Here is a 123731-nt window from a genome sequence, read left to right as displayed (position 1 = left end):
ATAAATTTATAAGCAGTAATCTCCCATAAAACTGCATAGAATAGAATAGAATAGAATAGAATAGAATAGAATAGAATAGAATAGAATAGAATAGAATAGAATTCTTTATTGACCAAGTGTGATTGGACACACAAGGAATTTGTCTTGGTGTATATGCTCTCCGTGTACAAAAAAGAAAAGATACATTCATCAAGAATCATAAGGTACACCACTTAATGATAGAAATGAATTGAACAGGAAACTGAAGTTTCAGTAAGAAAGAGAGAAGGTAGATGTTAAACTTAAGTGTCCCTCTCTCTCTCTCTCTCTCTCTCTCTCTCTCTCTCTCTCTCTCTCTCTCTCTGTGGCAATGACTTTCCAACAGATAGTGGTGTTTGTATTGTATTAAAAGTGGGGAGAGTCCTATCAGGGTTTTTTTTTTTCTAACAAGGTTTAGCACAGACATATAATAAAGTATCCATGGGATGGGAATTTAGAACAGTGCAAATTCTGGACCAAGACAGAATGCTTTTCTATTAGAAAGGAAATGGATTCTGCACTGAAGTTTAAAGCCACAAGGGACCTTACAAAATGGATCCACGAATTGCAACCCACCTTTTGTAAGGTGCAATCCACGAATTGCACCTTACAAAACGGATCCACGAATTGTTACACTACTGAGATTTATAATTCAACAGAAGGGAGGATGATTAAATACATGAAAATAATATGAGCTCCATTGAATTACAGTTAGATTTATATAGAAGAATATCCATTTGTTTGTGCCACCCAACACAAATTCATCACTGAAAGATGTCTGCAGACTACATACAGTCTCCTAGTGGCTCTCATAGCCTTTTCTAAATCTCAGAATCCCCCTTTTAATCTTTTTTAAAAATCAGAATCATAGCATTGAATGAGGCCTTGGAGGTCTTTTAGACCAGGACTCTTCATGATATACCATTCTTAAAAGCAAATGAGCACCTTAACATTTGCAGTTAAGATACTTATTTTATTTTTTAAAAATTCCAGCAAAGCTGAAATTTTCCAGTTAATACATACTCATTTTGGTCCTTATTTTTCCTCAAACCTACAAAAAAAATGGACCAGTTCTTAACCAATTACCTCTCCCCACTCTTGCATAATTGGCTAACAGATTGTTGTTAATAAGCTTTATGCCACAGACAATTTAGTTGTCTGATGGAATTTAAAATGTCAAATTCTTTTCTTGGGAGTTGCTAGAATTGCCCCTGGTAAGATCATTCTGCTTAAGCCAGTGCGTGCTGTGATATATAAATAATCCCTAATTCTCTGTATTATTTTAACAATTAAAGCACAATTCACTTGATTCAAAGGAGCTTTCTTCCAAGTAAATGGATTGAAAACTGAATCCAAATAGTAACAATCCCAAATAATCAGGACTGTTCTTCTGAACTAGGCATACTTAGGACCATATGCTTACAGTATTCTAATCATGAATATTCACAAATAACCCTAAGTATAAGATTGAGCCACGGTGGTTAGAGTGCAGTACTGCAGGCTACTTCTGCTGATCACCGGCTGCCAGCAGTTTGGCAGATCGAAACTCACCAGGCTCAAGGCTGACTCAGCCTTCCATTCTTCCGAGGTTGGTAAAATGAGGATCCAGATTGTTGGGGGCAATATGCTGACTCTGTAAACCGCTTAGAGACGGCTGGAAAGCACTGTGAAGTGGTATATAAGTCTAAATGCTATTGCAACCACATGTAAGTTAAATTCCCACTGACAAAAGCTAACATATATTTGGATAAGAGTAGGCTCAAATATTTTTCCTGGGTAGCTTAGAAGGATCATTTGGGCCAGTTACTGTGAATGTGCTGACTTAACATAATTTTCTGGGTTTGTACACTACATTGGAATATAAGCCACGAAACTTGGTTTTGTGTGACAAACAAGCCTAATGGATGTCAACCTGTGCTCAGGGGATGGCTGGTAGCCAATGGTTGCCCTGGATTGTGATGCTTCAGTTTCCATATATTTTCAAAAATTGTTAAAATCTTAGGGATTGATGTACTCCCTTTTTTAAAACTTCCTGCCTGAAATCTTACAAGATGACAAGAATTCGGGATATTTCAGTCCTTTTTACTTTTTAACTTAGTTTTGTGGTGCTGTGGATGCATCCTGGGCATCAAGAAAACGAACGAACGGGTAATAAGGATATAAATTAGCGAAAGGTGTGAATTCCGCCACGGTGATTGGGGGGAAAAAATCATCTTTTCATGGAACGTGTGACTCCAACACCTCCAAAGTTATAACGGGTTTGCCACATCTTACTCAAACTTTAAGTAAGTTTGAGTAAGATGTGCCCACCACGCCCTCCTTCGTGAATAAATGAGGAATAAAAAGGGGGACGCGATTATTCTCACCCCCCAGCCAGCCCCATAGCCACGCCCTCCAAAGCCAGGAGAGAATTGGCGCGAACCACGTGGGCCGGCCTGTGAATTTCATCTCCCTCCGCCCCCCCACCCCCTCGCGCGCCGTCGTCCGTCAGTCCCAGCTGCCGGGTGGGCGGGGTCTTGTCTTTGGCTTCGCTTTTTGCAAAGAGGCCGGCGGGCATCGCCTTGATAGGCTGGCTCCGTGGCGGAAGTGCAAGCCGCTTGTTTTGGGGGAGGCGGGGCCGCTCCTTGAGTCGGGAGCGAGTAAGAAGAAGAGCTGGGAGAAAGCGGGCGGGATGGAGCGCCGGTGACTTGCTGCTTCTCTTTCTCATTCTCCGCATCGTCTACCGGCCGCTTTGCTGCTCCTGCGGCCATGGAGACCGTGCAGTTGCGCCACCCGCGCCGGTGAGAAGCCGGACATTGGGGGGGGCCCCTAGAGAAAAGGGCGTGACCGCGCGATGAGGATGGTGGAAGACTCCTCGAGGACAGAGCCCGACGGGGTGGGCGGAGTGGGGGGGGGGGTTGCTGCGCGCAGACTGCGCTTTTTCTCGCCTCTGAGTCCGGCTCTTGGGTCTTCTCTGCAGAGGAAGCTCTCACCCTTCTCCGCTGCCTTTCGCTGGTCCGGCTTCGCCTGCACCTTGTGCTGAAAGACAGGCGTCTTTCTGTAATTCTTTGTCTCAAACTGGGTGCCCGGCTCGTTTCCCTATTGGTGGAGTCGGGTTCTGCGTTTTGCAGCTGGTTTGCCTCTTGACTCTGCGTTAGTCCCAACTATTTCTCTGGATTTTAACTTCCACCTGAAATCCCTAGCTACCATTTTGGGTCCCCTTAAATCTGTGAATCTTGAGCATCTGCTTTCCTCAGTCGTGTTCTTTTTCCCACTGTTAAAAAATCGGAGCAGAAATGCAGCGGTACCGTTACTGTGCTAAAACTTAACCGTGTATCACGCTATCAAAAGATACGAACTTGTCATCTCAAGTTCGAGGGAGGCCTAGGGTGAAATCCCATATTGATTATTCTAGTAGTTTTCCAAAGATTGTCTCTGCCTAGGGCCTAAGTATTCCTGCCTGGGCTTCCTACAATTCAGGTTGGTTTCCAAGTTTTTGGGTTTAACCCATCGACAGAAGAATAGAGAAGTGCATAGTAAAAGTTTTGTTTTATGGATTTGCAAGGCTTTTCCAAGTAATATGTTTTTCTTTTTAGAAATAGCTTTTCTCTAGAAGGTAAAGCATAAACTGAAATCCAAAATAATATGAGCTCACATGTATACATTTTGATGTACTTTGGACATTTTAGACGCCGTCTACAGCGGAAGTTGGTATCTTTAGTTACCAAAGCTCATTGCTTAAAAACATGCTAAGGGGAAGTGAATATGTAAAGGAGCACCCAGTGTCTTAAAATGCATAAAGGGAAGTTCTAGAATGTCAAAACCCTGAAATACTGGCAATACATTTCTTGTGCAGTTTTAATTGCTTAAACAGTGCCTTAAACATTTAAAGTATTAAAAGCTTCTGTATATGTAGATTGCAAATTATATAATTTACTGAATTATTATAGATTTTTGTCCCATCTTTTTAAAAAAACATCTTGCACATACTCCTTGATATTAACTCACGCTAGTCATGCATAACCTATATGGCTGCCTTTCAGCTGTATATTTTAGGTATGAAATAATAAAAAATCCCTTTGAAAGCAGGCAGAATGCTTGTATGAATATCTTTATAAAAGTAAAACAGTAAAGATTATATTGAAGAAAAAAAATGTTATTTACTGCCTGCCTTGTTTAGTGACTGTTTGCAATTACAATGGTGTGAAAAAGTAACTTTGCAACCATTCCTAACATTTACAACCTTTGCAGGCCTGAAAAGCTGAAATAAGATCATAAACTTGTAATATTGCACTTAGCAATATATTTTTATTACTATTTTGTAATATAAGTTCTGTGAAATCAAGTGGCCTCTAAATTGGATGGACATACAGATAAATTGGAGTTGCAACTCAGTGTATGGAGAACAAAAATATGGTATAGGTAGGCCACAACTTATGACCACAATTGAGTGCAAAATTTCTGTTGCTTAACTAGACGGTTAAGTGAGTTTTGCTCCATTTTTCTTGCCACAGTTAAGTGAATCAGTGCAGTTGTTAGCAACATGGTTGTTAAGTGAATCTGGCTTCCCCACTGACTTTGCTTGTCAGAAGGTTGCAAAAGGTGATCACATGACCCCAGGATATTGTACAGTTGTTAAAAATATGAACCAATTGTGAAACACCCAAATTTTGGTCATGTGGCCATGGAGATGCTGCCATGGTTGTAAATGTGAAGAACAATCATAAATCACTTTTTTCAGTGCTGTTTTAACTTCAAATGGTAATTAAATAAATGGTTGTAAGTTGAGGACTACCTGTACTTTACCCATTACAGTAGGAACCCAAGTTAAAGACAATTGAGGTCAGAAGGAATTTCTGTAACTAAACTGTTATCAGAGACTGCAGCTGCTTTCAATTAATGCATTTGCATGCTGAGTAAAAGAACCTGTTTCCTTTATTTTATGGTACATTTTTTCCACAATACTGATGGGGTGGGGGGGTGGGTGGAGAGAGAGAGAGAGAGAGAGAGGGAGATTTGTGTACATGTCTCACCATCTCAGCCTTTCCATATTTATATTCACTTGAATATGAAGTTTGGATTCTCAAATTTGTTTCCTTTCCTTTTTTCCCCTTTTATTGCCAATTATTTTTTAAACCTTTTAGGTTTTGGATTTTACTTAATGTATGATTTGCTTTGTAGCATTTCTCTATTTTGATAAATATCTCATAATTAGTCTATACCTGTATACATTCAATTGTATTAGCTACAGTACATACAGTATGCTTGTTGGTTATGAAATTTTGTAATCACTTTTTTCAGCAACTTTATTCAATTTCTATAGCTGCCCATCTCAATGATTTTACAGGCACAAGTGACTTTAAAATTGGGTTAATGTTTTTCTGTTAAAATACAGTGAAGTAATACTCAAAGAATGTATATGAGGAGTTCTAAAATTGTAGATGAAGACTGCTCAGAGTCATGTTTGTGAAATGGGCAGCTGCACAGGTAACCCTCACTGACTGCTAGTGAAGTGTCTGTTCAAAGTTACAACCATACTGTCCTTCAGTCATATGATTGCCATTAGAGTTAATAGGCATCTTGTGCCTGAGCTGTTGTTTCTCCCCCTTCCCTTGTAGAGCAGAGAGATTGAAGAGGAAAACATTACAAGAGAATAAGCAGGCACACAGTGGAAAATACACGTCAAAAGCAATATGCTGTTTACTCTCCAATCTCTCCCCTTTATAAGGAGTTGGAATGGATCAGACTCAGGAGAAATTGCTTGTCCCTAGCGGTGAAATCTACTTACCTTCGCTACCGGTTCGGGAATGGGAGCGCACGCTACACGTGCACGCACCTCTTCTGCGCATGCGCAGAGGGTAAAAAATGGGACATAATGATGTCCCAATGAGTGGGCAGAGCCTCTCGCCTCCGGTGTTACCGGTTTGTGCGATCTGGATAGATTCGGCCAGATTTCACCGCTGCTTGTCCCCCTTTTCCTGCAGAGTGGAAAGATTGGAGAGAAAGAGATTACAAGAGAGTAAATAGGCACACAACAGAGAATACAGTGGGATATTTTCATTGTGTGCTCCCAGCTGCTAATGCTAGTACGTTGTTTTTCATGGGTATTTCCCCTTTGTGTGCCTGCTTACTCTCTTATAATCTTTCTCTACAATGAGTCTAAATAAAAACATTAGTTCCCTTGTTAATTATTCCGGCACTAGGGTATACATTCCAAAGGGTAGGGAAGCGATTAGGAAGCAAACAAAACTGAAAGGCGTGAAACTGATTAGTGTTGTCAATTTTGATCCAGAAAGCACCAGTTATTGTTATTTCCTACTTAGCACTGGTCCCAATTGTGGTGCTAAATATACTACCTGTAAATTTACCAAATAAATAAAATTACAAAGTTTAAAAACTCCTAATATATATATAGTTGCTAAATATGTTATGATAACATTTAGAAATGAATTAACTGGTTGTTCATAGTATATGAGCACGGTTAATACATTTGAATTCACACTATGATATATGAAAATAGTCAATTATGGCATGTTTAAAAATGCATAGCTGGAACAGTTTGTGGGCTAACAGTTACCCAAATTATAACATGGGAAGGATAACATATTTGCTATTTTCTATTCTAAACCAGATTATATTCTGTAATCTTAAAGCTTTATCATTAAGACTTGTTTTCATGTTTCATCATTTCCTGGATAGAATCTTAGTAATATTTCCTCTTTTAAAATCATTGTCTGTTTTGCATATGCTGCTGATTTTTTTTTTATATTTTTGCATTCAGAAAATGAATATCTAGTTTTCATGAAACTGTAGAAAACATTTCCTTACCAATAAGTGCATTTTGGGTGAAAAATATTTTATGAATTGGAATACACTGTAGTACAAGAGATCTTCTTCTTTTTGTGCCATATCTGTCATCGGACATTGGCGATCCTATTTGTATCAACAGCTGCACGAAAAAGTGCTGAGTTTTGTCCAAAGTCCCTTAGACTTTGAAGTCATGATGTTCTTCTGCCTGGACCTTGTTTGCCTTCAATCATTCCCTGGAGGATTAAGTGAAGTACTTCATGCAAATGTCAGGCTGCCTTAGAACTTTGAGAGTCTCTCTTCTGTCTGTTCTTTAAAAATGCAGTGTTGTGTATGTATTATACTCGGTATTAGTAGAAGAATTTGTTAATAAACTGTATTTACTGCTGGAATTAAGTTGATACTGAAGATGCGTCCATCAAAATCTGATAACATATCTAATTATTTGATTCCAGGCAGCTAAGAAAATTAGATGAAGATAGTTTGACAAAACAGCCTGAAGAAGTGTTTGATGTGTTGGAAAAACTTGGAGAAGGGTAAGTAAACCACATAAATATCCTTACTACACTGTTTATAATGCTACCAAAGATAATAGCAGTACATATAGGATTGATATCATTTCCTGATATGTATGTACAGTCAAACAAAACTATTTGAAACAGCAAGTAATTTTGAAGACTGTAAATAAACCAGATTACTTATTTCAGATAAAAACATTTGTTTTATAGACTGCAGTAGAAAAAGTTAGCTATAGAGTAACTTGTATTCTAGGAGATAGGAAATGTGAAGATTTTTTTTTTTTAGCATCAAATGTTCTATATATCTTACACCGTATATCTAGTGGGAATGCCACAGTTTGTTTGAATTACAGTTTCTAGATACTTTTCAGGGGTAGCCCCATCTAAAGTGGAATGTACAGTCAAGAGAGGTTATAATGAGGAGAGGTTAAATTGCCCACCGAGGAAAGATCACATAGCTTCATGAACTGTAATTATGCATATGTAATTTTTCCCTACACAGGAAAACTCAGTGATAGGTGAGGTTCAGGAACCATCCCCAAACTGAACCTGATTTTTCTGGGAATGTTTCTTTCAATCCTAGAGTCCATTTTTTTCCTATGAATGGTACATTTCTTTTAATCTGAATTTAATTTCAGGTTGTTCTCTTTCATCTAGTGCACTATCAAAATTAGAAGGGATTCAAGGATACTGATTGCTTCCTTGAAATTAATTGGTAGGGAGCCGTTGAACTTAATGTCATCAGTAAATACATGGCACTCTAACCCTAGAACCCAAAACTCTCCCAATAATTTCCTATAGATGTTGTATATCATGGGAGATAAGACTGAAGCTTATGGAACACCATAGATAAGTGATTCAGATATTGAAGAGTAATTCCTCCAGTACCACCTTTAGGCAGGACCCAAACCATTGCAAAAGAAGCTGAACTGGATCATTTTAATTAGCCCTCTAAGCTTGTAAAGAGGGGTGTCAAACTCGATTTCATTGAGGGCCTCATCAGGGTTGTGTTTGACCTTAGGGGGGCGTGACTGGGAGGCATGGCCAGCTCAATATCACACACTGCACCTCCTTGACAATCTACGCACCCTCCAAGCCTTGCTGTGCTCATGCCATGTATTCTCGTATGACGACTTGCACACCTTCCCCCATCCAGTAGCAGCCACCCCAAGCCCTGCCTTATCTGTACTACATTTCCCAGGCACCTGCCGTCCCCTCACTCCACCTCCCTTTTGGCAGCAGCTGTCTGCTGGCCTGCTTGTAATCTGCCTGGGACTTGCAATTTCCTGCTGGCTTTCACACTGACTTTTGTTGTCGGAAGCCAGCAGGTAGTTTCAAGGAGGGGTTTATTTAACTACTCCCAATCCTTGCTTAAGAATAACAGTGGAGACTACAGCGATTGTCTTTGCTAAGAGATCTGGTCATACGATGCCATCCTTTACAACTGCATTGCTTAGTGGCAGAAATTCTGCCACCGGTGGCCATCGTAATTCAAGACTTGCTTGTATACATGCAGAATTCTGTAAAGATTCCATCACTATTATTCTAAAGACTATTTTTCTAAACAGGCCAGGAAACCATTAAGATTTTTTCATCATGACCAGGGGGGAAAAAAACCTTTTAAAAGAGTAGTGTTAGTGAGGTCTATGAAATGGTTTTGCAGTCTATGAAATTTCTATGCAGAGTGTTTGTTACTATCTTCATTTTTGCAATGTGTGACCTAAAGATTATCCCACTGGTATTCCTGTAATGTCAAATATTCCATATTGCCAAAGTGGTGGAAAGTTCACAGACATAAATCAGAAGATAAAATATTTTAGTTTCTGTTTTCTAAAACAAAGTAAACCTTTTTACATGAATCAAGTTGTTAGTAGCATTTAAAACGAATTCTTAAAATTTTATTGTTTCTTGTTTGCTCCCGCCCCCCCCCCCCCAAATTTTCTGGTGTTTTGTTTGTTTAGCCTATTTTAGGTTCTGCAAGTTTCCTGCCTCAAGGCAGTAGGAAACTGTGGTGGTTAGAGGGGATCCGAAGGGGGGCTGCTATGTCTGCAGGTTGTCCATTTCTAGCAATTGAGGAAGTCGTGCTGTGTGCAAAGCCTCACTTTCTCGGTCTGAGTTAGAAGAATGAGAGAACACTGTAAATATTTACAGTGAGAAATTTTTCTCTTATATCCAGCAGTGCCATGCGTGACTTACATCGCACTCTTTCCAAAAGCAAGATTAATCATGCAAAATATACTTCACAGTTCATTTCTAGTAGTGAAACAAGTCGATTAAACTTTAGCACATTTAAAATTAAGTAATGTCACTGGTACATAACTTGTATCCCACTAAATAAAAATATTGATTAGTGATGAATATTTATACTAGTCTAGTTTTTAGCTTCTAAAAACTAAAAAGTCAGCTTCTGAGAACAAAAGTTATGTTTCTCTTCCAAATATATTTTCTCCACATTAGGAGTATTAAAACAGCTTATTCCAGTAATGTTTCTTATATACAGTGGTACTTAAAGGTTGGTGAACCCTTTTCACTTTTCAGTATTTCTGCATGTATGATCTATTATATCATCTGTTCCCTACATAAGTCCTAAAATTAAATAAAAACCCAATTAAATGAGTCAGAACATTGATTTTCATTGATTTATTGAGGAAAGAATCCCTTGATTTATTGAGAATAATCCAAACTTACATATTTGTGTGTAGCAAAAATATTTGAACCTTTAAATTTATCAGTTTATTTGAAGGGAAAAATTAGAATGAAGTGTTTCAATCAATGAGATGATAATAAGGTATGAATGTGGCCACGGGGTAGTGCTACAACTAGTGGTACAGCACAATGAACAAGCTTCTTTTATTGCCCTTTCTGAGTTTCAAGTTTGGGTTTCTTGTTATAGATCCTATGGCAGCGTATTCAAAGCTATCCATAAAGAAACCGGCCAAGTTGTTGCAATTAAGCAAGTTCCTGTTGAATCTGATTTGCAGGAGATTATTAAGGAGATATCAATAATGCAACAATGTGATAGGTAAGCATCAGCACTCAGTATTTTCATTCACCTGGTTGGAAATCTCTTATTTCTCATTCTCCTAAATGACTGTCTTTTAAAAATTATGTGGGAGGTTATGTCACTTCTTTCTCTAGTTTGTTGTGGGGGAAAGACATGGTTTCTGGATTATGTGTTGGGTGAAATAATGGTCAAATTTGTCATTTCCCACCTTACGTTTCTATGGAGATAGCGTGAAGAAATAGAATTCTTGCAGTGCTTTGTGCTTCAAAATGGCAGAAAGCAATGGAGACCATTCTTTTACCTAAGGAAAGCTTTTACTGTATTTTATTTTTACTATATTGTTAATATAGTAACCAGCAAACTTCATATACTGCAGAAGTGTTATCATATGGGGATATAACTCATAACTTTTCTCAGAGCTAAACACAGTCAGTTCCTATAGTGTCTTCTGATCAAATTTCCCTTATTTTCTTTTTCTGCCTCTGATTTTTCTTAAAATATAGGGCCAAGGACTACATACAGTACTTAAAAGGAATACAACCTATAGTGGAGCTGTTGCTTCCTGTGATTTATAAACTAGATAGCTATTGATTTAGCTTAAAATTGCATTTGTTTTTTGGCAGCTATGTCATTCTGTTGGATGTTAGTTATCTGGTGATGTACTATTCCACTATACCTCATGTGTGCTGTTACCAAGGGGACCAATATCTATACCTTCGATTTATTTCATAATTTAAGAATTGCATTCCTCTTTCTTAAAGTTTATTCTGTTATTTTCATCCTATTTCTCTAGGTAGTGGTTTGTTCTCATTATATATAAAGTTAAGATATGTCTATAGCATTTCACAACCTACTAATGAAATTACTAGATAAGTTTACTCTGGCAAGATTTGTTTCGGACAAACCATAGTGCTGTTTTAAGATGCTTACAGATCAAACTCTTTATAATCTTCTGTAGAATGTTTCAGGTTAAAAATTTCAGATGAAATAGTCTGAAGCCATGGCCCCCAACCTTTTGAGCACCACAGACCGTTTCCGTGGACTGGCGCATGACTGCTGCCATGCCGCAGACTGGTGCGGGTCCAAGGACCAGGGGTTGGGGATCCCTGGTCTGAAATATTCAGAATTCCACTTTGCCTTTCTATAGTTGGACAGAATTCGGCTGCCCCCCTACCCCCCATTCTCTAAGATTTCTCAGAGACTAAATCAAAGTAGGAATTATATAGTTTTGCTTTTTCTTCATTAACAGTTAGGATGTTATCATTTTCATCAAATAGGCAGTAAATGTTTTTAAATTTTTTTTTACCCATACCCAAAGAAGCCCTTTTTGTCATTCCAAAAGTGCTTTTTCAAGAGGCAACTGGACTTTGTTTTCTTCAGTTCTTGAAGATGTTTCGCTTCTCCACCACTCAGTCAGAAGTGAAGAAGCAAAATGTCTTCAAGGAAACACCTTTGGGACAACCATCACCCTGGATAACTGAGAATCTCCATAGACATTCTTCTTGTCATTCTTGGCACCCTTTACTGACTGACTCATTTTGAGCTTGATCTTTCCTGATACCACCTACAATTTTGGCTACCTGTGTGTACTATTACTCTGCATCCTCAATCCTAATTCTGTATGTTCCTTGTTTAATTTTTGCTAAACTTTTTGGGCTGCCACATTAAGCGCTTCTGCTATTTTCCTTTATCTCCTGCTGGAATTAGTCATTATTGTGCTTTTATTGTGTCTTTATTTCTTAAGATTCTTCCAACCATTTTGAGCACCTTTCAGGGATCCACATTTCATTGTTCTGAATTTATTAAATCTGAAGTTCAAGATAATACTCAGTTATATTCATCTTTAGTTTCTCTTAATATCAGAAACTATACTATCATGTAACTTTCCTCAAAGTTTCCATTACTTTCATTTCGTCTACCAAATATTTTGTATTAGTTAAGTTCAAGGCCTGTTTAGCATATTCTCTTCTTCTATCTCTTCCCTCTGAAGGAGAAAGTTGTCAGGAATTTCCTGGAATATCCAAGCATAATAGTGGACACCAGCAGGGCCTGTTTATTTTAATAAGAGATGCTCTCAACAGCAGAGCCTAGATCACTACTCTGTATATCAGGGCAGATGTGGATATTTTTTAATAAAGAGTTAAATGTGTCGTCCTTTTCTGTTGCTTCTATTCTTTCTGAACAACTGAAGCTTTTACTTATTGTATTCGCATACATTTGTATTTGTATTCTAAATACAAATGTTTTATTAACTTGGCCATATTGATCTATGTAATTTGGCCTCATTAGGTTGTTTTGAACTTTGTAAATAAGAGAGCTCTGTTAATTTCCCACAATCCTCTTGAACTACAGTAATTTTTAAAAAATTAAAGTGATTAAATGTGATCAATAAAGTGATTGAATGTTGGTTTTCCCCCAGAAATTTTCAGTTTATCCAAAGAAGGCTAAAATACAAAAGCTTAACTGTTGTGTTAAAAGTATTTTTATTGGAAATGGTTTATTGGAAAATTATTGGAATATTAGTAGATACTCCGAAGTCCATATAATCTTTTTAAAAGAAATAAATATGTGTAAACTTAGGAAAAAAAACCCCTATTGGTGCAGACAGGAGTTTGCAGGGTTTAATTGTGTATTTGGACTTAAAATAGATTAATAATAAGCATACAAATCTGAAATATGTTAAAACTGTGAAGCTGTCCCACTTGATTGATAATGGATTATCCCATTTGCTGAAGAGATTGAGATCCGATGAAAGAATTGAGGAAAAACATTTTTCCTTGCTTTTGCCTAACCTTCTTATAAGAATTCCCCCCATCCCCAAATGCTTTGGAGCAGATTTTCACTAGTGTACAGAGGAAGCAAGAATGTTTGTGTGGGTGGGTTGGGAGTAGGGAGAGGACATACCTTTCCTACAGCAAGAATATGTAAACCATTCATGAACCATTCATTCATTGCTGTTATTTTGAAACAACTGAAGAATTTCTACAGAACAATACATCAAGGGAACCCTCTGTGTGAGCTGGTTGTTTTCACCATGTATTGGTGTTTAAAGAAATGTTTTAAATGTTACTAAGATAATAGAAAACAATGAAAATGTATTTTGCACAATGTTCTCTGTTAAATATACTATTATTGTAATAAACTAAAATATTTGTAGAGGAATGTATTTTGAAAAGTTGTGGCTAATATCAATATAATGGTTATAAAAATTCTCAACTTGAATAACGTTTCATACCTAAATTGAATTATTTTATTTTATTAGTATATTCCTGTTAAATACTGGGTAGCCGTTGGAAGTGCTGGATTCAGAAAAACATGACTCTTCAAATACTCAGCTGTCATTCCCATAGTCATAGCTAAATAACAGCAGATGTTTCAAAGACTTAACACCATTAAATAAAACTTTTATTGCTAATTAAGTCATAGCTACATAATTGCTGCAGAATACAAGAATCCAGCTTTGCCTGGGTTTGTACGTATGAGAGAAAGCTAGTCAGATGGGCACTCAAGACTTAAATCCTAGATCTTGTTCTCATGCCCTTTCATGGTGCCAGTAATTTTTAACACTGTTTTCCCAGAACAGAATGTGGAAAGCGCGCTGTCCCATATTTACAGAATGGTCTTGCCAAGGTCTGCAGCTTTTTTATTTTTGCCTTGCCAGCTCAATCCTTAGAGCAAGCCAGCTAAATCAAACTCTTCCACTTGCATGAGTTGTCTTGTGCAAAAAAAAAAAAAAAAATGCACTCCTTTGAAATAGGAGTAGAAATACATAATTGAAAACCAGAGAATGGAATTTCATTTTTATGAGTTTATACTTTTTCTTAAGATCCTAATACTCCCCCAATCCTAGGATTTTAGGTTGATGCCTTTTTTTTCCTTTCCAAAATGTGCACTTGAGTCAATTCAGTAATACGTTCTGTCTTCCTTAGTCCTCATGTAGTCAAATATTATGGCAGCTATTTTAAGAACACGGACCTCTGGATAGTAATGGAATATTGCGGTGCCGGATCTGTGTCTGATATAATTCGACTACGAAATAAAACGGTATGTGCTGCTTCAGGATTTGAATAAATGCTTGAGGGGATTTTTTTTGGATAAAAAGTTTGGATAAAAGTTGATGAACTTTATAAACATTAGCCTGGTTTATTGAGTAATAAAAAATGTGAAAGTGCAGACTTTCAACATTCCTTCTATGTTCCACTGGAAATTGTTATTACTGAAAATCAATAAGTCGCATTATCCTCTTGTAACCTTCTCCATCCCTTATCCTAATAGAAGACCTGTATTTTAAGTGACAATAACAATGACTAGTCTAAGCAATGACTATTTGCTCATTTAGTAAGTTTCCTTCTACAGTTGATGGAAGATGAAATTTCTACAATAATACAATCAACACTGAAAGGACTGGAATACCTACATTTCATGAGGAAAATACACCGTGACATCAAAGCTGGCAACATATTACTTAATACAGAAGGACATGCTAAACTTGCAGATTTTGGGGTAGCCGGCCAGCTTACTGTAAGTGTAGAAACCACTGATACATCTCTTCCTATATTGTGCAAAGACTTGGTTGTTTAACAAGCCACAATTGGGAACATAGTAATATATTAACAATGGTTTACAAATTGTATTGACTGAATGCAAACATCACAAAATGCCAGTATCCAAATAAACATTTTAGTTCAATATATGTAAACCAAGCTGGAATATATTTTCTGGATCCAATGTTGCTATATAATATGAGATGGTCACCAGAAGAACTACTGGCATATATAAATAACCTGATTTTCTAAGATCGTAAGCTTTAGATTTTTAGAAATTATCTATTTTCATTTGTTTTTGTATTTTCAATGTATCTCTGTTGACATGGATGTGCACAAAGTGGAAAAAATTGTTTTCAACCCAGAACCATCAAATTTTGGAGGTTTTGCTAACTTGTTCTGGTCAGGCATAATTTAGAAAAATTGAAATTCAGAATGCTTTGCTTGTTTAGGTTTTGAATGAAACAAAATCCAGACAGGTTGAATAGGATATGCATTGCTCCCAACCCAGCATATCCTACCAGCTTGGCTATCTGTAATCTTCTCACCACTTTTTTCCTTTCTCTCCCCTCTGCCACTCTGCTGGATTGGGAGCATCACTCATAGTCCAGCAAAAAGTCTATCACCTTACCAGAAGCATCATATCCTTTCTCCTGGTCTTTCTGCCTCCTCTCTCTTAGGCAGGTTAGGGTGACTAACTTGCCTAATATTCCTTCTTCTTTCTGTTTTCCCCACAATATCAACCCTGTGAGGTGAGTTGGACTGAGAGAATGACTGGCCCAAAGTCATCCAGCCAGCTTTCTTGTCTAAGAGAGGCCTAGAACTCATAGTTTCCTGATTTCTAGAAGAGCATATTCACCATCACACCAAACTGGTGCAGGGATGTTTAATATAGCTTACAGTATCTGTAATTATAAGGTTACAGTATAGCTTACAGAATATTTAAAAGCATTTGAATAATTGATCAGATGTTTTTACCAGATCCCTTTTAAATAGCTAACTTCCTTAAAATTTGTCTCTCTTCATAGGATACTATGGCAAAAAGAAATACTGTGATAGGAACTCCATTCTGGATGGCACCTGAAGTGATCCAAGAAATTGGATACAATTGTCTGGCAGACATCTGGTCTCTGGGTATCACTGCCATTGAAATGGCTGAAGGAAAACCTCCATATGCTGATATTCATCCAATGAGGGTAAATGCTGGGTCTCTGGTCCAAGATAGGGAGTTGATTGTAGCTTTAATGCACTAGTAAAGTTGAGCCCTAGTTCTCATTATCCTGCTTTGTTAGATGTAGTCTCTAAACACCAGCTTAATAAAATTCCACATGCATGATGATACTGTATAGTAAAGTAGATTTGCCTAGCTTTTTGCAGGCATAAAACACTAAATTTGATTACTAAATATCAGAGCTGTGGAGTCGGGAGATAAATGTTCCGACTCCGACTCCGACTCCGACTCCTCAGTTTTTTGTACTTCCGACTCCGACTCCGACTCCGACTCCCCGACTCCGACTCCTCTGTATTAATATGCGAATGTATTTTATACATTCCTTGAAGGAAAGAAAGGCAACATACATGTCATTACCACAGGACTACTGGCTGGGAAGCCAACAGTCTACTGTATTGAACAGTTTAAGCAAAAGACAAACACAATGAAAACAACAAAGTTTTATTAATTTTTTTTTATTAATTTAATTAATCAAGTTGCTGGATAGTAGCAGCAGGCATAAACATCAGGAACAGGAACTTTACCAGTTCAAAAATACAAACCACATTATTTGGTTGTTTTAGAACAAAAACAAAGCTTATCTATATGAACCAAAAACAAAATCTGTAAAACCTAGAAATGGTTTATATTAATCTTGAAATGTAGTTATAGGCTTAGCAAATGCAAATCAATTCAATGTAGAGTTCTAAGGAAGAGAATTGCCTCTGCCAGATCCTCTTTCATAGAGGCTCTTAAGTCAGACTTTATTATTTTTAGGGCTGAAAATAATCTTTCGACACTGACTTGGGTGGGTGGCATTGCAGTAACTATTCTGGCCACATCACTAACGATCTCTGGATAAACAAGGATGGCTTCTTCAACAGTAAGTTTTGATGAGCGATCATACTTTTCAACTTCTTTTAGTGCTTTATAAAACTCCTGTTGGAATTTTTTTATTTGGACATTTACTGGTTCTGTAACGCTTATGCGACGTCGCTTTCCTTTAGCAACTTCCATTTTGTCTAAGAAGGAATCAAAGTCTAATTCTTCATTTGAAGAAGATGATTCTGAGTTACCACTATTGCTTAAAAGAACTCCATCCTCCTGTGGAGGTATTTCAGGTCGTAATCCCTTCATGCGAACTGCTACATCATAGAGGGCCTTTTTCCCAGTAGCAATCTGTTTACTGTTCAATAAAAGTCGGCTCATTGGGTCGACATAAATAGCCGCTAACAAGATTTCATTTTCCAGCAAAAGACTCTCTCTTTTCATCATTGAAGATGCAATGCCCTCAGCTATTAACCCTCCATTTTTGTTCAGGCGATATAACAGGCTCTTCCATTCCAAGAGGAATTTACCCGGGGTTAGATCATCACATTGCAACCTCTTGGTGACAGTGAAGGGGTGAGAAAGAAGGTTCTCCAGCTCTTTTGTTTGTGTCCACTGGCTTGCAGTTAATGCAAGATTTTCATTGTCCATTTCTTCTATGAAGTCTTTAAGTTCAAGCAAACGCTTCACCATTAAATAAGTGCTTCCCCAGCGAGTTGTTTGATCCAAAATGGCTCCTTTTCCTGCACGTCTTTTCAAAATTGCATCTGTTTTTGGGGCCCTGGCTGCAACAGTTACTTGCCGTAATTTGCCAATTAATGTAGCTGCATGGCGATCTTTTAATCCATCTCTTATGGCAAGTTGCAGTGTATGAACAGCACATCGCATATGATGAATAGTAGCAAGCTTCAATGCTTCTTCAACAAAGTTGTCTAAAAAAATGTCAGCATTCTCTTCAGTTTCTAAACTTTCTCTAATACTTGCAGAGCTGTCTTCCTCTAAGTCTAATATCTGTTTGATACCTTCTTCATCTGCCTTCATCTTCTCAATTGTGCTCAACATGTTAGAAGCGTTATCTGTCACAACACATAAAATCTGTTCCTTTTTAATTTCAAAATCTTCTAGAACACCCTCCACTAACTTCTGAAGGTAATCACTGGTGTGATGTGCCTGAGTGTCCTTTACTCCGAGGGTCCGTGTTATTGTTTTGTTATTTTCATCCACAAATCTAACATTAATAGCGAAATAATTGACTCTGTGACGTGTGCATGCATCCATTTTAAGGAAGACAAAACGTCCTTTCATAACTTTATGTTAGCAGTCTTTTTGCCATTGTTTAGGATGCCTCCGGAGTCGGAGTCGGAGTCGGTGCATTGTTTGCCGACTCCGACTCCGACTCCAGGTACCCAAAATTTCCTCCGACTCCGACTCCTCGACTCCGACTCCGACTCCGACTCCACAGCACTGCTAAATATGTCTATACCCCATACGCTTAATAACTTCTCTCATCATATTAAAAAATGCCTATTCTTAGAATAGCTATAGGTATATTCAAAAGTTTTTACTGCCTGCCTGAAGACTCACCCTTCCTTTGTGATCAGCAGTACAGGCAGTCTCGTTGAATGACCACACATTCACTTTTGACAAATCCTTGTAGTTGTGGCGGTTGTTGTGTCCCTGTGGTCATGTGGTTCAGCTTGCAATTACAATGTCACAATGTCCATAGTCACGGGATTGCCATTTGTAATCTTCATTGCCAACTTCGGACAAGTAAAGTCTATGGAGAAGCTGGAAGGAGGTTGCAGACGGTGATCATGTGACTGCAGGATGCCACATGGGATTTACCTAATGCTGGCAACCAGGACTGCTGCAACAGCTATTGTTAAATCAGTGTGGTCACGTGACATTGCGTGTTAAGATCGTATCACTTAGTGATGGAGTGCAGATCCTAATTGGCATAATAAAGTGAGAACTACGTGCATAAGTGAAACATCAGTGTGAAACATAAGTCGTCTTAGAGCCGTGATGGCAAACCTATGGCACGCGTGCCACAGGTGGCTCACGTAGCCATATCAGTGGGTACGCCAGCTCAGCTCAGGCACGCAGGTGCGCGCCAGCCAGCTAAATTTCAGGCCTTTTGGGCCCACCAGAAGTAGGGAAACAGGCTGTTTCCTGCCTCCGGAGGGCCTGGAGTGGGTGGGGAAGGCCCGTTTTTCTTTCTCACCTGACTCTAGATCCTCTCTATGCAGACTCCTAAAGAGACTCTGGACTCGGGGGACAGCAAAAAACGTCACTTCCTGTCCAACCGGGAGTTGGGAAATGGGCCGTTTCAGGCCTCCAGAGGGCCTCCGAGGGGGGTGGGGAAGGCTGTTTTCACCCTCCCCAGATGCATAGAGAGGATTTGGAGCCAGGTGAGAAAGAAAAATGGATCTACTGGGCCATTGCGTGCCAGAAGCTGGGGGGGGGGGGAGTGGTGGTTGCATGCACAGGGCAGGGCGCATAGAATTATGGGTCTGGGTACGTGCGCACGCAAACCTCCCTCGCCCGCCCCCCCTTCCTGGCATGCGATGGCAAAAAGGTTAGCCATCACTGTCTTAGAGAATAAAATGTTTATCATTTTCAACCCACTTTAAGCAGGAAGTTTGGATTCAGTAAAGTTCAGAGTTACTTGAATGCAAATATGTAAAGTAGCCCATGTTGAAATATATTGTAGTGCTGTTGCTAATCACAGGTAGTCCTCGACTTTCAATCACAGCTGAGCCCAAAATTTATGTTGCTAAGTGTGAGGCATTTAAGTGAATTTTGCCCCATTTTCCGACCTTTCTTGACACATTTCTTAAGTGAATCACTGCAGTTGTTAAGTTAGTAACACTGTTGTTAAGCGACTCTGGCTTCCCAGTTGACTTTGCTTGTCAGAAGGTGGCAAAGGGGGATTACGTGACACCAGCACACTGCAACCATCATAACCAGTTGCCAAGCGTCTGAATTTTGATCGCATGACCATGGAGATGCCACAACAGTTGTAAGTGCGAAAAATTGTCATAGGTCACTTTTTTCAGTGCCATTGTAACTTCAAATGGTCACAAAATGAACTGTTGTAAGTCAAGGACTATCTGTATATTGAAACAGAGGATGAAGACCACTAAAACAGCTTTTCCAATCTAGGCCATTCAGATAGTTGGGGTGCCATTGCATTTAATATGTTGGGGGAAGACTACAGGAATGTCCAGTTTCAGCCTTATGCTCTGAAGCAGGACATTGCTATCCTTTAATATTTTCTGCGAGGCCAAGAATGACATTATATATGGACCTATTTCACATCTGGGCAGGGTTTGGGTTCTGGAGAAAGGTTTTTTTTTTTTTTAATACCTACTTCAGGATTAATACTATAATTTTCATCTCTTTCCAACTTCAGTATGGCAGAAAATTGTGCCATCAGTTTTTAATAGTTGTGATTAGAAAAATAGCCACATGAAGCTGTAGTCCCATTTTTGACCTACAGAAAAATGATAGGGAAGCTTTGGCCCTTTGGGCTCTTGTGTTTTTCTTGTGCGTCTATTTTTTGCTTAGTTGCAACATGATCAAAGGGCAAAAACCAATATTGTTATTTGCAGGCAATTTTCATGATTCCAACAAATCCACCACCAACATTTCGAAAGCCAGAACTATGGTCAGACGAATTTACAGATTTTGTAAAACAGTGTCTTGTGAAGTGTCCAGAACAAAGAGCCACAGCTACGCAGTTGCTTCAGGTTAGTATCTGCTATTCTGGAATGGAAGGAAATCTGGAGCTCTTCCCTCTACATACATGTTTGGAGAGCTTAATAAAGTAGAATTTTCTTCTAAGTTTTTAATGGGGGATGAGAATAGAAGCTTCCTTTTTTTTTTTTTTTTTTTTTTTGTCTTTCAGTTTCATTTTACCAAACTTTGAAAATCGTGCCTCTGAATTTTGTTTGGGAGTTTTCAAAGATGTTAAAGGGGACTGACTAAATCCTGCAGATTGGATCTCTCTGTTCTAGGCTATTAAAGTATTATAGAATAGTGTATCAGTTTTTCATTTTCTGTATAAATTATATAAGTTGAACAAAATTGACCCAGTTTTGCATTAAAGTTACTACTAGCATTCTCTTTAGAGTTGTATTAACATAATATTGGGTTCTGATTTTTTCGTACTGCCTTTAACTTTTGTGTTAAAAAATTAATATCTCTTTTTTAGCACCCATTTGTAAAAAATGCCAAAGGAGTTTTCATCTTGCGAGATATGATTAATGAGGCAATGGATATTAAACTAAAAATTCAGCAAGCTCAACAGCGTGACATGTTTCATGATGATGAAGAAAATTCAGTGAGTGCTAAAGCCATAACGTTTTCTGTAGTAGAATTGTAAACTCTTTTTCCTGTACTCTATTGTTTCACTCTATTGTTTAATATTCATTTATTGCTAGCATTTGTGTGCCAATCTGTTCCAACCAGTTCTGAGTAGTACGTAACATAACCTGAAAATTAAAAACAACACATTAATTTGGAATAGAATAGAATAACAGAGTTGGAAGGGACCTTGCAGGTCTTCTAGGGCAACCCCCTGCTCAGGCATGTCTTAATTTCTTAAATGTAGAAATGTTTCCTTTAAAAAAATCACCTCTTTGGAGGTGAAGCATCAACAGACTGTAAGATGAACTTGCTGCATTTTTTCCCCAGTGTTCTGGCCCTCACCTCTTTCCTTCCTATCCTATGAAGAGGAATAACACGATCATTCCTTTGTGGATAGCAGGTGATCACTTGACCCTTCTAAGGCCTTTTGTGTGTTGTGTATTGGGAGAGATGAGATATTGGCAGGTTCCATGAAACTCTAGAAAGCCAAGGCTCAGCCCCATAAGCCACCTGCAGACGGAACACATGAATGTTGCTTTGAGCTCCCAAAGGAAAGATGGGTATAATCTAACAAACAAACAAACAAATTATAGTGATTGCACAATTACTGCACTCAGGAAGGCAAGGTTTTTGACACTTGAACTGTGAACAGTCTGTTATATAGATCTGCGATGGTGCAGTGGTTAGAATACAGTACTGCAGGCTATTTCTGCTTACCTTCGAACTGCCTGCAATTTGGCAATTCGAATCTCACCAGGCTTGAGGTTGATTCATCCTTCCATCCATCCTTCTGAGGTTGGTAAAATGAGGACCCAGTTTGTTGGGGGCAATATGCTGACTCTGTAAACCGCTTAGAGACGGCTGTAAAAGCACTGTGAAGTGGTATATAAGTCTAAGTGCTGCTGTTATATTATCTACTTCAGAAGTATATCATCTTCTTAAATAAGTTTGCTTTTTTTTTCTATTTTTATTTTTCTAAATATGGCAGTCATTTTAGTGAATTTGGTTAATTTCTCTAATTTCTTCTAACAGAGGTTGGAAACAACTTCAAAAAGTAGTATTTCCTGCCTCTTATAAGTTTGCTGCTTTTTTTTGTTTTAGCCATTCTAACTTATTGCTTGTGGGTCATTTTGATATATTGAAGCCAGTTCAGTTAGGAACATGGTTGGTCTGTTACAAATGTTTCTCTGCAGTTCATTAGATATAATTTAAATTTCTTAATATCCCTAGTTTCCATGCCTTGCATTCTTGGCGTTTAATGACAGAATTGTGTGCCATCAAGTTAGCATCAGTGACCACATAGAACAATTGCCTCCAAGGTGATTTGTCCCCAGCATAGTCCTTCAGGTCTTCCAATAGTGTACTCATCGCCATTGTAATTTCATCTATGTTTCTGGAGGTCATCCCCTTGTCTTTCCTTCCAGTAACAAAATAAATCTCAAGTTGGAATATTTTACTGTCCATTTGTGGCCAAAAGAAGAAAACTAATTATAGGTAGTCCTAAAACTAATTATAGGTAGACTTACAGCAGTTCATTTAGTGACCATTCAAAGTTACAACAGCAGTGAAAAAATGTGACCTATGACCATTTTTCACAGTTACAATCTTTATAGCAACTCCCATGATCACGTGATCAAAATTCAGATGATTGGCAATCTGTTGATAACTTTGACAGTTGCTGTGATCCCTGCATCATGGGATCAGCTTTTGCGACCTTCTGACAAGCAAAAGTCAGTAGGGGAAGCCAGATTCACCTAACAGCCGGGTTAGTAACTTATCAACTGCAGTGATTCACTTAACAAGTGTGGCAAGATTGGTCGTAAAATGGGGCAAAACTCGCTTAACAAATGTCTCGCTTAACAACAGAGATTTTAGGCTCAATTACAGTTGTAAGTCGAGGACTACCTGTCTGATGCTGTTTGATGAGTTTTAGAAGTATGTTTGGAAACAAACCACACATTCTTGCTTCGCTTCTGTTTCAGTGGTAATTGAAGAACCATGATGCCTTCAATAATTCTAGATGACTGGAGTTGCCTTACTTACATTAGAAGTTTTTCTTCTCTCCCAATGTAGGAAGAAGATGAAATTGATTCTAGGACCATGGTTAGAGCAAGGGGTCAAGAGACAGGGACAATCAGAGCTGCTTGTGGAATGAGTGAAGGTGGCAATACCATGATAGAATACAATGACACTCTAGCATCACAATTGGGAACAATGGTCATAAATGCAGAAGATGAAGAAGATGAGGGGACCATGAAAAGTAAGTGCTTTTTAAAATTATTACTATTCAGCGAAATCGGGGAAAAGGATGTTTAGGAATTCAATATAGAAAAAAAATATTAAAAATATATTTCTAATAAAGGTGATAATTCATGCAAATTTGGTGGTTTCTGCTAGGTAAGAAGAACTTCCTTGTTTTAGAAGGAGTTACTATAGCCACTGCTTGTCACACTTGGATGCACAAATTCAATTGGTCTAGAAGACGACTCTGTGAATGAACTTTTTATGTAGCAACAGTGTACAGTAAATATGGTGCTAGCTGTTGAACAAAATCATTTGCCATATATACTTGTGAATAAATTTAGAATTTTTAATGCCAAAACATCTGGTTAGGTTTACCTATGGTACAAGTATACATGGTGACACTTTTTACAAGTACCTGTATTTTCCATAGATGCATGTGGATACACCAATCTGTGGATAACCTGAATTTTTAACTAAAGTGCTGGTATGAAAAATGCAGGTCAGCTTAGTGGCACATTTGTGATACATTTTGATTAAAAAGCTCAGGGTCGGCTTATCCACAGAGCAGGCATTGTAAAAACAATGTTATTATTACAGTTAAACATTATTTTTCTCAGTTTAATACTAGCACAGCAAAATGGCCCCAAAGAACCCTTTCGGGTTATATTTCTCAAATATCAGCCATCTCAAAGTGCTAGCGAGAGGACTATATTTGAAACACAGATGTTTCTGGGATATTAAGTGTCTTCTGGCAACCTGGTTTGAAAAGCATCAGCTTGTAGTTGTCACTGCTGCCATTATATGAATTTGAGGTATGATGGAACTGAAAGGGTTCTGCCACTATCCTAGATCCTCTCCTAACTGGCCAGGGGAGGGGCACAGACTTTGTGTAGCTTTTGGGGCGACACCAGTGGCAGAAGGCCTGCTTTCTATGTTTGCAGTTTCAAATTACAAAACTAATTAGATAATGTAGTTAGTTGTTGCTCTAATTTCCTGTCGGCTGTTATAGGTTTTCCCCCCACATAGTTTGGATTCTTCTGATTATGTCTTTCCATGGGAAAATTTTAGAATTTTTTCTTTTGACCTAAATGGTTTTTTGTAATGACAGACAGGCTCATGTTTATCTTACTTAATGTTTGGTCTTTCTGTAGAGGGTTTTATTACTATGAAAATAAAGTTTAAAAAACATATAGTAATTTGTAAAGTGTGTGGTTGTATCTGCTGGTTTTTGTTTAACATACCATTTTAACATACCAATGAAATTTTGTTAATACCATTGTATAAATGAAAATGAAATGAAAATTCAAAGTAATATTTTACTCCCATTATATCATTCATATTCCAAAAAATATTTCTACCATTAGAAAAACTGACCTGCAAAATAACATCTGGATAACATTATTATTATTATTATTAATTTAATTTATATACCGCCCTTCTCCCAAGGGGACTCAGGGCGGTGAACAGCCAAAATTAAAATACATACAATACAAAAGTTAAGATAATTAAAAGAGATTAAATCAATTGGCTTCCCAATTTAAAACCCCAAGTCTATAAAATTTAAAAATCCCATTAAAAACCATTTAGGCTAGGCCAGCTTGCTGGAATAAATAAGTCTTCAGGGCCTACGGAAGGTCCGGAGGTCCGGGATCAGTCGTATTCCAGGAGGTAGCTCATTCCACAGGGCGGGTGCCCCCACAGAGAAGGCTCTCCCCCTGGGGGCCGCCAGCCGACATTGCTTGACCGACGGCACCCTGAGGAGGCCCTCTCTGTGAGAGTGTATTGGCCGGTGGGAGGTTATCGGTAGCAGCATGCGGTCTCGTAGGTACCCTGGCCCTAAGCCATGGAGCGCTTTAAAGATGAGAACCAACACCTTGAAGCGCACCCGGAAGACCACCAGGAGCCAGTGCAGCTCACGCAGGAGAGGTGTTACATGGGAGTGCCACGTCGCTCCCATAATCACCCACGCGGCAGCATTCTGAACCAGCTGGAGCCTCCAGGTGCTCCTCAAGGGGAGCCCCATGTAGAGAGTGTTGCAGTAGTCCAGGCGAGAGTGACGAGGGCATGGGTGACTGTGCATAAGGAGTCCTGATCCAGAAAGGGGCGCAACTGGCGTATCAGGCGAACCTGATAAAAAGCCCCCCTGGCCACGGCCGTCATATGCTCTTCTAAAGACAGCCGTATGTCCAGGAGGACATCCAAGTTGCGAGCCCTCTCTGTGGGGGTCAATGACTCGCCCCCAATAGCCAGCAATGGCACCAGCTGGCTATATCGGGACGCCGGCATCCACAGCCACTCAGTCTTGGAAGGGTTGAGTCGAAGCCTGTTCCTCCCCATCCAGACCCGCATGGCCTCCAGACACTGGGACATCACTTTGAGGGCATCATTGGGGTGGTCTGGGGTGGAGATGTACAGCTGAGTGTCATCAGCGTACAGGTGGCATCGCACCCAAAAACCACGGATGATCTCACCCAGCGGCTTCACATAAATGTTGAACAGGAGCGGCGAGAGGACTGACCCTTGCGGCACCCCGCAAACAAGGCGCCTCGAGGTCAACCTCTGCCCCCCTGCCAACACGGACTGCGACTGGTCAGAGAGATAGGAGGAGAACCACCGCAACATGGTGCCTCCCACCCTTAATCCCCCCAGCCGGCGCAGCATGATACCATGGTCGATGGTATCAAAAGCCGTTGAGAGGTCTAACAGGACCAGGACAGAGGAACAACTCCTGTCCCGAGCCCTCCAGAGATCATTCACCAATGCGACCAATGCCGTCTCCGTACTGTACCCAGGCCTGAAGCCGGACTGGTACAGATCTAGATAGACGGTTTCATCCAGGTACTGTGGGAGCTGTCGCGCAACCACACTCTCAACAACCTTCGCAATAAAGCGAAGGTTGGAGACCGGACGGTAGTTTGCCAGAACAGCCGGGTCCAGAGAAGGCTTCTTGAGGGGTGGCCTCACCACCGCCTCTTTCAAGGCGGGAGGCAAGAAACCCTCCCTCAGAGAAGCATTTATAATCCTCTGGAGCCAGCCTCGTGTTACCTCCCGGGTAGCCAGTACCAGCCAGGAGGGACACGGGTCCAATAAACGTGGTTGCGTTTAACCTCCCCAGGATCCTGTCCACGTCCTCAGGAGTCACAGGGTCGAACTCGTCCCAGATAACATTCTCAAGACCGGCCTCAGTTACCTCGCCAGGACCTACCCAGTCAGAGTCCAAGCCTTCCCGAATCTGAGCAATTTTATCGTGCAGATACTGTGCAAAATCCTCAGCCTGCCCTTGCAACATGATAACATCCCCAGAGGGGTCAGCGCTAAACATTTTTTTCCAGTTTGCTGTGCTTTTAAATGCCTTTTAAAAAAGCATTTAGTGTGTGTGTGTTAGGATCAGAATAGTAGAGGCTTTCCCTCCACTTGCATTCCCACTTCTTTTGGGAATGGGGGTAGGGCAAGATAAAAAAAAATCTGAAATTTGGCAAGTTTGCCATAGAAGTTTGAAATGTTGGAAATAAAATTACGTTCTGAGGGCCATTCGTTGTTTAGAAGTACAAGAGGCTAAATAATCAGACGCAGGTCTGAAAAATACATCCAAAGCTCAAGAAACCCAAGCATCTTGTGTGTTCAAGCTTAAGGAGACATGGACATTTGAAGAACAAGTCATCTCTTGAAAAAGGGCTTATTGGGAATCAAGTTCTCTCAGCCAATTCTGCATGGTTAAATTATAGATCAGTAAACCTAGGAAATCAGTTTGAGAAAATATTGACTAAATTAACCATGCATAATAGATCAAATGAACACAGACTAGTGTGTTTCTTGATTTACCCATATCTCAACTTGCAAAACTTATAGTGATCATGAGTTGTGCTTTGAACTCTGTGCTAGGTGCTATCATCTCTCCTTGAATATCGGACATGTATTTTGGATTGTCTACCGTCCGTTGATTTTGTTGCAAGGTTCATGAATTCATGGCCTGATTTTTGGCCCATGTGGAGCCAAGGTGATGCCAGAGACTGGCAGATGGATTATTAATCTTCTACTCAGGTTATTCTACTTTGCACTAATTCTTTGAGATATTAATCCACCTATGTTGCACAACCAGCATTTGTAATCACCATATCACTGTATTTAATCTGATTTAAATAAGGAAAGAGCCTAAGCCCGTGATGGCAAACCTATGCCACCTGTGGCACGCGGAACCATATTGGTGGGCACGCGAGTGTTGCCCTAGCTCAGCTCCAGCGCGCATCACCTGATTTTTAGGCTTCTGAGCCCACCGGAGGTCGGCAAACAGGCCGTTTCTGGCCTCGGAGGGCCTCCAGGAGGGTGCGGAAGGCCATTTTTGCCCTCCTAAGATAGGCTCTGAAGCCAGGGATGATCAAAAAAACGGGCCTATTGGGCCCACCATGCCATCGTGTGCCAAAAGCGGGGGGAGCGTGGGGGGGACATGGGCGCATGCATGGGGGGGTGCACATTGAATTATGGGTGTGGGCGCGCACATGATTCCCTCGCTTTGGCAAATGGCAAAAAGATTAGCCATCATTAGCCTAAGCTCTTGAGTAGTTCAGGGATCATTTCTTGACCCAGTGTGAAAGTCTGGGTGCCCATCATGCTCACCAGAAACTGGTAAAACAACTGCATTTACAACATCATGTGGCTTCTATTTTCATACCGGTAGTTCTGGTGCTTTCACTTTCACTAGTTCTAGTTGAACAGGTGATTTGTCTCTTTTGATGGCTGTTCTTTATCTTCCTTTTTGTTTCCTCTTGCATTTTCTCAATTCTATAGTTTTCTTAGTTGTATTTTATACTCCATGCCCTTCTGTTTGCAGAATTTTTGGCTTTAGAGCTATAATGGTAGTGTATTTTCTTATTAAATGTTTATCTGTTTGTAACTAAGGGATCCAGTTGCATATGAATGTTACTGATATTATGTTACTAAGAATGTCACTAAATTGGTGCAGAATGCATAATAAGTTGTGAAGCTTAATGGAAAGCAAAAACAAACAAAATATTCAGCTATCTTGTTTCCCCGAAAATAAGACATCCCCTGATAATAAGCCCAGTTGGGCTTTTGAGCACATGCGCTAAAATAAGCCTCCTCCCGAAAATAAGCCCTCCCCGAAAATATTTAAACGCAGAGCTGGAAATCAGGTAAGACAGCAAGAGGAGCACCCATCTTGCTCCAAGCACTCCAAAATAATAAGACCTCCCCGAAAATAAGGCCAAGCGTTTATTTTGGGGTTCAAAAAAATATAAGACAGGAACTTATTTTCGGGGAAACACGATATCTTAATCTGCTATTGAGCTTAATACAAAATTCAAATAAGGAAAAGCTAGTGTGACTAGCACAGTAGCACAGCTAGTGATGTGTAGCACAGATATTAGAGATGGTTATTACATAGAACATTTACAGATGTTTATACTACAAGTGGATATGGCTATAAAATGCTTGCTTGGACTATTTTCTGCTTTGTCCAGATTGAGAACAAAGCATATGTTCTCAATAAATGCCTTATTAAATACTTATTTTCAAGTACATCATTGTAAGAAAGGAATTTAAGATGGAGTCTTGTTTTTTCTGCTATAGGCAGATTTTTTTCCCCTTAAGTCCATGGTTTATTTTTGGATTTGTGTTATTTCAGTAACAAAACATGCAACAGTTTGGGATTTAGATGAAAGATGAGGCTCTTGATTTAAATAGTTTAACTTCTATCGATGTGGTCTTTCAATACATGATAGAATTTGCAACTTTCACTCAATTTTTCTTGGCCTACAGGACTTAAATATGATGTGCACATTCTGCACGAAATCTTCCTATTTTAAATTAATAGGGATTATACTGAGTTGTGTGACTTTTGTGTAATTTTGTGTTAATGTTATCTGACTTTAGCAGAAAAAGTGATGAAGTGGAGCATCAACTAAAAGATACAGCAATGAGAGCAGTTAATCAAAAGGGGGAGCTCCAACATAACTTCAAAGAATAGATTAGTAGAAAGTTAACTCAGAACTTATTTTCTCCTTGGTGTTACTAACAACACTAAAAACAACTATTGAATTATTCTAACTATTGCATAAGGATTATTTGGTATGTATATACAATATGTCCCTAATATTTATTTATATTGTCAGGCTCCAAAAACCAAGAAAGACACACAAAGTTACTTTTAAGCAGTTTCCTTTATTGTTTTTTGCCTATAGACAGAAACTCCACCACATATACCAGTGGCTCCCAACCTTTTGGGCATCAGGGACTGGTTCCGTGGAGAAAGATTTTTCTGTAGATCGTAGGGGGTGTGGTTTCATGTGCTGCCTGCATCTCATGGATTAGGCCAGTTCACAAACCGGGGCTTGGGGACCCTTGACATATACAATGTATAAATGAGAGACTGACATAAATATCTGTGTTAGTATTACATTCATCGGGAAACTTTTTTCTGAGTTTTCTGTCATGTTAAATCTAGGGATACATAGTTATTTGGTTGCAAAGCAGCAAAGATGCTTCAGTGAGGGTCTGGGTACATGTGTCTGGGCCCCCTTACCTGGACCTTTTCCTGGGGTCATCCTTTAGATGCAGGCCCAGGAAAATATGCTTTTAATAAGTTGATGAATGGGGGTGGGTGGATGGACAAGGTTGCACCCTGTTGACATCTCTCAAATACATATTTCATGGCTGTTACTGCTTCTTTAAGAGATACTGGCAAGCGAAGCAAGCAAAACCCCAAAACTAATAGAATGTGAAAAGATTCATCAACTGAGAAATAAAATAACAAAAAGAAGGAAACTTGTGACATAGATTTGCAAAGAGACATGTGAGTGTGTGGAGACAAATATGTTAGGGAGTGCAAGCAGCAGTTTTCAGAAGAATGAGTTAAAAAGAACACATCCACTAATGATATGAATTAAAACTGGAACCTGGTTTACTAGTGATTCTCAGCCTTACAACTTTAAGATGAGTGGACTTCAATTCCCAAAATTGGCTGGGGAATTCTGGGAAGTCTACATGTCTTAAAGTTGCTACGGTTGAGAAACACTGTTGAACACGGTATGTAAAGAATGTTTATGATTACTGTTTCCAATTTGAAATTTGAAAATTTGAAAACCAATTTGAAAACCAATGTCAAGCTGACTTGCAATTGCCTTTGTGGCTCTGAAATTTAGAGAAGAATATCATTTTTTGCAAGATGACTTGTGCCATATTCAATACATGGAGTGCTCCACATACATTTATTTCTAGAGCTCTCTTTTTCTGCTTATCACTTTTGCAGTAATAATTCCTTTCACATTTCATTAAATTGATTTATCTGTAAAAATTTATCAGCCTTGTGTAGGATTCTTCATGGGAAAGGGTTTTAAGTGATCACTATAATTAAATGGTGTTTTAAATGCAGTTGAATTGGGGTCATTAATATCCTAGAGTGGCTCATATTTCATGCCTGGTGTTAAATAGTAGAAACGAATTTCTTCATAAAATAAGTATGCTGTTTATCTGTTAGGCCTAAGAATGGTTTTTTTTTTTTCTTCTTAGACACATTTTCAGTGAAAATTTTATTTGTCAGAAATATGTAACATTTAATTCATGGGGCATAGTAGGGAATTTTCTACCCTTGTTTGGCGTTTTGTTTTTGGTCCTGATTGGTTCCTGCAAACCTATATCCTCCATGATTATGCCCTCCTTAAATCTATTTTGATGAAGGCTGGTATAAAAACATTTAAAACAGAGAAAGAATGTTGAGAAGTAAAACAGACCCTGCTAAGAAAATGCTCATTGGCATTAATTTTTAGCTATTCTTTGGACCAAGAGATGGAATATTTGCAAGTACTTTTCTTTTCAAGGTCGGTACTTGAATAACATTCTTTCATATTTACTGGTTTTGGCAAGAAGGCAATTCAATGCTTTTTATTTCTCTGAGTGAATTAAAATATTTGCTTCCTCCCAATAAGTATTATGTTGTGAAAGAGTAATATAAGTTTTATTGACATAAATTTGGATGTTCTTTAGTTTCATTTTTAATGTTTGCCACTGCCTCATATTACTACTATGTACCAGGAAAAAACTAGGGGAGCATTTCATCCCTTTCAATGCAGGTAACTACAATCTGGCTATTAACACTACTCTTGGGGTGTCTTAAACCTACAGGATTGAACATCCCAAGAAATCTATGGCATTTTGGTCCAGCTTTCCCCTGAACTCTGATTTAAATTCCTTTCTGATTATGTGGAATTTTGCCTTCTTGCTCTGATTTCCCCCCATACTAAATATGTAGTTCACTGTGATCTTTTTAATTTTCATGTTTTTGTATCAACATCCTGTGTTTACAGTGGACATTCACACTGAAGAGATTGTGACATCACAAAAGTAACAAACATGCAAATTTTAAAACTACTATTTTATTGTTGAGCTTGGAGACAGAATGGTTTATTTATTTATTATTATTATTGTGCAACCTCTGAATTGCACAAAGATTCTTTTTTAAGAACCCTTTCATAAGCTAATGGTTCTATAGCAGTGTTGGCGAACCTTTTCGGCACCGAGTGCCAAAACGGGAATGCGCACATGCAGGGGAGCGCCAGAAACTGGAAGAGCAGCTCCCCGTCGCACACATGCAGGAGCGTCAGAAGCCGGAAGAGGAGTTTCCCGGCATGCAGGTACTCGTTGGGAGACTAAGTTTCCGGTTTTCAGTGTGCACGTGTGTGCCTGTCACCTGGTTTTCCCGTTTCTGGCACACATGCATGCATGAAGACCAGCTGGCTGGCACACATGTGCGTACCAGAAACCGGAAGCTCAGGTTCCCACCGCGTGCGCGCCAGGGAGCTGCTCTTCTGGTTTTCGGTGATCCTGCACGTGCGAAAACCAGTTGGCCGGTGCACATGTGTGCACTGGAACCTGGAAGAGCAACAGGCGATAGCTGGCATCCCCGGAGAGATGGCTCTGTGTGCCACTTCCAGCACACGTGCCATAGGTTCACCATCATTGTTCAATAGTATCAGACTGTGCATTGCACCCATATGTAAAATGATGACCTTCAGTTTTGACTATACACAAATTATGGCTGCTATTTTGAGTATGTGGGAATGACATTGGGAGACAGGAGGAAGAGTTGTAGTCCACAGAAGATGAGAAAGAGGTCTCTCAGAAGGGACTCCCTAGTTTTCCAGAGAGTAGAAAGAGGTAGTGAGAAATTTTTCCCACCTTTCAAAATTCTGTTAACATAATCTTACAACAAAGGTAGAGTTAGGACTCATAATTCTGCTTCTTGTCTGGACTATCTCAAAGGGCTCACCTCAGTCTTTTAAGACTCATATTTTCTTCTTAAGAGAGGCACAAGATTTTGATTGGAGTTTTTGTAATGGTCTGTAGTCCTCAGGGGACAGTTCCACCCGCCAAGCAGCTAGCTGCAAACATCATTACAATACTAGCAACACATGGATATATAAGTAACTATTTTTTTACAGAATGCTATCATAAAACTAATACAGCAGCTCGGACAGAATTTGCCCCAACCCAGGAGAGAATAGCAAAATGCAGCTCTTCCTTCTGTCTCCCAAGGTCATTCTCACATATTATTATATAGAAAAGTAAAGCTCATCTGCTTCGTTCAATAAACTTTTCACTTGGTAATTTTTCATGCAGAGCAATGGCCCTATTTTCTCAGTAAAATTGGAGATCTGAAACAGTATAATTATAGGAGCCTCAGAACAGCATTCTTTAAATGTGTAGACAAAGCATGATTGATCACATATTTTTTAAGGGAGAGCTGAGTTGTCCCCCCTCCCCCCCCCATATTACATCTTATGCCTGGTTTCCAGTTTTGAAAATAACTTTTATAAGAGATGTCTTTATTATGGTTGCAGATAAGTTCTTTGTGCTCCGGAATGGCTTTTTATCTATCAGTTTTAAAGTTGAAGAATACTGAAATCATATAGCATTATTGATATTTCACACAAGTTGAGATCTAATGTCTAACCATTTAGCACTTTATTGCAAAATTGTTTTTATTGAGTACATAAAAAGTAGGGATAAATAACTGGTTACTTTGTACTGAGCATGTCTTTCTATTTTAATGATAGACCTGACTTATACACTACACCAGAGGTTTTCAAACTTGGCAGCTTTAAGACTTGTGGACTTCAATTCCCCAAAAAGTTTGGGGACCCCTGCAGTAAACAGCTAAGGTTTACTGAAACTAAAGGTTTACAGTAAACTAAGGTTTACTGAATAACCACCAATTATAAACCCAATGGCTGGCTTCATACTTGTTACGTCAAAAGCAAACAAGCAACATTTAAACAAAACAGATGTTCTGCTGAAGTCTTAGGTCAGGGAACTGCTCTTTTAGGAAAAAGCAACCACATACAGAGCCAAATTTGGAGCTTCTCAGACACCAGAAGATTTCTGAACAAACGGCCACTCTGTCTTGCAAGGAATCCAGCTTGAGCCTCTTTTGATCCAACAAATCACTGACAGTCTCCAGATCCTGGGTCAGGACATCCATTTAATTTCTCTTTTAGCCCAGAGATTTAGTTAATATCAGCATAGTGATGTTAATCTTAACATTGACCAACAGATGATTTTTGCCAGAGCTTTCATAAATATTAACTAAGGTAGGGATAAGCCATGCCTTGGGTCACCTATACTGGGCCGATTAGAACCATGAACTCTTCCTTCTTCACTTTCAACACTGCTTAGGGAAGAGCAGAATTGTTATAAAACAATTTCCTTCAATTCCAATAGAATGACCAATAAGGTTTCCCTAGATTAAAAAGAAACCCTTAGATTAAAAAACACAATAAAATATAAATGTTTAAAAACATCTGTATTAAGATACGAATGTATAGGCCACGGGTGTCAAACTCGCGTCGTCATGACTTTTTTCCCCTTCGCTAAACTGGGCAGGGGCGGGACCAGCACATGACGCATCTGGCCCACAGGCCGCAAGTTTGACACCCCTGGTCTAGGTTATCTAACCATTGAAATACAGTCCGGGACCTGCAGATACTTCATCCCCTAATCCCCTTATTTTTTTTCCCTGCAACTTCTGATTTGCTCTTTATTCTATAGTATCTTTTTTCTTTATTCTACAGTATCTTAGCCATTGACTATTACTTTTGCTATCTCTCTGTTACTATGATCTAATAAAATAGCACACATCCCTCATTAGTAAATGTAAGACTTATGGTGATTTATATTTCTGAGTTAGACATTCAGGTTTTTTTGTATCTGTACTTTTGTGATACTTTATCATATCATTGTGTAAAAAGAGTTTCAAAGAGAAAATTGCAGTAAGTAGGAAATAATTCTTATCTTTAATCATTCAGAAATCTATAGTTTACTTTTATACTTGAATACTTCTAGGAATGCCAGTCAAATTGCTATTGGCATTTTAAAGTTTTATATTAATCTTTTAGACTGTATGTACAGACTCCCTTGCATACCTTGAAATATTAACAATTGACCATCTCTTTATGGGAGTTCACTTTGTCATTTGTCTCTGCCATGAACAGAATATTATCCTTATTTTAAAAAATTCATTCTGTCTTTTTCAACACATATAGGATTACAAATAATAGAAATTGATTCATTAAAAATTTGAAATTACGGTTTTAGAACATGCGGGAGATGACCTCAGAGAGTGGCTTCAGTGATGAGTATGGCCAGTCACTGAGCTCTCATTTCGCAGATTTCATCCCACAGTTCAACACTTTGGACAGCCAAGTCCATCCTGAACTAAGATTCTCAAATAAGCTTCTCTAGCCAGGTTTATTAAAAGGATAAAAGTTACAGAAATCCCAAAACCAAATGCTTCACTCCCCAATTTTTTTCTTACTTTACTAGGGCATACCTTTCTACTTTTTCCTGGTAAGAGCCTTTTGTGGAAAGCTAACTATCTGTGTAGATAATGGAAGAATTTGCAATATTTTTTAGCCATCACCACTCTCGGAGGCACCCACTCTCTCATCAACTATAGTATCCAGAGTGTTTGCTACCATTCAGTAGGGTATTTGTGACATACAAAAAACTAGAGTTATTTGAAAAAAAAAACAGATTGGAAAGGCACTTGGTTAAGAGTATCAGGGGAGCGCTGTGAGGCAGAGGTTGGGGCAGATGATACCTCACCTGGCATCGGACCCCCAGCTCAATCCCAAGATCCAACTGCTTTTTAAGTGCAGCAACTTTAATATACATTGTTGGAGCTGGAATTATCATGGCTGATTCTTTGAAATGTTGCACTACTTTCTAGGTAGACTGGCTCATTCAGGGAGTAAGCAAATATCTTGTTTATTTTCTCTCTATGCATTATAGTTCTGTTCTTGTTGAAAGTCTAAGAAACTTCCTCAGGTCCTTTACACAGTTACATTAAAATCAGGTAGGACTACATTAAAATGAAGCAGAACTGTATAATGAGTTGTCTGAAACCTCATGGTATGAGAACAGCTGTGAAACAGTAATAAAAAGTTTACATTTGTGTGCTACTTTAATTTTTATTTATTTTCATAAGTAAATAAATAGTCCAGCAACATGATACAACTGTTTTATATCTGGTGGTACATGTGTATTTATCTGTAAAAGGTTTCTCCTGTCCAAGTCCAACTCTAGGGGGCGGTGCTGATCTCTGTTTCTTATCCAATGGGAGCCAGCATTGTCCAAAGACATTTCCATGGTCATATGGCCAGCACACCGAGGCACACAGAATGCTATTACCTTCCCACTGAAGTGGTAGCTATTTATCTACTTGCTTTTGTATGCTTTTGAACTTCTAAGTGGGTAGGAGCTGAGGCAAGTAATAGGGGCTCACCCCTGACTGTTCCAGCTGACAAGCTCAGTGTCTTGAACCACTCAGCCATTAAGTTCCTCTTATTTATCTGAGTAATATATAATCTGGCAGGAGGAATCTTGAGTAAATGACTTTTCCAGTTCTTTTAGCCTAAGATGCCAGGAAACAAGACACTGCTGATTTTCATATATTACATCAAGTCAGGATTCCTGGTGAGTTGATCAAACATCTGTTTCTTCAATTTAAGATTGTTTAGTAAAGGCTGGCTCTGGGCAAAGTTATTTGCGAAATCCTGTTTTATAGTTGCTGAGATCTGAAATTTCCGGATTGTCCCTTAGAATTGACCAGTTTTCCCTTTTATAAATAATAAAAATGAAAAATAGCTGGACTATGTTTCTAAACTAAAGAAGCAGTATCTCAAGCCACTGTTTTAATTTAATTTTTGAACAGTGCCTTCTCGCATCATGGAAATGTCTGTTGAAGAGTAATCTAGCTTTAGAAGCATATCCCAACTCTAGAAAAAGCTTAAAAAACAAAAACAAAAAAGAAGAAAGGGAGCTTTTGCCTTAGGCCATCAGTATTGGAGAACAGTTTAAGTGATCGAACAGCATCAGCTGGTAGGGTGGTAGAAAGGTGCAAGAAAATGGAGCATTTGAATTGAGGGGAGGAGAAGTAATGAATAAGAAAAGAGAAGCAGCACAAGGATTTCTACTTATTTTCTGGATTGTTCTGTTCCCCTTCCCCACACAGGCAAACACACAACCAGGCATGCCTGCCAAGATTTTATTAAGCAATCAGACTAGAAACCCTTGCAGATAAGAGTTTTGGCAATAAATTGCGAAATGCCTGCCAAGTCAGTTTTCACTCACAGTCAGCAAGAGAGTTTCTCCTCAGTCCGATTCAGTAGCAAAAAGTAATCCACGAAGCCAGAATTGGCCAAGGTCCAATTCAGATTTCAGGTAACGCGATGTGACTCTCACATTTTTAACTTTGACCGTCACAAAGCCTGAAGAGCAATCACCCACTTTTATTCCTTGTGGGGTGTGGCTCAGTGACTCAGCTCAATCTCTGGCCCTCCCACGCCTCTTTCGTTGCTGCGCACACTTCTCCCTCCGACGCTGCCTGGGATCAAGCCAGGATTCATCATCCTCGCTCCCTATCTGTTGTTGTTCCGATATGCTTTCCTCCTGGCATATCCCAGGCTGTTCCTCTTGGCCTTCGGATGGAACCTGAGGCATTGCCAGAGAGGAGGGTCCTGGAGAGGGAGGCCTTGTCAGTCCCTCCCCATCACCTTCTGAGTCCTCTTCCTGTTAGGACAGGCTTGGGAGTCGGGGTCACAACATGGATGGAGGCTTTTTTTTTGTGCATCTATGTACCATATTTGCGCTTGTGTTTTAGAAGTACGTGTGGGGAAAATGGGTTTGTGAGTGAACCTTGTATTGGCTAAAGCAGAAGTGTGAAACTATGGCCCTTTTATGATTTGTGGACTTCAATTTCCAGAATTCCTGAGCTAGCATGGCTGACTCAGGAATTCTGGAAGTTGAAGTCTCCAAGTCATAAAATGGGCCATAGTTCCACACCCCCTGGCTTAAAGAATGGTTTGCATTCCAGGACTCGGATGTTTTTGGTATGCAAATTTTGGACTGCCTGTGATAATCCCTATGTCTAACCACACCAGGTTAAAGATTCTAATAAAAATGTTCAAAAGATAAACATTATAGTATCAAACACTGCAAGATAAAGAGCCTTGGTAGTACAGTGGTTTAAGGCACCCTGTTATTAAGCTGGTTATTAAGACCAGCTGCCTGCAATTACTGCAGGTTTGAATCTCGCCAAGGCTCAAGGTTGACTTAGCCTTCCATCCTTTCTAAGGTAGGTAAATTGAGGACCCAGTTGTGGGGGCAATAAGCTGACTTTGTATAAAATATACAAAAGGATGAAGGCTATTGCTGAGCACATTGTAAGCCGCCCTGAGTCTCCGGAGAAGGGCGGCATATAAATCAAATTTAAAAAAAAAAAAAGATTTCAAAAGTAAGTTATTTTTCTTTAACAATTAGGACACATTGATTTGATCTTGCCGAGCAAACTCAAATGTGTGTAGGTGGCAATTTACATGCAGAAATCCATCACTCTTCAAAACAATATCACATTTATATATGAATCATCTTGGTAAATAAGCTGGGAGTATTGATGATTTTAAGTCTTTTTATGATTCATTTTGCAGATACTGTATTTGACAGACGTTTTACATGAATTCCATTGTTTTGTAGGGCATATCAGTTTGGCTTTATTCAGATCAGCATACTAGCCAGCATATTTCTAGAGTTACATGGGTCAGCTTCTTAGCAGATCACATTTTTTAAAAAATGTGCAAGAATATAGAACGTTAACAATTGGGATTTTAGTTGCCTTGCAATAGGACATGATTTTCATGTGAAAATATTGTACCTAAAATATCACAGTACTATCCCTTATTGCTCTGATTTCCCACCATACTAAATATGTAGTTCACTGTGATCTTTTTAATTTTCATGTTTTTGTATCAACATCCTGTATTTACAGTGGACATTCAGACTGAAGAGATTGTGACATCACAAAAGTAACAAACGTGCAAATTTTATTGTTGAGCTTGGAGACGGAATGGTTTATTTATTATTATTTTTGTGCAATCCCTGAATTGCACAAAGATTCTTTTTAAGAACCCTTTCATAAGCTAATGGTTCTATAGCAGTGTTGGCTATAACCCTAACCCTAACCTCTATGATCATTGATGTTGTTTGGGAAGGTCTTACATAAGACAATCTTCCAGAGATTAATAAGAACTTGGAGTGATACTTCTTTGGTGGTTATGCTGAAGTTGTGGAATTTCCATTAAGGGAAAATCAATCAACCAAAATTTGTATTTCTAAGCAGGCAGCACAGATCTGGCACTGCAAATGCCAGCAAACCTTTGCCTCTGTCCTGGACCAAGATGAACATTTGCACTGTGTTACAATTTGCGATTAATGGTTTTGAGTGTTGTACTTTAGAGAAGCTTATGAGTTTTATAGAAACTTCAAAATATATTGAGGAGATTGTAATTCTTTTTTTTCCTCTCTCTCTCTCTCTCTCTCTCTCTCTCTCTCTCTTTTGCTTTATTTCACAGTTGGTACACATTCTAGATTGTCTTGCATTTTGCCTCTTGTGATGCAGAAATTATGTTTTTAGTCCGCCTTATTACGTAAGAGCTTTAATATGTCTTAGAAGAAGAACCATCAAAATCTGGAATATTGTGCATTGAAACTGATACAGTAATTTTAGAACTGTTATATGCATGTTAATTGAGAAGCCCAACCACAGTCATAACATATAAGTGCATATAAAATTGCAGACTAAAGCTTCAGTTGGCATTATTATGCAGCTTCTAGATAACCATAAAACATAAATTGCATTGATATGGCGGATACCAAGGTTTAGCAGTCATAAATATCATGCAACAATTTTGCATTTTGTGGAAAGAGGAGTGAATTATAAGGGTGGGCAGCATCATGTGGACGTTTCTCAAAATTCACCAAAGGGTAATTTAACTATGAAAAATAAAAGCTTTTATGAAAATATTTTGTCTTTTCTTTTTGTTAGTTTTGCTAAATCTGTTGAATGTTTCTGAGAGTGCTTTGTATTTTGTTCAGTGCATGGATTGTTGTCACATATATGTGTACCTCATGTGAATATTCATGGGAGCGAAAAGAAACTTGACATTCCATTCTCTCCACTATCTGTTGCCTTTTGCCCTTTCTCAGTTAATTTACAGCTATTCCATCAAGTTGTAGAGTAGAAAAAGAGAAGCACGGCTATTCCATTGCCTCTGCTGAGAAACTCAGACTTCTGAGTAACATTTTCCTTGTTAGCTCTGGATTGGTAACCTAAAAGGATATGTTTAAAATAAGAACTAGCTATAGAATGAGGCATTTGTTTCCATAAGCTTCCAATCTCATGACAGAGTGGGCTATTGCTAATGAATGCTGTAAAATAAATACACTAACTACGGTACATACAGTGTTATTTTTCCCTGCTCTTGAATGTTTTGCTTGATTTTTCTTCTCTGTGTGAAATGGAGATAATTGAAAACAAATTCCTAGTGTGTTATCTAAATGACATTGCATTATCTAAATGATACCTAAATATTTAAAATGACATTGAGACAGAACTCCTTGATAACATCATTAATGTGTTCTTAAAAATCTTTAGAATACAAGCAAAACAGTTGCTGAAATAGTTTAATGGTTTAATGGTTCTCTATTTGTTAAATTTATAACCTGTCTTTCTTCTAAGAACTCTACACTTCATATAGCATTGTCTCCTCCCATTGTTTCCTCCCACAGTTGCAATACTATGGATTAGTCTAGAGTAGGAAATTGACTCAAAGGCAGCCATTCTCTGGCTAACAATGGTCTTGAACCAGGGTCATCATCATCTTAATTCTACATGTTAATCACTGGCCTGGGACACTACAGTGATAATAGAATAACAGAGTTGGAAGGGACCTTAGAGGTCTTCTAGTTCCACCACTTGCTCAAGCAAGAGACCCTATACCATTTCAGACAAATGGCTGTCCAGTATCTTCTCAAAAGCCTCCAGGGATGGGGCACTCATAACTTCTGAAGGCAAGCTGTTCCACTGGTTAATTGTTCTCACTATTAGGAATTTTATCTTAGTTCTAGATTACTTCTCTCTCTGTTCGGTTTCCATCCGTTGCTTCTTGTCTTGCCTTCCTGGTGCTTTGGAAAATACATTGACCCCCTCTTCTTTGTGGCAGCCCCTCAAATGTTGGAACATTGCTATCCTGTCACCTCTAGTCCTTCTTTTCACCAGACTAGACAAACCCAATTCCTGCAACCGTTATATATATATGCAATCATATATTTTAGCCTCCAGCCCCTAATCATCTTTGTTGCTTGTTTCTGCACTCTTTCCAGTGTCTCTGCATCTTTTTTATAATATGGTGACCAAAACCGGATGCAGTATTCTAAGTATGGTCTTACTAAGGCTTTATAAAGTGGTACTGATGCTTCACGTGAACTTGATCCTATCCCCTCTGTTAGTGCAACCTACTTGTAATGTGTAATGTGTAGATGTAATGTGGGTTTTAAGATGTAGAAATTGATACCTAAGGATTCTAATCTGAGGGATTTTAGGAGATGAATACAATTAATGTATTCCTAATTTTCCTCCTATTTTTAAATTAGGCTTGTGAAACTCTTTCCTGCCCCTCTTCTAAAGAAGAAAATATATATGTTCTGTTACTAGAATCATCAAGCATTTATTTCCTATTTGAAAAATCCATCCCTGATGCAAGGTCTTCTGCAATGTGGATAAGATAAGAGTACAAGAGTATTGGATGAATTTGCTCCTGACTGGACTTTACTCAATAACTAATCATAGGGTGTGTCATAGTTCTCCAAGAAGCTCTGAGAAATGAAGCGAGTAAAATGACATCTGTGAGGGAAGTGCAAAAGAAAAAAATGATTGGACACAGTATAGGATTATGCTGATAGTAGTGAAATGAAGCTGCCTCCATTCGCCGATAGGCTGATAGGACATATTTACAAAATTCTGTGTAAATCAGATTTTTAATATTTACTTTCAATTAGTCATAATATGGACATAATTGAATATTAAATTTGCTTAAAAGGGGTTATTAATACATGAAACACCTTCTCTTCTGAATCAATAAATGTGTCTTTACTTGTAGGGAGAGATGAAACCATGCAGGCTGTCAGACCATCTTTCCTTGACTATTTTGAGCAAAAGGAGAAAGAGAATTGGCAAAACAACTATGGAAGGCAGGTATCTGAAAGATGTTCCTCAGATTGGAGAGTTCCTCTGGATGGTGATTATGAATTCGTAAGTAAAATACTTTTGGCCTGTTCTTCAATTATAATTTCTTCTGTTTTTACTGATATAGAAAGAAATAGCCATTTCAAAGGCAAACTTGAAAAGCAACCAGAAAACACTTTAAAATATTTAAAAATGTAAAGAGTGTTTATTTAAAGCATACAATTTAAAAACATTTAGAATGCAAATAAAATCAACATGTTGTTCAACACGCTTATTTTCTGATTATATTACGGCTAAATCATTCAGTTACTGTGAAAATAGTATACAGATTGTCCTTAACTTACGTCCACAATTGAGCCTAAAATTTCCATTGCTAAGCAAGACAGTTGTTAAGTGAGTTTTGCCCCATTTCATGATCTTTCCTGACATAGTTGTTAAGTGAATCACTGCAATTGTTAAGGTAGTAAAATGGTTGTTAAGTGAATCTGACTTCCCCATTGATTTTGCTTGTCAGAAGTTTCCAAAAGGGGATCACATGACCTGGGGACACAGCAACCGTCATAAATACATGCCAGTTGCCAAGCATCTGAATTTTGATCATGTGACCAAGGGGATGCTGCATCAGTCATGTGAAAAACAGTCATAAATCACTTTTTGTTGTAACTTTGAATGATCACTAATTGAATTATTATAAATCAAGAAGTACCTGTATAACAATTTGGTTGCTAAATGGCTACCATTATTATGACCACTGTTGTTATGGGATCTCTCGGTAGCATATTTAGGGGAAACATTCTAGACTCTTTCCCAGGGCTGTCAAACTTGCGGCCTGTAGGCCGGATGTGTCACGCACTGGCCACACCCGGTTTAGCTAAGGGGAAAAGTCTCAATACGTCACCTTACACCGCGAGTTTTGACACCCTTGCTCTATCCTATAATACATTTTGAAAAGATGCAAAAATAAGAGGACCTAAATTTAACTGACTTGATTTGTTTGGGCTGTTACAGTGTTATTTGTCTTCTATGAACTAGTTTTGATTAAAACAATCTTCAGGCAAACGAACCTGAAGCTATAGTAATCATCTTGTTATTGAGACGTAGATTTTTAGCAAGTGTTTCTTGCAGCATTTTTAATACAATCTTTCTCCAAATCATTCCTCCAAGCCATACTAAAGAGAGAGAAGTGGGCCAAAACAATCATCAGTTCTCTTTATTTGTCTCCTAAATATTGTTTAACAGCCTTTCCTATCAGACTGCAGCACAGGGAGAGTTCAGAAGCATTCTGGGGCACAATTGACAGCCCACAAATATTTGACACTTCTTTTTCAGCTGATCATAAGATTGACAGCTTTGGCTTTTTAAAGCTAATTTAGATAGTTGTAACAAGAGCTAAGCACAAAAGATCCTGGGTCTGGATTTAGTTGCTTTCCGTTTCCTTCCCCATTCTTTTTTTTTTTTTTTCTTCTCAGCCCATTCTTTTTAGATTGTAAACTTGAGGTCAGGGACTGTCTCTTCTTTTTATTGATTTGTAAGCCTTTCTGGGAGTCTTTGTGGCTGAAAGGAAGGTATGAATGCCATAAATAAGTAATTACTTTGACATTGACAGAGCTTGGAAAATCATCCTAATTTTGTGTACCCTTGATAGATTGTAAGAAATTAGATCTGCGTTGACAAGCTAAATGCTTAAGAATCTGAATAAGATTATTGTGATGCTTTTGACCCTTTTGATTTTATGTAGATAAATTTCTTTCACGAACTGCAAAATTTATTCTGCATATCAAACCAGATTTCTGGTTGCTCAGACTGTAATTTTTATTAACACTTGGGCAGATAACTTTTCATCTACTCCTCCAGACCAGGGATTTTACTTAGAAGTTTTGCATGAAAAGTCTTAAGCATCTCTTTCAGAGTCATCTGCTTTTCTTAGAGGTGTCATTCACCACTTAGTGCTCAATTTTTAAAAACAGAATTCTGGTTGACCTAAATTGTTACTGAAAGAAATATGTTATTTAAGATGTAGCCATGTTCTTGTTATATTATGTATACCACTTCGGTAGGAAGGTAACAGCATTCCGTGTGCCTTTGGCGTATAGCCATGCTGGCCACATGACCACAGAAATTGTCTTTGGACAACACTGGTTCCCTTGGCCAAGAAACAGAGTTGAGCATTGTGCCTAGAGGCAGACATGATTGATAGGAGGTAAACCTTTGGCTTTACTTTTTATAGCTAATAGCTAAAGAAATACAGCAAAACTTTAGCATGAAAATTTGTAGGTGATAAATGTGGGATGGAAGAGTTCTGTGTGTAGAATTACTGATTACAGTAATGAAGAGCACTTGTAGTAATTTAATAGCAAGCTGTAGTAATTTAATAGCAAGGCTTGACTAGCATTATATCAGGTTATGCAATTAGTGACACTAATTGCACAACCTAATATAATGCTAGTCATGCTTTGCTATTAAATTACTACAGCCTTGCAGTTTGAATAAATTCTTTTACTTTAGTAGGTTTTGTTGATAAGTGTTTCCTTCCCATCTTTCCTAAACTGCTCAGATTTTTATACCACAGAAAAGTTTTACATTACATTTCTAATTTGCTTTAAACCTCTTTAAGATTGGCCTACTCAGATTCATTTCTAAATTGGGAGATGTCAAAAAGATGTAAAAGGATTGTGAAACTCAGTACAGGTTCCAGTACAGGTTCCATCAAAATAGTGATGGAAAAAGGTATTCACTATGAATATTCATGCTTAAATGTGTACATGAACTTGGAAACTATAGTTATTATTACCTTAAGTTCTGTTTAATAAAGTAGTTATAAAAGATGACATTTTTGTTTATTTCATTTCCCTCAGTGTAACCTGACAAAAATACGTTTGGGAAACACCATTAAGAATAACTACCTTCAGTTCTAGAAAATTTGTAGCCCTTGAAACTCATTAAAGACTACTGGGTGTTCTTTTATTACATTTCATGTTTTAAAAAAAAAGTAGTTTCCTTTGATTCAATTTAAACTTCTGGACATTTTTATGTAGTTCTCTTGACAACAGTACAGGATATGTTTGCCATTAATCTAAGCCTTTTTTCCACAATCGTTTTTTGACTTCTAATGTAACTTTCAGCTCTGAGGTTCCCTGAAGATTTCTACCCAAAAAATCAGCAAAATCACTTAGATGCCATCAACTAGCAAACTCAAGTATTTTTATTAACAGGTCTCTGTCCTGAATCCAAAGACATTTTTTTCCTGTCATATACTAAACCTCCTTTTAGCAAAAGAGACACCCCGCCCCCCTTGATATACTAAACATCCTTTTAGCATGTCATCCTATAACTGAATTTTCTGCTTACATAAATGCTGTAAATGCTAGACGCCTTCAATGCTACATATTATTTTTAATTCGCCTTAACAACTTTAACAACAATATATATAATATATATAAATATTATATAATATTTCAGCACTGGCCTGGTGTTTCCTGTGGCAATGCAGCACTTCAGATTTGAAGGAGAAATGTGGTTTTAGATTACAGGGAGGTACCCCTATTGCATCTGTCAGCTACTGCTTTAGGAGAGGCATCCTTTCTTCTGGATTGAATGGCTGCCATCTACAGTTGCTACAGGATCCTTTAAGGAATTGTTGAGACATGCCGAGTGTCCTTCTCTGAAATAAATGTTTCTTTCTGTGTAGAGAGCCACAGAGATGGCCTTGAAGACAATATACAGAAGCAACAAGGGTAGGGACATTCTTGAAGCCCAAGGGAAAGGAGATATTGTTAGGAAGAGACTTGAGTTGACTCATTCCTGACTAAGCAAACTAGCAACTAGCAAATGCAATTCTGGCCTTCCCATGGAATCAATTTTCTGATCTAGTCAAGCTCAGAGAGCTATTACTTCAAATCCAAAGCTTTTTGTAGTCCTAGTGCTGGCTACATTGAACATTTTAGAGCTAAGGTGCAGTAGATGTTTTTAAATGCACAGCAGTTATATAAAAAAAGGTCATTTGTGCTCTTGTTTTACAAAATATTGAAAGCAATCTATATGTGCTATAGCAATAGCACTTAGACTTATATACCACTTTACCAGGGATGAAATCCAGCAGGTTCTGACAGGTTCTGGAGAACCAGTAGTGGAAATTTTGAGCAGTTTGGAGAACCGGTAGCGGAAATTTTGAGTAATTCGGAGAACTAGCAAATACCACCTCTGGCTGGCCCCAGAGTGGGTTGGGAATGGAGATTTTGCAATATCCTTCCCCCAAGAGTGGGGAGGGAATGGGGATTTGGCAGTATCCTTCCCCTGCCACGCCCACCAAGCCACACCACGCCCACCAAGCCATGCCCACGGAACCAGTAGTAAAAAAAATTGGATTTCACCACTGATCATGGGGTCACTATCTGTAATCTGCTTTACCAGCCCTCTCTAAGCGGTGTACAGAGTCAGCATATTTCTCCAACAATTTGGGTCCTCATTTTTCCAATCTCGGAAGGATGGAAGGTTGAGTCAACCTTCAGCCTGGTGAGATTTGAACTGCCAAATTGCAGATAGCCGGCAGTCAGCAGAAGGAATCTGCAGTAACATATACATTTATATATTCCATTTTTTATTTACTTAATCAGTTTAAGTGTCCCTACATCTAGCGGATGTGGCTTTGGGCAGCTAACAACATATTATAAGCAATGAAAAAAACCAATCTCAATGCCCTGGTCATTTAAAAGAATAATAACATCTCATGATATCTAACTTCCAATTCTGAGGCCATGGGGTATATATCCAGATCTTCAGTGCTTTGCAAAAGGCCAGTAGCATCAAGGCCGGTGACCAGTCATGGAACTCATTGCAGAGAATTTAGTGCTTTAACATTTGAGAGAACAAATATTACATCTAATCAATCCAGGGCCATAGATTGGCTGTAGAAAATATTGAATAGTGTTTGAATCTTTATAGGTTTTTAACATACGTTGTAAACTTCCAGGCTAAATTATACAAATTTTTATATTAGATCATTAAGTAATTCTTGTGTCCCTACTAGTTTCTCCTCCAACAGCAACTCTAAAGTTTTTCCTAGTCCTACTATGTCAGATGCTAAAGGCCAGGTTTTGAATCTTTAGTAAGCAGAGTGTGTTTTCTGTAGAAAACTTTTATAAAAGAATAGGGCTGAAATGAAGGTCTTTTATTTTCCTCAAGCATATTTCACTTTCTAAGATTTGATACATTAAATGCTTCAGAAGAGCTCTCAAAGAATGTAAATGGTCTTACCAGTTGCACAGAGGAAACATCTATTATTATTTATGGAAATGATTGATAGTGAGGCTTTTTAAGAAGCCAAATGATTTACTGTTTATTGATTAATGAAAATATGTTCTGGTTTACAATGACCAACTTGCCTGATGATGTATTACTTTTTTGTGCTGATGTTTTTTTTGTCTTACAATGCTTTGGTATCTTGCTTTTTTTTTTTTTATACACACCACTCAATTTTTTTTTTAAAATAAAACTTGATGTTTCTCCTTCTAATCTTCCTTGACGGCAATCAAATTTGGAGGACAGTTTGATGCCAAACAAGTTTATTTTTAAAATCTGATTACTGCAAGGAGGTCATATTCACAAGGGAATCACAATTTATATAATTTTTATTTTATAGCCCCAGTCAGTCAGCTCTGGGTAAAACATCAAATGACAATCCAAAGAAAAACTCAGTACTATCAGATGAACATAGCATAACTTAAAATGGCAATATCCAGTTCTTAGAAAATTCTTTCTCCCTTACTTCATTTAGAATAAAATAAAATAACAGGGTTGAAAGGGACCTTGGAGGGTTAGGGTCTTCTAGTCCAACCCCCTCCTCAGGCAGGAAATTCTATACCATTTCAGACGAATGGTTGTCCAATCTCTTGTTAAAGTTTCCAGTGTTGGAACATTCACAACTTCTAGAGGCAAATTGTTCAACTGATTAATTGTTCTAACTATTGGGAAATTTCTTCTTAGTTCTAGGTTTAGTTTGGGGGAAGGCCTTCCATTGAAATCAGTGTTGAAGAAGTAGATGAAGCTATAAAGATTTTTCCTTTCCTCTACATCTCATATGTTCTCCAGTGCTGCAATGGGTCTTGAAAGTCTCCTACTGCCACTAAGACAAATTATAGCATCTTGGGAGAATCTCAGCCTACGTGAAATGGTTGCATGAGAGGCGGGGGGGAGGGAGGGGAAGCAGGACTTTTTACTGACTCTGATAGATTTTTTTTTATCTTCGTCTTTTCCTGTGACTGATTGCAAGGCAATCTAGACACTTAGAGACTTAGTTTTTCAAATAAATGAGGGGAAATCCATACAATATCTCTATTTGTGATAAATTAATATTTTAAACAAGGAAAATGGTTTAATAACATTGATTTCACCCAGATGTAAATGATCCTGCTTTAATTGTTTATGTGGGCTGAACGCTGTGTTCATAATGAACAAGTTTTGCTTCATTTGCTGCATTTAGAACTCTCCAGATCGATGACATTTTGTTCCAAGATCCAAAAGGTGTATGTTGTTCTAACATTAGAATAAAACTGACCACACATGTGAATATGTTTTGAGCTTGTAACATTTGAAAAGATCCTTCAAAGTCAGAAGCCATAGCATTTCATAACATTGGCATATCTTGGAAAGGTAAGATATTGTGATTAAAAGATTATAAGAAAACAATATGGATAATGGATAATTTTATGGATTCCATAAAATTATAATTAATGTCTACTTTTTAAAAAGTTTTTTGTAACGAGCATATAATTATATAAGGTTTACGGGTAGTCCTCAGGTTACAATGGCAATTGGGACAGGCATTGCTGGCACTAAATAATGCAGTCGTAAAGCACAAGTCAAATGATCCATTGCTTAGCAGCAACAGTCTCAGCAATCCAGGTTGCTGTTATAACCATATATAAGCAGCAGGGGCACCAGGTAAGGAGAATGGAGGTGGGGACGGGTACAGGCTCTGCATAAGTGTGGGGAGCGCAAGAGAAGCAGTCTTGTGTTTGTGCTTGTGATACTGCACAGGGAGACCAGACAAAGGAGATTGTGGGTTGGTGTGAGCACAGGGAAGCCAGAGACACTTAACAGAGTGACTTGTCCTGGATTTCTTTTCTTTTAGGGTCAAGTCCTAAGCAAAAATTAAAAATCACCTCACCCAGCTCCGATCACTGTCCACTCACACCACTCCAGCACAATCTTGGTTTCTTCAGCTTCCCCTGCTTCACGGCAGCCATAATGGCTGCCTCATCTTTGTCTTTGGCAAAGAGGGCCTGGTGGCTCAGCAGACTGATAGCATTGTGATTAACACCAGCTGTCTGCAATTATTGTAAGTTCGAATCTCACCAGGCTCAAGGTTGACTTAGCCTTCCATCCTTTCTAAGGTAGGTAAATTGAGGACCCAGTTTGTGGGGACAATAAGCTGACTTTGTATAAATATACAAAAGTATGAAGGCTATTGCTTAACGCATTGTAAGCCGCCCTGAGTCTCCGGAGAAGGGCGGCATATAAATCAAATTAAAAAAAAAAAAAAAAAAAAGAGGGAAGAAACCCTGGGTCCAGGAGGAGAGCCGCTGCTCTCCGCGACCTGCAGGGTGCCCCTCCTTTGAGTGTCACCCCTACGGAGTGACTTTAACCCCTTGGGGGGGCCCTCCAACAAAAAGGATTTGGCGTGGGGATGCGGAGCCCCGCTCCCCTGCATTGATCTCGCAACAACATCAAACCGCCTTAACAGAGTGACTTGTGAGTTTCCCTACCAGCTTCTCCGTAACTGTTGAGTGTCAAACAACCCCTCGACACAATATCCTGTGCAGCACAGGTGGTTCCAAGTGGGGCTGACAGTAACTTTGCTTGTGGAAAGCCTGGCAAGGATGGTGCCAAATCGTGATCATATGACCATGGGGTGCTTCCTTAATACTTTTTTGGAGTTTTGAAAGCAGACACTGATACTGTTTGCAAAAATATAATCTTTTTTCATTGAGGGTTTTTTTTTTTTGTTATGTTTGCAACCAGGGTGGATAAAAATCAATGATTTTTTTAAAAAAATCAAAAAAATCAGATTTTTTTGATTTAAATCGGATTTTTTTGTTTTTTATCGAATTTATTTTAATAAAAAACTTTTGGGGTAAAAATCTATCGTAAGATAGTTTTCTATTTAAGATACATAAATAATTTAGTTTATTCAGCATGAAATGGAGCTTAGTTATGGAGCATGAGGCTGTATATTCTGCAACACTGGGACTATCGGTGAGTCAACAGTGGGTCAAAGTAGCAGAGATGACAGTTGCTCTTTAAAAATTATGATTTAAATCGAGTTGATTTAAATCAAGCCTTTTTACTAGTGATTTAAATCATGATTTAAATTGTGATTTAAATCAACTCGATTTAAATCAAATCCACCCTGTTTGCAACCCAACTTACTATAAAGACTCCTAGTGTTTGAACATTGTTTATAACAGAAGATCATATTAAGAATGTTTTGGTTTCTTATAAATCTAGTATGAATAGCTGAACTGATTCAATTTAAGCTCTCATCTTAGTGAGATTATATTCTTCAGTTTTATGTTTGCCCTCTTAAACTATGTATAAAAATAATAAAATTTAAAAAAAGGTAAGGAATAAATTTTTTAAAATAAGAAATGGTACAAAATATGTCACTTACAAAAGCCACCAAAAGAGGTTTGACTAACAAGATTCGATTGCAATGTTTGCCAATCTACTTTTGAAATAGACACTTTTCTTGACCTCGGTGAACCTAGCTCCCAATTAGCTACTGTATTTGTGCAGCAGTGTCATTGAGGTGTTCTACAAGCTTGAGAAATGTGATCTCATTCTGGCTGTATGTCTTACAATGAATCACTAAGCAGGGACATTTTGCTTCAAAAGATGGCTCCTTACTTCCTTTGTAAATCATTTAAGACCATCACTAATATAAAAGGATGAAAGGAATCCAGCCACCCGCTTCCTTGGTTTAATGGCCATGTCAGAGCAGGCTTTGGTAGTTATATTTCTCACAAAAGCGCTCCAAGATAGTTTGGAATGAGAATATTGACAAAACCAACTCAGTGTGTTTCATGATTGAGGATCTAATTTATTTTAATGTAATCGGAGTCCAACTTTTTGCCATCAATTACAGAATATTTGTAAGGCTGAAGTAAGGTTGAATGCAACATGACATACAAACAAAAGACAACTGGGTGAGACTAAAGTTCTAATTGACCAACTTTATCTCTTCATATTGCCCAACTAGATGTTTATGTTAGGCTGCAAACAATAAAACTGGATACCATTTTTTGTGCTTCCTAGTAAATGATGGTTAGAGGTATATTATTTCTGATTCTGGAGGCAATATATCACTATAGTAACTGGTAATCACTGATAGCCTCAGCCTGTATATATTTGTTAACTCCTTTTGAAAGTTTACTGGCACAAAATTGCCCAAATCTTGCATTATTCATTTTCATTAAAAGATTTTAGGAATGGTCCTGAGAAAGGATGAAGCATTTTTCTGTTTACTTTCACACATTGCCTAATTTTATATATCTTTATTTTGTCATCCCTTTATTCTGAAATATTGCGATTTTGATGTCTGAAAAAAACATCATTATAGTTTTCCCCCAGAGTATTTTTTTTCCTGCTCTTCAGTGTGTTTTGCATGTTATAACAGTCATGTGCACCATATTCCCAACATGATAGCAACATGGATTATCAGGTTATCCACCCAAAATCCAGATTAGTTTTCCTGGTCAATCACTGTCAGGCCCAAATCCAAAGACAACACAGTGAAATCCAATCAACTGAATTATTTTTTTGCTTATACCTAATAGACAGAATCTTGCCAGAATCTTGTTGTCAATATTTGTTGGACTTCCATTGGCACCGCCGGCATCGCGGACGGTCTTTTCAGACTGCCAGCCCCACGATTCCATTGGAGCCGTTCTGACAGCGCTAATCAGCTGTCAGACGGCTTGAAAACCTCTCCTTTGGGAGAAGAAGGAGAGGAGAGCCGGTGGGCGAGGGTAGAGCTCCCCGGGAACCCCTGGAGCAGTTCCAGGGGCTGGGAGGGTGAGAGCTCCCCGTTCAGCCCACTGAAGCTCCGGATCCGTGGCGACTCCATTTTAAACGGAGCCAGACGTTCGGCGACCAACTCTGCTTCTCAACAAGGAGACTAATTGAGTCCAAAAGCAGGCAGAACGGAAGCAGGAGAACAAGCCTTTGCAAGTATGTTGCTTAACTCCTGGGATACATTGTTTCTACTTGATTTTGCTGAGCTGAAGGAGGAAATGGCGTCTTCATTATGGCTGGACTGAAAGTGAAAGTTAAGTGCTTGTTAATAGATTTGTGCTTAGAGACTGAACTTAAAGCTGCTGGGATTTGAGAGCTGGGTGTAGAAAAGACTATCTTGCTTGATAAACTACAAATAAATTTGAGAAAGTTGCTTAAGAGATATTTTGGCTTTGAAAAGAAAAATTTTCTTAAAATAATATGGCTTCCAAGCAAGGAGTTTTTGAAAGTGGTGGAAGCTCTCTAATGGCGTCAGAAATGACACAGAAAACTGACTCACAGAGCCAAGAGGATTTTTTCAGAGACTTTACAGACTTTATAAAGGAAGCCATGAATAACCAAATGGCAATTATTAATAACTTTACAGCAATCATGGAACGAAAATTTATAGAACTGGTGGAGGATATAAAAGCAAATGAGGATGTTTTTGAAGGAAAGCACAGTGACAATGAAGGAGACATTTTGATTAAAACAGAGAAGCTGGATTTGGCTGATTCTCAAGAATCTTCAAACTTTCTTCCTGCCCTTGTGGAATTAACTGATAGAACTTTTCAAAAATATAATTTGGAGCAGAAAGAAGAAGAAACTGATCGGCCCTACGAGGTTTCGGAAGATTTGGCAGAGGCTTTCACACAATTAATTGAAATGCAACAACTGGACTTTTTTTTCCAAACTCATCGAGTTAACTCTTTGTTCTATGAACTGACTGATTATATAAGCAAGAAGAGTCGATATGGGGGCTCCAAATCAGAAGAAATGATTCCAAGAAAGGGACAAGTTTTAAAGATACATCAACCTCCAGCTGAAAATCAAAACCTCCTTAAAATAAAAGTAAGAGGGAGGAAGAAAGATGGAAAAAATATAGAAAGAAAGGAAGAAGGGAAGATTAATTTTCTTTGGTCTAATAATTGATGTATTAATGACTAATTACAATGATTAAGTAAATGAATTAAGAATTCAATTAATGATTAATTAAGGTTTAAGAAAAAATATTTGAATTTTGAGAATAAAAGTAGGAGGGAGAGTAAAATGATTAAGAAAATGAACTAAGAATATTTTACAGATGTATTACGAGAATTTTAGGCTTTGAATGATCTATTAGTGTTTGTTAATGTTTTTAAAACTCTTAGGCCTAAAGGATTATATGTTATTTTGAGTTTAAAGGGAGGTTGATGAATAATCTGTAGAAGGGGAGTTAAGGAGTCTAGGGAGTTATAGTCTTTCATTAACTTAGCATCTTTTAGCGTATGTTTGATAAAACTTATACCCTGTTTTTCTTCTGGGAAGTCGGGGGAGGGGGGCGGAAAGGGGGGGTGGAAGGTTGGGTTTATAAATGTTTAAATATACAAGTGAAAATGTTATTTGTTTGATTATAAAAAATAATAAAAACTTTTTTCATAAAAAAAATATTTGTTGTCAGTATTTTCTGAATGCATGGATTATTACAGTGTACTCTATATGAGACTTCCCTTGAAAAGCAGTCAGAAGCCACAGCTGGTACCAAATGTTGTGGTATATGTAATTATAGACAAGTGTTGTTGGGTACAGTTGACACTTTTGCTCCATGAGCTGCTTGGCTTCTGTGAATTGCTCAGCTTCTGAGTGCAGTTCAAGGTGTAGGTTATTACTTATAAAGCTCTCCATGGCATAAAGCCTGCTTTTCTAAAGACCACTGGTCTTCCATGGTTTTTGCCCAACCTGTATGCTGTTGACATGCTCCTCATCTCATCCATAAAGCATAGTCACCTGATGAGACCTAGGAGGCATGTTTTTTGGAACACCATTCTTCTATCAGATAAACCTGGTCCCCACCCTGGCCATCTTCAAAAGACCTGTGAAAATGTAATCTAGGCTTTGGGTTAGAATGGGTAGTCAATCTGATGTGTTTGATTATCTTTTAATGGTAGTTTTTCTTAAGGAATTTGGGTTTTTTAAACTGTATTTGTTATTTTTACTGTATACCCTCTAAAGCAGGGGTCTCCAACCTTGGCAACTTTAAGCCTGGTGGACTTCAAGTCCTGGGAGTTGAAATCTGCCAGGCTTAAAGTTGCCAAGGTTGGAGACCCCTGTTCCAGAGTTATAGAGTTTGGCAACTTTATTTCTAAATAAAATGTATCCCTCATCCTGTTTGGTAATAACCGGTTTCTGTGAACGATGTAACTGGTTTTAATATTCTAGTTTAAATTAAATAGCAAAAGTATGTCAGGTTAGAAGTGAAGAATACTATATAAAATTAGAAGTAGGATAGTTAAGGATGCAATCATACTGCAGCTGTTTATTATAAAACTTCTTTTGCTCCTTTGTGAAGCTTTTTCAAAGAGTGTGATTGTTTTTCTTTATTCCAATGTATGTATATAGATTTTCCTAAGTATTTTTACCCACTTCTTCTGCCTTTCAAGTTTCTAATTTGTGAATTAATATAGTTCCATGGGGTCCTTGGTGCTCTCTGAGCTTGGTTGTTTTCTTGTAGACATTTCATTACCAAACTAGGTAACATAATCAATGCTAGCAGAAGTTACGATATTAACTTGTTTAGTAATGAAATTTCTGCATGAAAACAACCAGTTCAACCCTGAGCTACAAATAATTGTCTTCTAATATAATTCAAGAATGACTGCAAGAAAAGTATTGCAACAAGGAGTATATGAAATAATGTGAGATCTTTAAAATATGTGCATTATATAAAATTTTATTTAAGAAAGTAAATTTTCTTAAATCTAAGTTTGAAAGCTAGGCTAGCTGTGATTTCTTTTTACTGTCGGCTGTAAGTAATTACTCATGCGTAATTCAGAATGTATTACTGTAATCCAATTCAGTGAAACTATCCCATGGGCCAGATATATTTTTTTTCCTGCAGAGGATTGATTCAGGCTCTTAGAAGCTCGATATGGTTAATGTGTCGGTAAATTGAAACTGCAAGATTTGATTTCTCATCAATTGTGAATGCTATGGAATCAGTTTTTGCAGCTTACAAAGTCTTCTGTGTCTTAAATATCCTGTGTCCTATGAATGTCCCTTCCCTATTAAAAGTTTGCATTTCAGTATCTGTATAATCTATATCTATCAGTACTGCCCAATAGCAGAATAAAGATTAATATTGTCTGTAGAAAGGGAATTTAAATGCACAAAGCCTATATTGTTTATGTTACTGATATATATTTGTCCAATTTGTATATATTTGTCCATCTTTTGGACCCCTGTGGCTTACAACAGTATACAAAAATACAATATAAACCTATAATAAATAAATAAAATAATACTATTCATAGAATTATTCATAGAATAATTATTATTCATATAATTATTCTATAATTATTCATATATATTATTAATTATTCATATAATTATTCATAGAATAAGCAAAAACATTTTCTTCAAGGACTCTCTGAGGAATATTTTCTTCAAATAAGGCAGAAATTTTTGAAGGCTAAACTCAGGGTTCTGTTATTAAAAGTAGTTTGTGTACATGAAGTTCGGAGCTTAGTAATTTGATTTATTGCTTCATTAAGTATTAACTACTTTGCTGTCTAAAATCAGAAAATGAAGTATTTATTTTGAGGAGAAAATATGCCCACGTGAAACAGCCAACAATTTCTCAATTTGTAAGTATTTTAATGCTTCAACTACAATAAATGGCTATGCGACAAAGGTCTGTGTTTCATTTTTGTTGATCCTGAGATGCTGACCTTTGCTTTTTTAATTCAATTACAGGGTAGGATTAATGGAAGAAAGACAGCGTCCTTTGTGTGTTATTAGATTAAATTATCAAAGCCTTTTGATGTCCTTTAAAGATTTATTAGATGAAATGCTTGTAATTGGCTTTTGTGAAACAAGACAGTTGAGGCACCCTGACATTTCTTCCCTTCCAAGCAAGCTTGTATCAAAATCTAAATGCTAGCAGAAATTACATTTGTTCTAGCATGAGCATATTTTCCAAAATGTGGGATTTGCATGCATTTCTTCATCATTTTTTCCCCTCGAACACTTGTATTAAAATTACTATTTTCTTTTACATCTAACCCAAAGGTGCTTTTTTCAAGAGGCAACTGGACTTTCTGGTTTTTCTTCGAAGACATTTCACTCTGAGCTGAAGAAGATTCATGGTTGGGAGATGAAACGTCTTCAAAGAAAAACCAGAAAGTCCAGTTGCCTCCTGAAAAAAAACACCTTTGGCACAACCATGACCTGGATGACTAAGAATCTCCATAGACTTTTACATCTAAGCAGGGACATTTAATATCAGTTAAATAATTTGTAAAGGTGAAATTGTTATGAATAGGTAGTTCAGATCAGGCAAAATTCCTTTAATATATCTTTGAATGCTAACAATTAACATTAGCCTTGACCTAATTAATATAGTGTACAAAAATATAGTATAGAAAATTCTATTCACTTAGAATTGCAATAACACCTAGGTATCAAAAGTCTGGGCCCTATGTTACACATGAAAAGGAAATGAGTCATAAGATCATGCACTTTAAAATCTTTCTAGTCCTGTAAGAATGAAATTAGGATATCTATTTTTCATTAGAGAATGAAAAGGTACAAAGACAGGAGCTCAAAACTCATTGTTGCTTTTCCTGAGGCAATACCTGATAAATAAAGAAATAAAGCATGGCCATTATGCATATCCTGCCGCAGCTCTTTGGGACAACACTAGACAATTTATTTATCATTGTAATTTATTGTTAATGCAAAATTAAGCTATTTATTATAATTGCTTTACTTGTGTTATTAGCCATAGCCAATTAGAATCTATTAACAGCTGAGACGAGGGTAAACCAAAATACTACATAATCATATGTATGGACGACTCTAGATCACATGGGTGATTATAAGTGACTGTTTAATCTAAATATTGATGATTTCTTTAATCCAGATTCTAATACTTACATTTCTGTGCAGAAGAATTGGTCAAAGCAAATAGAACAGAAGCATCAAACTGTTCAAGTGAGAATAAATATTCTATTAATTTTCTGTTTTCTTTTTATGACTTGATTTTAGTAAATCATATTTCTTTTTCAGAAGCACTGCAGGATTTCAGTTCAACTTACAATCAGAAGTCTGAATTTCCCCAGTGCAGTGAATTTCCCTTTCATAAGCTCAACATAGTTGCGTACAAATTCATGCACTCACTGTTTTGGAACAATGGTTATGTAGCATGCTACGTAAAATTCAAATGAACCATACCGTTTGCCCTATTTTTTAATGGAGTAAGCCACTGTATTTCGGTGTCTCATAAAACTGGATTAGCAAGGCAAATCTGTTCCGTAAAATTGGGAGTAGGCAGTGGACCTCTTACATTTTGGGAGTATCACATTTGATATCCTATAAATTGAATATGTCTTGAGAAGTTATTGATAAGTGGGATCTCTCAAAGTTGCTCTCAAAGTCTATGTTAAATTTGACCTAAAAGCAAGTTTACTTGTGTACCTGGATTCAATTTAACATTCTGTTAGATCATCACAATAATGCTGAAACCTGGTAGTGAACTGTTGTGAGTATATGGAGCCTGATTACTGTTCTTTAAACTCCCAACTTCTTTTCCTGAACCATTTTTAAAAAATCAGGGCAAAATCATATTTATCAAAATAACAGAGTAATTGAACTTAAATGAGTGTTGAAATGAGTGCTGGTCACAACAAATTGGTGAACTAGTGAATTGGTGATGTTTATTTAAGAAAAATTATATGGCTGCCCAATTCACTCTTGGTGACTCCTGATGACTTATAACAATAAACTCCCAGTACAAAAAACAATAACCCCCCATCGCCCTGGCAACAACAATCAGCTGAGCCACTTGATGGGCCCCATATCATTCTGGGATCTGCAGCCGCAGAATCATGCTTTCTCTTGTGACCTAGACCCAAGTAGTTATTACCAGACACAATCAGTCCTAAACAAGCATATTTTATTAGAACAGCTGAGAATTACTTCATACTCAGCTTAGTCCAAATTAATTCCAAAACAAGTCCTTCAGAAAAAGTCCTTCGATCTTATCACAAACCTTTGTCTTCTTTGGCATCCTGCCAAAGGCTTTTCTTGGCAGAGCCCCATGAAGTTCAGAAATAAGAGACGCCAACAAGAAACAAATGTAGCAATGTTACTTTTCTACAAAGAGCCCAAGATCCTTTGCTGCTCTTTTAAGTCTTATGGGAAGGGCCAATCATCTCCTGGCCTTACTCCCGAGTCGTCCTTTTTGCTTTAGCTGGTCTTGCCTTCTAGCAGCTCTTCACATGCGTGCAATAGGAACAGGCTCCTCCTGTTCCTCTGCCTCTCTGCTGTCCGTCTCTGGAGGTTCCGGAATCCGTGCATCGCTCCCAGATGGCCCTGGCCCCATCTCTGCCTCTGACGCAGAGCCCTCGTCTGGGCCTTCCCCTGACTCCAGGACTGGCCCATTGTCCTCCCCAGCCTCCTCACTGTCCGACTCTGCTGCCAGCTTCGCAGGCTGCTGGTGGACCACAACACTTTCAGGGCCATGCGAAAGAATGTCAAAGTGGGGACCAATCTTATCTCTGCAGGAATGATGTTCCACAGGAAGGGTGCCACCGTGGAGAAGATCCTTCTTCTTGATCTTGCTAGATGGACCTCCTTAGGAGAGGGGACCTGTAGCATTCCCTGCCTTCTCTGTGGTGGGTTGAGTAAATATGACTGGGAAAAGATGTTCATATTTAATACGCACATTTTTCCCCTTAGGCCCCTGTGAATGAAGAAACACTAATTCAGTTGCCTGGTAGCAAAACAAAATAACCCATCATAAGGAATTCTCCAGACACTATTTTCCTTTTTCCCAGGCTATCTGGAGTCCCTCCCTTGTTTAAAAATCAAGATGCTTAGTTGAGCCTAAAGAATTATGGGTATGTGCCTCCACATTACTGATTAGGTGGCTGTTTGTCTTCTAAAGAGAGCTGCTACTTAACCCAAACTAAATATTCTAGGCAACCTTTTCACACGTTAAATGGATTCCCATATTTTTCATGCCAAATTTTAACATATATTAAAGTGTCTCAGGTCTTCCAGTCCTTGATAAGGGAACTGCAGCTTAGAATAAAGTAGTTTTCCCCACCACTTTCTAATATCCTGAACCAAAATGCAATGTACATAGTGTTATGAATGCACTCCGTGTGGCTGGTTACAGTATCTCCTCATCCAATAAGCCTAAATTATTAAGCTGCATTAAGAGTAGATGCTTGTGCTAAGATTTTTTACTTTTTAGATCTTCTAAAATATTAATAGCTTTCCATGTTGCAAATTTACAGGAATTCCCACATAGCACTTGATGTTCCTTTTCAATTGTTTCCAGTCTCTGATACTTTCTGGTCACATCATCTTATTTCATAGTTTGTGCTATGACTAGGATATATACACATAAATATTTAAGACCTGATCCTGTTGGCTAAAATATCTAATTTGGCCTTTTGTAAAAAATGTGACATCTTGCCATTTCAGAAAATTTCTTTTCAAAGTTTAAAAAAACCAGGGCAGTGTAGAATAAGAAAGTAACTATCAACTGCTAAGAGACCTACAAGAATAGATTCCAGAATTATTTCTTCCATCTCTGTCTCCTGACTTAGTTCATCAGAGTAGTTGAAGCAGTTTCTCTGTAAAGGATGAAATCCGATGGAAGTGGATTCTGATAATTAATCTCATCCATTATTATTTAGAGCCCTTTGTCTCTAGTGACACCAGTTTTAATTTAAACAGTCTGAGATAATGTATCTTTATGGTGACTTGCAGTTGTTTAGCAATGATTTAGCAATGACCTAAAGCAATGATTGAAGAAACAGAGAAACTTCTGCATCTGCTCATCTATGTCTGTAAAAATTGGCTCAGTGTTGCTGAGGATTGGTCTTTTTTCCTGGAATGTGAATTGAGTTCATATTAATTGCTGACCAAGTTTTTGAACCCGTTTGCCAGTACTTAAACTGAGCATGTAGTCTTGATCAACTTTCTCAGACTTGGTGGCAACAAAATGTGTTGGCACTGCGGCTTCCAAAATTTCCTAACACCATAGCACCGTGATGGCAAACCTATGGTGGCACGTGGAGCCATATCAGTGGCTACGCGAGCTCAGCTCTGGTGTGCATGTGCGCGCCAGCTAGCTGATTTTCAAGCCTTCTGGGCCCACCAAAAGTAGGGAAACAGGCTGTTTCCTGCCTCCAGAGGGCGTCGGGGGTGGTGGGAAAAGCTCGTTTCTTGCTGTCCCCAGGCTCCAGAGCCTTTCTAGTAGTCTGGGGAGGGTGAAAACGGCCTTCCCCACCACCCCTGGAGGCCAGAAACTTCCTGTTTGCCAGCTTCCGGTGGGCACATAGAATTATGGGTGTGGGCACATGTGCGAGACCCCCCCCGCCCTCCCGCGATGGCAAAAAGGTTAGCCATCACTGCCATAGCACATACCCTGCTAGAAGAGAAGAGGTTTATTTGAAAAGGAGCTTATATGTATTGATTCCAAAAGTCTTGTAGTTAAAATTATTGAAGCAGAAATCGCTGTGATCTTGTAACTTGGCAGCTTTAAGACTTGTGAACTTCAAGTCCCAGAATTCTCCAGCCAGCTATGCTGGAGTCCACAAGTCTTAAAGCTGCCAATTTTGAAGACCTCTGCATAAAGTGTTAAGTAATAGTCATATTTCTGCTGAAGACTAAAATTAAGTCATATCTATATTCAAATGTGGCAGCTATTTTGTGCTTGGTCTGTACTGATGCTGTTTCTAGAAGATTCAGACATCCTGCCCTGTTCATGATTGTGTAGTACAGGCTTTAAAAATGTTTACTTAATAGAATATTGATCCCTAAAACTTGTCAATATTGTAGAATCCCTGGTTAATAACATGACCTGTCTTCTGTGCATTGTGATGCAAATCAATTGGGAAGCTGGATTCAGGGGTGGGATTCAGTCGGTAGTTGTGATCTGCGGGTGGCCCACCACCTGGGCACTATGCTGTCCTATTTAGCTGCGCTTTTTGAGCCACGCACATGCATGCAAGTGCATGTGTGAACAAAGTGCATGTGCAGAAGGCCACACGTGCACTCACATTTTCAGTCCTGGAGCAAACCAGTTGTTAAATTATGTGAAGCCCACTTTTGGCCGGATTCATTTAATATCCATGGTGAATCACTTACTGTCCATGGTGATTCATTTAATGACCATGGTAAAATGGTTGTAAAATTGGATCTGATCACATGATGGCTTGCTTTATGACTGCACTGGCTTACACAGAAATCCAACTGTGGTCAGAGCTGCGGTGGCGCAGTGGTTAGAGTGCAGTACTGCAGGCTACTTCTGCGTATCATTGGCTGCCAGCAGTTTGGCAGATCGAATCTCATCAGGCTCAAGGTTGACTCAGCCTTCCAGCCTTCCGAGGTCGGTAAAATGAGGACCCAGATTGTTGGGGGCAATATGCCGATTCTGTAAACTGTTTAGAGAGGGCTGTAAAGCACTGTGAAGCGGTATATAAGCCTATGTGCTAAGTGCTATTGCTATAACTTGAGTAATAGTTGAAATAAGTTCATTTTTAGTTGCTAGTGCCCTTAGTATGGCAGTTCCCATCTCTGAAAAGGAAATCAGTCAGAAATCCCAGTTTAGTTTTGCAGCTGCTAATTGTAGAATATAATCTGTTAACTATATTTTAGAGAACGTCAAACATACTGTGCTGTTAGTATTGATGAAAGAGGATAGTTAGATAATTCAAAAAACTTCCCGATTCATATTTTCTGCTTTTGGGACACAAGCAAATAATTATTTGCCCTCAGAAATCCCTATTAAAACTGATCTAAATTTAGATGAGTACATAAGTACTCACAGGGCTTGATAATTGATTGCACAAATTTAGCATTAATAAATACGTTTAAGCATAACTAAGAAATCTCTTCCATGTGAAGTTGTTTATTTATGACATTGCATTTACTCACAAATAAACAAAAAATATTAGATACCAAAATACACATCCCAAAAATAGGGCTTAGTTCATTCACAAGTATATGGTAATATACTTGGTACCCATATATCCCATTTATATTCGAGTATAAGCCCTTCCACAAGTTGATCGTTGAATTTTTAATAAAAATATTGTAAAAAATTGATATCCATGAATTACCTACAGATAAGCTATTTCTGAAAATTTCGCTTATCTGCAGGTAGTGCATTTTTCACAGTGTGTTAGATAAATATTTGCAGGTTACCTTATATGTGGATGGGCTCATGCAGGAGTATATACAGTAACCACTAGGAGCTTTAATTCCTGGTAATATAGATTTGGTTCCCTTCTTTCATCCTACAAAAAAACCCACCTTCCTTCAGTCAAATGCTTAAAATATTTAACTATTACAGGCCTAGATGCACTACACTAAAATGAATTATTTTTTATTGATAGCTTTAGGCAACCATCAAGCTGATACTATACATATATAAAAGTAAAATATGTTGAATTTAGCTTTGGCGTTTTTCTAATAGTATTTTATGAAGGTTTTTATTGCTGCACTTTCATTTTGTTTGTTTTTTTAATTTTCCATCCAGTCATAAAACTTGACATTTCCTGAGAGTCTCCTTACTATGACCACTGGAATGACTGAGTAGAATCTACATTTAAAAGAAATCAGTGCCTGAATTTGAAAAATTAAAAATGTTAATTAGTGGGATATTATGTACAGCTTTCTTTTTATTTTTGAAGGGAAACAAAGTATCATCTGTCCATGTACAATAGATTACTCCAGTATTAATTGCTTTAGGCTGTGTATAAAACACTTGGTAATCCAAATGGAACAAGTTCAAATGATAGCTTTATAACTCATTTATAGAAATCTGGGATTAAAATGATTTTACATTTCTCAAGCATATGAAATTTCCTCACAGTGGGCTACAATATGAACCCAGTATTTCCCAAAAGTGCTGATGTCTACTCACTATTTCAGATACAGGTAGTTCACAATTTACAGACATTCGTTTAGTGACTGATTCAAAGTTCAAAGGCTCTGAAAAAGGTGATTTATGACCAGTTCTCACACTTATGACTTTTGCAGCATCCTCATGTTCACTGGTCAGCATCCCCAATTCAGACACTTGGCAAGTGGAATTTCCTAATGACAGTTGCACTGTCCTAGGCTTATGTGATCACCATTTGTAACCTTCCCAGCAGAGTTCTGAAAGGCAGAGTCAATGAGGGAAGCCAGATTTGCTTAAAGACTGCATGATTCACTTAACAACCGCAATAATTCGCTTAACAACTGTGGCAAAACAAGTTGCAAAATGGGGTGCAGCTTAGTTAACAACTGCCTTACTTAGCAATGGAAGTTTTGGGATCAATTGTGGTCGTAAGTCAAGAACTACCTGCAAAGATAATTACCACGTCTGCAAGCTAATACTGTATATTTGAATATAGGCTAAGATTGAAGTTACAATCTTCAGTACAATAAATAAAGCAAGCCTAACTAGTTAACTAAACTTACGCTTCATGCTTCTTTTGGTTTGCATTCAGTGTGGCTTCAGGACAACAAATTACGCAGTATATGATAAAGATTTGGAGAAAATTATATTCACAAATAGTAAAGTCTTGAATCAAGCTGCACACCTGGTGCCATATAGTAGTGTTGTTTTCTTGACAACAGTATGGATTTGCTATTACCACTTTTGGAAGTGTTTTATTTAATTTCCAAGGCTAGACCATTACTTTGAGTTTTCCTGATCCCATCCAGGTATTAATCTCTCTCTTAGCTTTTCCAAGAACAGTTAAGATCAGCTATGTTATGCCATTTGCTGTGGTGTTTAGAACAAATGTTAAGTAAATAACAGTTGAGTGAAATTTGTACAGAAAACTGGCCCAGCTGCTCTCTTGGCAACAAAACAATGCTTGGATCAAGAGAAGCTTATGAGCCTGTGAAGAGCTGAGAGTCACTGGCTTTTTCCTCCAGTAGCTGTTGTGGCAAAGAATCGTTGTGTTTTGGGAAATGCTTTTAACTGTTTTTAGAAAGACCGCCACAGGCATGCAGATAAATATGTATGATGATGCTTGGGGCCATTACCAGTATTGGAACAAATGTAATTTCTAATGTCAGAAGTCATCTCAGGACATAATTGAAAATTTTCAAAAGCAGATTTAAATGTGATGCTTACTTAGAACCTTGATAAGTAAAACATGCCCAGTGTCATTTTTAGTCCTTGTAGAATTGTTATTATTGAATTATTGATTGTAGTTCCAGCTTGCTTTATAAACCACTTTTTTCTCAAACAGGTACGTTCAACAGGTACATTAAAGCATAAAATGTGGATGAAGATAACATTTAAAATAATAGCAAGGGGTGTGGAAATAATTCAACATATAAAACGAAAACTAGGCGAAAAGTAGAAAACGTAAAAGCACTAAAATAGTTTTTAACACTGCAAACATTTAAAGAAAAAGATTTCTTCTTGGCTTGGAATGAAACATAATGTATATACCCAGTAAATTTCCCTATAGAGGTTTTCCAAAAAAAAATAGGATGATTTTTTACAACTCTTACAGAGTTTTTTTCCTCATATGACAATGGGATAAAAAGTGATAGTGGAAACTTAAGCTATTTTAATGCCTGTCCTCCTAAGCAGTGTTATTTTCTTTTCAATACAACACGTTTTGCTTCACACCTGTGTTGTTGAGATTGTATCAAGGCTTCAAAATTTTGCTGCATGCTAGGCTAGACACAGCCTGCTTATAAGATGCTTCAGAGCAGAGTTTTTGTGATCCCAGGCATACAGCATGAAGATAAATTCCCACACATATTGAAACTTGCCTAACCTCCAGTAGAGTCTAATTCTATAAATTCTATAAATAATTCATTTGAGAGTCAACTTTTCCTTCATTCTGTCTTCCCATAGACTTCATGATTTCAATTTTAGCTCAGTCTATTAACTTCTCTTCCAATATGTCGTTACTTAGGGGATCCAGTAAAGTTACTTCCTGACCAAGAATTTTAGGTTTCTTTTTCTTATCAACTACCGGTATCTCAGTTGAGAATCTCATATAATTAACAAAGGTGACTGCCAGAGTAGGTGTTCAGATATTACAATTGGTCTGTGTTATTAAGTAAAGAGCTCTATTGTGTTTTCCAGATTTGTCTGTTGGTTATAAGATCATTGTTTAACTTTCACACTTCTCAGTATTTTGTTCTGTGCTGTTTCTGGGTGAAAACAGACAGAATGAACTTATGTATGAATAATGTCTACTGAGACAATGGAATTAGACTAATGTGTCTGCCCTCTGTCAGGACCTAGTTTATGATCTAAAAACTTTAATCTTTGGAAGATGTTAATGGCATATTTGGAATGGAGTAGTGTCACTTAATCGGGAGAGGTCTGTACTTATGTGCTGCATCACACACACACCCATGGTTCAGTTTCCTGCTCTTCTATTTTATTATCGTTTTAGCAATGCTTGCAATTCTCCCATTCCATCTTGAGAAAACAGCCATATTGCAGTTATAAAATGGTCTCTGGAGGTCAAAACAGTCTATGATACTTTAAAGTTATTGAGTGACATGCTCTTGAGAACATGAATTACAGGTTACAACAATTTGTTTAGTGACCATTCGAAGTTACAAGTTCGAAGTTGAAAAAAGTGAGTTATGACTGTTTTTCACACATGACCATTGCAGCATCCCCATGGTCATGTGATCAAAATTGAGATGCTTGGCAACTGACTCTTTATGATGGTTGCAGTGTCCCAAGGTTATGTAATCACCTTTTATAACCAAAGTCATATGGGGAAGCCAGATTCACTTAACAACTATGTTCTGAACTTAATAACTGGAGTTATTCATTTGCCAACTGTGGTGAGAAAGGTGGTAAAATGGGCCGAAACTCACTTAACAAATCACTTAGCAACAGAAATTTTGAAAAACTATTTTGATTTTTTTCAGCTTTATGTCTGAAACCAGGATCCATCCTTACTCTTGGTTTGTTTTTGTTTTCTGCCCATCTGGATTTTGTATGAATATATGAAAACAGACAAGAAACTCACCATGGTTATTTTGTTTCCCTGAAAATCTGGCTTATTGTTGCAGGAAATCAACAGTAAAGCAATTTCTGGCTCGCTGCAAATGGGGGGGGGGGGGGTGAGGGGGGGATAAAAAGCCAGAAATTAATTAGCTCAATCATGAAAAGTCAGTCAAGATTATTTTTGAATACTGCATTTTGTGTGTGCATGGTGTTTCTATCTAACAATTCTTCTATTTAAGTGTGCATGTATTAAAATGGGGACCCTTTGGCTTAATCTTGGAAATATTCAGTATTTTTATTTGAAAAACTAAGGGTGGAAGAAAATGATATTTTAACCAGACACCTAGCAGCTTTTTAGTGATTTGAGACAATGGGACTTTTAATCAAAACGCTCCACTCAACCCTGAATTAATATTTTCTTTTTTGCATTATACTTCATTCTATTATTTCAGTTCGTGAGGGTTGCATGTTGAAGAGTCTGATCTGAAGCAAATATTACAAGAATAGTGTAAAATTTTAGCTGGTTTAATACATTTAAAGGATTGTTGGCTAAACCCATGTTATCGTTATGGGTGATAATATTATCTTTCTGCCATTGGCTGTTGCAGTTGTAAGTCAACTCAGACCCGATTATACAATTATTCCAATGGTGGTTAAGTGATTTACTATGGTTATTTCACAAATCACTCAGTTGTTAAGCAAATTCAGGTTCTCCAATGGGTATGCTTTCCCAGGGATTGGCAAAAAAAGGTTACAAATAGTAATCACATGATTGTAGGATGCTGCAATCAGTAGTAAATGCAAGCCAGTTGCCAAGCACTCAGATTGTGATCACATGACTCTGGGTACCTGTAAATGCAAATGCAGTTCCTAAGTCAGTTTTTCTAAGGCCCTCATGACTTCAGAAGATGGTTAAATGAACAGACATAAGTCTTACCTGTAAATAATATTGGTTAACAATTTAGGATATTCATTGTACTATAATGTCTTCTCTTGGAGAAGTATTTAATATAGCACATGATATGCAGTTGTTTTCTGCTGAATTAAAACAAAGTAGTGCATCATTTCTTATATAATAAAGGGAAAATATTCCCACTACCTGGGAATTAGGTATTACGACGGTCATGATTAAAAGTGCATTTTTGGCAAGGTAGGAGCAGTAATTAGGTCCTAGCATTAACAGTAAATTTCATTACACTTATTTGCCAAAAGTAAATCCCTCCACGTTATTCTTTAGCAAACCATTTAGTGTAATACATGTTTGGTTCCATTTTTCCACTTCTATCTGTTCTTCTTTTTGCCTGTTGCAAGTTCACTCTATTTATTTATTTTGCCTTATGTTTTTCTTTAGTTGAGGAACTGGACAGTTGAAGAACTTCAAAGACGACTTGGGACACTTGATCCCATGATGGAGCAGGAGATAGAAGAGGTTCGCCAAAGGTATCAATCAAAGCGGCAACCAATTCTAGATGCCATTGAAGCAAAGAAAAGACGCCAGCAGAACTTCTGAGGAAAACCTGGCAGTAGAATAGATGTCCATCATTCCTTACAATAAACTGTTCTACAATAAACTGTTCTATGACTACTGTGTAGGTGGATTTCTATTTCTATTTGCTATAGCACCTTTTCTAACTCAGGTATGCCATTGAATGGAGTTCTCATGAAGAGATCATGCTTTGTATGAATGGTAGATTTTAGATACATTGCATGTTGCTTTTGAGAAATCCTGACTTAGCTGGGAGCTAAACTTTGTATTACAAATCAATACAAAAGTAGGAAATGGATTTGAATAAGATTGGTACTCAGACTTTACAGTTTTTACAGTTCAGTTCCAAACAATATAAGTAACTAGAACAATAATTCTGACGTGATGTTCTTGGATGAAGTATAGAAATTCAAATGTTTGCTTTTTCATTGAACTGTTAAAAATGTTGAGAAATCCTTTCACGCTAATCTGTTATCTAAATTGATCCAAAAAATATTCATCATCTTTGATATGTAACAACCACTTGAGGTTAAACAATCCTTACTTTCATTTTGCTGTATTGGTATAATGAACTTTGGAAATGAGTTAAAAAAGAGAAGTGATTCATTAGCAAGTTTACCTATCCTACTCCAGCATTTGAAAAGGAATATGAACTTTATCTAGTCTAGAAACGTCTTTAAGAGCTTCATGCTTTTTTCCCCTTTTTTTAAAGTATTACTCTTCAGTGTTATATTTTTGTCTTCGTTTTTTATTTTTACTAGAATTATAACTCTGAATGAATGCTAATATATTTTCAGTGATGTCTATCAGATAAAAAAACATAACAAATATTTTATTTTCAGTATTTTTTTCTGACTTTGTGATAGCAGAGGAATGTCAGTTCCCTTAGTTCTGGAAAAATGAGTATTTCTTTTGATAATAATGTTATTTAAAATAGTTAAGGAATTGTGGACTTTTGTATTCTTTGCTACTTCAAGTTGAATTTGTTTAAGGTTTGTGGTAGCAGTTTTGAATTTAAATTGGCGTGTTTCCTTTTATTTGGAAAAATACACGTATCAGTTAGGATCTAAGAAAAGATCTTGAGACCCAAATTAATTTCAAAATACCATTTAGTTTAAAAAAACCCCACCACAATACATCTGTGATAAAACAATTCATGAATAGATATTGTGTTTCCCTGAAAATAAGATAAAACAAGGTCTTATATTTTTTTTGCCACCAAAAAAGGCACCAGGTCTTATTTTCAGGGGGTGTCTTCCACTGACTCACCTCGTGGCAGCCGCACTGACAGCCCCGCCCAGCAGGAGCCTGCTGCCAACCCACTTCTTCTGTGGCCACTTGTCACCGCTTGTCGGGGGCGACACACATAAGCGGCAGCAAGCAGCCGCAGAAGTGGGCCAGCAAGGCAGGTGTTGGGGTATGTGAGGCCTGGTAAATATGGCAGCTCCACCCCCTCCATCCCCACCCTAGCTTAATTTTTACCCATGCGTGTCGCCCCACCCCATGCACCCCAGAGTGAGCAGGGTCTTAACTAGGGCTTATTTTGGGGGTGGGGCTTATATTGGGTGCACATATAAAAATCAAGTTAGGGCTTTCGGTGTAGGTTGTATTTTTGGGGAAACACGGTACTTTGTGAAAATCTCAAGATTGGATTTGTACTAAGGGAAACTTATGATGGAATGTGTCTATGACAGCTTCAGGTTTCATAAGTGTCCACTGAAATCTTCCTTCTTTCCATCCACAACATATATGAAACTATTGGAATGTAACAACCAAACTACAAAGAGAGGTCTATATAATTAAGTGGAGTTCAGAATGTGAAAAAGGACTTGAAATTCTTCTATTCTTGCAACAGCCTTGTGTGCCTAGTACGTTTATCCTCAGAGGTTCTTTTGACCTGTAGAGGAAACATAGAGAATGGTTGAAATATTATATTTGTGTATGGAAGACCGTGCCTACAGTTCTGATGAATGTCTATAATTTCTGACACTGCAGTTTGATAACTTCCCACAGGAACAAAATGGAAATATATGATTATGTCCTTACTGCTCAAGATCTGGAAACATTTGTTTGATACTTAACACACCTAATTGCAGATTGCATATACAGTATGTACTGTGTTTTGTGTTCCCACAGAGCTGGGAAGAAGAATCTGTTTGGTACAGAAATTCAGGAGATGTTTTAAATTTTCATTTCTATAACTTTGTCTATCTTTTATCTGGTGGGAAGTTGTTGAGTTGGGCCATGCCCTTCTTATTTCTCAGAGAAGAATGATAATGCTAAGTAAGCCATGTTCTTTTCAGTATTGATATTAAGGAAATACTGCTATTGGCTCAGTCAAAACTAAAAATTTACTCCATTACTACCATTGATTCATCCTGGAATTTAGGAAAAGCCAAGATAATTTCCATTAGCAAACCTTTTGTATAAGTTCAGGGCTGAAAAAAGGAAGTGTTAAATAATAAACCGAAGTATTTATGTTCTATATAAAGTAATGTTGGACAGGTACCACATATGAGCTAAAGTTGTCAGTTTCTTTTAATTAAACAATCTGGCTTACAGAAATTTGCCACGAAGACTAAAAACATTGCAATTTGCTATTCAAATTAATATAACTGGATGCTCTCTGTGCCATTGAATTCTGTACCATGTTTCCTGATTAAATTCTCTTTGCATCTATCCCTTTAACCTCTATTCTTACAATTCCCCTCCAAAGAGTTCTCATTCTTGTAAAATTCCACTACCCAAATAAAATGGGAACTATTAAAATAAATAGTTTCTGAATTGAAGACATTTTGTTTTTAGTAATGAAGTTTCTGCAGAATGTGACTCATGCATTTAAAATCCTATGTAAATTGAAAAGATGGTCCTTTGGTTGGACATATTTCCCTTTACAGTAATCAGTGAATATTCTTCACTTCAGTCATCGTAAGAAAAGATCTGTGCCTGACAGAACTACATTTTAGTTTGTCTTGTGGGTAAAATGTAGAAAAAAACAAGGGAATGAAAGAGTATAGCAATTATAGCAGTCAAGTTCCTTCCTCAACTTTGAAAACTACAAGAATTGAGAGTTATGTTCAGAATGCCCATTCTCTGCAGTAACTTCAGCTGAAACAGGAGATTCTAATTCCTATTTTGGAGTCTTTTACAAGAATATATCACTTCATTTGTCATCCAGGCTATATTTTCAAAGTATACATACATTCCATTCTCATGGATCATATGCACCAACTGAAGTCTTTTGAGTAAACTGTCACCTTTTTCTTTTTATCAGTCTTAAATCCACTGTCTAGTTTTAGTTCTGTGAGAAATTAAATGTGAAGCCAGTAGCTTTAATGTTTTGTAATAAAAGTTACCGCTGTAATTTGAACTTCTCTTTTTTTTAGAGATCTGACTGTTTTGTATATAATTGTTTAAATCCTTAGTTTGTATATGAATGAAGATAATTTTTTTAATCTTATTTAGCTAAATACAAGAAACTTGTTTTGGATTTAAATATTTGTTTTATAGGACAAAATAAAACTATTCTGCTTACTGTAAAATATTGTCTTTATCTGTCATAAGAACTGTTTTCTTGGAGCACATCTGATTTAAATGCTCTATAAGCACCGCTGGTAATGCATTTTGGAAACACTGCTCCCAGGTCCTGTGGTTTGCTCTTCATGCTCCATTATTTTGAGATTCCTCGAGCTCCCAGCGTCTGGAAGTTATAATCAGCTGCATTCAGGCCCAAACCCATAATGTGGAATGGCTGCAGGTTGGATACCATTTGAAAGCAGCAGTTCCCTGGCTTTGAGTCCAGATGAACTGAAAAAATATTCATTAGGGGTCCTCCTAGACTCACAGCTGCTAGTTGCCTGTTTAAGCTATTCCTCTTTAAACTATTCCATCTCCTTGCCAAATACATGAAAGCATCAGGAACAACTGTAAATAATGTGCTGATTTCCTGCATATAAAACATATCCATATCCTTCTTTTGTATCAGCAGGTATCACTGCTCCTAACTCAACCCAGGATTCTGCTTCTCCCAATTTACCGTTGCACATTTATATTTGAAATTTTGGGCACATAACCAATGAAAGCTACAAACTATGGCTGTTTTCATAGCACTCATACCCATAATTAATCTTGATTTGCTCAGTCCCAACTTTGCTGAATTACATGATGCACTGAACCACAAACTAACCATGAAATCTAAGTTCATTCAACATAGTAGAAAATAAAATGGAATAATTTTAGTTGTGTTACGTGTGGGCACAGCCTATATTCACCTGAAGCATACTTTCATAGGTCACTGTCCCAGTTTCCTTCACTGATGGGCAGAATGCATCAGCAGTCTTTGCACGCCACTTGTCTTATGATTCACAGGTCAAAATGTAACCTTGGAGCGCTCTTATTTTAGTCAGGGATTGTTTATTTTTAAATCATGATTAATCTGCATGCATGAACAAAATCCTGTGGAATACGTAAAAGACAGCAATAGGAAATAATTACATCGGAGGCTTTCAATCATTTTGCCAACATTGCTTTTTTTTTAAAAAAATGCAAACTATAAATCTGGAATAAAGGGAAGGGAATGTTCAAGAAATACACTGGCAGGATAGAAAGCTTTTTACAGCTGCAGGTTGTACTACTTTTGCTGCCATACTTTGGTGGCATGTCGACACTGGGTTTTCCTTTCTAGTTAAGAGGTGTAAAGCATTTGATAAAATTGGCTATAGTCTCTTCCTTGATAAAATTGATTAACAGGATGGATGGTTCCACTGTAAGATGGATTCACAGTTAAACAACTGTACACAATATGTGGTCCTTAATGGGTCTATGTATGGAGAGTTATGCAGAGGGGTCCCAGGATTCTGTTCCAGACCCAGTGTCTTCAACATATTGGTAAATAACTGAACTGAGACTTTTACAGATAATACAGTATTGGAAATGGGGGTGGCTAATACCTAAGAAAATAAATTCAGTGCTCAGTGGACATTCTTGATAATCTTGAACATTGGACAGTATCTTAAATTGTGCTGTTCAATAGCAAGAAATTAAAAGGTTTTGCATTTAGATGGGGAAAAAACCCCATAGATGCACAGGTACACTTCAGTAGTAGCTTGACAATAGTACTTGTGAGAAGGTGTCCTAATAGACTACAAATCAAGTATGAGCCAATGCAGTCTGGAATTGTGTTACGTCAACAGAGGTACAATGTTAAGATCATGGGAAGTTATGGTTTTGCTTTGCTTCGCACTGGTCAGGCTGCACCTGAAACTATCTAGTTTTGGATGCTGGAGACGTGGAAGGACTCTAGAGAAGAGTGACAAAGATGGTGCAAGGCTTGGACTATAAATCCTGACAAGAATGTTTAAATGAACGGATTATTATGTTTAGCCTAAAGAAGAGAAGGCTAAAGTGGAGCCGTAATGGCAAACTTCCAATACTTGATACAAATTTATTTTTCTTAATGCTCAAGGTAGGACAAATAGATGGATGTTTGAAAGAGATTCAAAATATAGTCATTAGTATGCAAGGAACTAATATTGAAAAGTTTTGGTGGTTATTGGGGTTACAATTGCAACTCACAATCCAGACAAAAGAATCCAAATGGGTGGGAGTTCCTAAAGAAGAAAATATGAAACCACAATTGCAAACAATTTCACCTAATAGGGGGAAAAGGACAGTAGAAGACACCAATATGACTAAAAAAAAAAAAAAACTAGTGATAATCTGCAAACAAAAAAAGGACAGGTATAGGAAATGGGAAGAGGAAGTGTTCACAAAGAAAAGAAGCAAATAGCCTATAAAACTGGTGTTAGGAAAATGAAAGCTCTGAGTAAGCTGAGGTTAGCATAGGATGCAAAGAGTAACAGAAAAGCCGCCTTTGGATAACTTAAAAATAACACAAAAAATAGTGTAACAGTAATTCTGTGAAAATAGTGACATCTTAAAGGCAACAAAAAGAGTTATTTAACTCCTAAAGGTGGTCCTCAATTTATGACCAGTTACTTAGTGATAGGTTTTATTTATTTATTTATCAAATTTATTAGCTGCCCATCTTCCCACAGCGTAACTCTGGGAAACTGAAAATATTAAAAATAAAACTATATAAATAAAATGCTACAAAACTATAAAATACAAAATAGGTTGAAGTTACAGCCTGTCTGAAAAAAAAGGACTTGTGACCCAGGTCCGAAGTCCCATTGGCCACTTTTCCCTCTCTCATATGACGGACCTTTGGGCACTTGGCAACATGGCTGCTTGTAGCAACTCATGGTCACATGACTGCATTTTGCAATGGTTTTGTTGAAAACCATCACTTCCAGTTTTCAGCAAAACCGTGTCATAGAGGTAATGGGGTTTTTAATGACTGTGCATTTGCTTAACAACCGTCACAGAAAACATTGTGAAATCAGGTTGATTGTGTAACTGACCCATTTTATGATCATTATGTCTTACGACCGTAATGGGGCGCCTGGTTGTGACTTGAGGACTACTTGTATTTTGGTTCAGATTTCTCCAAAAGAAAATGAGTGTTCCACTATGACATGGTGGAGATCAGACTGAAAGGGTAAGACTTAACGTTTGAAATCAGCAGAGCTCATTTTTTAAAAAACCAGGTAACATCCTTAATACATTCTGGGAGTTTTCCAGACGAACTACACTGAGGGAAAAATTTAACTTTCCTTTCATTATTAGAATAACAATTCTTATATTATAAAGTAAGGCTTAAATCAAGAACCCCTAAAGTATTTAATCTTAATAAAACTCCACATAAGAAAGCTTAAACAACACATATAAAGGCACTCCAGGCACAATTGAAAGCATATAAAATTTCTAGTTGCTAAAATATATGATGGCATTTTCTGGAACTGATTTCCCAAGAGTTATGCCACAATGCTATCATTCATTCACTGGCAGTCTTTGGTTTCTTTTCAGCACTGAACCAGTTCTGAGATTTTGTATAAGTAACATGACTTTTTCATGTAAATTTTATCATGGTTCATGGATTCTTTATTTAATTGAAAAGTGACTTGTCTTGTAGGTATTCTAAATAAATAAATGTGTTATGGCTGGCAGTTTCCATTTCACACAGAATTTTGTACTTTCATCTTTCTATAGCCACAGTGTTCTGTTTCGGATTTTAGCTGAAGAGATGCACTGAGATGCAGAGCCCTTGTACTAATCTGCCTTCTCTACTACTCCCGCATAGTAATAAACTATTCATTACTAATTATTCAACTCTCTAATGATCAGTAATTTACCAGAATCACAGGACCAAATTCACAAGTATATTGAAAGTTAAGAAGAAAAACTTCAGAAAGTAAAGCTGTTATATTAATAATTGGAATAGGTAACGGATCATAGGATGAAATTGTGCTGAACTATTTGTAAAAGAAAAACTCATTGTTAGTACAGAACCTGACCACTGAGAGATTATTTATAAGGTTTTGTTGTTGTTCGGTGATTATAAGCAATCAGAAAGCATGGAATCTTGTGCATCAAAATAGAATAATGATAAACAATAATGTAAACAGACTTTTCAGTGGGCGAATGCCAGTAATTCACAGGAGCTAAATAAAGAGGGATTTTTCGGAACAAGGAGTCTGTTTCTTGGTTCTGCTAAGGCTGGGTGAGAACAGCTAGAGAAAAACAGGAGAAGCAGAAGAAATTGCTTTGGGGACATAACACACATTTGTCTAGTGGTTTCAATCGGCACACACAGGATTTTTTCTCCATGTCTTTGGAATGTTAACCTTTCTTAAACTCTAATCACTGTCACAATGCAAACTTTAAAATGGCAAATGGTTGTGTGTTAAATGTAACAGCTAGGATTACAGCTCCTGCGATTGCAATATGGCATGCTAATGGTTCTGTAGAAGGGCAAGTATGAAAAATGCATGAAGCAACCCGCCCTGTCAGTCCCACTAAACTTTGGCACCAAAGTATATAATGTTCTTCAAGAAAATCTCTAAAGATGAAGTAAGGGAAAGAAACTTTTGAGAAGTTTTCCTATTTGAGCCTTAGTGATTATGTATAATCCCTTTTCAGTCATCAAATATAACAACAATGAGCACAGGCTTTGTAATAGTGCTCAGATACATTAGATCAGAGGTGTCAAACTCAAGGCCCGCAGGCTGGATCCAGCCCATGGGGTGCTTAGATCTGGCCCGCAGGGCCACCCTGGAAACAGCGAAGGACCGACCCGCGGTGCCTCTTCCAGCAAAAGCAGAGCATGGGAGGGCCATGAGCTCCATTTTCGCTGGCAGAGGGCTGCAGGAGGATCCCCGCAGCCCCACCTGGGCCACCAAAGGTGCCCCCGACATGAGTGACGTTGAGCTGGCCACACCCACCCAGCCCCCTGAGGTCAAACCCTGAGGCGGCCCTCAATATAATCAAGTTTGACACCCCTGCATTAGATGATGTTGCAAGTTGCCAGTGAAGAGAAACCTTAATTCTTAGCTTGCCATACCCAGCAGTAAGTTGATCTGCAACACCTCAAATGAAAATATATATGACTTTACTCAGGGGTTATGTCCAGGAAACATCCTGTATGATTGAAAAAAGGTAAAAAATAAAGAAAATTTATAGCTGGCATTTGCTATGCCTACTGTTAGGAGAGTTAATATTTCTACCATACACCGTACAAGTTATAATAGCTTAATGTGAAAATGCTATCAGTTCAGACTTGTGGTATATGACAAACAAAAAGGACAGTCTTTAATTTTTAACATGCTTCCTTAAAACACTCCTGAAAAGCACAGGTGAAATGATTTAAGGCAGAGGTGTCAAACTCACGTCGTCACAGCGGTGTCACGTGACGTATTGGGACTTTCCCCCCCTTCGCTAAACCGGGCGTGGCCGTGGCCAGTGTGTGACGCATTTGGCCCGCGGGCCAGAAGTTTGACAGCGCTGATTTAAGGCAACACGAGCACCTCTAGTCCTAGAAGCAATATAAAGGAATCTGTTTCAGAACTGCAATTAAAAAGAATGGCAGTCCATAGAAGAGAGCAAAAGAAATGGGCAGTAACCATGGAAACAAAGCACCAATGTACCTGTATATTAGTTTGCCCACAGCTATAGTAAGTTCAAATGCTATCTTGAATCAGCAGAAAACTTGAAAATTGCTGTTCCCATCGAAACAAAGGCAAGGAAACATGGTGGGAATGGTGTAGCCATTGATAAGAGCCGTGCTGGCACAGTGCTTAGAATGCAGTACTGCAGGCTACTTCTGCTGACTGCCGGCTACCTGCAATTTGGCAGTTCGAATCTCACCAGGCTCACGGTTGACTCAGCCTTCCATCCTTCCGAGGTGGGTAAAATGAGGACCCAAATTATTGGGGGCAATATGCTGACTCTGTAAACTGTCTAGAAGGGCTGTAAAGCTGTATATAAGTCTAAGTGCTATTGCTATTTAGACTTTACAGGTTCCATCCCAATCTTTCAGATGTGTTGGATTCCAATTCTCACAATTCTTAGCCATCAATTCAGTATATATTTTCAGCACCATTTTGGGAAAGCTGAATTGTAAAATTTCTCCCTAAATAAAATGTCCATAGGTCATCCCTGGAAGATCTTAAGACATTTCAGGCAAAATAGAAAAAATGTGCAGTAGTCCCCGATTTACGACAGTTCATTTAGTGACCATTTGAAGTTACAATGGCACTGAAAAAAGTGACTTATGACTGTTTTTCACACTTATGACCATTGCAGCATCCCCATGGATCGAAATCCAGATGCTTGGCAACTGGTTCATATTTGTGATGGTTGCAGTGTCCTGGGGATCACGTGATCCCCTTTTGCAATCTTCTGACAAGCAAAGTCAACGGGGAAGCCAAATTCACTTAACAACCATGTTACTAACTTGACAACTGCAGTGATTCACTTAACAAGAAAGGTGCAAGAAAGGTGCAAGGTTGCAAGAAAGGTCATAAAATGGGGCAAAAGTCACTTAACAAATGTCTCGCGTACCAACATAAATTTTGGGCTCAATTGTGGTCATAAGTTGAGGACTACCTGTATTTCCCTTTGTCTTTGAAACCTCAAGGGAATAGGACAGTGATGGCCAACCTTTTTGCCATCTGGTGCCATCAAAGCATGGGGAGTGCAGGGGATCGTGCGCATGTGTGCCCACACTCATAATTCTATGTGCCCCACCCTCTGCGCATGTGTGTGCAACCCCCCCATGCTCCCCACGCTTTTGGCACGTGATGGAACGGTGGGCCACCGGACTTCCGGTGGAACCGGAAGTCGGGAAACAAGCCGTTTCCGGCCTCCAGAGAGGTGGGGAAGGCCATGTTAACCTCCCCAGGCACCTAGAAAGGTTCTGGAGCCTGGGGAGAGTAAAAAACAGGCCTTCCGGTCCCACCAGAAGTCTGGAAACAGGCCATTTCTGGAGGGCCTCTGGGGTGGTGGGGAAGGCCATTTTCACCCTCCCCAGGCTCCTAGAAAGCCTCTGGAGACTGGGGAGAGCAAAAAACAGGCCTTCCTCACCCACCCACCCCGAAGACCCTCCAGAGGCCAGAAACAGCGTGTTTCCTGACTTCTGATGGGCCCAGAAGGCCTGAAAATCAGCTGTCTGGCACATGCATGCACACTGGAGCTCAGCTTGTGTGCCCACCAATATGGCTCGTGTGCCATAGGTTCGCCATCACGGGAATAGGACAAAGAATGGGGGGGGGAAACCCACTTTCCTTGGAACACCCAAACCTTTCCACATAGGAAGAGGGCATGAAAATACAGATTTTGAAGTGGCTTTTTTAAAAATATATAAATAAACATATTTGAGGAAGCAGTGAAGGAAAACCAGGGAACAAAGTAGTAAAATACTGCATTGATGAATTCACAGATTGCGTTACAATATATTGAGAATGTGGTTTTTGATTTTGGTTTTGAGTAGTTGCCCAAATCCAACTGTTTTGAATGAAATGATGATTTATGGCTTTGTGTGATTTGTGAAACCAGCCTGTAACGTATTATGCTTTAAATACTCTTTGAATCCAGCTTGTCCTTTTTGCTGTACTCATAGGATACGCCTTCTGTAGTTAACTGAACAAATTAACTCAGTTTCTGGATTCACGGAACACTTTGAATCAAACTAATCACGCTGGTTGGGGGTCATACAAGAGACAGCTCCAGATGAGGGAATAATATTTTCTTTGAACGTTTGATTCCATTTCCCAGTTGTATAAACTGATGAGAAATAAAGACATGAAAAAGAAGCAGGCTGAGCTATTTATGATCAAACTGAGACAAAGTGAAAATGTGGGGCAACTCAGTTTGATTGGTGCAAAGGATGATTCATTCCCCTTTGGGCAATTCCTGAGCAGCTACCATGAAGATGATCTAGAAGCAACAATGATAAATAGGGCTTAATATGTCTGCCTCTTGTAACAAAAGTGAAAAAGGAGGCGATTTTTGAGATCTAATATCTTTCAAAAATCAAAGTCATAACCAGAAGCCCTAATTGGTCATTAGCCAAAATTACAGCAGACATTTCTTCTTAGTTCTTTTATCTAAACACATTTGATTGACTAGAGATCTGAGTTCCTTCAACATTGCATGGAATCAGCCAGCTTCAATGAGTATCAGAAAAAGAAAAAAAAAGTTTTACAGTATTTGTAAAGGAAAACCCTCTGAAATCAGTGATATTTTCTGCTTCTCCAGAAGAGAGGAGTTCATATCTTACTTTGCAGACTCTCAGGGACAAAGAAGAAGCTGGCACTGATTATTGAATCTTCCAGGTCAAGTGAGAATTCCCTGGACTTAGATTTTAATTCCCACAATGCCTGCAGGGCATCCATTTTTAAGAAGGAAGGGCAAAGAAATCATGCTGGAGGTGATATATTTCTGAGTTCTCTTTTTTTTAGTGTTGAGACTTTCATGACAGACGCTGAAATTACCTTCTCCCTATTGTAATAAAAGACAAAATGTTCTGTAATGCAGGAAGGACAACTTATTTAAGAAGTGATTGGCAAAGAGGGAGCTCATTCCTCCACCTTACATACTATTTCATTACAGAGTGAACTTTCCATTTTAGTTCCTATCCTGATAAATGTGTAGCAGAATAGGCTTGCCTAGTTTTTCATCACAGCTGTGCTTTCAAAAGTACCTTAATCTGTAGCCATTAGAAGCAGAGAAAAAGCTGTATCTTAGTTATGTGCAGAATTTTGCTAATTCTCAAAATGAAAGGTCTTATCTAAGGCACAATTGCAGCAGATGGCAGGAAGTGTAAATTACGTCAACATCCAAATTCCCCTTCCCCATTTATAGCTCGCCTGGTTATTGGAACCAAATAATATTTAGAGAACAGTGTTGGAGGAGCTAGGTATGGCTATCCTATCGAAGAGAAGGATTGGGGGTGACAGGATAGTTGCCTTCCAGTCAGTGGTGGGATTCAAATAATTTAACAACTGGTTCGCCCAAGGTAAAATTTGGCTGTTGTGGGAGGTGTGACCCATTCCCATCCTCCAGCTCTGCCACACATGCGGGACGAGCCTTCCGCAACGGCCAGCCTGACCCTGGGTGAACTAGTTGTTAAATTACCCTCCCCGCAATGGAAGTGGATCCTGGGTGCTGCGCTGCAATGGAGAAAGGGAAACGGAGGAGCTGCTGACTGCTCCATTGCCCGTTTCTCCATTGAAGCACAGCACAGTGTCCAGGATCCACTTTGATAGGGAGGGGAGTAATTTAACAACCGGTTCACCCAAACTAATACGAACCGGCTGAATCCCATCACTGCTTCCAATACTTAAGGGGCTGTCACAAAGAAGAGGGGATTCGCTTATTTTCTAGGGCACCAGAAGGCAGGACAAGATATAATGGATAGGAGCTTGTCAAAGAGAGATTCAGCTTAGAAGTAAGCGGAAGTTTTCTGACATTAAGAGCAATTAATCAATGGAATAGTTTGCTTCCTGGTGTTGTGGATGCTCCACAGTGGTGGGTTGCTCCCGGTTCAGTCCGGTTCTATAGAACCGGTAGTAAAACTGGTACTAAAATCGGTGGGAGGTGCGCACGCTCCCATTGTGAACTGGTAGTAAAGGTAAGTGAAACCCATCCCTGATGCTCCATCACTGGAAGTTTTCAAAAGTAGACTGGACAACCATTTGACTGGGATGGTCTAAGACTCCTGCCTTGAGTAGGGGGTTGGACTAGATATCGGAGATTCCTTCCAGTCCTATGATTCTATATGTATCATTTTAAAGCCTATCTGTAGGTGATAGCACCTGCTGACTCCCTAACAGAGCTCAAAAAGGCTAAGTAAAATTGCTTTGGTAAGCATAAAGGTGGTGGTGGCAGCAAGTGACAAACATGAGTGATGATGCCATAATAACTTATTCCTCACATAGGTGTGTGTGTAATAATATGATATGATCGGGCTTGCATTGTGATGTCACAATGCATATTTTGTCAATTCAGTATCATATACAGTAGGTATACTCTATATGACTATCTTTGATGGAAAACTATTGGTAAACATCAGAGCTGTAATTTGACTGGAAAGTCCCAAAATAGCATGGAAGAATATACCCTGTTTCCCCCAAAATAAGACATCCCCTGATAATAAGCCAATCAGACTTTTGAGCGCATGGCAATAAGGCCAAGTGCTTATTTCAGGGTTAAAAAAAAATGTAAGACAGGGTCTTATTTTTGGGGAAACACGGTAGTGTTAAACCACTTGTGTATTTTTGCCAATCAATATACATGTATCAGTTCAATTTATAAGAATTTTCACATTTACATCATTTTAAAAGTATGGATGATTCCATTTTACATAATTCATAAATTTGCAGTATACATAGGATACTGTGGGATTTCCTTAGCAAACTTTGGTAGAGTGTTCAGAGATAATTGAATTATTATTGAACAATCTTTCCCAGAACTTTATAAAGACATTGGTCATTTCTGGTTTCTTCTCTGGGTATTCAATGGAAGTGGGAAAAATGTCAGAAGCAATGTAGACTGCACTCTCAAGACATCAAAGTCAAGATATTCATACATCCCTCTTAGCTACCTTGTATTATTAATTGCAAAAATGTTACCCTGCTACCAATGAAAATGTCTCCAAAATTCTTGTTTTCAAACAATTTTCAAAGTGAATGCTTGCTTAAAATTGTTTATAGAAATATATGCGCAATTTTTAATGTTCTGCACTAATTTATACTCAAATATGCATTTAGTTGGGATGGTCACATGATTGCCTCATTGAACTAATGTCTCTATCTGACTGTGCTACCCACCCACTCACAGTAAGAATTCTACAAATGTTTATTCAACACCCGCCCCCCCCCCCCAAAACAGGTCCTCAGAAAGTACCCCTGTTGCACAGGCCCAAATTTCAAACTCTTGTTGGAAAAAATGTCGTCCTGGGTTCAGTTCCAAGTGGGGAAAAAGACACTGGAAACATGGAGACTGCTTGGAAAGATGGTTTTTTAATGGTGGACAGGACCACATGGCTTGAGTTCCTGAACAGGATCACATGGCTTGAGTTCCTGAGCAGGAAAAGCAATTACATGCTTCAAGATGTTGGTTGAAGGAGAAAAAAGGGCCGAGATGCTGAGAGTTCCTTGGTTTTATACCCTCTCTTGAGCCCCGCCCTGGGGCCTCCCACTCCAATACAAGAAATGCACTCTGATTGGCTGTCAGACTCCCATGGGGCCATGCAGGGGCAACTCTGTAGGCTGTTCTGGTCCAAGTTTGTTGAGCCTTGCTGGGTGATGATGTAATGAAAGGACTTTGGGATTCCTATTATGGCTTTGCCTGTAGATCTTTGTTACGTAGAATAGACTGGCTCAGGCCTTAATGGGCCATTGACAAAGGTGGGGGCAGGCAGGGAGCTGCAGGGAGCTGATTTGTCTTTAAAACATGTTTCTCCATTTCTCATCCAGGGAAATATAATATTCTGCCTTTTTAATATTTCCTAAAATATTTCATTCTTCTAGGAGAGGGGTGGGTTTTAACTTCCTACAATCTGGACAGCAAGAATCATAGGGTAACAAAAGTCCAATAGGCACGTACAAAGTCCAGGAAAGCAGTCCAGGAGTCAAGCAGTCCAGGATACATGGCACAAGGCACAGAACTGGGCCCATTGCTCCAGCAACACTCAAGTCTTTAGGGTGGGATTAAGTAGGCAATGCTGGTGCAGCCCTTCGGGAGAGGTGAAGTTGCTGCCTCATAAATACTCTAGCTGACCAGTGTTGTGCCTGACTTCTCTCTGCTCTATGTGTCCTTGGATCAGGAGGAGGTGTAGACTTCACCTCCTCCTCATTGCTAACAGGAGGTAGCTTCTCCCTGTCCTCACTTGGACCGTCCTGGCAAACTTGCTTCAGCTCGCCTAGTTCAGACTGTCACTGGTCCAATGGACTCAGATGAGGCTGCTCCATCAAACTAGCATTCTCTGAGCCCTAATCCTGACCAATACTCAGCTCCAAACTTTCCTTTGCAGATTCAAACTTACCCTTTTACTCTGAACTCGCATCTGGAGAGGGGTGGGGATGGGACGGATCCATGACACTGCCTAGCCTTGTGTAATTTGAAGCACTTTATGAAGTTTGACTTGGGTGCAGTATCTAGACTACCACTAAGTGGCAGCATAGATATATCACCTTGTGTTGCCTACCCATTGCCATCTACTGGTCATCCAGTGCTTTGTAGCCCAGGAATGGTGATTCTGTTATAATGTACATGGCTGAATAAATTTTTTAAAGCAGCTGAGCTTCCAAAGATACACTGCACAGCTCTGGCAATACTGTTTTTCTCTTTGTCTTGAGCATACCACTTTTAGCTTTCAGAATAAAATACATCCCCTCCCCCCCAGCTTTTGTAAAAGCAGTCACAAGAGAATTAAACCTTATATATTCTCCAGGGAAATTTATGACAACACAAGTGTCAAAAAATGGGGTGTCTGATAGAAAACTTGGCATGACGACAAATATAGAAGAAAATAGTCATGAACTTTTCACCCAACTGCTATACCGGTACTTTTAATTCCAATTTGGAGAATGATGCTAGAATCTACCACTGATGCTTTGTATGGCAGGGAGTCAAATAATCAAACTTGTTTTTAAAAAAATTGCCAAAGACTGGTTGTAAAGCAGATTGTGGATGAAGGGTGTGGTGGCTTGCATGCTAACAGATAAATTCTTTGAATCTACAGCTGTGTTCATATATAACATGCCTAATCATAACATAGTGAAATAAATTGTGGTTTTGTTTTACAGTAATTTATTTTTCTTATTTTTATGGTTCATTTCTTGCATTTTATGGATAAAACCACCAGTGTTTTATTCAATAGAAAGAGAGAAACTTAATCAAATGAGTAAACACATTGTAGTCCAGTATTTCATGCAAAGGCAATCTGTTTATCAGTTAATTGGATAAACCATGACTAAGCATCTTACACAAATATAGCCAAGGGGTAAGAATGCCTTCTAGATTTTTAAAACTGGCAAATTTCTTTATGGAGCTATTTCTCTATATCAGGGCTGTCAAACTCACGGTCTGTGGGCCGGATGCATCACGTGCTGGCCAACATCCCCCCCGCCAGTTTAGCAAAGGGGAAAAAGTCCCAATATGTCACGTGACGCTGCCATGATGACACGAGTTTGACACCCCTGCTCTATACTGTCAGTAAACTTACCATGATTTTCAAGTCTTGCTTACACTTCATTAGAGAACTAATGTAATTGTAACTTTCCAGAAGAACCTTGATCTGAAAAATGGAAATGCCGATGCTGATGCCCTTAAAAGCACCTTTTATTTCTGCAGGTAAAAATCCTATTGAAAGATTCCAGAAACAGATTGCATGATTTACTTCCTGGGTCCTTGTGGACCCTACATTGGACAATTGATTTCTTAATATAGATAAGTAAGCAGCACATTGCAAAGTCAATGGTAAAGCATATCGTGTAGCTACAGAAAGTTATATCTTCAATTTTTTGTATCTTATACTGAAAACAATTATATACTAGAAGCAAGGAAAAATAGCACTTGTCAAAGAGCCTAATGCCCAAAATATTTGGTGCGGATTTTTAAAAATTATTTTTTAGTTAGTATTAACTATTATATCATTTAAAAAAGTTTCTAAACCATTAGCTTCAAAATGATTGGTAAAGTTTGAAAATATTAACAAATGTTAATCAAATATAAAGTATTTATTTAATTGGGTCAAAACTGCACCACAGTCAGCTGTTCTGGATGCTAGCTGTTGTTTTTAATTTTTCTATTATTAGGGCAGAATGGTTCCCACAGGCTGTAGCTAAATGCAATTGGTTACGTTACTTCTTGAACAGAACGGCAGATTGTAAATTACTGGATATTTTCTTCCAGGATGCCAGAAGTTTTAAACAGTATAATCTTTTTTTTTTTGGCATCACAAATGGTAAACCAGAGATCCTCTTATAAACAATAAAAGGGAAGAAAAAAAATAAAATGTTCTCTTTATCTTCAGCAGTTTGTGATGATGCACTTAGAATTTATGGAATCCACTTAACCAAAACAAAAGAATCAGAATGAAGCAAGTTTGACTATATTTTATTCTAGGAAAAGCATGATTTAATCTCTGCTCTAAACTTCCCCAGCTCTGCTTGCAAAATTCTTCATACACATTCATATACATCAGCATACCTGGAAGAACATCAATGGCATTTATAAACTACATTGCATAATTAATTAGCAACATTTTTATAGTTCCTTTGGCTGTAGTGCTATATATAGATACATGGGCCCTTAAATAGATTTTGTTCTGACCTAGGCTTCCTGATACAGTAAAAGCACACAATGAGTCCCCAAAACCCTCTTTTTATTTCAACGGCTGTGAATTCTGCTCATTCAGAGCCTGTTCATTCTCAACCTCTATTTGAGTCCCAAATAGTTGTAAAAAGTCCGACAGAAGTCTGGCACAGTTCTTCAGGATAAGGCTGATAAGCACCCACCTTTATCTCCCTTGACACGCTGCCAAGACCTAATTGGCAATTAACTTTGCAAGGCCACACAGAACACAGATTCAAAACGGAGCTGCACTATTGAAACCGGCCAGCACGAACAACAGTTGCTTCCTGCAAAGTCCCATGTACCTTTGCTCCTCCTTTATGTTTTATGGGAGGGGCCAATCATCTCCACGCCCTATTCCCAAGTCATCCCTTTTGTTTTAACTGTTCTTGCCTTCTGGCAGCTCTGTGCATACGCGCACTGGGAACAGGCTCCCCCTGTTCCTCTGCCTCGCTGATGTCCAACTCTGGAGGCTCCAGAGTCCGCACATAACTCCCAGATGGCCCTGGCCCCATCTCTGCTTCTAATGCAGAGCCCTCGTCCGAGCCTTCCCCAGACTCCAGGACTGTCCCATGTTCCTCCCCAGCCTCCTCACTGTCCGACTGCTGCCAGCTCTGCTGGCCAGCGGCGGACCACAACAGATTTGTACAGGTTTGAACTGTCAGTTTCTGATCTATTAAGCAGCTGCATCATGCTATCTTGGATGGCTGGGTATATCCATCAATTCAGTAATGAAAAAGAGAACAGTTACAATTCTAAGTTGAATTGGTTATTTGATTCTGTGGATGGCTACCTACTTTATCTTATGATGTACAGAACGAGAGCAGTGGTGGATTTCATTTACCTTTGCTACCGGTTCGCTCGCATGCGCAGAGTGTATTTGATGACGTGTGGGCAGAGCCTCCCGATGCTGCTACAGGTTCACCCGAACTGGGGCAAACCGGTAGCAACCCATTACTGAACCAGAGGCAGCAACCAAGAACATTTATGCAGAGAATTTATACACTTCATCTTTCAGCAAAACATCATTTTCATTTATACTTTGGATCATTCAGGATTCAAGCACAGTACTCATTCTTTTTAATTTATAGTACCTAATTCTCTTTCACTGAAATCAATGGCATTTAGATAATTGTGTTTTCTTAATAATGGCCAGTGGGAAGATATCACAGGCAACATCAGAGCAATACCCCCAGTTGGTGTTGCCATATTATACTGAGTATTATACTCAGGATACTGAAACTCAATTATCTGAACAGATGTTACTGAATATGAAGTGTATCTAACCCCCTTTCAGTTCATCTGGTTCCCATAAGTGATACACAACTAAAGCTAATAATAAAAACAAAACAAAGCGGAGACAAATTCACAAGAGGAACACAATGATGCAACAATAATTATGGGTGCAAATGAGTACATCAAAGTCCTACTCTCCCCACCCCATTTTAGCAAGTGTGCTACATATTAAATGCATGCAAGAAGAGGTGATGCCTTGATAGCCCAGGCCTGCCCACCATTTTGACATTAATGACACCCACCCCCCATGCTTCTGTAAATTCAAAACGTAATTTAAAACAAAGCATCTCCCAGAACGATACAATCATTGTTGTCCATCTAAAACACTGTATGGAGTTCTAGCGCACTAACGGAAGCTTTCGGTACTATGCTGTTTAGACCAGATATTATCATCCTCAATCCAATTCTTTCTTTAAAGGTGTTGTCTTGTGTTTCTTTTTTATAATGATGATGAAGGTGTCATCTGTATAGTGGATCCATGAAAGGTTTCCTGCTTTGCTGGTATAATTGTCCCTTGAGTTAAAAGGTAGCAAGATAAAGCTCAGTGAGTTCCATGAGTGTGGATGTTTCAGGTTATCTTGTGCAGTAATGAATTCTTTTGCTAGTTCTGGATTTATGGATGCGAGGAATGAACCTGTATCCCACCAATTCAATCCCAAACTACGTATATTCTTTTCTATTAGAAAGAGGCTTGTAAGTACCATGACACCAAATATTCCTCTTTCCACTCATTTGCTGGCAAAAATAAAATAAAATATGCAGCCTACAGATGAAGAATGACTATAAACAGATGCATTTGAGAAATGCAGAAGGCTTCCTTTCCTAACATTTGAGCATTACATATAATGGTCTTTAACTGATATCAACAGAGAACATTTGTCAGTAGGAAAGCTTGTAACTGTAACTGCAAATATTCCAGCCAACCAAAAGTCACAAAACAATGAGTGCTATACCCTAGGGTGGATGTTACACAAAATGAGAGTGAATGGTGAAAGTATTTGGCATGCTAGTAAAATCATGAAGTCGGCATGCAACCCATTTTTACATTTAATGCCAAATGACTATTAACAACCAGAATGGCTGAATTCACACAATATGCTTAATCCAAGTTAAACAAATTGCAATAATATTTAGTGTATAATTCAGCTTCTATCATTTGTAGTCTACTGTGAACAGGGTTGAGTTAGATTTTACTTAGATAAAGTAGAAAACAGAATTTAGTTGAATCAGGCTTATTAGATGCTCTATGGATCTTTAGGAATATTAATTAGCAGAGTAAAATCCAATTAAGCATCTTTTGGCTTCAGTGCCAAGCCAGATTTCTCCTAAATCTCATAATTCTGACTATAGTCCGACTGATAAGAGTTTTGAAAAATTAAATGGGTTTTCTCATTGTTTTATGGAATGTTGGTTGACCTTCAAGTTTAAAATGTTTTACGTATTTTGATAGACTGCATGCAGGTTAATAAGAGAAAGATTCCGTGATGGATCTATTTAATTTTTAGTATCTCCCATGCCTACAATGATTACTGAAAATACTTATCTATTTGCTTAACAACTTTCATTCACATGTTTGACTTGCATATTATATTTTGATTCCAGAACATATTAGGAGAAAGAGGAAACTCCTATATTTAGATCTGTAGCATCCTTTTTCTGAAGTTAAACTCTATCAAGATGAACAAGATGCAACAGACCAGTAAACCAATAACAGATGACTAGTTAATATTTTTATGCTCAACATTATCTCTTGAAATTAGCATGGTATGATTGTACTAAGGACCGAGACTAAACAGGATGTTATATTCCAGACCTGTTTCTTAAAATTAATATTTCTTAAAATAAATTTGGATGTTTTTTAATCTTTGAGCCTAAATTACTTAATCTGTTTCTTAATAGTTCTATATGTATTTGTATTTATTATGGCTGTTCACCGCCCTGAGTCCTTCGGGAGTAGGGCGGTATACAAATATGAAAAATAAATAAATAAATAAATAAATAAATAAATAAATAAATAAATAAATAAAAACCAAGCTGTAAGAAAAATAGTGGTATTTGCACACCTAGATTAATGACCAGATTCCTAAGGGGTTGGTATAGTTGGAAATGGACACCCACAAGAGTGATAATGTGCATATACAGTGGTCACCAACTGGTGGTCCACAGAAATATTATTTGCATTTTTTATATTGCACTAAATCAGGGGTCCTCAAACTAGAGCCCCTGGGCCGGATACGTGCAATGAACGTTTGTGTTGCTGCAGAGAGTCTCTCCCTTTTGGGTCTTTTTGTGGGGGCAGAGGGGGGCAGAAGTTCCAACTTGGGGTCTGTTTCAGCCTCCTGGTGTGGGGCTTTGGATGAAGGCTGGAGGGAAGTGCCACTGGTGGCGAAGAGCCGGAGGGCCTTGTTCCAGTGGGACTGCATCCAGTGGGACTGCATCCAGTGGGACTACGTGCAATGAACGTTTGTGTTGCTGCAGAGAGTCTCCCTCTTTTGGGTCTTTTTGTGGAAGCAGAGGGGGCCAGAAGTTCCAACTTGGGGTCTGTTTCAGCCTCCTGGTCTGGGGCTTTGGATGAAGGCTGGAGGGAAGTGCCACTGGTGGAGAAGAGCCGGAGGGCCTTGTTCCAGTGGGACTGCATCATGGTATGAAACTGGCTGACCATCTTAGCCTGCTGAGCTTCCAGCGCTGGTACATGGCCTTGCACTCCCACAGGTCTTCCCTCTGCTTGGAAAGCCTATGCTCCTAGTCCTCAGTGAGCTGCTTCTGCTGAGCTTCCTTCTTGGTCAGATCCAATTTGAACTGAGCCAGCTGTTTTGCCAACTCTTTCTCATGGTGGCTGCTTAGCTCCAACAACTGCTTCCTGTTGGGGCTCTAAGAAGCCCAGGCGGGCAGGCAAGGAGTGGCGAGTAGAGGCTGGCAAGGCACCCCTCGACATGAGTGACATCGAGTTGGCCATGCCCACCCAATCACATGACCACCTTGCCATGCCCACCCAGCCATTCATTAGGCAGATCATATTAGTGGTCCACGAGATTTAAAATTATGAATTTAGTGGTCCCTGGGGTCCGAAAGGTTGGTGACCCCTATGCATATACATTAAAAACAACAACAACCAGAATTGCAAATCACACAAGGCACATCTGAAGAAATGTGGACCTAAGCCATCAGTTTATGACTATGTGGTCATGTCTTTTCTGGCTGTTTTCTAAAATATCAGAATCAGATTAGACAAGATATATAATGTTTTATTTAACAACTTGAGAGCAACCAGAAACAAGTAGAGACTGACCTTTTCATAAAGCAGTTTAAAGAAAAATGCCAAGAGATGAGGAAAAATATAAAATGTAAGTAATCCTCAAATGCAGGAGTGGGCAAATGTGGCCCTTTTACAACCTGTGGACTTCAACTCCCAGAATTCCTGTCTCAGAGTTGAAGTCCACAGGTTGTAAAAGGGCCACATTTGCCCACCCTTGCTCAAATGGATGCTGAAAATCCTGTTTATTCCAAGAAAATGAAAACTAGAACGACTGGAACGACTGGAATCTAATGTGAAGATCTGGAAAAATTTCCTCATTTTTAAAACATCTTTATCAGAAAGGCATACTGCATTGTTTCTTTACATGTCTGAACTTCTTCAAATAATCTTTCTGTTTTGAACCAGATGTTGTCAATGACTTCTGTTGAATGCAACATGGCTTCCTTTTTAGGAAGATGTGGCTGTAATCTCCAAGGATAGCTTAAATATCGAATTTTCATTTCCTGGTCATTGTTAGCAAAGATGTGTTTGGAACATTTAGAGATAGTAACAGCAATTATGACCAGCAGTTTTCACAACAATAATAGCTAAGGATCTTTGGATACTTTACCTTTTTAGTAAAACTATTACTTTTACAAAGACTTAGTCACATAGCTGTTGTCTTCCTTCCAAACTCAAGAATAGTAATTTTAGTATTTTTATTTTCATAATATTTCAGATAGATTACAATGTAAGGCTAGAAGTACTTGTAATCCTAAATTGCATTAACAGAGGGATGTATTAACAGAGGAATTAATACGTGAGGTATTAACACTACTCTATAAAGCCTTAGTAAGACCACAGCTAGAATACTGTATCCAGTTTTGGTCACTGCACTATACAGCAATAGCAATAGCACTTAGACTTATATACCACTTCATAGTGCTTTTACAGCCCTCTCTAAGCGCTTTACAGAGTCAGCATATTGCCTCCAACAATCTGGGTCCCAGTGGTGAAATCCATTTTTTTTACTAACCACTCTAACCACATCAACTCTATATAAAAGATGTTGAGACTCTAGAAAGAGTGCAGAGAAGAGCAACAAAGATGATTAGGGGACTGGAGGCCAAAACATATGAAGAACGATTACAGGAACTGGGCATCACTAGTCTAGTGAAGAGAAGGACCAGGGGAGACATGATAGCAATATTCCAATATTTGAGGGGCTGCAACAGAGAGGAGGGGGACAACCTATTTTCCAAAGCACCTGAAGGCCAGACAAGGAATAATGGATGGAAACTGATCAAGGAGAGATTCAATTTAGAAATAAGGAGAAATTTTCTGACAGTGAGAATAATCAACCAATGGAATAGCTTGCCTTCAGAAGTTGTTGGAGCTTCATCACTGGAAGCTTTCAAGAAGATACTGGACTGCCATCTGTCAGAAATGGTGTAGGATCTCCTGCTTGGGTGGAGTGTTGGACCAGATGACCTACAAGGTCCCTTCCAGCTTTGTTATTCTGTTATTTTTGTTATACCTGGGGATTGGTAATGAGTGCATTCATATGAATAGACATTGAAGCAATATGATTGTTCAATAACATCCCACAGAATCACCTGAAATAAGAATATAATACAGATAATTACTATGGAGAAGGGAGTGTTTTCTGCTGTCTTGATCTCCTGGGGGAAAGATGGGATATAAATAAATAAACAAGTATATAAATTGCTTTGGCATAGCCAGAGTTTAATCACCTGTGCTATCATGACAACTTAAGACAGTTGAAGTAATTAATCAGCCTTTTAAACCTTTTTCAGAAGTACGAAGAAAGCTCCTCTTTAACAAATCCATGTGTTCTGTTATTTAATGCATTGCTTTTTATCACTGTGGTAGGAATTTCCTCCAATATGGCATGCAAAGTTACCTTCCTTCTCGGCTCTGTAAATGATATAGTCCCCAAGAGCCTATTTTTCCCAGTATTCTCATAAACAATATTACATAGGAAATGTGTCATTTTAAGAACCATAAAAGCTACTTGACTCACTCCTAGGTGTCACAAATAATTTATTGCACTCATCTGATGCAACCAGCAATGAGATGAACAAGGAAAAATTATACTGGTAGATGGAAAGCAGGGAAGGAAAAATGAATTATACTGCATAAGAGACAGAGCTGACATAAATATGGATGGAAAATCCTAATTCTTAACAGCTGCACGGCCAGTGGTGATGGATTGCAGGAGGGATAGTTCAACAACACCAAAGGCTTCTCACCTTTGACCTAAGTATAAAATTAGATTTTTCAGAATTATATATAATAGCTAGTTCTGGGTGTGGTTAGATATATGTCAAGGATTCATCCAGACCAGAAATCTGACAGTTGAAATCCACACATCTTAAATTTGCTAAAGTGAAGAAAATTGATCCAGACAATGTCTTGAATGTCTAATACAACACAGCTGGTCATGTTTGCCCAAACCTCTATTTGCATCGATAACAGTTCAGCATCTGAATAGCTTTATATCAAATTAAGCATTAGTCTATCAGATATATATTTTTTTTAGTCAATAAATGCATCTGAATTTTGAGAGTATGTCACAAGCATTTTCACAAAATGGCTGTAAATTAAGATGATGTATAATGCTTTTCTGGATGTCATGTTTCCATTTAATTATGATTTCATTAGAAGTTCCCCAAATTACAAAAAAAGTCAGGTAGAATAAAATAGAATAGAATAGAATAACAGAGTTGGAGGGGGCCTTGGAGGTCTTCTAGTCGAACCTACTGCTTAGGCAGGAAACCCTACACCACTTCAGACAAATGGTTATCCAACATCTTCTTAAAAATTTCCAGTGTTGGAGCATTCACAACTTCTGGAGGCAAGTTGTTCCACTGATTAATTGTTCTGTCAGGAAATTTCTCCTTAGTTCTAAGTTGCTTCTCTCCTTGATTAGTTTCCACCCATTGCTTCTTGTCCTACCCTCAAGTGCTTTGGAGAATAGCTTGACTCCCTCTTCTTTGTTGCAGCCCCTGAGATATTGGAACACTGTTATCATGTCTCCCCTAGTCCTTCTTTTCATTAAACTAGACATACCCAATTCCAGCAACTGTTCTTTATATTTTTTAGCCCCCAGTCCTCTAATCATCTTTGTTGCTCTTCTCTGCACTCTTTCTAGAGTCTCAACATCTTTTTTACATTGTGGCGACCAAAACTGAATGCAGTATTCAGAATAGAGAGACTGGACTGCACCAGAATTGCTATTCCCACCAGAAGATGTGCCCCACAGAATCAGAGTATCTATGCTGATCAAAATACTGGATTCTTGGTTTCTCTTTATCTTTCCATTCTTGCTATCATTAATGGTGCTGCTAGGGTTAAAACTGAACTCTTCAGACTGGACACCTGGGCCTTATGAAAGGACCCAGTCACCTGGGGCTACCAAGACTTTTTTCTGAACACATGTGATATTATTGATAAGACCCATATTGAAAGCAGAGGAGATACTTTACAGTACACAGATAATTATACAGATGAGTCCTCTGTTCTGTCTGCAATTAGATCCAGATCTCAGATTTAAAAAGCCATGACCTGCTTGAAAAAAACAAGTTTGGACTGATAAAACGTTGCCTGATAATGGTAAGCATAACTAAATAGTGATAAGCCACATAGCCAAGGGATACTTGCAAAAAAGAAAATTAGATAATCCAGAATTAGGTATTATAATTGTGACCAAGAAGCTTAGCTATGCCTGAAAGACTTGACCTGCAGGTAGAATTTCCTTCCATTCATGCAAAATAAATAGATAATGGATACATGATTTTCTGGGTAAGTGCGTGTATGTACATATTCATTATTTCCAGTGCTTGGACTTCAGTAGGATGTAACTATTTGTGTTTGTTTATGTACACGCAGCCTTGGAGCTCAAAGCTTTTACTCCGAAAGAGACAAGCCAAAGCAATTTTCATCACTCTTACAAAGAATGGCTATCCATTCTGAACTGCAGTGCTCACCCTGATCACTTCTAACTTGCTTTTCTCGTTTGGAGATGGTTTCAGGATCATTAGCTTCTCGTGGTCATCAATATTGTAGCTTAATGCAATTTTTGGCAACTTGGAACGCTTACATTCATTTTGACTTTTCTCACTTTCTCCATCCATTTGGCATTCACAGCTCTTCGAGACAGATAGATTAGTTTTCCATATTTGCTTGCTATCAGCTGATGAAAAAAAGGCCTGCCCTATCATTAAATGAAGGAGTAGATTTTCTGCAACCTATCGCCCCCAAGTTGTGTTGTGCTTTTGGCTCCCAGCTGAGATTCTGAATATATTTTGATTGCATTGCAAGGGAAAAAATGGGAGGGTAGAATATGGTCAAGATCCATTCTCTCTCCTCCCTTCCATTTGCTTCTCTCCTCCTTTAATGTTAACTTGTAACTCCATGTCCAGAGAGTATATAGCTGCAGAAATTTCCAATAGTGAGAATCCATGGACAGGAAACAAAATGACCTTTTGGCACAGGTTTCTGCTAAAAGCAGGTCTTCAATTTAGCAGTGACTAAGAATCATCCACTCAATTTCCAATATGTATTTGGAGAACCACCTGAGTAGCAACATAGACATTTTACTGAATTTGTTCTTCCCACTTCTCATTTTTATTCCAGGCTTCATCCTAGTTAGGTTGTGACCTTTGTCACAAAATAGATTTGTTGTCACCTACGTTTAGCTTTTAGTGCTTCAATTTAAACAAGGTAGATCTTGTAGCTGTACATATTATAGTTAAAATTCAGTCCTGGATCTTTCTCCGGCATTTTCTGGTTGCTAGACAATAGCCAGTTCCCTGATAAACTGCAGTGTTTCTCAACCTTAGCAACTTTTAAGTTGCTAAAGTTGGACTTCAACTCCCAAATTTCTCCAGAATACTCCCTCCCATGTTCTCACAAAATGGATCCGTTGTGATTCCAATTCCTGCTCTTGAAATTTGCTGCTAATTCTTTAGATATTATCTGTCTTCCCTGCCCAATGGATTTGCAATATTGTTAGGTTCAGCTTGCAGCTTACTCCTAACTTGTTGGTCAGGCAATATCTGTTTCTTTAAGAAACAACTGAGCCACGTAATCAGGGTTTGCTGAACCCTGTAATTAGGCTACAGTGCATAAATAAGCAGCACAGAGAAGCGTTCCTGGTTCTTCCTGCTTCTTCCGGATTGATACCTGATTGTATCCTGTTGCTTACTGAGTCTATTATATGGTACTGTATACCAATAGTTACTAAAGTCTGTTTGCTTTGGTAAGGGAAGATACTTACTGGACTGATATTACTGTTTATGACCTTGGACTGTTTTACTCACACCGAGACTGTTTGTTATCTATAAAGTATTATTCTCACACGAGCTGGACGTTTATCTCCTTCCCTGTGTGTTTCTGCTCTGCTCGTTGCACAAGCAACAAATACTTTTTACACACACCCTAACATTGGTTATGGGCCCAGAACGTTCCAGGGCTCTTTAATTTGTTTTTGTGGAAGTGAGAAGTGCAGGCAGTGGGTGTAGTAGTCAAGATGATGGCTTTTGAGCAAGGTACAAGTTATCCTACCATAACCCGGTTGGATGGTACAAACTATGTTACCTGGTCCACAAAATGCTGTCTACTTTTGCGAAAAGAAGGACTGTGGGACATGGTTAATAATCCACTGGACATAACTGCATTGAATGCTGCTGACGAAGAAGATGCCAAAAAGATAGCGAAGTTTCACAGGGACAACAAGCATGCTTTATGCATCATTGGCCTGACACTGGGAGACCAGCAACTTGTCCATTTCCAGGGCGAAGAGTCTGCTGCGAGGTGTTGGTCAAAGCTAAAGAAGCTCTACGTTCGTGACTCTGTGGGTGTCCATATCTACTTGACACGGAAATTATTTCGCTTACATCTTCAGAAAGGAGGAGACATGATGGCTCACCTGGACTCCATGACAGGGCTTTTCCAGGAGCTACATGAGAAAGACCTTGTGTTTACTGAACTGCAGCAAGTTTATATTATTCTTTCATCGTTGGATGACAGTTATGACTCTTTTGTTTCATCATTAGAAGTATTGTCTAGAGATGAACTAACATTGGCCAGTATAACTGGTAGGTTACTGGATGAGGCCAAACGTAGGCAAGAACGAGACCAGTTAAGGGTGCAACAGCAACCAAAAGTGGAAGCTGTATATGAGAATGTTAATATTGTTAAATGCTGTTATGCATGTGGGGCTAAGGGGCACATTGCAAAATATTGTAAAAATAAGAAAGTGTCTACTAGAAACTCTGCTAAACCCAGGAAAGGGTGTAATTTAGCAACCAGTTCATCTGTTAATATAAAAGATGATTGGTGGGTGATTGATAGCGGTGCCTCTCAATCAATAACAAAAAACAGAAAACTGTTTCTAAATATGAAGAAAAGTACTAAAAAGGTCAAATTAGCTAATGGCTGGAATGTGACTGTAGCTGGGGAGGGACTTGTTCAATGTTCTATTAGTAAGCACCCTTTACCCATGCTTTATATCCCTAGTTTGAAATATAACCTTTTATCTGTAAAGTCATTACTACATTCTGGGTTTACAGTAACTTTTAAAAACAACAAATGTTTGCTGGAATGTGAAGGCACTGTAGTTACTGCAGAATTAGAAAACGACTTATTTGTTATTAGGGATAAGTCATTACTGTTAGTTCAGTCAAAAGCTAAATTTGGAAATGTAAACCCTCATGATGAATGCGTACATTTATTACATAGAAGGCTTGGTCATCTGAATTTCAGGTTGTTGAATTCGACTGTTAAGCAGTCTAAAGGCATAAAGTTAAGGGCTTGCAGCAAATACCTGAACTGTAATACTTGTAACCAGCATAAAAGTAAAGTTACACCTGCAAACCGCTGCAATGGGTTTAAAACAACTAAACCTTTGGAGGTAGTCTTTTTAGACTTAATAGGGCCAAAGAAACCCAGTTTAGGGGGAGCATGCTATATTTTGAGTATAGTTGATCACTTTACCAGATATGGTTTTTGCTACCTTATGAAGTCCAAAAGTGATACGTTCCAATGTATCACAAATTGGCTTCGTTTTGTTGAAAGGAAGCAGAGGTTTAAGGTGAAATGCGTTGTTACTGACAATGGAACTGAGTTTACTAACCATCAGTTGGCTAAGTTTTTGAAGGATGCTGGGATACAGCATAAACGTTCTGCCCCTTTTCGGCCAGAACATAATGCATATATTGAAAGAAGAGGCCAGACCCTACAAGCTATGACTAGGACTATGCTGGCTGATGCTTGTTTACCTGATAAATTGTGGGGAGAAGCAATACTATGTGCCAATCATATTTTAAATAATGTGGTGCACTCCTCTACAGGAAAAATACCTTTTACTTTATGGCACGGGAGGAAGCCTGATTTAAGTTATATACATACTTTTGGTGCACCAGCCTGGGTGCATATACCGGTTAGTCAGAGAAGGAAGGACCAACAGAGAGCAAAGAAAATGATTTTTGTTGGTTATGAGGCTAACCATAGGTCCTATAGATTCTGGGAAAAAGGAACAACAAAAGTTTTGTGTAGCACTAGTGCTAAATTCCTAGAACATGAAGGCTGGGACAGGTTAGAAAAAGCAGACTATGGTTTTACAGATATTGATGTTAAGGTAGACCATATTCCTGATGATAGTTCATCTGAGATGGATGATAAACCATCTATTAAGGTTGAAGAACAGGAACAGGAATTAGGGTTAGGGGAGGATGAACCCAATATACCTGATGTTAGTCCTGTTATGCCTAGACGATCTTCCAGGGACCGGCATCCACCAGATCGCTATAAAGCCACAGTGGTTTGCCAAGTAGATATCGAACCATCCAGTTATCATGATATAAAATTATATCCGGAAAAGGAGCAAAAAGCCTGGCAAGAGGCAATGGATAGAGAAATTGATTCATTGAAGAGGCTTGGTGTCTATGAAGTTGTAAGAATACCACCAAATGAGAAACTTATAGGCTGTAGGTGGGTCTATAAGGTAAAGAAAAGTGTAGATGGGGTAGTAACCCATAAAGCTCGGCTTGTTGCACAAGGGTTCTCACAGACAGATAGAGACTATGATGAGGTTTTTGCTCCAAGTTTACGAGCGAGCACTTTGAGAACGATGCTTGTTTGGGCAGCTAGAAATAAATGCTCAATTACTCATATAGATGTCGAAACAGCTTACTTGAACGCTCCGTTGAGGCATACAATATATATGAAGAAACCTCCTGGTTATGATACACAGGATAGAACTGAGTGTTGGAGGCTACAGAAAAGCCTATATGGTTTAAGGCAATCAGGTTACGAGTGGAACCAATGTATAGTGCAGGAATTACATAACATTGGGTTCTATGAGGGCGTAGCAGATAAATGTCTGTTTAAAAAAGAACAGGATGGATGTGTTTCATTCTTGTTACTCTTTACAGACGACATTGCCATAATTACCAGAACTGACGCTGAGGCCAGAAAGATTATCAGTCAGTTGCAAACAAAATTTAAACTTAGAAATCTAGGACATATACGGCATTATCTAGGGCTGGATATCCTGAAAACATCTAGAGGATTTAAAATATCACAATCTAATAAGATCTGCAAATTGTTGAAAAAATATGGGATGGAATTATGTAAACCTGCCAAGACTCCTATGGCACAGGAATTCCAGCAGGATAGTTTGCAGAGTCCACAGTTCAGTAAAGAACTGTATCAATCATTAATAGGTAGTTTGTCGTATTTGAGCAACTGGACACGGCCTGATATAGCTTTTAGTGTTAATCAACTAGCACAATATAGTTCAGAGCCTACTGATAGGCATTGGCAGGCTGCTAAACGTGTTCTTAGGTATCTTAAAAGAACATTGCATTTTGCTATGTATTTAGAACCAAATGCCAATATGATATTAAAGGCATATGCTGATGCCAGTTTTGCCAGAAAATCTACGTCTGGAATAGCAATCATGTTGGATAACTGCCTGATTGGATGGAAATCAATTCGCCAGAAACACATAAGTTTGTCTACCATGGAAGCGGAGTTTTCTTGTCTATCACTTACATGTACTGAACTGATTTATTATAAACAGTTGATGGAAGATATTGGATTCAAAATGGATTATCCTATTACGGTTTATGAGGATAACCAGGCAGCCATTAAAATGGCAACGAATCTTGCTGTAAAGACAAGGACTAAATACACTGATATACGTTATCTGAATGTTCAGCAATGTGTTAAGGATAACATGATTACATTGGAATATTGCGCATCAGAGGACAATATTGCCGATAATTTTACCAAAGCGCAAGATGCCATTAAACACACCAATTGTTGTGAAAGATTTGGATTAAGAATCTGAAATGTAACTGATACCACTGTACAATGTATAATTTGGATGTGTATTTTTGTTTCTGTATCTATTGTGTATATTGTCCTGCCCAATGGGGAGAATGTTAGGTTCAGCTTGCAGCTTACTCCTAACTTGTTGGTCAGGCAATATCTGTTTCTTTAAGAAACAACTGAGCCACGTAATCAGGGTTTGCTGAACCCTGTAATTAGGCTACAGTGCATAAATAAGCAGCACAGAGAAGCGTTCCTGGTTCTTCCTGCTTCTTCCGGATTGATACCTGATTGTATCCTGTTGCTTACTGAGTCTATTATATGGTACTGTATACCAATAGTTACTAAAGTCTGTTTGCTTTGGTAAGGGAAGATACTTACTGGACTGATATTACTGTTTATGACCTTGGACTGTTTTACTCACACCGAGACTGTTTGTTATCTATAAAGTATTATTCTCACACGAGCTGGACGTTTATCTCCTTCCCTGTGTGTTTCTGCTCTGCTCGTTGCACAAGCAACAAATACTTTTTACACACACCCTAACAAATATATCTGCTGATGTCCTTTTTTTATTTTTAAGTTGAGTTGGTTGTCAACTTTGGAAGCCATATTAACCTCGGAAGCTTCCATGCTGCCACCTTCTTGCGTTTGGGAAAGCAGGAGGGGGGATTTGATAGAGCGATTTTGTTAGACATAATAGCATTCTTCTTTTTGGTCAAGGTCATGGTGCTCCTGTATCTGGAGGAAGAGTGGTTGCAGGGGTGTCTCAAGTTGGGACGGATGGTGATTGGGTCATGTGATGGACTGATGGGTGCAGGGGCTGGATATGGGGTTTTGATTTATTGAGGGAAAACCCAGAACTCTCAGATTCGGGTTTTCCCAGATGCCGGTATACCAGGGATGAAATCTAGCAGGTTCTAAGAAGTTCTGGAGAACTGGAAGCGGAAATTTTGAGTAGTTAGGAGAACCAGCAAATACCACCTCTGGCTGGCCCCCAAGTGGGGTGGGAATGGAGATTTTGCAATATCCTTCCCTGTCATGCCCACCAAGTGACACCCACAGAACCAGTAGAGAAAAAAAATTGGATTTCAGCCCTGCGGAATACCTATTCCAATAAATGAAGATTTTGAGATGAAGATTGTCTTGGAGTTTTTAATTGGAGTTGGGTTGTTCTGGAACGTTGACATTGGCATTGGCAGAGCAGTGAATGCAAAGGAAGCTCTGGGAAGGGCTTTCCTGAATAAAAAATCAGCTCTCTTGAACAACTCAGTCCTACAGGTTGTCCTTAGTAACTCAGAAAGTTCCTAAAGAATGACATGGAGACAATATCTATTCCTTTAGTCATCATCATGAGCCAGAAGCTTCGACATCCCTTACAAAAGAAAGCTCTTTCTTTTAAGGTGGTAATAAGGCAAGTGCCTTTGGCCCCTCACCAGAGGAAGACTGACCCAAAGCAAGTTCAATATTTTAAACAGTTGGAAGAATTCACATTTTTTAAATGGAAGGCAGAAAAAAACTGAACATTTCTATTTTATTCCCAGGAGTTAGTTCAGTATTTTTCATTCTGTTCCATTTACTGGGCCATTGATTTCATTAGGAAAAGAAAATAACAAAGAAATAAATCATAGTGAGTGGTGAAAAAAAGAGCTGAGAGATGCTCAGATAAGTATGCTATTCCTGGGCTTCTCATAGCCTTATAAAGGCTCTAAGACAGATGTCAACAAAGCAACAAAGATGATTAGGGGACTGGAGGCTAAAACATATGAAGAACGGTTGCAGGAATTGGGTATGTCTAATTTAATGAAAAGAAAGACTAGAGGAGACATGATAGCAGTGTTCCAATATCTCAGGGGTTATCACAAAGAAGAGGGAGTCAAGCTATTCTCCAGAGCACTTGAGGGTAGAACAAGAAGCAATGGGTGGAAACTAATCAAGGAGAGAAGCAACTTAGAACTAAGGAGAAATTTTCTGACAGAATAATTAATCAGTGGAACAACTTGCCAACAGAAGTTGTGAATGCTCCAACACTGACAATTTTTAAGATGTTGGATAACCATTTGCCTGAAGTGGTGTAGGGCTTCTTGCCTAAGCAGGGGGTTGGACTAGAAGACCTCCAAGGTCCCTTCCAACTCTGTTATTCTATTCTATTCTATTCTATTCTATTCTATTCTATTCTATTCTATTCTATTCTATTCTATTCTATTCTATTCATGTCTGTAAGTCATTAATATGAAATTCCTGCTTTTCTTACAACTAAGTAAAAACAGAAAGCAATGCCACGTGCATGCCATTTATGCCATTCAAAATGATCAAGGCAATAGACTTCTCCTCAAAATCATTTCTATCCAAAGAGTTCAATTTAGGGAAACATTTACTGCTTTGCTTGGTAGGAGTGGCCCTTTTCTCCCTGGCCCTGATCAACACGCATCACAGTCTCATCCATCTCCACTTCTCACCCACTCATCATCTTTCCAGTAGCTTAACTTCAGTTACTACCATTAAAAGAAGCTTTTTTGTCATTTGCTGCATGTCAGCAACCATAAAGGAAGAAAACAAAGACAGCAATATATGAAGGACCAACACATTCCCAGTTTATAAAAGTATCTCTGCCCAGTTGCCTGGAGACAATTTTTAATTGCTATAGGCAACAAGGCAAAAGGTTATTTAATACAACTGCTTCTGAACAGGTAGAGGACAGAAGTGATGAGTAGGAAGATAGTTCCTTGCCTCAGATCATGCCAAGTTGCATGAGAATGGCATAAGAATCTAGTTAAAAGTCTTTTACTTTTGGGAAGTTATATGAAGTTTATAATTTCAAAACAGCACTAGGTCAATGCCTGGAATGCACTACCTGACTCTGTAGTTTCTTCTCCAAACCCCCAAAACTTTAACCTTAAACTGTCTACTGTTGACCTCACCCCATTCCTAAGAGATCTGTAAGGGACGTGCATAAGTGCACAGGGGTGCCTACCGTCCCTGTCCAAATATTCCTTTTTACTTACTCTTTTCATGTATTCAAATTATGTTTATACTTTTTACCTGTAATCTTATATATGCTTGACAAATAAATAAGCTTAAACTTAATTGTTGCATTGGAGATAGTACAGATACTTCTAGAAAAATCCAGTAATAAAATAATGAGGGAGCAACTAGATATCATGGTTTATCAAATTATTACTGTGAATTGATAGTGATGAGGATTTGCATTTGGGATTATCACTTGAGTAATTAGGAAGGATTGTATGGTCCTCTTCTTCTCCAAGAGACTCCAGGAAGACTAAAAGATCTAGGGCTCTCCCTCATCTTGTTTATTTAGAAGCAGAAGAAGCTGTCTTACATTGAAAGTGGACTGTTGATTCAGATTATATTATTGATACTGTTGAGATCTTTCCTATCCCTGCAAGACGTTAGCAAAGTTTGTGCCAGGGATATCTACTTGCAAAATGTGTTTTTCACTAAACTGAGTACCACCAGCAGTGCCTGGGGATTAGGAGAATAGTGGACATTGCTTCTTTAAATTGGGGCAGCACCAAGCAAAAAGAGAATAGCCCAAGTGAGCATTTAAAATTTCCCCAGTAGAAATAGTTTTATTTTGTTCTGAAAAGTTTGCATTAGATATGGATCACAGAAGCCATTATGCAATCTGTTCTTTTGTAAACAACAGTGCAAGGCTTTGGTGAATCATGATAATATGATTATTGTTCATCTAGGCTTACTCAAGCATTTCAACCAGACAGGAGGAAAAGAAAAATATTTTTTCCTCTGCTAGGCAAAGGGTTTGGGTTCGTCTGCTTTCTTTCAGAGGTCGAACAATCCAAGGCAGAAGCCTGGGGCAAAGGAACTATATGGCTTCCCCAGGGACATATCAGGACGGGCTTGTCTTTCCCAATCAAAGAATTGTGTTGATCTACACCTCCACAAAAATTCTGAAGTTTTGGTCAGGAGAAAAAGATGGAGCTGCAATTGCACTGTTAAGTGAAAAGCAGAAAAGAGAATAGCATCACATAATAAAACCATCCTGTGCTTTGTTTAATAACAGGGAGACATGTTTGTGGCTTAACCATGAAAAGACAAAGCTCATAACAAATTAACAAGAGCCAATTTAGGTGAACTTTCAATTTAGGTGAAAGATCCAGCTATTCCAGCATTCTGTCTCATATAGCATCCCGCACCCTGGAGGCTCACAAGCAGGAGAGGGAAGTGATGGTTTTCAATTGTTGCTCCTCAGAACACGGGATTGTAACAATCATGCCTGTGATTTTCAGCGTAGAATGCCAACATTAACACAACCAATAAGTCTGCCTGTGATGTGCTGAAACCTACTGGCACATGCTACAATATTGGGTAACATAAATCACACTTGGAGTTCTGCAGCTGCTATTTTTAATTTTTGCTTAATCATTTTATTATTTCATGATTCAATTGAAAGCTCTAAAACTACAACTCTAAATGGCCCTTTCCCAAAGAACTTGCTACCTACCAGATCCTGATGGCAGACTGAGTTAAATAATAGGACACTTGTGGTAATAGCATCCATAACGTGAAACAGCTTCTCAAGTGGATTTTTGCTAAAGTGTATAACTGCTTGCCTTCTTCAATCAGCAAAGTTCTCCCTTCAGTCTTTATTCCCTTCACACTTTGTGTGTGTGTGCATGCGTATGTATGTATGTATGTATGTATGTATGTATGTATGTATGTATGTATCTATCTATCTATCTATCTATCTATCTATCTATCTATCTATCTATCTATCATCTATCTATCTATCTATCATCTATCTATCTATCTATCTATCTATCTATCTAAATCTATCTATCTATCTATGAAAATGAGAGCCAAGTAAAAATAAAGATAAAATAAAAGTTAAACATTAAAATTGCTTTTAACTTTATTGCTTTATTGGCTTTGTAAATTAATGGCTCGTTCTCTTGATTTTAATGGTTTTGTTCTAATCATAGTTTTATTATTCATTTAGGTTTTGATGGATATCTCAATTGTGTTTTTATAGGCAGGCAAGAGATAACATATTAAATAAATGAGTATAATTGCTTTGCCTGCATTTGGGAGGTCAAAGAAAGTGGCCTTAGAAATTGATCATCGAACTTAACTTCCACCATGAGAATACCAAAGAATGTAGGGATGAAGAATCATTTTATATAAAGACTTGGGAACAATAGTTTCATACAAAGCAAGTCCTCCATCTTTTTATTGCTATAGTAACACTAACAAATAATTGAAAAAATAATTGAAATACTGAGAAAAAATAGCAGAAAAAAAGTGTAAATTATAGAGGGGAGCCTGCACAGGCAAATGCGCTCTGTTGATTTGCCTGATTTTCAAGAGTTCTTAGTGATCTTTTAAACTAATTTTTAACTAGTTAGTTTTGTTTGCTGTAGTGGTAATGGCTTCTAATCACTGAGGAGAAAATTATAATGACCATATTATGACTTACAGTTCTATTGGATTATATTTATGTAATTTGCCTTTGACACCCAAGGGGGTCAGGTTTATTCACACACTGCAGGTACAATGCAGTTGTCTGTGACTTATCCCATGAGATTTGAGTAATGAGGACTGTGCTATTTTGGGATTCAATGATAATAAGATGCACTACTTATGTTACTATCTTGCTCGACCCCCTTATTCAGGCTGGGAAACCACAACCATGTTTTTCTGGTAACAAAAATCCTGAACTGTGGAGGACCTGGTGTATTAAGGACTTAGGAGACTGAAGAGGCAACTTGCATGAGGAAACTAATGTGTGATTTTGATCAACTAAGCATATTATTGAGCTGGGTCAAGATGTAGTTATAAAGAGAGTACACCCACTGAAATTGAAATTGATGATGGACCCAACTTTTTATGGGTTCACATATTGAGCTGGAACTCATCGGGCCTCACAATCCCAATATTCTGCCTCAAATCACACACATATTGGAACCATTATTTTCATGGTGGGTAAGCTTATGCCTTTTTAATACAACAATGCATTAGAAGGTCCAAAGGGAATGCTTAAACATACAAGAGGATTTGTGTGTTTGTGTGTGTATAGTCTCTCACATTAAATACACAATTCTATTTTTTTAAAGAGATGAAACAATTGCATGAATCAGGTCTTTGAGACATCTACCTGTATTGTACTATTAGTCTTGCTTCACTCATTAGCCCACCACTAAGTGCTCTTCCTTATTGTTGATATAAAATGCTGGTCACCAATTCTTGAGCCAGCAGAAAATCATATTCCCATAACATTTTCTGTTTCTACTGGCAATTCCTCTGCTGCAGTAGGCAATGCCAGCAAATACAAGATAGCAAATGGTGCTAACTTAATATACAGAACATGTTAAAGAATGCGATTGGTGGATTCCCCCCGTTTTATTTTCTTCCCCATCCACCAACTATCACGAACCAGCAGAATATGGGATGGATGTGGGACTGGAGGGGGAAGCATGTTTTGACAGGCAGCTTGGCACCTGTGTTAGTTTAGCTTTTAAAATTAACTCTGTGCAAGTATTTTGGATAGGTGCAAAGTGAACCAATCAACCAAGTTGGATTTCCACATTCAGATTGAGCTAAACATAGATATAGTGCTATGCAGATTACTAAACCTATGTTTCAAATATGAGCAGGTTTGGCAGTGTTCCAGAAGAGCATTGGATCTGTGTTCAGTTTGAATAATTGAGAGACATGGAGCCACAGAAATTAAACCCTATCCCTCTTCATCAGTGGTGGGTTGCCCCCGGTTCGCACTGGTTCTATAGAACCGGTAGTAAAACTGACGGGAGGCATGCGCAGAAGAGCATGTGCGTGTGTGCAAAGCAAACACACATGCGTGGCTCCATTGTGAACCGGTAAATAGAACCCACCCCTGCTCTTCATTCCCAATTTCATCATATGCCCCTCTACTGTTGGTCAGTTTCTGTCAGGTCCACATTTTGTCCTGCCATTCTGTTGGAAGTGAGAGGGAAGGACGGCTTGCTGCCATTTTTCGCATACTTTTGCTATAATTGCTTGGGAATTAGAGAGGGGGGTTGTCTTTGGAGACTCCCTCCCAGCCGGTTCCAAGGCTGTCATGCTCTGAGAGTGAACCATTATCTGCCTAACACCTTGGAGTTCTCAAAACAACCTTGCGGCATCACATTGGCTGGTGGTGGACTGGTCAGGGGTTTTGGGGATGAAATAATTGCTTTGTACTTGGTGTGGGCTTTATCAGATTTCACCTGATTTTACTGCAACCATACTCTCTCAGTAAAAGTTCTTTTGATTCCGCTCAATGGAGTCAAGAGTCTTGCTTTCCTGAGGGACCAGCTGGGGCAGGTCCTTACAGCTGCAGTTTAAAAAGCTGCAGATCATGTTTCTGTTTCAAATCATGTTTCTGTCCTGTGGTCTCTGATTCTGCTTGTGGACTATGGATCTTGCCTTCTGGACCCTGAACCGTGTTTGTGACTTACGGATCTTGCCTTGTGGATGTTGCATCTTGTTTTTGGATTATGGACTTCCTCCTCACCTTCTCTGCTGACTATTGGCTTTAATTTGTGGGACTGTGTTGCATTTCTGTGGGAATGTTTGGGGTGCAGCTTTACCAGCCATTGTAGGGCCATTTGTTGTGGGACAGCAGACTAATAAAGGACTTTATTGAAGCCTGCATCTGTCTAGGCGACCGGGTTATAACACAGTTTAACATTGATTTTGTTGCTGCCATTTCTCATACAGTATAATCTGTTCCTCTTAACATTGTTAAACACAACGGCTTTCCTCTAGTGAAATATATTGAATTAAATAATGACTAATTCTAAATTAAAAATGTGTTGAAAGATGATTTTGCTGCAAATATTGTGACTGAGACACAGATGGATCAAACATGAAAACAAAAACAAAAACTGATATATTACAAAGCAGTGAAACTGAAACAAAAACTTACCTGCCAACAGACTTGACTTAATTTTCTTGCTGAATTCCTTTTCCTAAGGTATTCCACACATTTATACAAGTATTTTTAAACCAATATGGCACCCAGTGAAAAACTGCATTGGCTATAACTTCTTAGTAACCAGTTGTAATTTGAATTCTATCTGTAACTCAAAATATATTGCACAGAAATTGTTCAGTGGTTCAAGAAATATGTGACTTCTGTTTTCTATAGGACTCCAAAGACTTAACTCTTTGAGAATACATTTCCTGACAAGTTTTCTCCTCTCAAACTATTATACTCAGTTACTCTAAATTCTCTCTGCCATATACTGTAAAGGCAAACTATCAACCATATCCAGAATGAGATATCAGAGTAAAATATCCAAATGTAAGCTACTAATAAGTAGGGGGCTACCTTATGGCTCTTCCATTTCTAGTTATTTAGATTGGGAGAAGCCATCTTTGGCAGGCAAAGTGATAGAAAGCCACAGGGAGAAGGCATGTGAACAGTGGTGGGTTGCCCCCGGTTCACACCAGTTCTATAGAACCGGTAGTAAAACCAGTGGGAGGCTCTGCCCACCGACTCCGATGTCATCAAAATGCTTTTGCGCATGCGCGAGCAAAGCTCACGCGCGCGGCCCCACTGCGAACCGGTAGTAAAGGTAAATAGAACCCACCCCTGGCATGCGATATATGCAGATGGCAGTAGTTTGAAGAAAAATTGATGTGCATTGTTTTTACTTTTGTCTGTGATACAGGTAGTCCTGAATTTACAACCACAATTGGATCTAACTTCTATCACTAAGTGATGCAGTCACTGAGTTCTGCCCAATTTTACAATCTTTTTGCTTTGGCCATTAAATGAAACATTGTGGTTGTTAAGCAAATCATGTGGTTGTTAAGCGAGTCTGGCTTTACCAATTGACTTTGCTTGTTGGAAGCTCTCTGGGAAGGTTGCAAATGGCAATTATGTGACCCCAGAACAATGCAACTGTTGTATATACATGCCAATTGCCAAGCATTCAGATTTTGATCATGTGACTGTGGAGATGTTCTGCTGGTCATAAGCATGACTGGGTTGTAAGTCACTTTTTTTCACTGTCATCATAAGTTTGAATGATTGTTAAATGAATGGTCATAAGTCAAGGACTACCTGTATGTCAGTCTTAAGGCTTAGACTTCAATTTGCCACCTCCGTCTAGCAGGAAACTATGTTTTTCATGAATCATGACCATGATATGTCAGTAGGCCTGAGGATGCCAGGGGAGTCTGAAATTTTAAGATGGCTCCATCATTACTTTTCTGTGCCTGGTGGTTTATGTATGTTTAAATTAATGACTGTTTTATATTTTATAAGAGCTGAAGTGGTGCAGTGGTTAGAGTGCAATACTGCAGGCTACTTCTGCTGCCTGCTGGCTGCCTGCAAATTGGCAGATTGAATCTCACCAGGCTCAAGGTTGACTCAGCCTTCTGTCCTTTTGAGGTTGGTAAAATGAGGACCAGATTGTTGGGGGAAATATGCTGACTCTGTAAAACCGCTTAGAGAGGGATGTAAAGCATTGTGAAGTGGTATATAAGTGCTATTGCTATTGTTATTGCTATTTTGAATGATTGTTTTTATGTATTCGTTTTATTTCATTCTGTAATGCTGCTCAAGGTCACTTTTTGTGAGGTGAGGGGAAGGCTATATAAATGTAATAAAAAAAATTAACTCATAGGGCCATAAAAAGGAGATAGGAAATATGCAGGGTAGATATTTCAACCTCTTGTCAGATGGGCAAAATATGAAGTATCTGAACAGAAATGAAAACACTTATTTTCAGTGGACAATGTGCACTTTTTGCAGCATGTAGCAATTACAAATGAAGGGGGAAAATCTTTCTATTTTGATCAGTAAACAATTATATAACTCTAGGACTCATATTTGTGAAGAGAGAGAAACCAAACATCTTTCATCTAATTACTTTTAGTGAAATTGAAACGTTTTCCCCATCCATCATATTGACATAGTTTAAATTCATTAAATCAGCATATACCCTCTCATCTGTTTTAAGATTATTGCAAATGGTAGACTGTAGGGCTTTATAACTCACAGTAACAACCTTTCTTCCTTCCTTCTTGCAGAGTATAAAAAAATGTGCATATTTTTCTATAAATATTTAATTTTAGACAAGTGTTCACTTTGAAAATTGTTTGAAAACAAGTAAGAATTTTGGAGACATTTTCATTGGTAGCAGGGTAACATTTTTGAAATTAATAAATACAGGGTAACCAAAAGGTGTGTAGGAATATCTTGACTTTGATGTTTCCAAAGTGCAGTCTACCTCATTTCTGACATCTCTCCCACTTCCATTGAATGCCCGGGAAAGGAACTTCCTTCCTTTCCAGTATAAATAATGAGTATTGGGAGATTAAACATCTCCAGTAATGAACTAAATGTATTTCATTAAGGAAAGGCAGTCACTTAGTTCCTGGTGAATACATGGACATATCCATCTAATCGTTTTGGTAATAATAATGAAAGGATGTGTTATTACTTTCTTCCAGGATATCTGTGTATTTCCTTATCTATCCTGTGTAGTCGGTCTCCTTTGGTCTAGAGGTGTGGGATGCCTGGTACTGTCTCCCAATCAACTACTAACCAGGCCTGATTCTGCTTAGCTTTTGAACCAAGCTGGACAGCAGGTGACACCTGCTGAGACTTATCAAGTTGTCTTGTTCTGTGTAGAATAACAATCAAGTTAGAAACAGAAGCATACATTGGTGGAGATGATAGATTACAAAAATGCAGGAATTATGTTCTTCTAAATATTAGGCTACAAATGCCAGCATTATCCTGATTAAGTAGAATGAATTGGAATCCAGCAACATCTAGGAGGTCCAGTTCTCCATTCCTAACGTAAGAGGTGTTGGGATGATCGGTATCTTCCAGTCTTATTCTACATGACTATAATCATGAGGGATACAAGACCAGTTAGATCAAACTAAAGGCTCATGTTATTCAGCGTATTTTTCTCACAATAGGCAATCAAATATTTCCAGGAAGCTCACCTACAAAGCAAATCATAATACTGATAAATCGATCTTGCTATATGGGTTTGTCAGCACTTTACTTCTTTTCCAATGACTCTGATTGTACTTTTAGTAGCATTCTATCCCCAAATTAGTGCATTGTAATAGAAGAAGTACATCCTTTTAATGTGTATCCTGAGTTTACCATCAAAGAATTTTATTGGATGGCAATGAGAACAAGGTGTGGAGAAGGAAATGGGAGAGCAGGAAAGGGAAGGAAAATATTTATACCATCCTATACATCATGCATAGATTTGTTAAGAGTTGGGAGTGCAAAATCAGCCATAGAGATTTATGTAACATGACCATGACTTGTGCTCCAATCCTTCTTCAGCACATCAGCCATTACAATCTCTCCTATTTATCTTTTATCAGCTTTGGATTAATTTGAAATCTTTCTAGGTTATAGTGGCAGCTTCCATGGTTTCCATCAGACAGACATTTATAAGGCAAGTTAGAAGTTCTTTCACAATCTCAGTTCTGTGGAAGCCACAAACATTATTTGTTATAACTTTACAATCAGTATTTCATTTCTTTGGCAATCTTTGAAGATAAATTATGAATCAGAACATTGAAATGTCTGGGGGAGAAAACAATACTGAATATGAAAAAGTTAACATACAGTATGGAAATACTTGGTTGCATGTAGACCCAGGATATGTGGTGAAGATTAGCTGCAGCTACTGAATGTCAGATGAAATAAAGCTGTGTTTTTAGAAGTATAATTTGCATATTTATTAGATTCCAAACTTGAGTTTCCAGCCCAAACCAGGTACTTGGATGTCTGCCTGTAAATTACAGTGTGGGATGTGGGATACTAAGACTATTATTGCCAGTACAATACTCAGACAGAAAAGCTTGTGTTGATGAATCTTTCTTTTGTTGCATTGAAGGAATGGAATACAGATGGAATCTTAAAACTATTTTGTCCATTTTGCTCCAGATGTCTCTTGGCAGACTGAGATTTGAATTAGTTATAATGTATACTGGCTTGGAAGAATGCTGAAAATCCAGATGCATAAGGTCAGTGCGTATTCTGCAATGGCTCAGTAAGAGGTTACTCCATACATGCTTTTGGAACAGATCACTTTTAATGAATAAATCCATAATGGTGTAGTTAAGGGTTTTGTTGATCATCTTGCTACCAACGTGCCTTTTTTCTGACACCAGATACAGTACGTAAGTCTTCAATTCCCAATCATTCAGTAGACTGGAAGGATGTTCCTGGTGAGATCTTCATCTCTCTGGTAAACTTCACTGAAAGCATCAGATTCTTGGCTTGGGTAATTCTCAGAGTCCTCCGGTTCTTTCTTGTCACTGTTCCGCACAGCAGCTTCAAGGGCCTTTTGCCGGCGATAAAAATGGGAGAACTTATTGAAGATGATAGTGATAGGCAGTGCCACAACCAAAATCCCACCCAGGATGCAACCAGAAGCTGCTAGCTTGCCGGCGACAGTCACTGGTACCACGTCCCCATAGCCTACAGTTGTCATGCTAACTGTCCCCCACCACCAGCAAGCGGGAATAGTGTCAAAGCCAACTTCTTCCTCCTTTTCTGCAGTGTAGGCTATTCCAGAGAAAACAGACACCCCAACAGCCAAGTATAGGAGAAGAATTCCCACTTCTCTGTAGCTATGCTGAAAAAGAAAAGATAAAAAAGAAAAGAATATGGAGGTAGGTAGTTAAGATCAATAACTAAAACTAGTATGAAAAGAGACCTCATTGTTTCAATACTGGGTTGTCTACACTTTTGAGTTTTATCTCTTACTGTTTCTATAATATCAGACCACAGTTGACTAAGATCATGATTGAAACTTAGAACAGAAAAATATTTTGCCTTCGCACGTTTCCAATGATTTCTCTCATAAAAAAAAATAGCACGAAACAAAAGTACTTTAACACCAGCATTATTTATCAATTTTCTTTCAATGGTATGTGCATAAACACATCTGGATTAATGCCCTCCAGATGCTTGGACTGTGATTCCTATTACCCTCAGCCAACGACCCATGCTGAAAACAATGGAGGTTGTACTCCAACACATTTGTATTGGGCATAGCTAGTGTTCATTTATTGTGGCGAGCAACATTATTCCAGAGTTCGAGGAACAGATTACTTGCAGGTAGACTCTAAAACGTCAGCATTCAAAATAGAGACTCCTTCAGTGAATTGCAATAACAAAAGGAAGCCAGGAGATCTTGCCTATATCATCAATTCTGTTGCCATACCACCAACATGTCAGAGCCGAAATTGAGGGGTAGGGGAAACAGATAAATTACAATTGACTCATGTTGTCTTTGCAAGGAAGAATGGCATACAAAATAAGGTTTAAGCACCTTCTCACCATGTTTGACATGTACTTACCACTTCATCTCATATAAATATTTTCCTTAGTAGTATGTGTAGTTCCATCTTTACAATGTGACTACAAAAACATACTTAAAATTATTTATTAAATTCTTCCTTGAGTACTTCCCATATAAACATAAGTATACAACAGAGCTTCAGCATGTGATATCACTGTTACACAAACTGCACTGCTTGCCAGCTTTCAGGAGCCCATTAAATTGGGGGTGACTGATGGGTTAGAGAGGATTCTCACCCCCAGACTCCCATCATCTTGGTTTTTAATTTTGATTTTTAAATTTTTGCTGTATTTGTTTGCACTTTATAACTTTTATTATATTGTAAACTGCCCAGAGTCACTGTATTAGTGAGATGGGTGACACAGAAATCCAATAAATAAATAAACAACAAAGATCAAAGGTCAGTGATCTCCAGACAGAAGTTACTTTCTATACTCTATCCATTCCTATTACTTTCAGCCCTGAAGAGCTGAGTTGTAATATAAACACCGTTTTTTTCACACAGTTGCAAGTTTTATAATGGTAATATTTGAAATTACTTGCAGTGCGTGAGGGTGGCTGAGATTTTTATAGTTTAGCTTGTTCATCACTGCTGCTCTTTGCTTTGAAGGTTTACTTGGGAGTAACCTTCAACAAATTCATTTGGTCTTACTTTTGAGCAGATATGTATAGGAGTGTGCTATAATTCTCACTTATTTAAGTGCAATTCACTCATTTTGACTGAATGGAGGATGGAGACCCATCTGCTCCCTACTGCACCACTTGATATATTCTTCTCAAGCAAGGCAACTTTCCAGATCAATGACCTTTTTAGCATCTCTTAGAATATAAAACAAAGTATTTTTCTGTGCAACATTTCTGGGACGAATGCAAACTCTCCAGATAAGAGAACTTATTAATGCTTTGGTGCTCCTTTGGTTCCCAAGGACAGAAGGACAGAATGTGGTGATGGCAATAATCACTCTAATATCTGCTTTTAAGGATAAAGGTTGTTGCTGAACTCTAGACTGACGCCATCAGTCATATCTCAGTTTGTATTGAGTCAAGATCTGCATCTGGCAGGCAAAAAGTCAGATGCCTTAGTGGCAAATAAATATCTTTCATTAGCCTATTTTATAGGTTTAAAGCAGACATATAAAACGGGGATGTCTACTCAGTGCCTTCAGAATGCAATATGATCCCTACACAGCTGCAAGTAAAATCAAGACATGTACTGATTTCAGATTTAGCATCTATAGTTTTACAAGGGATAAATAACTGAGGAACAAATGTGTTTCTGTTGTCCCCTTCCATGGCCTTCCCCTTTTCCTGGATCAAATCTGGCAATCTTTCTCCTGGTCTATCCCTTTTATGCAATGTGATTGAATATCCAGAGCCAGTTCTCAGGACACGGGATCAGAAGCAGCAGCCCTTCCAGGTCCTGAGCCAGACAGAGGTATCAAGCTTCTTTAGTTGCTATGGTCCCAAACAAAAAATTATTTATCACAATTGTGTGCTGTCATTGGAGATTCCTTTCTTTGTTGTTGACAAGTAGTCCGTCTTCTGCCTTCCTTGCTTTCCCTGTAGCATAAAAATCACAACCACCATCAAAGCATGTGATTAGGGAAGATAGAAGAAGCTTTTTAGAAGAAAGCTGCAATTATCCTGGCAAACCACTCTCATGAGCCCTTCAGCTTCAGGCTTCAATCTTAATAGGGTTTTAAGAGTCACAATCTTAATTTGCTTTTTTATTTACATACAGGCATTTCCTTTAGCATATGTATAAGAAATCCAGGCTCAGAGTTGATTGTATTTGTAACTTGCAAGACCTATTTGGACAAAAACCTGCTATTTGTCCAAAACAGATACCAAACTATAATTATCCTGAGGCCCAGCAGGAAGATTGAGACAAGCTGTTGCTGGAAGTGAGGCTGTTATAACCAAGGCCATTGACAAAAGATGCCAAGATGATCAATCAATGTTAGGCAGGCATGGTAGGTGGGAAATGGAAATTCCTTTTCAAAAATATACAAGGAGTCCAGCAAATGCAGTAGATAGGCTCAATTCAGAGCAGAACAAGGACCGTCAGAGCTGGCTATTTATAGGCATGGCACAAGTGACAAATAGAAAGAGACAACACAGTACAGTCAGACACAAAATGAAGCTGCCAAAGAAAACATGAGACATGATAGCAGTGTTCCAATATCTCAGGGGTTGCTACAAAGAAGAGGGAGTCAAACTATTTTCCAAAGCACCTGAGGGCAGGACAAGAAGCAATGGGTGGAAACTAATCAAGGAGAGAAGCAACTTAGAACTAAGGAGAAATTTCCTGACAAGTTAGAACAATTAATCAGTGGAACAACTTGCCTCCAGAAGTTGTGAATGCTCCAATGCTGCAAATTTTTAAGAAGATATTGGATAACCATTTGTCTGAAGTGGTGTAGGGTTTCCTGCCTGGGCAGGGGGTTGGACTAGAAGACCTCCAAGGCCCCTTCCAACTCTGTTATTCTATTCTATTCTATTCTATTCTATTCTATTCTATTCTATTCTATTCTATTCTATTCTATTCTATTCTATTCTATTCTAAAACGACAGCCTAGGCAGTTAAAATGTATTCATTAAAAGTATACGTAAGAAAGAAGCAGAGAACATGGTTAAACTGCAAGAAGGGAAAATAATGTAACTAGCTAAGGGCTAGGAAGTTTAGTGCTTTGAATAAAGAGAAAATGATGTGCACAAAGGAATTAGGCACAGACTGAAATGTGCAGTTTACACTTGAATAAAATGGATTGCAGGCCTCTGGATCAATAATACATTTCCCATTTTTTAGACAAGCCATAACATTTATTTTCATCCTCTCACTTCACTGGCTGCTTGAATCGCAGGGAAAGCAATAAACCAAAACATTCTTACAACATTAAGGCAGCAATAAGAAATGCACTGCCCAGGAAGCAGATGCCCCATGCATGCTGCATACTCTCTACTTTCTCTACCAAGAAGCCTGTTTTGATCTCAATATAACTTGCCAGCAGCATCTCCAGCACTCCTGGTGTCTCTACTGAAACAGTTTGGATTATTTGATGAAGCCAAGCATAATATATTAATTAAAGTTAGCAATTTAACTCCCTTTGTTTCTTTATGAAGCCGTTTGTTAGTAAGGGAAGGAAGTGGGCTGCTCACTCCTAGCCAGTGGTGGGATTCAAGTAATTTAACAACCGGTTCTCTGCCCTAATGATTTCTTTCAACAACCAGTTTGTCAAATTTCTCACAAAGTTAACAACCGGTTCTCCCGAAGTGGTGCAAACTGGCTGAATCCCACTACTGCTCCTAGCCCTATAGAATCAAAACAAACCTAACATCAAACCAAAGTTCTCCTCTTGGCCACCTACTACAGCTGGATCATATGCAAGTTATCAGTGCCAAGATGATTGACTAGGTCTAATCAAGATTTTGTCTTACTGCAGGAAGGAAAGCTTCCTTCAAATGAGCCATTGATCTGATTTGTACAGTGCCCTAGTCTATAATTTGTTTAACAAAGGTTTATTAACACTGGATTGCTTAAGTTCATATTATAAGCAATATCACCAGCATGTTTGTCAGCAAAATGACTACGTCCATACATAAAACTAAATTATAGTAAAAAAAACACCATAATTTTGCTCAGTGCTGGGTGTGAATTTAGTTACTGGAGAGAGAAAAGAAGAAAGCAAAGAGAGCATTTCTGTTGTTTGGGTACTTTAACAATATGTGACAGTGGTTTGGGCAACAAATTATTACTCAAACACCCACATCTGTTTCCTCTTTCTCACATACCTCATACTCTTTCTCATAATCAGTTCTTTTATCCAATGCCTCATATTTCACGAAACCTTTGACTTAAAACCTGTAATTCAGGAATAGGCAATACAATGTCTTTTGAGTTTACAACTCCCATCAGCCTAGTTAACATGGTCAATGATTTCTGACAGCTGCCCTTCAAAGCATCTGGCAAGTCCTTGGCTGCTTACTTGAACTTTAGTTGTAAATAACAAATGAGATATTTAGCTGTATCTAGCTACATTTATGTATGTTTATGTTAAATCTAAAGACTTAAACTAGTCATAATGCATTTTCCAAACCGTAAACATTACCTGGTTCTTAAAAGACAAGAAGATAACTCCAACCAGGTCCAGAAGAAGAGCCTTTTCTGCTGTGGCCCCCCCCCCCTCTGGAATATTTTCCTAGCAAAGATAAGATCTGGGCCCCGCATTCTTGGTCTCCTGGAACAGCCTAAAACTTGGCTATTTGGCCTGTTACTTAGAGCTGGTTGATAGGGTAGAGAGGAGTCTCATCCTCCAGACTGCTTGATTCTTAATTTTGAATCTTTTTATTCTAGTTTTAATTGTTTTAGCATCTTTAACTTTTATTAAGCTGCCCAGAGCTTCTGCATTAGTGAGATGGGTAGCATAGAAATGTAATAAGCAAACATTTTTTTGCATATTACATTTTCCTGGGAAGGAAATTTAATAACTGGGATGTTACAATGAAGAGAAGACATTTCTCCTATTATCCTTAGCATCCTTTTCTCTTCTATTAACTTTCTTCCCCCAATATTTGAATTTATATTGAAACCATCAACACTGATTATGTAAATACTGTATCCTGATTAGGGTTGGGATCAATGCATTGCACTCCTCTTGTTATGGCATCCTTTGTTATATGACTGTTTACTAAGTGTTCTATCCTCTTTAGGAAAACTAAAAAACACAAAGAAAAAGGTCTTAGTTAAAATATGAGGAAGTCTAAACTTAGTATTATTGATAACTTCATATTTATACCTGGGATATTTCTATTTACCCTTTCTTAATCTCCCAATAGTAGTTTGAATATAATTGATGAACCTAGTGATTTGCAAAGCTGAGTCCAAGGGGCAGAAATCTCTAATCTGCCCTAAGGTGCTGCAGGTCTCACAGCAACAAAATCCTCTGACTTCTAATCCAGGCAAAACAAATACAATAAATAATTTGTGTTGCTTTTCCACATCTACGCTCTTAATTCACATTATGTGCATTCCAGTGGTGGGTTGACCCTGGTTCGGATCGGTTCTATAGAACCGGTAGTAAAACCGGAGGGAGGCTCCGCCCACCAACCCTGACATCATCAGAACGCTTCTGTGCATGCGCAGAAGAGTGTGTGCGCGCATGAGCGAAGCAAGTGCGAGTGCGCGGCCTCATTGCGAACTGGTAGTAAAGGTAAGTAGAACCCACCCCTGGTGCATTCATATGATCATATGCCACTCTATATTTGGTTAAATTATTTTTAAACCTGAATGGGGTAAGGAATTGTTATCGTTTTAAAAATGGATATACCACCCAGTTTGTGCGTAGGCCAGCCTGCATTTAAACTATCATGACATGTATTTCATTTTGTTTTAGTTATATGTAGGAAGTTGTCCCATAAATTTTGCACAACCCTTGTCAGCTCCTAAACGATCTTGTCTAGTTCCTGAAGGACTGGATAGGGGAACAACTGGGAATACCAGGGCTGTCAGACTGAGAAATCCAATTAAAAAAAAAAGCAATGGCAAATCACTTCCATAATCCTGCATGAAAAATGTACAGATATGTTCACTAGGAGCTGAGTTTGATTTAAGGGCTTTCTTATCCCAATCACAAACTGGTATTCACCCAGATTAATGCGTACATGGTGTGTTTGGTGTGAGATGCACAGTCATTTAAAGTATTTTGTTCTGCTTTCTTACTTCAAGACATGTAAAGCAGCTTACAGCTCTTGTAAATAAATAGAATCAAGGGAGACCCATCCTTCTTACTGACTTGAGTGGGAGAAAACATCATTTTCTATTCAAACTAGGATTAAAGAAGGAGATAACATACATTTTCAGTGTTGCAGTTTATTGCAATTTTTTAAAAAAGATTAAAAGATGTTCTTTCTCTCATCTAGGCAGTTTCGTTAACTGATGAATGAGGATAATGGCTGAGAAGCAGACTGATAGGGAAAGACACTCAAATTTCCATACTATTAAAGGCCTCACCTCCAAATCAAACGAAGCAGAAACACTAATCACTTTCCATGAACATATACGGATCATGCATGATTTAAACACGAGGTGGCATGGCTTCCCATCTGCTCCTTTTTCCCATTCATATCACGCTCTACATAGCCTATCAAACAGACATTAGGCTTGGGGATGTTGATTCCATCTGGTTGGTGATGAAAACCAACTATTGAAAAAAGTTAGTTTAATAAAATTTAACAGCCTCTTCACTGGGGGAAGTGAGTTGGTAAAGTTAGACCTGACTACCCCTGCCTTCAAGAACAGCAATGAACATTTCTAGTTTACAACGGTTCGTGACACTGTAATTCTAAGGTCCCTGAGAGCAGGGGTTCCCAGCCTCCAGGTTGCAGCCCATCTCTGGACCTTGAGTCCAGGTCACGGAAGCGGTGGGCAAGTGTGCCTGTGGACATCCCCACTTGCATGAACAGCAGGCGAGCGCACGTGTGTGCGCACACTCCATTTGCACAAGTGGCTGACATGCATGTCTGCCGCTCGTGCAAATGGAGCTACGAGTATGGGTGTGCTCGCCACTCGCATGGAACCATCCCCTTCCCCCCACCCCACCAGTCCACAAAGTCAAAAAGTTTGGGGAACTCTGCCCTAGAGAAGGAAAGATTGGCTTCCCCTCCCACATGGGGTTGGGGCTCCAACTGGCATTTAAAGGGGAAGCAGTGTATGCTGCTTGCTGTTTCACGTCCTGCTTCTATATTCTGTGGATGTATTTTGGAAATGGTGTTCCACTAAGCTTCTTGGGTAGGAAGGCAATCAGAACTGCAGGTATATATGGTGAGAGAGAAAAATAACAAGAAACATATACATTAAACAAACAAACAAACAAACAAACAAACAATAATTTTTCTGAAGGACCTGAAACCTTACAAGGACTTTTTGTTGAAAGAAGAAAAAAAATGTTATGATGATTTATGGGTTTGAGGATTAAAAAGATGTGGACAAGTTGGAAGTTCAAGGCATTTGTATAACATTCAAGGGAGAGGGAGAATTATAAGACTGTAATCCTCTGTTGAAGAGAAGATCAGAAGCCATTTCATTTTGTACACTGGTTTTCTTTTCTTTTTTCTTTTCTGGCACCTTTTTACTTCCTTCTTTTCCCTCTTTTATTTTTTTTCTTTAGATTTGACTTTTACTGTATGTAAAAATTTTAATAAGTAGAAAGAAAGAAAGAGAGAGAGAGAGAGAGAGAAAGAAAGGCAGAAAGAAAGGTAGAAAGGTAGAAAGAAAGAAAGAAAGGTAGAAAGAAAGAAAGAAAGAAAGAAAGAAAGAAAGAAAGAAAGAAAAAGAAAGAAAGAAAGAAAGAAAGAAAGAAAGAAAGAAAGAAAGAAAGAAAGAAAGAAAGAAAGAAAGAAAATAATGAATTTCAGGTATATAATTGAGTGAAAGAAATGGCAGTTCAGGTTATCAAGAGACTACATAAAGGAGAATATTTAGCAGGCATTGTTCAACAAATTGCACAAAGTGAACATAAATGTGAAATAGCATAAACCAATTTTTTTTCCTTCATCAAGTTTGGAGGCATCTCAGAGGCTAAGAGAGAGCTTGTGGAGTTGAAGTCAGAAGGAAGACATTCATAGTTACTATCTTCAGCTATTCTTTCCAGTTGTTATAGCCCCAGACTACAGCAATCCCTTGGGACTTTCTGGAATGCCAGCGTATTAGCCTTCTACACATATCTGGATTCTATACTAGCTAGAGCCTCTCTCAGAATTCATTAGCGTTCTTTGAAGCAGCTATGCCTTTTCTAGACTTACTGAACATTACAAGCAAAGCATAAAAATAAAGACAGCAAAACAAATTTCAGTCCCTTAAATCTGCTGTGTGCCATAGGAGATCACCCTTCTCAGTCACCTGTTCTGACAACCAGTCACGTGCACACATCAGCTGGCCCTGAAACTCCTGGTGCCAGATGGTGCTCTTGTAGGTTAGCCTTAGGCTGCCTGGCAGCAAGCCCATAAATAAATGAGCTACAATCAACCAAGCTGAACAAATAACGTAAGTTTTAGGAATCAAGATGGAAAGTTCAAGGTTTTTTCAATGCTGTCTGCTTTCCTCCTCCAAATCTTCTTTTTTTATGGTAAGGAAGCAAAAGCATGAATATAAACACAGCCAACTGCAGAGGACCACAATAGAAACCTCTCACTGAATTCTGCAGGGTATAGGAGCTTAATATGTATAAATACTGCATTTAAAACAGGCCATGTTAACCCACATTCCATGCCAAGAGATTAATTTTGCCATTACATAAATCAAACAAAGAAACCTTTTGGAGGCCAGACAGAATACAGGAATATTTCACATTAATTCCATATATAGAGGCAAGGACAGATATAATTCTACAGATTCCTGTCCTGTCCTGTCCTGTCCTGTCCTGTCCTGTCCTGTCCTGTCCTGTCCTGTCCTGTCCTATCCTATCCTATCCTATCCTATCCTATCCTATCCTATCCTATCCTATTGCATTCCATTCTGTTTTGGGAAGTGTTGCAGTGAAGATGATGCTAGATAGATATAAACAAAACTGAAGGAAATGTAGATGTTGAGAATAGGTGGGAATTATTGATAGGAACAAGGTTTATAAGATGGAAACAGAAGATAGTTTTTTCTGTTTGGCAAGGAATATTGGATTTCCAACTCATTTGGGCTTTATAACTCTGCATGATAATTTGCCAGTAATTGCCAGCAAATTTGGAGAATGACATAGCAGCAAACTGATTGGAAAAGGTCAATCTAAATACCAATAGTAAAGAAGAGACTTGACAGAGTATGTAAATTATCATACAATACCTATAATTTCATGTGCTAGAAAAATAATGCTCCGGATCATCCAACACAGCCCTACATGGAAAAAGAGAAACCGAGCATTTGAGCTGGATTTAGAAAAAGCCAAGGAAGATGAGACATTATTGCTGATTCATGCTGTATATTGTAATTGAGAAAGCCATCACCATGTGCTTAGAAAAATGAGAATCTCAGGAAATCTTATTGTGCTCATGAGAAACCTACATAGAAGTCAGGAAGCCACAGTATAGACAACACATGGCAAAACAGACTGGCTTCAAGGTGACAAAGGAGTGGAATAGGATGGAAAACTTTCTCCATTTTATTCAATCTGTATGGTATATATTAAGGGAAGATGGATTGAAAGAAGAGGAGTAACTTCAATAACTTGTGCTATGCTAATGACAGTAAAAGCTGAAAGTCCAAAGGATCTACGAAGTCTATCAATAAAAGTCAAAAAGCAAAGTGAAAAATATGGTTAACAATATATATAAAGAAAATTACCTGGTACTACAGCCAGTTTTCGAACTGATAATGAAGATACTGAAGAGTTAGACAACTTTTAGGATCAACTATCAACAGTAAAGGGATTAGCCATCAGAAAATATACTACAGATTAGCAGAGCAACTATGAAGGCCTTGAAAAAGATACTCAGGTGATGTGATAAGTCTATATCTACAAAGATCAGAATAAGGCAGGCAATGATATTCCCTGTGGCACTCTATGGAAGGGAAAGAATTGGATTTTGAAGAAGCAGGATAGAAGGAGTATTGATGCTATTGAACTTTGGTGTTGAAAAAGGCTTCCGGGAATATTGTGGACAGCTAAGAAAACAAACAAATGAATCATCAAAACAATCAATCCAGAGTTCTCACTGAAGGCACAAAGGACCAGGCTCAAATTATTATACTTTGGAAAATTAGCAAAAGTCAAGTTAATTCTGGGAAAAGTGAAAAGAAAAAGAAGAGGATGATCAGCAACAAGGTGGGTAGACTCAGAGTGGCCATGGCTGCAGCATTGGAAGACCTCAAAGACCAGGTGAGGGCCAGATCAATCATGGAGAATATGTGGTCACTAAGAGTCAACATGATTTGATGAGACATAATCACACAATAATCCATCATTGTAATTGAGCTTTAAAAAGTTCAAAAGCATGAGTAATTTTACCAGGTTGAAGACAGATACAAATGTAAGATTGAAACAGGACAAAGGTGCTTTTGACTACTCTTTTGATTATTTTTTTCCTTAGAAATATGAAATAAAAATAAATGAGCTAAAGCTCATTTACCTTCAAGGTAGCTCCTAAAGACCTCAGGCCTGTTGAATGCCTTGCCAGCTTCAGCACTCGGAATATTCTCATAAGACGAAACACTTGCACCACCTTACCCAAATTTCCCAGTTCTGAATCTGTCTTCGTGGTCACATCTACCCAGAGGGTGAAATAGAAAGGCAACACTGAGATAATGTCAATCAGATTGAGGGGATGCTTGAAAAATTTCCTCAAGTTTGGAGCCAAAAGCAAGCGGGCAGTAACTTCAAATGTGAACCAGGAGATGCAGAAATACTCCAAGTTTTGCAACACAGAGTCATCCTTCAACTTGCCCTCCTCGTCAAGCTGCTGGTACTCTGGCATGCTGTGAATACACATGGTAGCTATGGAAACCAGCACAACACTGATAGACAGAAAGCTGAAGAGTTTGCTTGGGATGGAGTATCCTGGATTTTCCATGGTGAGCCAAAGGCGCTTGCGCAGATTGCCACAGCGGAGCGTACTGTAGCGAAGCAGGTCATGATTGAAATCTAAGATCTCATCTGGGGATGTATCCACACTGCTAACCTCACTTTCCTCATCCCAGTTGTGATGATGTCTCTCCAGTTTTCTTTCATGATAGCGATAGCTGCAGCAGGAATCCAGAAAGAATTCATTAATGCCCCAGTATTCTATCTCTTGGCAAAAGGAGAAGACACATAGTTCCTCCATAACATGTAGCTTGCCAGTCTGGTAAAAATGGAGCACGTATAGAAAGAAGCCAGGATTCCGATCAAAGTAGAATT

The 123731-nt window shown here is 38.4% G+C and overlaps 2 protein-coding genes across 2 annotated transcripts in view; one reads left to right on the top strand and one right to left on the bottom strand.

The window, feature by feature from the left end:
• Positions 1 to 2682: 2682 nt before the first annotated feature.
• On the top strand, positions 2683 to 67910 carry STK4 (serine/threonine kinase 4). The gene is made up of 11 exons (XM_070939997.1): positions 2683 to 2798; positions 7260 to 7340; positions 10216 to 10344; positions 14256 to 14370; positions 14683 to 14847; positions 15899 to 16066; positions 20523 to 20660; positions 21125 to 21253; positions 23353 to 23539; positions 42027 to 42178; positions 67717 to 67910. Exons 1-11 carry the CDS (start codon positions 2767 to 2769, stop codon positions 67873 to 67875), a joined length of 1455 nt encoding a protein of 484 aa, XP_070796098.1. The 5' UTR covers positions 2683 to 2766; the 3' UTR covers positions 67876 to 67910.
• Positions 67911 to 111670: 43760 nt separating this feature from the next.
• The window catches only part of KCNS1 (potassium voltage-gated channel modifier subfamily S member 1), a 13419-nt gene continuing 1358 nt past the window's right edge, over positions 111671 to 123731 (bottom strand). The window contains exons 2-3 of the mRNA XM_070939996.1: positions 122965 to 123731; positions 111671 to 112122 (exon numbers count right to left, since the gene is read on the bottom strand). The exon at positions 122965 to 123731 is cut by the window's right edge and continues 238 nt beyond it. Coding sequence (XP_070796097.1) covers positions 111688 to 112122; positions 122965 to 123731 — 1202 coding nt within the window. The 3' untranslated portion in view covers positions 111671 to 111687. The remainder of the gene's footprint in view (positions 112123 to 122964) is intronic.

Source organism: Pituophis catenifer, unplaced genomic scaffold (assembly GCF_029215685.1).
Source record: "Pituophis catenifer annectens isolate HBS135680 unplaced genomic scaffold, rPitCat1.0.hap2 SCAF_3, whole genome shotgun sequence".
NCBI lineage: Eukaryota > Metazoa > Chordata > Lepidosauria > Squamata > Colubridae > Pituophis > Pituophis catenifer.
The sequence above is the reverse complement of the archived record's forward strand: the minus strand, read 5'-3'. Positions and strand labels throughout refer to the sequence as shown.

What these genes read in the sequence shown, in the direction of transcription:
- STK4 (XM_070939997.1), top strand. Translation starts at nt 2,767, where the DNA reads ATGGAGACCGTGCAGTTGCGCCACCCGCGCCG. An exon ending in TTGGAAAAACTTGGAGAAGG is followed by an intron (nt 7,341 to 10,215) that starts GTAAGTAAACCA and finishes TTCTTGTTATAG; the next exon opens with ATCCTATGGCAGCGTATTCA. An exon ending in CAGCTACGCAGTTGCTTCAG is followed by an intron (nt 20,661 to 21,124) that starts GTTAGTATCTGC and finishes TCTCTTTTTTAG; the next exon opens with CACCCATTTGTAAAAAATGC.